Consider the following 144179-nt stretch of genomic DNA (forward strand, 5'->3'; position numbering starts at 1 on the left):
ATTAATCCTGAAAACCTTGTCACTGTCTGGAAACTATTTGCTTTGACTATGTTCAGGACTTCCGGACCCCATTTCTACCTGGCCCAAAGCAATTCCCTACACTGCAGGTAGTCCATTAAACACCACACAATTCCTGTTTAGGGTTTTAAAAAAATAGCTTTTTGCTTTTTGCACCTCTATTTGGATTTTTATTGACTGACCGTAGTAGACTATTATGTCACTTGCTCTGTAAAAATGCACAAGCCATGAATGACATCAGTGTCAGAGATAAAAAGGAAAGGCCAAGGTCTGCAAAGGAGCTTAAGGTACTTAAATCCAAAACATAGAGCCTTGGATTTTTTCATACCTTTCATATAAATGGAATTCCCATCAGTGAACATGTCTAGATGTCTACATTTCTGGTATTCTGGAAATATGGATTTCTTTCAAAATCCTGATTGCAGATCAGTATCTAAATCCTCTTAGGGTTCTTAAGCTCCACACATTTTGTCAGTCTTCCTCATGATGTCCCTGTCCCCTGGGGCATACTCTCAGGATGTGTCCCAGTTCTACCTGGAGAAAAGCTGGGAGAACAAGGTAAAATCTCTAGTCTTTGACAATGCAATGATCAAGACACTCCGTGCACAAAAGTTTTTCCTGTGTCTAGTTTGGCCCAGATGTTTTTCCTGGGATTGTTTTTTCATATAGATCAGTGAAGCCTCTCCTGTCTGTAGCTCCCCTCAGCCTTTAGTGAGCACCTTCCACAGAAGAATAAAGTGCATGTCTAAGTGCCCACCAGTCTGTCAGGTGGGGATCTGAACCACGGGGTTGTTGGTGCACAGACTGACTTTTGTTCTCTTGAGGTTTCTCAATGGATAATTTCACTGTGCAGAAGCTGCTGAATAATCACTGGGTGGTGGAGCAAAGTGGTGAAAAGTCTCTCTGTTTTCATTGGTAAGGCACTGCTCCCAGTTTATGGGCAATACAAACCTGGCTCCACTACCTATATGAGTGCTGCAATTGAGTGGATGTTTGGTGGTGAGGGAGATTTGCATCTTTCCTTTGTGAGAAAACTGCTGGGCTAAGATGGGGCCTTATTCAAGGCGAAAGTCATCCTGGGTCTTAAGAAAGGGTATCAAACCCTTGCATTTTCAGGGATGTGACAAGCAATCCATACAACAGTGATGGAATGGAAAGCAGAAGATCTGGCCGAGGTTCTCTAAAATTTAGGAAGTTTTAGATCATGGCACTGAGCAGGAGCCCTAACCACAAGCACAGGTGCTATGCTAGGCCGAGTTAAAGTACCCACACAATAACTTGTGGTGCAGAAAAATATTGAGTGTCTCAGCAGGCTCAAATAGGCCATGGCTTTAAGGATCACGAGAAATGTACGCCTGGGTGGCAAACACATGAAAACCATCTGGAACATCATCAAAAGGGTTTTCTTGTTTTTTAACTAGGTGTACTATTACCTGTATCACAGGTCAGTCCAAGATGGATGTTTAAAAAGCTCTTGTGCAGCTCAGATTGCACGCAATAGCTTCAAAATGCAGCAAGCAGCCTTGCCATTGTCTGCAGGGTGTGTTCAAAGTGGGGCTGAAGAAGTGGGAATCGAAACAGCATTCTTAGGGTGGGTGGATCCCTTGTCACCAGCTTTTGGCAAGGTAGCTGCTGTGTCAAGGCTGTGCCTGCCTTCAAGTCTGCATTTTGAGACACTGTGTTCTTGTCTCAGATCTTCAGATATCCCTGATGTTTCATGTCATTATTAATGGTAAGAAATAAAAGACAGAGGTATTTTATTTCTATTAAAAAACCTGCTGTCTAGCTCAAACCAGATGCTTGATGCTTTGAACACTCTCTAGTATCTACCTGGACTACAGCTAAAATAAAAATCCATTTGCTTCTCTTTAAGTAATGCACTCAAATATGGTCTCTGCAAAATGCAATTTCCATCTAATGCTTGAACTAGACCTCATGAAATAAGATGCTGAGAAAGATTTACGAGTCACTGAAGCTCAAGCTAATGTGCTGATAGCTGTGGAATTTCAGATGTTTAAATAAAAAGTACTCACAGCTGCAGCAGGAGTTTCCTAATTTGCCAAAAACCCTTAGAAAATAACCCTCCAAAATGGTAAGTACAGGTTTACACTAAATATGCACACTTAATTTTTATACAATTTTAAATGGTGCTTGCAAACAATTAAAAATAATTGTGGAGTCATCTTTATTTGTAAAAATACTTCTGAGGGCGAAACAAGCAAGCAAGAGGGAGATGGACCTTTCTGTCAGCTCTGCCCCTGGGAATTCTCCTAAATGCACACACCTGATGGCACCTACTCTGCAGAATAGCTGCTAAAACCTCCAGAGTCCTCTGGGAAGGCTTTTACTGAGTTACCCTCCATTGAGACTTTCCTTGGCTTCTAAGCACAGCATAAAGAGCATAACAGACCAGCTCCTGCCTTGAATAATCATTTAAACGATTCAGTGATGTTAAGTTAATATTTTACTTAGCTAAAGGCTGCATCACCAATTTCATTATTAAAAATAATGGAGGATTTGATGCAATGGAAAGCTGATTTACAAATATGTCACGCGCCAAATCCAACTTTTCAAGGTTTCTTGGTTCGCTTAATGTTATTTCAAGATGTCAAATGGACCATACACTACATTTTCTGCAGGAAAGATAGAATGCAACCCATTTTTATATGTTTCATCCTTATAGTAAGTGTTCAGAAGAAGGATAAAAGCCATTTGAGAAAATAGGCAGTGCCTATAATCATGTAGCTGGGATTGTTTAAGAGTATTATTATTTTTCCAGTGTATATATGTTGGCATAATGCTGCTTTGGATACAGTTATGAATGTATATTAATAAAAACTTTTCTACCAGTATAATTCCTTGCCTGGCCAAAATCAGCTACACAAGTATAAGCATATGTATTTAAGCACAACTGTGTTTATACCATTACTAGCTGCAGTTGAAGCCTCTTGTACAGGCAAACCCAAGCCCTTCAACTCTTCAGAATACACCAAAATGGCACCAGCCTTGATGTTTAAAAGTTTGACCCTCTTTTGTAAACAAATTATAAATCACTTTACTCCTCTGTGTTTGGGGAATAGTCCTTGAGTGAGCATGTTTAAAGAGATGTCGTGCTTCCAACTGAGGCATTGGAAACATTTGAATTTTTTTGCGGTGTCTTTTCAAAACCAGTTGCATCAAGCGTGCCAAATGTTTGATGTTGGTTTTCTGACAGGAGAACTTAGAAAGGTATTGTTTGGGCTGATTTTGGATAATACAAACGGTTCCATGCTTTGATGAATCCTTGATGTTGTAGTACTTTAGAGGAAAGATGACAACAACATCAAACTTCAGTCAAGGCCCTTCTATTACATTTCAGTTATATATAGTCAGAATTCAAGCTTCAGGGTAATCATAGAATTCTAGAATGGTTTGGGTTGGAAGGCACCTCAAAGATCATATAATTCCAATCCCCTGCCACAGATAGGGACACCTCCTACTAGATCAGGTTATTCAGAGCCCCATCCAGCCTGGATGTGAACATATCCAGGGGATGGGTAACCTGTCCCAGTGTCTCACCACCCTCACAGTGAAGAATTTCTTCCTTTTATCCAATCCAATCCAATCCAATCCAATCCAATCCAATCCAATCCAATCCAATCCAATCTCCTCTTTCAGTTTAAAGCCATCCCAACTGTCCTATCGTTACATGACCTTGTCAAAAGCCCCTCTCCAGCTTTCCTTTATCCCCTTGAGGCACTGGAAGCTGCCCTAAGGTCTCCCTGGAGCTTTCTCCTCTTTGGGCTGAACAATTCCAGCTCTCCAGACTGTCTTCATAGGAGACATGCCCCAGCCCTCTGATCACAACCTGGACATGGGCTGGCTGCCTCACACGTGGGCTTTTGGTGAGCACCAGCCTACAAGAGAGCATTGTTAACCCAGGATACTTCTGTACTAATACATGGACTTAATTTAGGACCAGAAGTGTCAGTTTCACATCCAAATGATTAAAAATATGCAGGGAAGAGATGCAACACAGAGACATTTCTGAACAATCTGTTGACTGAGTTGGTTGCCTCTCCATCCATTACATTATTCTCAACTCAGATGATCCATTATTAGTTAGGGGAAGCTGGCTGTGAATGCATTGAGTGGTGAAGAAATGCATCTTTTAAAGCTGTAGGAATTTCACTCTTCATATAGAAAATGATCTTACTTCAGTTTTTAATTTGTTGATCATTGGAGAAGGCAATGCTATTCAATGCTTGACCCAAAGTTCATTGAAGTTGGCAGGTGCTGCTCTGCTGTTTTTCACAGGCTGTTTCTCCAGTCTCTTAGTAAGTCTGTATTTGCAATGCCTCAGCTTCCATGATTCATTGTATTGCTCAAACTTCACACTGAGATAGCATGAATGTGTGATATCAGTTTAAGGAGAATAAGAATGGCTAGAGAATTGTTCCAAGGACATTTGGGACCACATTAAATGAGGTTATGTATTTTCAGTTCATCTTTCTGCAGCCAGTCAGTGTGTGTCATTCCGAGAAGACACAGCTGAATTAGGATGATTTCCAGCTCACTGTAGGTTTTTGGGAATTCGCTGCAACAAATGAATACTCAGTCTCTCCTAGGAGAAGGAGCCTACTAGACATCACTGGGTGTGTGAAAGAAATATCTTCCAAGGGATCAGCAACATCAGATGCTATTTGATCAGTGATAAAACAAGACACAGGCAATTCAGAGCAGGCAGTAAATTTTGTACTTTGCAAAACAAATGTCTTTGCAAGTGTGAACTCAGCATTTAATCAAAGCTTATGGTCACAAGAAAACTGTCGGTTTTGTTTTCTCTTATTCCTTCTTTTTTCTTGTGAATTGCTTTTATTAACATTGTATTTGATATTTCCTAGAAACTCTCCTCATTTTCTTGCTATTTTTAAGAGATATGCTGCTGCAAAAGTATTGCTGTGCAAAGTGCTCCAGTGTCAAAACTCTCTTTGTTTTCAATGTTTTAAAAATAGTTCTATATTTAAATATTCTCTAGCATTGAAGAGAATAACTAAGCCATTTTCTTTATGGTTCATACTGAACCATATGTGTGTCACACAGTGCTGTATAGGATTTCATATTTTATTCACTAATTTAGTTTGAGAGAGTAGCTGTTTGATGTACAGCTATTTCAAGCCAATTCTACTTTCAAAAATCCTTCTAATCAAATTGGATAATCTCCTGATATAAATATTTCATTTTAAAAATCTTCACACTTGTGATAATTTTTTATTCTGTATTGTAGTTTTCAAACTATTCTTCCATGCATGAAGAAACTGATGTTACTCTCATTATATACACAAAGACATTAACATTTATCTCTACCTTCTAGTCAGCTTGTGTAAACATATTTCAGTATAATTAACTAGTTTAATATTTGGGACTGAGTTTGGACATATGGCAGTGCTGTGTCTGCTCCTGTCTGTAGCTCTTGATAGAGTAGCTAATTAGAGGCACAAATTTCAGATTTCCTAATGAATTTACCAATCTTTGGCCATAGCAAGGAGAGAAGGGTGGCCTTGCTTGTCTCTGAGGGGCTGGGGTGCAGCCTCTGGGGACCCCAGCTGTGCAGGCATCACCCTGCTACTTCAGGACATCACCCTTGTGTCCAGGACAGCGCTGGAGATGGCCAGGGTTGGGCTGGCACCACAGGGGGGCTCGTGGTGGGTGACACGGTGCCAGTGCCACAGCCAGGCTCCAGCAGTCACTGCAGTCCTCACACACAGCCTGGCCTGGCAGAGCACTGCACCAAGGACACTGGGACCTGCTGTCACCCCACCCAGGTGCATCACCTGCACTTGTGTCCTCAGCACAGGCACTTTTCAAAGGCTCAACTCAGAGATGGCATTTAAAGAATAGTTGGAGGGAAGGAAGGCTGAGGCAAAATTGGCTTTTTATGTCATATCCTAATGATTACAAATTGGGCTAAAAATGAGAAAAGTTGGGTGATTTTCTCTTTTTTTTTCCTTTTTTTTTCTCTTTTCTTTTTCTTTCATTTTTTTAAAAAAATTTTTGGGGGATTTTATATTATTCCTGCAGCCTAGGAGGGCTCCTGGCTGAGCTTTGCCTCACGCCATTGTGTTGAGGCAAGCATGGCTGTGCAAGTGGGAGGCTTTACAGAGAAAGTGAGCTACCAGTAAAACGTAGCTTCTTCCAGGATTAACAGCAGCTAAATGAGAGTTTTCCACATCACACTTAAAAACTTAGATTACTATTCAATTATAGCTGACTTTTTTGGAGTTAGCCTTTAACCCCTCTGCCTGTCTTTTTCCTCTCTATTGAGGATATGTACCTCCCTCCTTGTACCTCAAAGAAGGGATTAATATCTGTCTTATATTACCTCATCCCTTCCATCTTTCCACCAGTAGATGATTGCTCCTGGGAGAAGTACTTAGGATTTTGTGTGGTCCAGTTTTGAAAGACTTTGGACACGAGAAACAGCCTCTTTCCTTATGGCATGGTTTCACATCCTACTTCGTTCAAGTGGTGTAAATTGTATTCCAGTTTAAATTTTCGTTTTTCCTAACTTCATCCTGTGAGAGCCTATTTAATTATAGCAACAACTAAGCCAATTCTCATTCAGCCAAAATGGTGCTGGCTTAGTCTCACTCCCCCTGAGCTTGGAGAAGCACCATGCATGTGACAGAGTGGCAAAGCAAAGACACTCCCCTAATAGTGTGCTGTGGGTTTGCTGAGACCTGACCCCTCACACCTTGGCAGGAGCCTGAGGGAAGGTGAACAGCCTGGGCCCACATCTCCACTGCCCATCCAGATTTTCCATCTGTTTGATTCCTTTTTTCTACAACCTGCTAAAAATGTCGATTTTTCTATTTAAAATAAAATGAACCCCTCTATTTTTCAGCCCATTGTTATTTACCACAAGTGGGACTGAATCATGTTTCTGCATTTCCCCTCTCTTTTTCACTTCCTGAATCCAGGCTATTGGCAAATTTGAAATGGTCTGTGGCAGACAGCAGGGCACATGGAATATATGCTGAACATTTTGAATGGGCTCTAGAAAGAAATTTAGCATTTCTTAGAAGATGGAAACACTTTTGTTTCTAATGTACAATTAAGGAATTACAAATCTTTCAAGAAAATCCAAATAGGATAAAAAATTTCAACAGCTTAATACCCCTAGTAACATCCAGGCCTGGCATTTAAATTAAGGATCTCTCTCTTTCAATGAGTGATCCATTGCCACAAAACAGCATTTAATGCCATTTGCACACTTAGAAAATCCACTCCTTCTGCTCTATCAAGGATTCATGTACCCTTTTCTCCTACCCTTCCCAAAAGCAGGGAAAGGGCTGCTTAAAGACTGACACTTGGTAAGAGTTGTTTAACATGAGTTGGGCAAGTTTGGATTTTTTCCAGAGCAATTCCTAGCACAGCAGCTGTGAGGGTCTTGTCAAAACATCAGCCTAAATCATTTACTTGCTGTCCTTTGCCATTCCTTTATTTGTGAGCAAACTAAAAATAGAGATGAATTATGGAGCTCCAAGTAACTACACTGAGTGTAGCATTTGAGATGAGGGTGTATGTTTAACAAGAAATGTTTTATAATTGAAATAGAAATAGTAGGAGCTAAATATAGACTTCTAAATTCATTTGGACTCTGGGGTTGGCAGTTTTATCTTTATGGTATTTGTATGATTTCCTTATTTGAACCAGCATGAAGTGGTTTTATTTTTTGTTTTTCAGACTACAAACATTTTGATGATCTAACATTTTTGGTACACATCAGCATGAAATATCTGGCAAGTACAAGTCAAATTTTAAAATCAGATTTTTTTCCCCTTAGACAAAGTTCCTATGATGAAATCAAACTGGGCAGTAGTGACCCACTCAAAGGGTGACAGAGGAAAATAATAACTTTATTTGCCAAATCTATTATTTTTGTTTAATTTTGATTAACAGGTCTGAGGTGATGATTCTTTCACTCTATTTGTGGAGAGATATGAGTTACTTCCTCCCACATTGATGCCAAGCCAGAAGGGCTGAGACAACTGAGTCTGCTGTGCACAATTAATTGCTGCCATGCCAATCTAGGAAGTTCTCTTCTGTGATTTCCCCCTTGAAAAGCTCCTGAAGAAGTCACTGCACCACATTGTGGATGTTCTCTAAATTCTCCTGGGCAAGTGGGAAGCAGTCTTCTTTCCTGTAAGGCAGATGTTGCCTAGTCAATGAAAAGCAAAAGCACATTGGGTTATCATTGCCCATGGATACCTGGCTGTGTTGGGCAGTACAGGGTAATAAAAATCAAGGTTTCTTAGTCCTTAAATTGCCCAGTAAATGGGCAGTAAAACATCATGAGTAGTCTCCTCACCCAGCTGTAGCTGCCTATAAGACAGGAGCTGGGTCTCAGTTCATTGTCTCCCTCTAAGAGTGGGAGAAGGAGGATTAATCCCATCCTAACACAGGATTAGCACTGCCCATTGGAAGTGTGCCACTCTAGTGGATACTGGAAAAGCCTAGATGCCAGTTTGGAGTCAGAGAATCCTATTCAAAGAACAAAATTAACTCAAAGATCAATGTGGGCTAATAAATAACTTGAAAGTATCCCTGTAGAAGAGATTTTATACAACGTTTTCTTTCTATTACAAACTATTTGGCTAAAGATACCCACACTGCCTCAGTTCAATCTCAGTAGAAATAAACAAAATATATTTTATTATATTTTGTTTTATATATTTTGTTTACTTATTTATATAAAAATATATTTAAAACAGCAATTACTGAATAACAGGATATAACTTCCCACCACATCCTATTTCTGGCTGCAGGCCTTTTGAAAATGCACCAGCATCCCGGTGGCAGAAGGACATTGTTGACTGAGCTCTCTGGTGACAGAGCTTTCCAACAACAGCAACTCTCATCTTCACCTCTCCATCAGGGCTGCCAGGGGGTGAGTTCAGAATTAAGTCAGGAGGGGCAAAGACATCACTGCATCATCTTTCAGCCCTCCGAAAAAAACAAAGAGCACATACTTGGCAGCACTTTAATTTCTATGGTTACTTATGAATAACAGCACAGCTGGGGAACTGTTGCTACAACCCACTAGCAGAGATCATTTAAGAGGTCACACTTAAGCAGATCCATTTTAAAAAGCACTGTTTTTTCCAGAGATAATAAAACTGAGGACTGTAAGTTGTACTCTTTATGTTGCTATCAAGTGAACTACCCTGCTAGTCATAAATTCGCCCTCATTGTTTCAAAAGCAATAGGAGGAAGGATGGCTCTTTATTTAAGACACCAACTAGGACTGATAATTTCTGGACAAAATCTTGACCAGGAACATGATTCACTTGGATTTTGTCAGTCACAGATGTTGATGTCTCCCATGCTAATGCAGGCTAGTGCCTCTTGCAGCTTGGAGAGGCTTTCTGGCTGGGGAGACCTGCATCAGGGCTTCACTTTCTACCAAGGGGACAGTAACACAATTTGCCAGCAAAGTCGAGGAAAAATAATTGAGTAACTGTGAATCAGAATGATTTGGGAGCTCTGACACAGACTTCCTGTACAACCTGGGTGAAATGGCTGGTTTATGCTTTCAGTTTTGATCTTTATTTTGTTTCTTAGTTATCAGGGCGACAATCATGAAGCCCTGGTAACTTCATTGCAATAAAATATATCTTTAATTGGTGCAACAGACTTTAAAAGCCTTTTGGCCAAGGAAAGGTTATTGCTTTGTTTTTCACAGTGTCCAAATCAGGAGGGAAGCGAAGGCAAAATTCACCCTTATTTTGTCTGCCATGCACTTACTGTGGTCTCCTCTGAATCAAATTCATTCCTGAACAGCTGAGTATAAGGACTTTAAGTACTCATTTTACTTTTATAAATTCAAAAAGGCAGCATGTCATCAGGGAATGGAAAACCTGTTATTTTACATGTTTATGGGTAGACTTTTGAAGGACACTATTACAAATATAAAATAATTATTAAACTTAGAGAATCATAAATCAAAGAATGATTTGGTTTGGGAAGGACCTTAAAGATCATCTTGTCCCACACCCCCCCACCATGGGCAGGGATGTCACCCACTGGATCAGGTTTCTGCATTAATGCACTGGGCCTGTGAGTCAACCCACAGAAATGCACTGCTGTGTCAATGCAAATATTGTCTTTTGACATTTTATTCAATGGAATGCAGGATTAGTGTCGGAAAAGACAAATGAAATCCATGTAAGTCCTTCTTCAAGACTCTTCTTTTTACACACTGTCCCTACACACACTGGAATAAGCACATCATCCCAAATAAAGCCACTGACATCAGTAGAGTTTCACCTGGGACAGATTTGGCTTACTTTTGCTAATTGCATCATTACCCTCAAGCTACACTGAACAATTCATTAGTGGCAGACAGCTGAATTTCTAAATGTGTGTGTAACCTAACTCTAACCAACAGCACAGTAGAAACTACTCTCAGTAGCTCCTCTGGGCAACCAAGGACACCACGAAATTGAATAAATAAATATAAACAAAGAAAGTTTTTCAATCTGCTTCCCATCTGGAGTGCTGGCTATTTTTCCAGCTCTTAAACGGAGGCACCTTTGCGCTCTATTAAGACTATCCTCCACCTTTTGCCATCTCTGATGACCCCAGTGAATTTAAGAGCATTTCTGTAGATTAGAGATTGCCCTTTTCAGCACTACTAAAGAATAAGCCAATCTACCTTGAGTTGTTAAATTTTGAAAATTCCTGCTTCGATATTTTATTTTTTTTTTATGTTTTTGTCTAAGGGAAAGGTCAAAGTACTATTTTGAATTTTCCTAAATTTTTCTCACCTATTTTCACCTATGTGTTAAATTGCTACAAATAATGAGGAATTGCTGGGCATGGCTCCCAGCTGAGTGGGGCTGAGCTGCCAGAGCAGTGGCAGGGCTGGGGTGACAGGGACAGCCAGCTCACCCCTGCAGCTCCTAGGGCCATTCCCCACAGTGGTGTCCTCATGCTGCTGCCCTGTCCTGGAGCACAGGTGAGCTCAGTGGGAGAGCTTGCCCTGTGCCTGCTGGCCTGACAGCCTTTCTGAACCTGCTTATTTTTTTCCAGCAGAGACTTAACCTCAGAGTCTGCTGAGACACCTTTCACTGACAGGTACACACTGTGGTCCTTCACTTTTGTCTCTAACACCACTTAAAGAGGAACAGTGTTGCTTCATCCCTCTTGTGTTAGACTCTGGATAAACAGGATGTTTCCTACAGAACTTGCAGTTTGACTGATGTGTCTAATACCCAGTGTAGGACTTAAATAAATATCCCCCATCCAATCTTAGCTGTTGGCTAAAGTTTCATTTCTTGAGACACAAAATGTTACCTAATCTAAAATGTCATGGTTCTTGTCCTCTTTCTCGGTCTCTTACTCATGGTCATACTTCTTCTCAGTAACAGTGCTTCAGGAGGAGAGGGACCATCACTCCATCAGTGGGATACTCTCCTTTCTCCCTGTGATGGCTGGAAATGGCAGAGGCTGTATGTAGATACTCATAGGCTTGTTTCTGGATCTCACCAGAGCTGGTTGGGTGCAAGTGCAGCAGACCTGGGGACATGTGAAATAGACCTACAGGATGTGTCCTAACATTCCAGTCTGGAAATAAATAACTTTTTAGTGTCTGCAGAAAATGTGGTTCATCTCACCCCACCCCAGACCTCTGAAATAGCTGTTATGAGCTGTACCCTGCAAGTCCCTGCTTGTTGTATTCAGTGATTAAAAGGGCATTCTAGATGATCACCTCAGCTGCACCTTCAATAGATATGTAAGGGCAGGAGAGGCTGGTTCAAACACCAATCCCCTGCTGGATGTAGGTCTAGGTGGGGGCTGCTCAGCTCATCACTTGATGAAGTATCACAGATCATATCACAGATACTATCTACAGAGGAAAAATGTGAGATCAAATCTTCTGTTTCTCCTACATGTCTCTCTCCACCCTGATGTATTCAGCACCCTTTGGCCAATGTCCAGCCTGCAGACTGAGCCCAAGTTTTCCTTACAGCCTGCCTGACTTGTATATGAGGAAGTCCCAGAATCAGCATTTTCAAGTTTTTCAAGAGCTGAGGTTGTGCCCAGAGAAGTACACTGGGGACTGCATTTGTGAATATTCCTGGTAGATGCTGACTAACGTGCACCTGCTGCTCAAACAGGTCCCTGCCAACATCCTGGCTGTGGTCTGGGTTTTCTGTTGTCTCAGAAGTGCTGACTCATCAGAGCCTCTCCCATTATATGCTGGAGCATATCATGCTTTGTTCTGGAGTTTCTCCAGACCTTATCATCTCTAATAGCATAGGGTTCCCAGGAAAACAAATCATTCTTCATGAATGACCTCATAAGATAAGCACTTAATTGTCCTCCACCTCTGGTGAGCTACAAAAGTTCCATGTAAATAAAGGAGCTGAATCATCTTTTTCACAAATGTTTAACTTGACCCAGTCTATAAAAAAGGATAAGAGTAGAAAAAGATTTTTATAAACATACTGTACATGTCCAATTTGTCCTGCTTTAGCCAAGTGTAACCAAGAAGTAGAGAGGTGTTGATCAATACTTTGTAGAAAGCTTGTTCCTTATCTATCTATCATCTATCTATCTATCTATCTATCTATCTATCTATCTATCTATCTATCTATCTATCCATCCATTCATCCATCCATCTAATCTATTTATCTAATATCAATGTGTTCATGCTTTCCTTATATCTACAAGGCTGGTTAGCAATTAAGTTTTGGGATAAAGAAAAGTCCATTAAGGCCTAAATTAAGGAGACAGCACTTTAAAACTTAGCTGAGACCATGAGCAAGTAAGTTTGAAGGCAGCTACTGCCCAGCCAAGTACTGTAAATCCCTAGCAAAAATTCATAACAAACTCTCTGGTGCAGCTTTATCACCAAATGTTGTGTCTTCATTTAATTTAATTAAGACACATTTAATTGTGTCTTAATTTAATTAGTGGAGTAAATTACAAGTAGAACTTTATTTGTCTCTTCATTTCTCTACGTCTTTATTTCTTTGCTTTAGCTCTCTAAAGAATATGATTGTTTCTGCAAAAGAAGCAACAGCAGTGGCAGTTTCTCACTTCCTCTGATTGCAGGAGTAAAGACAAAAAACAACCTCTGATGCTTCACCTCCTGCCTGTCCATTCAAACCAGCTGCTACAAGTCCAGCCATTTTAATACTTATCTGCATTTAATACCTCTTTGCTAACTTAAGCTCTCAAGCAGCAATTAAGATGATTAATGAAATGGACAACCCAATGTCAAATTAACCTTCCTTTTAAACCCAGAAAATGTCCAGTGTAGTGAATATAAACTGATAGCACTGTCAGTTGCAGTAACTGGTGAGGCCCTGGTCAGAAGTCCTGGTCACTGAGGATGTGGTGCAGTTGACCATGCTCCTCCTTCTCAGCTTCAGCCAAAGACATCACAGAAGTTTTTGTCCTGGGGCTTTGTGGAGTACAAAAGGAGCTGGGATCCATGCAGCAAGCCTAAACTTCTACTGCTGAGCTGCAGCTCTGCTTCTGACAGCTCGGGATGCATCCAGGCCTGGTTTCAACTTGCTTCAGTCAGAAGCGAGTGGTGAAGGCACTTCCCAGGGAAGTGCAGGTCATGCTGAGAAGGGAGCTCAATGCTCCCTTTGCCTCCCCTGAATCAGTCACCTCCTTGCTGGCAGCATGGTTATAAAGACTCAGCCTTACCCACAGAGAGGGGCTGTAGATTCTGCACTCTCCTGGGTGCTCATCATCATCCCGAATTGGACTCAGCAGCTGCAGAGAGGAGCAGGGCTCTAGATGCACCTGTCTGCAGCATGCCTCCTGTCACCAGGTCCTGCACCTCTCTTGTTCACAGTATATACACCTGCTTATACTTGTGCTCTTGCATTTTCGACCCATAGTTATGCCATGCAGTTTTGAGTAATGTATTACAGTGAGTTTGTTTAGCACTTCAAAAACAAAGTCAAAATGAATATTGGTACATTTAAAAGGTGCATTGGACAGTTTGGGTTGGGACAGCAAATGGTTGTCCCACTTTAAGTAGATTTCTTGCTATAATTATTTAATGAAAATAGATTTAAGTTGTTGTGTGAAATGGCTAGAAGATTTTAGGGACCATTTAACAATTATGTACAGTCCAAGCAGATAAGCAGAACAGAAACGGAGCTCTTCAAAACTCAAGGAATCGTAGCATGGAGCAATGGTAATTTGACACAGAGTTTACACAATACATTTCATTTATTCTTAACAGAACAATAATTGAAAACTGACATAGCCCCTTAAATAAACCAGTGACAGCTGGGAAATCAGCAGATTGGCCCTTTGTGCCTGTTTGTAGTAGATTTTGGCAGCAAGATAGTTGATGTAGTCTCTATAGGATGCAGCTATTATATCTTCCAGATGTGCTTGACCTTTATCTTGGATAAAAAAGCATCTTGTCATAGAAACTATCAATTTATGTACTCTTAGCCCAAGTCATCAGCCCCTTCAAGATGCTGAAAAACCCCTCTTGCAATGGTAATGCTTCCACTGCCATTCAGTACAGACATCTAACTTGTGAGTGCCCAGATTTTTCAAACGTGAGTACATAATTTAGATCAATGTGCCTGTAGAACTTCTGATATGAGGAAGATCTGTAACAGAATAAGGGTTGCTCAGTGCTTGCAGAAGGACATTTGGGAGGTCCTTCCTTTGCTAGCTGCTCACACTGGGTGGAAGCAGAAAGAAAAATGGCAATGGCTTCTTCACAGGTTGCATTATTATTTGTTTATGTGCACAGGGTGATGCTACCGTTGTCTTTAGTGCTTTGTGCTTTAGTGCTTTAGTGCTTTTAGGCACTTCAAACACAGTGCCCAGGGAAGAGCTGAGCTGCAGACAGCTTAAAGCTCACCTGCCAGGCAGTGGAGAAGGGCACAGGCCACCTCATACCCTCTGACTCAAGGGGACAATAGCACACCTGTGGCAATGTTAATTGTCCCACTGGCAAAACCCCCGAGCCAGGAAAGGAAAAAAGAAGCCTCTGGCTGTAAATGCACTTGAGCCAAAGGAGGATTTTCAGTATGTTGATTTGATTCAAATTTTGTGTCAAAAACTACAGCAGCACTCGGAGTGGCACATGGGCAGATTGAATGTCAGACATCAGCGTTCATGGGGAGTGGAATAGAAGAAACAGGTAGAGTTTTGTGGGACAAGAGGGAACCTGTGGGAACCCTGGGCTTGGCTTGGAGGCACAGAGGAGAGGTTGAGAGCACCACATCATCTTGAAAAGAGGGCTTATTTTGATGGAAAATAAAGCAAGGCAATGTCAAGTGTATTGAACTTGCTGTCACATACTCAAGCCTCTGGGCTAGAAGTTGAAGTGTTACTACCTGCCTGCCAATGGTTTTTGTGGCATCTGCTAACCCTATGGTGACTGAATTTCTTGCTTTTCTATTTCATATAGGTCAGGCATGAGAACTCCTGAAACAGAACACAGGTTCAGTACAGGAATCCAGGCTGGTACCCTGACTCAGAGAGATCTGTGTTCTGGTCAGTGCATCTCAGAAAACCTCAGTGCAGCATTGCAAACCTTCTGCGGTGCCCTTTTGTCATCACATGTTGTGATTTCTTGGTCCCGTGTGACTAGAGAGGTTCATAGGCGTGCTTGTCACCTGCTCTGAGGCTTAGTGCTCCCACAGGGCCACCTCATTACTTGACTTTGCATGCAAATGCCTCTTGTTGGGAATCTAAAGGTTGGAAGTGGGGTGTGACTTAATCAGGGTGGATTAAGGTTCCAGCAGAAGAAACCTTGCTGCAAGAAAGATTAGAGCCAAGCTGCATGGGCCTGTGGCTCACCAGTACGGACTAGTGACAATGATGGATGTAACTCTGCCCTCTACATTGCTGTACGACAGAAATATGAACTTACAGAATGATGGGAGTATGTAAGTGATGCAGGGAAGAGAGAAGAAAGGGCTGAACAACATTCTCTCATGTCCACATTTCACCTGGATGTAAAACCTGTGACACAACAGTAAGGCAGTTTTGAAGGAGTAGGAGGATTCTGGAACATAGTTTCTGGAATGGCATGTAGCACTGTTTCTGCAGCTGATCTTCTGAGGAATTTTTTGTGGAAAATTAAAAAAGATACAAACCCACAGTAACTGCTCAAATTGGACCTAAATTGAGCACAGATCAAAAAATCTTGATTTTTGGCCTTTGTGTCTGTCTTCTGGCTCTTCTACTGAGTTAAGAATGCCAGCTGGCAATAGATGGATGGCACTTTCTAAGATGTTGTTTCCTGGAGATATGAATATTTTTAAGAGAGGTGATAGGTAAGGCAAGACTTTGCTTCATCATATGGAGGCTCTGGTGTAATATTGTTGGAGGACATTGCTTTGTTTTGTAACATGACAGCTCTAAACAGAGCTTTCTTCCTCTGTTCTGCAAAGCTTCCTGAAAAGGGCATATTGCATCCATAAATCCCTGTTGAGGAAGATGTCATGGTACATGTGCCAATTCATCCACATTTGGAACTTCAGTCATTTCACAGCATCTTTAAATCTTGAGGCAAAACAAGGGAGAGAGTAAAGCAATATGGTAGAATGTATTTCACCAAAATAAACAAAATGTTGAAATAGCAAAAAGATAAAAAAGGAATTGGAGTGGTGGGAGGAGGAGACAGTTGTGTCAGTTGTTACTTTGCTGTGTAAACAATTTCAAGCAAATATAAATATGCTTCTGGTCACACTGTCTTGTAAATAAAAAGGTTTTTCATGTACACTCTTCCTCTGCTTTCAGCCAAGTCCCGCTCTTGAGCCACAGGCTGTCTTGGCACTTCGGTAGCGCATGGGGGTCTGTGTTTGTGGAGTGACACGCAGATGTTTCAGCCAGAGCCTGTGCAGATGCTCTGCTTGTCTGCACTGCTGGGGCAGGGCAGGTGCTGTCAAACCCCAGGGCTGGGGAGCTGGGTTCAGGCCCTGCCTTACACCTAGGCTTGGTGCCAGGCTAGAGCACAGCTCATCTCCTCAGTGCTCCCCTCGTGACTTACAAAATGCTGCTCAGGTCTGACCCATACCTGTGATCTTTGACAGAATTCATCAGTTTTACTCAGATACCTGATGACATTTCAAGACAAAGCAACAAGCCATTTCCCAAACTGTAAGTCCAGGAGACTCACCAGTGTGGCCTGTCCTATGCTATGGCCCAGCTAGGGGACACTTTGATGGGGCTGCTGCCCTGGATCTTCTGCCTGCAGGTTCCTGTGGCACTGGGTCAGGCAGTGCACACGCCTGGTGCTGTGGAGGCAGCTTCCTATGCACAGGGGACTGCCTGCTGCTTCTTCTCTCAGCTTCATGAGCTGAAACTCCCTGGCTCAGAGACCACTGCTTACTGTTGACTATTCACTATTGGGTTTGGATTTTTTTGGTGTGGTTTAACCCTGACTTGCTATGCCATAAACACACACCATAACCTGCAGGAGACATGGCAGAGTTTGCATAGGTCACAAATTGAAGAAATGGGTTTAGGCAGAGTTTGGCTTTGAAATGTGGAAACAGTACAATGAAATAATTTAAAACACATTTTATTGCCTCAGTAATCAGAGAGGGTGTATGTGTTGACATGGAGTTTGCATGAAACCTTCAAGCTTTTCTAACCATTTATAGTTTACATAGCTATATGTTAATCCACAGACAATCTATAGCTCTCAATAGCCTCATAGCAACCACAGATCAACAAATGATTTCCCTGGGCTCTCAGGCATACCACTGCCATTAGGTCCTCTGATTTTTAATTAAGAGGAAATGTCTCTAAACATCTTGAGGTAATTAAAGTGGTAATATCTTCTGTAAGATGCATTTGATAAAATAACATGAATTCCCCTATGTGACTCGAAAATATAACTGCAACTTCATTACAAAAATTAGATTTACCGATTTTTTTTATGAACTTAAAGTGTAAAGTATGCTCACAGTTCTGCTGTAATTCTTGAATGTAATAAGAGAATTCCCTCTCCCACATTTTAAAGTGTAACTCTTGATATAATGATCTTATTAATTTTTATTAAGATTCTAATCAATATGACATATTACAAATAACTCTTTATTATCTCTTTGCCATTCATTACGCTTTCATAAGGAGATGATTACTGTGATAATGTTATGACTCTTAAAAAAAAATACATGCTAACCTACATTTAGACATTTATTTTTGGCTGAATTCTGACAGAAAGAAGGAGCACCCAGAAAGAGAATAGTTGGCATAAGCCTGCTTAAAATTGTTTATTTTTGCTTCTGAACACACTTGTGTGGGTTGAGTTTTGTAAATACATGTGTGTATGTGTGTGTCTGAGATCTGTATATGGAAATGTTGCAACATGTTGCAGTGAACCACTGCATTTTAGAAGTTTTTAGAAAATAATATTATTCCAGGTGTTGCCTAGATACATATGGAAGCAAAAAATAACTGAACAAAATTTTAAACAGATGTAATTACTTAAAGCAGTGGTTTAAGGAGAGATTTCCAATGTGATGAAAGCTCACCATCAGCCAGTCCTGTTCTTATGTCCAAACTATCTCTAGACTTTAAAACTCTTTTGAGTTCTCTGTAAAAACTATTGACTTCCCTCTCAAACAGCCAAACATACTTATAGAAGTATGTACCCATTATTTCTTTTTCTCTGTCCTTGGAAAATGCACCTCTGTCCTTATCATTTCCATGCCAATACAAGACTTTATTTGCACTTTCTCTTAGCAGAGGACTTGGCACTGTCCTTTGCTTTCTTTGTCTCTCCACTGACTTCATTCCTACATTCCTACAAGTGTAAACCCCTGGTCTTCAGTCTCAGAACTCATCATAGCATAATCCTAATTTTGAAATCTTTTATTCACTGATAGGATGTTTACTCCAGACTCCATGATGCCATTCTGGATGCTGAGCACTGCTACCATTTTTTCACATAAGCTTCTTTTCCAAATTAGGAAGGCCTCAGAAAGTTTTGGCTAAAAATGGCAAATGGAACATTGAGATTGCTGCACATAGTGCTAGCCAGTACTGACATATTGATTTGTTCAAAGTGCATAATTTCTTATCTTCTCTCTAAATTGCAGTGTTTTGGAGATCTAATTGTGCACAGCACTTAGGATGGTGGGACCCTGGGCTGTGATTTCCTCTCTCATTCATTACAAGTACACCAAGAATCTAAAAAAAAAGTGATGAACAAGTATTAGATTTCTAAAACAAGACCTGTGCCTGCCTGTTCCAAAAAGTTAATTACAATTTAACATTGGATCTGTATTGAAGAAAATGTGAGATTTCAGGACTAATGCAGCTACTATTAATCTTGTCTTGAAGAACAGAACTTGACCATATGATGCTTAAGTTGCTTCAGTTCCTATGAAGTGGGGACATCTATGAGTGATTCTTTATTGGACCTGCTAATTGTTTATCTTGGTTGCATCCCGGAATGGGAATTTGAATACACATGAGTGAATGCCTCTGCTAGTTCAGAGGTGAAATGATGGTTCTGAGAAGTGGTGAGACACACCTCACTACTAATGATGATGCCACCATATTCCTCCACACTGAAAAAAGCTGTGAACAATCATGTTGCAGACTGACCTTCTAAGGAATGTGCCTTTCTGTAAAAGTTTTTTGCTCTCTACCTAATTAAAGCAAAATACAGCATGAGCCTTTTGACTCTGAACTTTCTTAGGTCAAAATGAAAAAAAAAAAAAAAAAAAACAAACAAGAAAAGATTTTTTTTTTTAAACATCTAAAATCCTGTCTTGTGAGATTAGTGGGTGAATCAAGATTTGAATAATATTATTATGGGAGAAGTCAAACAAACAGAAAGATGACTCAAACCATTTACTGCCAGGACTATTTCTTAACACAGAGGAAAATCATATCTGGTTGCATATGGAATCCTCCCACAATGAACAGAGAGCCTGGCAACAGAAATAAAACTACAATTCCAACTTTTGCTGTTGAACTGCCCTCACAACTGAAGTGTAATGAGAAGACAAGAGAAATTTGGACACTGAGGAGGAGAAATCATAACATACCTAAGCAATTCCATACCTATTGCCTTCCTTATTGTCAAAACAGACAGCCTGGTCATTAGAAAGGTAAAATTTTCTTTAATTCTCCCTCCCCAGCAAAAGAACCAAAATTAAACCCAAAGCAAAAAGTGATCCAAACAGATAGGGTAAAAATCCCTGAAGCCATGTCCTCTCTGTACCCACGATGGGTTGTGCAGGCTAAGAACCTGCTCCTTCTGCTCCAGTAGAATACAGCAGGACAGCCCTGCACCACCTCCAAAGGATCACCTGGTGACTGCCACAGGGACCAGAGCCAGCAGGGAGAGCAAAGAGTGGCTCTGGCTGGATCTGTGCCCATGGGCTGTGCCTTGGATGAACAGCACTGAGTAAAACTGATGGCCATGAAAAAAATACATGGTTTTCATCTGCCATAGAGCATAGTGCAACCAGGCAAATATTTATGTACTGAGCAAAGAGCTGGGCTGCTGCTCGCTGAGTGTCTGAGGCACTGGTGGGTTTGTCCCACTGCCCCACACTTCTGGGTGCAGGACTCACCCACAGATTTAGGACTGGAACAGGATAAGCAGTTCTGCAGGGCTGGAAGACATCCCTTTAATAAGAATTTCTAAGGAGATCAAAACAAGCACAGAAACCCAATTCCATCCTATATTTGTCGAAAATAAATTTACAGCTGGGAATACTCCCCAGGAGATATGTTTTTCCTGGCTTCTCCCTCACACTAGGGAAACACAGCCAGTGCTCCGTTCTGGGCTTTGCAAACACTCATCATTGATAAACTGGATGGAAAAAGCCAAGTGTTTGTGTGGGCTTAGAAAAAAAATCATTATTTAATGACACTCGGACAAGTATGTTTTTGGAGGGCAGCTCATATGGCACCAGCTGTTCTGACTTAAAGGATCTTGGTACAGCATGTAACAAAATCATAGACCATGGATTGGTCATCCCAAATAACGTGTATGTGCACAAACTTTCCTTCAAAGTAAACCATACCCTTAAATCTCTCCCCAGTGATCAGACACAAATTATATTTGTTTTGACATGCAACATTTTGCTCCACTTTGGAGAACCTATAATACTGCAATTGCTCCAAATTCTAAGCTCCTCTTTGACATTCTAAACATTGAGTTTGTTCAGTTTCCTGTTGTACCACACTTTTCTCTGGCTTTGAATTCAGTATTTTGGCTCCTTTCTGTTACTTTGTGCCCTATAAGGGAAGCAGGAGTTTGACATATGGTTTCTGCAAGCACAGATGAATACTCATATACAGTACAGTTTCCATTTTCTAGGCAGGCTGGCATTTGGAGCTGGCTTTTTTAACAGGAGGACTGGACAAGAATCAATTCTCTGATCATATTAAGGTTAAAATGATCTCGCATTTTCTTACTCTTCCAGTGACATTCTGGTGGCATTTAGAATAATTTTAATTCTCTCCCAAATACATCAGTTGAGGTCAGCCTTTAATGAGAGCAATCAGCCAGTGTGTAGAGAAAAGCACTCACCTTCCCTCAGCTCTGTCTGGCCTAGGATGACAAAATCTCTCTTTATCCCCCTACATTTTTGAAGGAGATGTTGCATACTTGGGTCAGCAAAACAGTCTGGTTTAAACTTATTAAGCATTTCAGATTATATCTGTTCTCACCTAATTTACCAGTCCACCAATTCTGCACATTTTAATAGAAGAGATTTTAAAATTATTTCCAGCTCACTGAGGAAAATAATAAGCAGTGGCAGGTCTAGGATTATCCTTAACAACATCCCTAAAGCACAGAGAATGATTTCTCCACTGATGGCTTCCTGAGTATGTTTGCTGATAGAGAGAATGCTAATTTTTTTTCATCTCAGTGTCATGAGACACTAAATATGGTGTGTTAGAGGCAAATGTCTATGTTGCATGTCACATATATGCAAAAATCAAGAGTTTGAGAATACCTGGAATGAAATCAGGTTTGTCTGACAAACTGTATTTTCTATAAAATTTCTGATTGATATTTTTTGATATTGATTGATTGATATTTCTGATTGATATTTATATGGTAATTATTTTATTAACTTAATCCCCCTTCAGGTTTTCCATTAGTTTGTTTGTCATAGAATCAAGTTTGCCACTTTTCTTCCTTTTAAAATATTGGTAGAACAGCAAACTCTAATCTGGTTGAATTTCTTTGATATTCTTAAATATAAGAGAAATTGGTATGCTTAGGCCAGTCATGTCTTAACTGTCTTTTGTTACATTGCTCTGCTGATTTTAGTGCTTACCATAGTATGTGTTGCTTAACAGCCTTCTGGGTTTCTGAGGGATTGGAAAGTATTTCATCACATGTCATTGATAAGAACACATAAATACAGTGCAGAACCACTAGCTGAATACTTCTCTGCCTCTTTATAAACAATTTTGTCATTGAAGCTCATATTTTTGCAATAGGAAATTATGTCTGTCTATAGATTTTTGTTTTGATTCTTACAGTTTACAAAAAAAAAAACCCAAAACAAACAAACAAACAAACAAACAAAAACCAAAAACAAAAACCAAAAAAAACCACCACTATTAAAAGAGGTTTAATTCTCAGCTAATGATTGCCCACTGCTTGTGGACAGGCTGCCCCAAAACACCCTATGGAGTAGTAAGGAGGTGGTAAGTGCAACATATGCTCTCTCTCTCTATATATATATATATATATATATATCTAAATATAGTATATGCTCTCTCTCTCTCTATATATATATATGCACACTGCTCAGTATGTGCACTATATGCTCTACAATACAGTAGCAATATGGTGGCTTTCCTCTGGATGCCCTGGAAGCTGTCCTGGCCCATGGATCACATGTGGAAAGCACAAGTCACATCCCAGTCATAGCCATGGGACAGACTCCAGGCCCATGTTGGTCCTTCCACAGGTTGTTTTCTAACTCCTGGTGATCACTCCATGGCAAATATGCTGCCCTTCTAAAAAAGCTGACATTATGAATTGAGGCATTTTTTTCTATCCAAGAACATGTAATTTTAAAATATTCTTTGCTTAAAATGAGGAATAACAATAAATATTTTATAAGTTGACAAAAAACAAGTATTTAGCAGAGCTCTGAGTAGAGAGAAGATGACAAGTGAAATGAGTTGGGAAGGGCAGGAGGATGGAAGAACATGGACAGGTGAAGGCAGCTAATGTCCAGTGATGCTGGTTCTTTGGAGACTGATGCAAATCTCAGCAGATGCTCTACACTGAGGCTGACCAAATGAAAAATGAAAAAATGTGAAAATTTTCTTCAGGAAATACGCTAGGAATTCTTCTAGCCATACACTTAGTAGTCTATTATTTGACAAACACAGTGAAGAAATTCCTGATGGAACTTGAATTCATTCAAGAGAGATTTGCGCTGAGGCAGTGCTGAACAATCACAACCAGGCTGCAAACATTTGAGAATAAAACAAGGCAAGGTAACAAGGCAGAACTGCTGTTCTCAGCATTTACCTCTCTCTTTGCCTTGGAAGGAGCTGATGTGAAATGCTCTGCTTGTATCTCATAAACCTGTGACTTGACTTGCTAGGAGAAGAAGGAAGCTTTCTGTTGCCAGTGCCAGTGCTGTGGGCAGCCCGCTGTGATCCAGCTGACCCCACCTGGCTGGAGCGTGTGGCTCAGATGAGAGCATCACATGGATGTCTCATGCAGCCAGCTCCCCTGGGCCTGTGGTGCTCCTCAGGCCATCGAACCGAGTTAAAATGATCTCACTGTGATCTCAGGCTAATGAGAATTTGGAATAACAAAAGCCTTGAGGCCTGTGAAGGTGTGGTGCTAGCAGAGGACACCCTGTGGTGTCCATAGGGCTGGAACAGAAGGACAGAGTGGTCATGCTGGTAGCACGGGCTGGTGTGAAATCACCACTCGTGTTTGAAAACACATTAAGTCAGTAAAGAAAATATATGAACAAAGGCAAACAGAAGAGGAACTTGCATCCCTGCAGAATGTGTGATAAATCATTAATTGCAATGGGAAGGAGGCTTTCAGACAGAAAGAGCAGCATATGAGTCTACTTATTCCTGCAGAAAACAAGCACCCCTGAAACCACATCCACAGAAATGCAGATGTAAAGCATGGCAGGGCTTCCACCTGACCCACAAAGCATTCCTCCTGAAACTACCACTCCTAAAAAGGTGATGTGAAATATTCATGTATTTATCTTGCCACATCAGCAAGGGAGGCGTGTGCATTCAGTGTTCTAGCACACATAAACAATTCCATTCTTTCTGGTAGAGCCTTTTTGCTTTGAGTCACATCAGCAGAAGTATCTTACCATAGAAGAAATACCTGGTTTGAAATACCCTGGGCAGGTGGTTTGACAGTCACAAAGCAGAAAACTGCTCCAGGAAAACTCCAGGAGAGGAGCAGGGCACAGGGCACTGAGGAAGCAGTCTTAGGGCTCTTTCGGGCCTACTTGGATTCAGCTTCCTGGTGCCTTCATGTGGCAGCTTAAAAGGATGGATTCCTGAGGCCAAATTATTTTGGACTGAAGCTATTTGACTGAGTTTGACCCAGCTCCCCAACCAAGATAAAATGACACATCCAACTTTATTTGGCATTTGAATGGGAGGGAAATGACTTCTCTGTTCTGCCAGAGGTCTCTTTTATTTAATGTTGTACAAAGAGGAAGAAACTGCATATAATAATGACATCTTGTGGTAGTTGTTGAATTATTGCCCTATGATTTAGTAGATAATCGGATGCCAAATTTCATGACATCTCTCTCTTTCCATGCTGCAGCTCTGCAAGTTCAAAGTTACAAATTCTCCTGCTCTGAGAAGCTGGACGTAGAAGACCTCTGGAACTTTTGGCTGCTGTCTTCAGAGGAAAAGGATATTTTGCTCATTTGATTACACCAATCTGGCTAAAAATACAGGTCAGAAATTCACAGTCATACCTGATTAAAGAACCTGATCACAGTTACCCAGGTTTTCATACAGGAAATACTACTTCTGATGATGAGTGGAGTGGCTCTGGCCCCATAGAATGAGCCTGCCTTTGCTGCACCATGGCTTTGTACTGGGTGTGAGAGCAAAGAGTGACAACCTTTGCTGCAGCATGCACAGCCTGACAGCTGCTGAACACCTGCACTGAGCTGGCAAACAGCCCTGGTGAGCAGCCACCAGCACCCAGTGCCTGGGGATGCAGGATTTTTTTAGAGTAAATGTCCAAGGCTCACACTCACGATTACAGCTTTGGTGCTCAGGTCTGGAACTCCTGCCATCAACCAGGTATCCAAGGGTCCCATGAAGCTCTAAACTTACTGCAGGTTGTGTGACATTTCATATTTAGGGCCCATAACCATGCTATTTAACTGAGTATCCCGCTTTGCCTGCCCATAATCATGTCCTTGCTGTTGCAATCTCTGCTGTGCTTGCTCTAGTTGAAGTTAGAAGCTTTTTAGAACAAACAGCACTTTTTCCTGCCAGTTTGTACAGTCCTTATCATCAGAGGCAGGCACAGCTTGTATAAGGGAGTTTGGCTGTTGCCAGAATAGTCATAATAAATAAGATTAGCAGGAACAGCTTAGGGATATATTTTTACAGGGTGTCTGTTTATCTTGTCATGTGTTTGGTGAGTATCCTTGTAGTTTACCAGGTCTCCTGGTCTCTGCTACTGTGACACAGTTTTGTTGTGGCTTTTTTATTGGGATGAAGGTGGCTTAAAGCTACATGCCAAACACCTTTGTGTTTTCTTCTGGGCTACCAAGGCCTCATAAGCAGACTTACAGTTTATACACAAGATTTACACACAGCTGTTTCCCACCTGTGGGGAAGGAGGCAAGAAAAGACTGAGTCACTTATGAAGAGCTCATGTGACAGCACAATAATGCTGCTGATCAGCATTGATAGTGCAGAATGGGGACTGACACATCAGTGCTACTACAGTTAATGTAGCATGGCATCTCTTCCCCATGTGCCTTTTTTACTGCCAGAGCTCCTGGTATTCACATTGGATACTGGGCAAAACAAGCTCTGCCTCTTTCCTTCAGAGGCACTTGTTGGATTCCCCATTGATATGGAAAATTCCTAAAGATTATCATGAGACCCCACCACTCCATAACATCTAATGATAGGTGTTTTAGCTGTATTGATCTATTTTTATTTCCATAGGAGGAAGCCACCTATTGGACTTTATTAAAAGAGGCAAAACAGTTAAAAGAAAAAAAATACTTTATAATGGGTTGGTTTTTTTAGCAAAGGAAGTTAAACTTTCCTACAGTTCAATTGCAAGAAAAAGAGCTTCTATTAGGACATCCTGAGTTATGGTACCTCATTAGAAAACAAGAAAGAATAGAGGCAGAAAAACCACAGGCAACACTGACTATCTCTGCTGAAGAAAAAGAAATTAAGGAAAAAAATAGAGTTTAACAGGATAGCTTTTATCCAATGGGACTAAAAAAAACAGCCATAGAATTTCAGACTTTTTCTTTGGCCTTTTTTTTTTTAACGGAAATGTGTTGAGGGTGATCATTTTTAATTGACCTTGAACTTGTGGTGGTAAAATGATTAACATTTAAAACTGTTCTCAGTCTGGCTAAGAAGTTATCTTTACTAAAAGAACATTCCTTTCAGCTAAAAGCTAACAGTGTTTTCAATTTCCCACTTCTGAGCTGAGACAACACAGGGTGTGCCACTAACCAGAGCCTTCTCTGCGTGTTGCCACGTTACTGTTTGGTTCCTCAGAACTGGGGCAGCCAGCAAACTCCCCCATGCCTCCAAGGACAGATACCTGCCTTTGTTCACATTGAAATGATTGCTTGTCCTTACCTCTTCCTTTCTTGTCTTCTGAAAGGCAATATAGGTTGGCTCTCTGCAATCTGAGGACAGGGGAGCAGGGGGAAAATGCTCCCCCAATGTTTTCTCACTATAATCATAGTTAATACAGGTTTTGTCCAGCCTGTCCTAATTTTTTTTTTTTTTTTGCTTTTATCAGCTTATTCATAATCCCTGGTGGCAAATGTTTTTTTAATTATTTACCTTCTGTTATATGAAAGTAACAACAAGAGAGTGCTTTGAAATTTTTTTTATTATAAACTTTGCAAAGCAGTGATTATAATAAATCTCCATTTTTTAAAATTTAATTGAGTAAATATGTATAGTGTGGAGATGTGTTGCTCTTGATCTTGTCTTTATTATGTTAACAGTCTCTCAGATCAAGTTGGACTTGATTTCAAAGTTATTTTAAAACTTGGCACTTCTCAATGAAAATCTCTTTCATTTTCAGTGTTCATATAGTCTAATTTCCTCCTGATGTTTGTAACAATGTATCCATCTCAGGCCCATCCAGACTTTTAAAAGTTCTAAGGTTTACAATCTTGACCTCAGCCTGCCTATAACAGGTTTATTACTGCAAAATTCTGCCCACCATGAAGGTCTGTTCAGAGCTTTGTTGCCTTGAAGGATCTCTCCCCATATATTTTTGTATAACTGCAAAATAATAAGAAAAAAGGATTAATGCATAGAAAAGAAACAAAACTTCTGCAAAATAAATTATTAACTTATTGGCTGAAATGAGATTTTAATTGAATTTCTAGATAATAAATGTGAATAATTATATACTGGCAAGAACAGAATAAGCACAGAATTTCAAAGTACTGTAAACATCAGATTTCTGTGTAAATCATTTAGACCATCCTTGGCATAAGAGCAGGAAACCAGAAATCTCTGGTTTTCAACTTGACAGGAGTTGTACTATCAAAGGTAGAAATTTGGAAACATGATTATATTAACCCAATCTTTGTTCTTTCCAAACCTGAGGACTGTGTCTGAAAGCACCCATGGACAGCTGTTGTTATCTTTGTTTGAACACACTTCTGGAAAGTAACAGAACTTCTTTCCTAGTGTGAACTGTTTGATTTGAGCATAAGAAATTCTTCTCTCAAGAGCAGATTGCTTCTTTGTCATTTTACCAATTTGCAATTATTTTGTGTAAGAGTTAAAAAGAAGAAAATTTTGCAAAAGTGTAATTTTAGCAGTATTTGTCAATTCATAATTAACAAAAGCTTTAAACTTTAAATAACTTTGTAGAAAAATCAGGAAAGAAAGAACGTATTTTCAGCTGTAAGAGAAAATACAGTGCAACAAAATATTAATGTGGTATAAAAGCAGTCAGTAAGGTAAAGTGAAATGCCTTTTTTCTTCATCAAAAGATGCTGTGTCCCTTAATATCCGTGATGACTTAACTATTGAAATATATTTAATATTAAATATATTTTACCTTGAGTACATGGACTAATGTAAACTATTTATTCCATTCTAATTTTGATTAAATGTTGTCTAACAATTTTTAATTAATCCTGAAATTAATGTGGCAATACTTTTACAGACTTCGTCTGAGATTGTCAAAACTCTTATGGAGAAATTATTCACACCATCAGTTTCTTTTAAAGAGAATCTGAATAATTCTTTAGGGCTTAAAGCTGCCTATAAAAAAATTGAAACTTTTCCTCAGCTCCAACTATGATCTTTGGCTTATGGTGCAAGGCACTCCACTGCAGCACAACACAACTTATCCTGAATTAAATTCACCTTTTTGTTATACTTGGATAATCTATTCTTTACCATGCTGTGTAATTTTTACTAAAATGTTTGCATTAGTTCTTAGAAGGTGCAAAGATAGCAATGAATAGAGGATTAAACACAGACAGCCAGGAGACAATGATCTTTATTAAGTATTTTGAGTGAGGGATTGGCAGCCTTTTTTGAATTTCAATTGAAAATATTTACACAAGTTGAAAACCTTCCTAAATTCTATAAAACATGGGTTGAATAGCACTGATTAAAATTATTTTCTCAATGATTCAATGACTTTATAAAAAATTAAGTACATAAGGAAGTGTTTAGATTCCTACATGCATTTCTCACATCTTATACTCCTAATATTAGTATCTAATATTAATAAGTCTCTATGGCTACTGCATTTGCAATAACTAAGAGGTACCCAATGAGGAGCCAGCCAAAACCATCATTACAGCTTTATCAGCTACTGATAAGAAATCTCCAGGTGACTGCTAGAAAGGGGATACTATTCTAGGAATGGATCACTGTGTACTTGTACCATATTTTATATTTCTGCCTATAGCATCTGCTCACAGCTTCTGCTAGAGACAGAAAATTGTGTTAAAATGGGCTTTTGGCCAATTCAGATACTCTTAACATTCTAACAAACTATGTTCTTTCTCCAAAGAGTTACCTTCAGAGCTTCCCCCCCCATGACCCCTTGCATCAATTTAATCCTCAAAAACCTATAGAAATGGAAACAAAGTGTCCAGTGATGACTGCAGCCCTCTAGGAGATGGCTGGATAGGTAGAGGCAGCCTTTCCTGCCTCATTTGCAAAGACTGTGCTAACAAAGTAATCATTGTGTTAGGTCAGCTCAGAAACATCTGTTCTGCCCTGTGTGCTGCTGGATCACCATGGGAACAAGGGGCAACTTCAGACAAGAAGTCACAGGAAATACTGAAAACCACAGAATCTGATGCAGCATTCCTGTCAAACATCCTGGCAGGCTCCCCAGGCTCCAGGGATTGTCTGCAGCATCTATCCACACCAACCCAAACTACTGTAGTGTGACACTGGTCTCTACGGAATAGTTACCCCATAGCTCAGGCTTGATGAGTAGGTTTGGCACAATAAGCAAGAATTTTGGTTTGCTGAGACTTTGGAATAAAATACAGATCTTGAAATATGTCAAAAAAAAGGCAGGGAGCTGTTGTAGCCAACTCCATGGTGCATCCACGTCCCAAGACCTGCTTGTAGGTCTGGTTATGCCACTTCAGAAAGGATATGGCAGAAGCAGAAAATACACAGAGAAGGAAAACAAGGTTTGTCAGAGGAATGAAAAGGCTCCCATAGATGGTAAATAGATATGGACTGGGAGTAGGAAGTATTTTCTAGCAATACTCATAATTAAATTGTAGAAATGATGGTATGATATAAGCCAAATGACAGCTGAATTTGAAAACAGATGGAAAAAATGGAGAACAGACATCTCTGGCTTCTAAGCAGAATGATACAAACAGAACCTATAGCATGAGACATCTCTTAAACTGCCAACAGCTGAGACATCAGGAAAAGAACACCTTGCTATTTCATCTGTTTCACAGTGTTCTCTTTGGCCATCCATCCCTGTCAGCCACAGAGTATTCTGTGAACTGAATCCAGTACAGCCCTTCTTATGCTCCTAACTCTAGCTTTGTGTAACTACACCAAAAAATTTCCCTCAGCCCTTTTCCAGTTCAGTGCACAGATGCCCACAACAGCAAACTACAGCAATACTGTACAAGTTTCCCATTGAAGCTTATCTCTAGCAAACGAAAAAGTTCATTTTCTGCTGATATCAATTTAACTCTGGTAGTATTTTGCAGTGAAAATTGTCTTTCTTTCCTTTTGTACTTGTGAAATTCCTTGAATATGTTAAGGCTAATTACAGGCAATAATCTTCTTCATGATTAAACTTACAAAATTTACAATGGGTTTTCTTACCTCTCCACTTGCTTTACCAATGGTAGAATTGAGAATGAAGTCAGAAGGAGCAAAGACATCAACTAGGGCAACTGCATCATCTTTCAACTGTTTAAAACCAAAAGACATACATTTGACAACATAGACATAGTTGTCTATGGCTGAACTACAGCCATACTACAGCAGCATAAAAATTATTTTCATAAAGTGCCAGCTTTGATAGTTTAAGAGAAATCCACAATAAGTAGCCTGGTTTTATTTTGATTTTTTCACTCTGTAACTGCCAAAAGAGACTGTATTTCAAATGTTTTCTTCCTTTACCTTTACCTTGGGAGTTTTAAACACATTTTAACCAATATGGTGCTGTTTACACATATAAACACATATAGTTTTTGGACTTTAAAAACATAATGACCAGATTCTTCTTTAAAATTTTCCTGCCCTGCAAAGAATATGTTGCGGTTTGAAAAGCTTTTGTGCTAAGAAAAAAAAAATCACAAACTAACTCAAAAATGAAATAAAAAGAATCGGGTTGAAATATTTCATTGGCTTTCCAATAAGATTGCAAGGCCACAAATCCTATGGTGTTATTTGTTAGGACATATTTTTATCCATTTATTGAAATAAATTAAGACTAGATTCAGGGTCAATGAGCTGCTAAACTTTACAGAAAATTATTCAGAAACCATTAATGTAATATCCTGCTAACTTACCCCTTAAAGTAAAGAATAATCTGATGACTATAAGCCATGTATCTCTTTTTTAGTTCTTACATACTATATATTTAATCACAATAAACAGGCTTACCCTGTAACAGAGTTCCAGAATAGCATCCTGAATAAATTTCCCAGGTTGTTCACCTGAAGCATAGCCACCTTAAAAACATCCACAGAGAAGCTTATACCAGTTAAGATTACACTGATAAAACCTTTTGGCCAAGTTCATGAGTTCAGTAGTCAAGCCTAACTATCTGCACCTGTGTAATTGAACTGACAGTCTTTCATTAATGAGCTGACTGCAAAACTCTTAATCCAAGCTATGCAGAGCCTTCTGCAGTAACGAGCTACACTACAGCATCTTGCTGCCTATCCCTCATCCTCTCACACAAGCATTGGATCACAGCAAAACCTGTGATCTCTGCATCATCTCTGAGGTAATAGAGAGACTTTTGGGTTAATTTTTCACTCCAGATTCCTGCTCCTGAAAATTTGGTCGAGATCATCATTAGGATTCCCTGCCCCAGCAAGGGAATACTTTTTGTACTTTTTATAAAAAAGTAACATGCACAGCACATTCAGGGAGCTGATCTCACCTTGGTAGAGCACAGACAGGTGTTTACTCAAGGACCAGAGCCCATAGAGAGCACAGAGATCCCTAAGCACTGGCTGCAGAGCTGCTGGGACACCGGGATCCTGGGTGTAGTCGTGGTAGCGCTGTAAGGCTGTCTGCTCAATAAAAGCAAGAGCCAGAGACCGACAGTAGTACACCTTAGGAGACAGGGAAGAAGAACACTGAGTAACAAAATACAAAGAACCACTACTCAGCCTGTGCAGCATGGCATTGGTCTGGTGAGGTTAGTGGAGCTCTGCTGATTCAGGTGAGATGATCTAGCTTGAGAATTTCTAAGAAACAGTAGGAGAAAACATTTTCCACAATGTCTGTGCAAAGGTTACTTATGAAAAGTCTCATGAAATGCCTGTTAGAAGTAAGATTGAATCCCTATTACCAGTGTAATTTGGTAGTTGCACCCAGGCTCTATGGGATCAAGAAGCTACATCAGAGAGAAGACAATGTAAAATCAGGTCTGCTGATTTTAGGATTGTTAAGAAACCTACATGAATCTAGAAGGAAAAAGGTAGGTTTATATTTATTTGATATGATCCAGAGCTTTATAAAGAAGATAAAATCTTCCTATTGAAAAATTATTACAGTCCCTTCAAATAATAAACAAAAATCTGATCATGTCAGCATGAGGGGATTCTGTTGATGGATTGCAATAGATTGCAGTATGTTATGAAGGAACTATTCAACCAGTTCTTGCCAACTATCTGATGAGGAAGACAAGTCACCAGTTACTGTTAATGCAGATTGTAAAACCTTAAGTGTTACATAGGAACACTTGTCTACATTTATATACTTCAACTTTGCTACACGTGCTACCATGAAATAGATTGCTGACTGACAACATTCTAGCTGGTGAACAGCAGGGGAATATGATGCCATTGCTCTCCTAGCTGACTTGCTGCAATGATGTAACTCATGTTTGCTTTGTTTTGTTAAGGTTTGGGTGTTTAATTTTTTTCATGTAGAATTAGTTTTAATTCTTTTCTTTTATACTTGCATTATCCTTGCATTTTAGATCTACTGCAGCATATAAAAAAGGCATATTCCAAAGATCACTGTCTCTCTCAACAGCAGCTGCTCAGTGGCACACTTATGTCCAAGCTCAGATACATTTATAAACAGCAAAATACACATCCTCTATTCTCTGCAGCATTACAGAGAACTGCTCCCTTACTAGGTGTTTTTTTTTTTGAGATGTGCTAATTCCCTAGTCAGAATAAAATAAGTCTTAACATCACAAATGAAACATTAAGAATTATTTTCCTGTTGTTCTCCCCTATAATTCTATTTTCCTCTTTCCCATTTCTTGGACTTCTGTATTGTTTCTATCAAGCTGTGCCCAAACCAAAATAACCTAGGGATAGGCTAGGAATCTCTTCCAGATCCCCCATAGCATGAACAAATATTTCGTATTAGCCAACCACTGGGCTGACAGAAAAGTGTTTCTTCATGCCGAGAAAGTTTTATATCAAATATGTACATGTCTTCAAAGCATAGCTTGTAAATCATTTTCAGATGTTTTTGAGGCATGAAATTTAAAATAAAAAGTCCTTCTGTCCTGAAGATGAATTGTAGGGAGAAAAAAAACCCTAATGACCTAAATAATATCAACACCTATCTCAAAAACATTTGTGTGCCCGAATCTCTTTGAATTCTAAATATAATAGATAAGACAATCTTCACACTTCTGAGCTCACCATTCTCTCTAGTGCACTGCCTCCAGCACCAGCTTCACCAAAACTTGGCTAACTGACAATCAGACTGGAGTTTCTGGCAATTCCCATTCTGGATTTGACCCTGAAGAGTTTCTCTAATAAGCTGCTTCTAGGGTAAAAACAGGAAAAATTTTCTCCCCTCTACCAGTGGTTTCACACAGATCTGTTGAAGCCTGTTGAAGCCAGGCTGGGTCTTTCTAGGTGCAGAGTTGAATGCTGACTATTCCTTCCTGCTGTTTTTTAGCTTTGCAGATAAAGTAAATGACAGCAACCATCTTAAGGGAACAGACCTTTCCCAGTGACAAATGACAAGTGCTCATTCTTTGGATGTGAGCCAATTTTTCTCAATGGAGGTAGTAGAGGAACCTGGTGAGCTTGGGGATAAATACTGAAATTTGGAGTTAAGCCATTCCTAGCTGTTAAAACTCTCTGGTGAGAGAGTGGATCTGCTATATGTAAATTGTCAATGTTTCCTTTTCAGGTTCCAATGCTGTCAGTCTGGTATCTTTCATGAGTACTTTGCACTATAGGAATTAGAGATGAAAAAGACCTATTAGGTCATTTAGTTTACCTACCTGCCAGAGCAAGATTCTTTCCTACACTATGTATTTGGCCGCAAGTGCGGATGGAGAAGTAATAATCAGATGCTGCAGTGTATTTAATACTAACAGATTTGGTCTTCAGAAGCTGTGCTATCAAAATTGCAGATATCACACAGCAGATGCCTGTAACTTTTCTGAAGGGAAATATATCCTGAATATATCCTGGAAGACTTCTGCTGTTGGTAACTGTCCTCAAGCTATCATGTTCTATGCAATGCACATGGTCAGGTATTAAGTTTTATTAGTTATTTGACTTGCTGCTTTATGGTTCAGGAAATTGTACTTTATGACACAAGAAGATAAACCTAACAGAAACTGACAAGACTTGGATGAAAATAAATAAATAAAATAAGAAAGATTATTAAGTATTACCTGACAGTTGTTTTTTGCCTCAAAATCACTTCGTCCAGCCTGCTTCTCCTTATTCATTTTTAGGTAACTTTCTTGGAGCAGGTAGCAAACCAGCCATTTATAAGCTGCTAAAGGAACTAGGAAAAAGAAAAAAGGAAAATTCTTAACATTCACAGTTATGATGCAAGAAGTCACATGAAAATTCTACTACAGTCCCAGATTTTTTTACTAGAGATGACAAGTGAAAGCATTAATTAATCAATCCATTGACATGCCACTTTTTCCATTAATGTAGATACAATAAGTATCTGGGGAGACCAGTCAGACTGTGAGGGTACAGTGAAGACATAATCATGTCTGGCCATATACTACTTCAAACTGACCCCAAGCTGGAAGACAAGGTATAGCCACAGCTCAGTTTAGACTTCTTACTGAATATATTTTTTTTGCATTTTTTTTTAACTTAGGCCTGCAAGGTACAAAGTCACTTCTGAGAATACAAGAACAGAAGACAGTCCACAATTACTGGAAGCATGTGACTTGCAACACTGTTTTCACTGGTGGCTGAATGTAATCACATTTAAATTACTAGCTTTGTACGTAATTGTGCCATATTTCTAAGAGCAGCCTAGAACTATTAAGGTAAAAAGTTATTCAGCATGAAGTCCTTGCATGACTCCAGCTTGCTTGTTTCTTAGCTGAAGATTTAATGTAGAGTATACCTTAGGGTATAGGGAGTGTTCACATGCTGCCTAAATTAAGGCATCTAGATTAACAGTCCAGTTTCTAACAGAATGGATCAAGAGACAGATTCAGACATTTTTTAAACCATGGTCTGGTTCAGGAGGTATTGCATGAGAGGAGAGAACATGTGCTGTTGCTGTCTTATTAGGTGTTGGTATTCTTTTTAACTTTTGTGTCCAAGGGCCAATCTGGGCTCAGTGATACATAAATGGGAACAGCATCTGATATCATACTTGACTTGATTATAGCAGAATAAAGCAGGAAAACTACAGGGAACTCTTTTTCCACCATTATTCATTTTTTCTCTATACAACCAAAAGCATCTATCAAAATGAACTTCATGCCTTTTCAACATACTTGTAAATCCCTTGAATGGTTTACTAAAAGAAGCTATTTTAGTGATAGAAGGGAGTGGCAATCAATCCCCTTAGAACTGGAAAACAGCAATACAGTGGTGAAAAACCCTAACTCAGAGTTGTTATTTCAAAGGAAAAAAAAAGAGAAAAAATACTATCTGATGCTATCCTCCATTCCAGAAATGAATTTGGGGAAAATAGAATGTATTTTGAAATGTAAACTATGTTCTTAGTAAATAAAATGCATGTGATAGAAAAAATGCCAGCAAATATGACAAATATCTAAAAAGTAGCAGAGGTTGAATCTCAAATCTCTGGATACTTTCCTTTGGAAAGGAATTTAAAATTCTGGAATCAGTTTAATAGTAGCAGAAGCCTACCTGAGGAGTCCATGCAATCTTCAATGCTAATGGCCGTGAATTTCCAGCCAAGAATATGATGGTAGTCTTGCAAAAAGTTTATTGTTCCCAAAGGGGATTCAAAAGGAGCTTTATCTGAAATACCAGAGAAAATAAAAATGATTTATGAGAAAAGAAATCAGACTTTTTGGAACTAAAAGCCTATTACAAAGCCATGCATACACTTGACAGGCCAGATGCAATTAGACCATAATACTTATTTTATTATGGCCTAGTCCAGCCAAAAGAGGACTGGTAGACAAGTGTGGAAAAACCTGACATCACTGCCTATAATTATTCCCCATAAGATTCAACTCCAACTGCTGAATTTTCCAGCTCTGTGAGATGCTAGTGAAACTTATTGCTGGAAAACTGAAACAAATTCTAGAGAGCTACAAGATGTGGTGATGGGATATTGCTACCAAGTCAGGTGATATGAACTGTTCCAAGTACAATAAACAGACTTATGATGACTTTACCAATACAGAGTCACAGAATCAAAGAATGGTTTGGGCTGGAAGGGACCTTCAATGTCATCTTGTTCTAATGCTCCCATCCTAGACAAGGACACCTTCCAGTAGACCAGGTTGCTCCAAGCCCTATCCAGCCTGGCCTTGAACAGGGATGGCTCCATCCAGGTCTCATCACCCTTGCAGAGAAGAATTTCTTCCTAACATCTAATCTAAATCTCTCATATTTTAGTTTAAAACCATTCCCCTTTGGCCCATATTATCTGCCCATGTAAAAAGCAGCTCTCCCTCTTTTTTATAAGTACTGGAAGGCCATAAAGAACCTTCTCTTCTCTAGGCTGAAGATACCCAACTCTCTCTCTGTGTCTTCATAGCAGAGGTGTTCTAGGCCTCTAAGCATCTTGGTGGCCACCTCTGGACCCTCTCTAACAGGTCTATGCAATGCACACGGTCAGGTATTTTCTTTTGCGTAGAACCCCATATCTGGATGCAGTGCTGAGGTAATTTGGTTGAACTAAACTGCACTTCTCAGGGAGTGAGAATCAGGCTTAACCTGATTAGGGATGGCAAAACATCTAGCTAGCTGCTGCAAGACAGGAGAAAGAATATTTCTTGCAGCAAGTATTGTGAATGTACCATATGATGGAGTCAGAAGCACATTATTTACCTCCACAAAATTATTAAATGACTGTCAATTGCTTTCAGTATGAAATTACCTCTTAATTCCATTAGCTACACACTGTTTGGTCCAGTAAGATTCTACAATGAAAACATACCTCTTATGCAATTCATCCAGCTCATTAAGTAGTTGCTGGTTTGCTGAAGCAGGACATTGTTATCTCCCTCATATGTGCAGTTTGGATCATTGTCATTTCGGATTTCACCCAGACGATTCACTTAAGAAGAACAAGTGCATGGTTTAATATATTGCAACATATAAGTAGAAGCTGAGAGAGATTAAATAATTATTCTGTGACAAAATGCAGGAGAGATGTCTATTCCTGTATGTAAAACTACTGTTACAAACAGATGAGCTTGAAAATTCACTGATTACCTTGTACAGTAAAGATTTTAGAGAAGTGTGGCATTAAACTTACAAGAGAAATTTTCATCTAAAACGTCTGCATCTTTATATTTCAAACTGAGACTGAATTATTTGTACTTGTACTGAATTACTTGTAGTCTGTCCAAATGCTGGTGCAGATCCTATACTGGTTTAGTGAGGGTTTTTTTATGACTTCAGGTATGAAATATAATTTAAAATTACGGATATGAGGATAAAATACTTTCTAGACACATTGCTAAAATTCAGAAATCATAGTGCAACAGCAGTCAGAGAACACATCAAAATAACCATTCTCTTTTTGATCAGTGCATGCAGTGTCTGTAACTTACTGGCAAGGTATCCATGCCCTCCACAAGCTTCTCGGCACTCCTGGGCTGCCTGCTGAGCAGTCCAAGATGCCACCGATTTGCTGGCAGCAGATAAAGCATGAATCTCACGTCCCAAATCAGCCTTTGTGAAAAACAAATTATAAATGAGGGATAACTTTTATAGAAATTAAGCTGGTGACCAGCTAAGGCCATAGCTACTGCTTTATAACGAACAGTAACTAGCAATACAGGCATAAAACTCTCTGAGATCTATGTAAGTGCAAAGCATATTCTTTGGTGCCACAGAAAAGCTCTGCCACAAGTGAGGAACCTTCAGCACCAACTTTCCTTTATGAGACAGCAATAATTTGTTCAGGTAATGGGCACATCGGTGCATCTTAGCTCAGCTGTACCAGCAGGCACAGCACTGAGTGAGTTAATTCACCACCTGCCAAGCTTTCCCTCCCAAAAATGGAGAAGCAGGTGGTTGAGGGTGGCCAAAAAAGCTTCAATTCCCTCTGTAACATAAGCAGTATCTCTCTCCCCAGCCAGCAATATGGTATTTATAATATGTATTGCCTAACACAGTTTTCACTGATCTTTTAAGCATCAGTTTTGCAAAGAGCAGGAAAATTTTTATGTACACCCTCAGAGACTCCAGAGAATACAGTAGCCTGCATTTACACTAACTCTGCCGACCTGCCTTTGAAAATGCATTTGGAATTCTGGTTTCTGGAGACAGCGGCTTGATAAAACCAAAGCTTGTTTAAGACCACCTCCCTGACTGGTGTTAAGATCTCCTGTAGAACAAAAGGAATCCATAAGGATTACATTCTTAAAGTTTTCAACAATGAGATTCTTTCCTAGCATGACTTTTTCCTGATAACCACTGTTTCCCCTAAGATTAGTGACTGCACTGCACACCTCCAGAGATGAAGTATCAGGTAAAAACCTGATATCAAACCTGAATCAAATAGATTCTTCTGTGTTTTGTGCGAAGAGGAGAAATTAAAATACCCCACCATTAGTACAAATTATTTTCTCAGCTTTACTTTAGCTGAAAAAACCTTGAGGACGTAAGTAAGACCTGTGCAATAAAGACACAGTATGTAGGCCTTAAAATTTTTTATTGCCAAAAATTATAAAAATAAATAAAATTTATATGCTGTAAAATCACAATACTGCAGTTAGTTTGATTAAGAATCAGTCCTTGCACAGAGGCTGACAGATTTCCTCTGTAAAGGGATGACTTCCAGTGGGCTGATTCTGAATGTAAAATTCAGCATTAAGGCTCAAAAGTCAAATTTTTGCTAAAAATAATTATTTTAATGCATGAATTTGAATTCCAAACTCAAGTCAGACTCAGAGAGTCTGTGCAGGAATTAAGATTAGTATATTTTCAGAAAATCTTTGATATATGCTCCCTGCAGAATAATTTACAACTGTTATAAGCTGAATTTACACCATCATAATATATTTATGATAAAAAATTCTGCAAGAGAACATAACCCTAAATCCCACAGAAATCAATAAAATGTTAATCACTTCATCAAAACTAATCTGAATGCTTTTCAAAATGCAACTTCAATCAGTACTTTGCATACCCCATATTTCTGAGACATTGCTCTATCATTCTTCATCATAAGAGCGCCTAAGACTTCTAAATAGGTCTTCCATTTAACAGTTTACAATTTATTATAATAAGAACTCAGTGAAGAGGAAATATGTAAACATCTCACCTGTCTCTGACTCCTTTGCTTTGTCAAAACACCTGCAAAAAACTCTAAAAAGTTCTCAAACAGGGACTTTGAGAAATAATCTAAGGCATATGCAGCAGCCAGATAAGGTAAAAGACGCCATTGCTGGAAAGAAGAGAATTAAATTGATTTCATTACAAATTGATATATGTTTTTAATGTTATTATATTGAACCAACTTGTTAATTTTTACTGTGTTCAAAATGGAAAACTGCTTAATGGAGAAGAGAGCAAGAACCACCTATAATATAATTTAATTACATTTAATTATGTTATAGGTGGTTATTGTTCTCTTTATACAAGTTATGGTTATATTGTTTTAGTTCTCACATTTCATGAATTTATGATAAGCATTCTGTTAAACCAGGGAAAAAGTTCACTAAAGCTTTGGGGACCAAAGACATATTTTTGCCATGTGTTTATAAAATGTCTGGCATGCCAGGGTCAGTCATGATTCATAAGTTTCTTCAGTACAAACTGACAGAGCTTGTAACCATTTCATGGGGTCCATGAAAGAAAAACTGCTTGAAAGTCTTTGTGGTAAAGGAAGAAGGGAATGAGAATTTCAGCAAGCAGAACCCACAGAACAAGTCAAAACCAGGAAAAACTGGAAGACTCAAAGAATAGTGGAAAGCCGACCCTGCCTTATTCAGAAATGGTGGAAGGAAGGCACCTTCCACCAGTCTGTAGAAACTCATGAAATTTTCAACATTGCAAGAAAAGTGTCAACCTGGAAAAAGGCACCCATACTGCAAGGACCAACTGGGCAGGTTTGTTTTCAGCATTCCTTATATAATAACCCTTGTCATTCAGCAGATCTGAGTTTTCCCCTTTTCCCAGTTATTCTACATACAGTTTTTTTTCTATTTTTTCAGAGCAAAATGTGTTTCCCATCTGCATAAACTGCAGGTAAACCTTGGTTATATTCCTCTTAAATCAGTATTAGCCTGAGACTTCTCCACAGTGAATGTCATTGAGTTCTATACTTTTAAAGCATACAGGCTACAAATGAGAAACTTAGTGTAGCAACAAAAGAAGCAGTGATATTTTGAAACAAACGCTACTTTCTAAAACTGCAGTACTTTCGCATGTCCATGTAAGACAGTCTTTCTCTTAAAAGGTTACTATTTTAGAAGACAAACATTTCTAGGTACTTCAGAGAAACATGAATTTTATTGATTTTGCTATTCCAAAAACTTATTTTAAAAGCCTGGTCATGCCAGGAGAAGGCTTTGAGCTGGAATGAACCCCCACAGCTGTACTAGAATGATGCTTCATGTGACACAGACAACTTTAATTTCACTAACTTCAGAGTCCCTACTGTGATCTGCAGAAGCTCTGAATGTGAGTTTCATTATATAGAAGTCTGTAGATTGAATTCCAAAGTATTTACCTGTGTTTGGTATTCAAGGACAGGTATTTCTTCATCCTCAGTTGGTCCAAACTGACGGCGAGCTGCTGAGAAGCGAATGGCTATTACCAAGGCAAGCTTTAAGTTGGTTGTGGAAAGTCCTGTGATCGTAATTCTGCCAGTGGACAAGGATCCCAGAGCTGCACCGAAACGTTCTTTAACCTCCTGAATGAAAAGAAGGCACAGAATGAATGCTGAGGCTAACATTTCATTTTACCCCCACGAAGATGCAACTTGGTAGCACGATCAGAAGCAATTTTGCCAATTTTGTCTCTTGACTCATTCAGATGAGGCATTCAGGTGAGACTCAGAATAGTCTTGCCTGAGCACAGTCAAACTCTAAACTCTTTGGGATCAGTGGGGTCGTGCAAAGAGCATGAACTATTGTTCTGCAAGGTGAGTTGAGACATCTCTGAAATGCAATTAAAAAAACAACATTCATACCTCATGTGAAATTGCCAACAGCCTTCTTAAGTTCAGGTATCCAGTACTTCCTGACATAAGAGACCCATTGCTCTCTCAACAAAGTATACCTTTGTATTTTTAATAAAACAAAACTTTGTTTCATACCTTGATAGAACTTGAGTACTTCCCCTCAGCTGTGACATCTCCAGCTATATTCAGTATGTTTTCTTTTGGTATCCTGACATTGTGGAACATGGCAAATCTGTTTAAACAAATACACAAACAGTATAAAATCTATGTCTACATAGTCTGAGGTGTTTATATTAAAGAAAAAAGGTCACAAGAAAGAAGGGATTGCAAAATTATCTCAGGCATGTCAGTGAACTGAAAACAGAGCCCATCAGACCAGGTAGGCAATTTTAGGGAAGTATGCCTGGGACAACAAAGACTTTCAGACTCAGAGCAGTACAATAAATTCAAGAAGAGAAATTATTTGTTATAACTCTTCTGATTTTTGGTTTTTTGTTTTAAAAAGATGATGTTTACAAAACAAACAAACAAACAAAACGTTGACTCTAGAAGACCATTTTAGCAGCTTTGTAAGGAAAGAAGTAAAAAAGAATGGAAGGATGAGCAATGTATTCTGGTTGAGGAATGAGACAAGTAAAGTTACTTATTAGAGACGTTGTACACAGGCAGTTTGACAGATACTTTCACTGACACTTCAGAAAGCTGAACTGAATTCTCAGGCTGCATGACTTAGGTTGCCTAGGCTGGAATATCAGCAGTCAAAAAGCTTGGGAAGATGAAAAACTTCCTTCTGCTGCCTAGAACAGGACTGGGCCATTCTTATTCCAAATAATTCCCTGCCTCAAACAACTCTGCAGAACTGTATTCTTACTTGAGGTGTTGTTTAGTCCAGTCTGGAGACTGCTTTGGAATAGAGACACTATATATTTTTATGAGTCTAAAATATAGATCTGTGAGGATCACTCATTCTACTGCAATACAAATAAGGACATAGCTGAAATAGTGCCCTGAAAAATTTTCCTTTGTTTAAACTCAAATTAGGAATTCTACCCCCTGAAATGTGGCATCTTAGAAAAGGAAAAGCAGGATAACCCCTTCTAAACTGCAGCACTCCAGCAGCAATAAAGAGGGAAGTTCTTAAGATAGGGAGCATGTCCTGAGTATTCATATTCTTCAGGAAGAAAGTGATTGCACCTTTCCACCCAAATGGGCAGCACAATTTAGCACAATAAGAGCAGCATCAACCCCACTCACAAATATCTCACTATCTAATAGCACTTGAAAAGCTGTATTTGTAATCAAAGAAAATTCCTTTTTCCTGCCAATAAAGGCTGATCTATTTAATATGGCTTACAAGAGCCAGGTCTTTCACATTAATAAATTACATAAGGGCTGCATTGCTGCATGTGCTTTTAAATTATGAGTTGTTTCCAAGGAAACATATCTGAGTACTGAATTTATTCAGCCTTAGAGATACACAGCATTTTCAGACTTAGAGAAGGGCACGTTATCCTAACCAAGAACCAGCTGCCTCAACAACTCCAGTAAATGCTTTGTTAATGCAAATTTCAGTGAGACTACACTACTTAATAATAGAAGCAAATTCAGATTTTCCAAAAATCTGATTTCCATCTATGTTACTATTTTTTTCATATCACTGAAAACAAAAAACCTTTTTTTAGAAAGATCTTCTGGCTAAATTCCAATTCTCTGCTCCCTATATCCCAAACAGAATCACAACTAAAACTGTACAACAATCAATATTTTTAAGCAATAGCATGCACCTTAAAAAGAACTTGAGCTTTTAAATTATTGTTATTCATTACTTTAATTACAGAAGAGTGTGTGTGGCAAGGTTTAGGTTTCTATTTTACACTCTTTTTTCACAGTTGCTGTCCATCCACAGAATTCCAAGAAAGTGCTTCCTCCTAGGACCTTACAATGCAAGCTTATGGTTGCAGGAAGCTACAAATACATTCAAACAGTGAAGAAGACACTAATTACTGAAGAATATTGTCCTCACAGGATGCCTGCCAGTCACAGCATAATAGCAGTTCATCAATGGCATTTTTTACAAGCCATTTGGGCAAATGAGAATTTAAAGAAAAAATCAGAGTGATGAAAGTAAGAGAGCTCCATAGATGTTTGTAAGGATTCCTCCCAAGAAGGAAGGGATGCATGGAAGGAAGCAATGAAATATTATTATTAAAAGCTATTGAATGGGTGATAAAAACTGGAATTATAAGCCAGACTAAAAGGAAGAATTGACCTAATAGGGAGATGATACAATCTTTGGGGCACATATTAGGACCATATTTCAAAGGGCTCCAGTTTTTAGGCTTTATCTCTGCAAATATATATCTGGAACATGCTTAACCTTGTATGTGATGAATGGTAAAATTTCATGGCAGCATTCATAGAGTCATTAGGCTGGAAAACACCTCCAATATCAGAGTCCAACAACTACCCCAGCAGCACCATGTTCACCACTAAACCACGTCCCCAGATGTGATATCCACACATCTTCTGAACTCTTCCAGATTATGACTCCACCCCTTTTCCCTGAGCCTGTCTCAATGTCTTAACACTCTTCCAGTGAAGAAATTTTTCCCAGTATCTAACCTAAACCTCTCCTGGTACAACTTGAGGACACTTCCTTTTGGTCTGTCATTTGTTACCTGAGAGACAATGAATAAAATGGCAAATAATCCTCTGTTATGTGTTTTGTTTTACACTGTAGTAATTAGTTCAATTCACTGAGCAAAGTTGTGCAGTTGTAGAATTTTTTTTTATATTGACCTGTGCTTGAGACTCAAGTGTTCATAAAAAGCAAATTGAAAGCTACTATTTTATAAACCTATATACCAACTGCCTACTTTCAGGAATTCCAAGCTTTCTCATAATGAACATGTGACAGATGTGTGCTGAAGAAAACAGCTCTCAAAACGACCTAAACAATTTTACCCACTTTCACTTGCTGTAATACAATCCCAAACAGTTAAATCTAAGGGAAGTCTTCTGTTGTAAAGAGCAAAAAAACTTCAAGAAAGTTTTATTATAATCTGACACAAATATAAGGAAGCTAACTCTGTACCACATAAAAGATGACCTAAAATTATTATGATTAAAAAGTACAAGCATACCCTTCTTCAGTAACTTCTTTTACAGCTCGTGAACCAAAATACTGAATTTTATTATAGCCTATTTTATTAAAATCAAAATGAATTCAAGTAACAGGTTTTTAAAGTTTAGATTTTTTTTCCCTTGATATTATCCATTACAGATATATTATATAAAGATATGTGGATATGCATATCAGATGGCAAAGACTTTAGAAGCAAAGCAGAGCGGCAGAACTAGCAATTAAAAATTCAACAGAAAATTTCCATGTGTAAAGAAATAAGATATTTTGCCTATAAGCACAAGTGTCAAAAATAAAAGCAGAACCTCACAGGACTGGTGGGTTAAATGACCTTGTGAGATTGCTGCCAACTGCTGTTATGCTCCTTCTCCAAGAACTTTACTATTGGGAATTGTTAGATATACTGGCCAATTGGAACTTGATATTGGAACATATTAAAAATAAATAGTAAGATTTAATGAAGTCAGTGATCACGTTTTTAATGGTTATTAGCCTAGAAAGCATAGACTTGGCCCACATCTGTCAATGCATTTAGGGGAAAAAAATCTCCTTAAAAAACTGAAGAAATATCTTACAATAATGGAACTGTATACACAGTCATGGGGATATCATGTACCAGCAGGTTTGGAAAATGGCTAAATTTCACACAGTGATGACAAGACCAGAGATTTGAAAGCTGCCCTACTTAGGGCCTCTTCAGCACAGCAGATAGCATGACTGAGATTAAGACCTCTCAGCAAGACAGACAGACAGCTGTCACTTTAAATAGATATCACAGGGCTCTACAGTAATGTGTAGACACATTTTTTACCACAGATAAAAAAAAACCTGTATCACACAGATTTCTACCAAGAGCAGCTGAGCAGAGTAAAGTGCCATTCCAATAGTAGCATTTTTGTTTGGGTTCCTTGGCCAGTAGTTTAGGGAACATTTCAAAGTAAATTAATCTCACTGACTTTAAATCACGCAATAGTAATTCATCTGGTGTGCAGTAATGCTGATAAAAGAGGAGCAGCTGGAAAAGCTACGAGCTCCTTTTGCCAGAACTAAAGTAATAAACTGTTACCTATAGTACAAATAGCTCAAACATGCTTTGGTGAACTTCAAACTCACTAAAATGCCTTTTCTGCCAGCTTTTGTTACTGACTACATTAGAGATGGTGCAATCATCTCTAATGCCAGACTTCCAGCCAGAAACAGAAAGCAGGTGAATGGTATTGGAAGGCTGTGAGTCAATTGATGTCAGGGCTGTTTATGGGATACAGTAAACCTTGGGAAGAATAACATTTCAGAGGTTTGATGAAAAACTTGCAGAAGGAAAGAAAATGCCACATATTCTAGACTGACACTCACAGAAAGGTTAGAGCTAAAAAGAGTTACAGTGAAACTGGGGAAAATTGCATGGCAGTATTTTAACTTTATTTTCTACAATCAAGGCTCTAATCTAAGAATGCAGCTCTGGACAGTAATGCTCAATAACAACAATAAAACAACATAGCAGTTTATAGGCCTCCTGATCCTAACCTAATGGACTTCACAGGAACACAAAGACCCACTCACACACTCACACTAAAGTTCTTACAGTCCAAGTGCTAGTTTTGTGAGGAGCTCTGGATGTGCAGACTCCTGCAGATGTCAAGAGCTGACAGAGCTCTGCTAAGGAACAAAAATGGTTGGTTGAACTTCACTGCAGGTGTGAGGCTGTATTTCTGTGCATCAAAAAGCAAATGTGTGACCAGATTTAAATCTACCTTTCCCCGTTTTCACCCACATCAAGTGCCTTTCAGTGTGAAGTAGCTATTGCTGCAGAATTTTGAGGCACATGAACATGACAAAAATGAAGGGATAAGGCAGCACTCTGCAGCGATGTGACCACAGCCTAGTAACACATGCAGCACTGTATGCACCCACATAGTGTCCAACCCTGACTGCAGAAACTGCACGAGGAGGGCAAAGCAGGGAAATGTCAATGATTCTGCTGCAAGAAGCATGGCTTTAACTTAAACTGTAAACATGCAAGATGTGTTTGCAACATACCTAGTTTTAACTGTGGAAGTGACACTTTTCACAAGGACTGAAGTGTTCATGGTGTATTCAGATAAGAAATACAGGCACAGGCATTTTAACATTCTTTTTTCTTCGATAGCCACTTCATTGCTATTGCAATTACAATTGTTTAAAACTTAGGTCAGAGGCTGTAAGTCAATAAAAAATATTAAACAAGCCCAAGCTTGTTTATTTGGGAAGCAGGACTGATTTTTAGACTTGATTTCCTACATCTCTGTTCTTCTTCCTGTACCAAAACAGCCACTCCTAAGGCCTTGCAGTGAACCAGACCTGACAAATTATCTGACTGAAGACTACAAAAATTGGTAGGGTTTTTTTTTCCATTAGTTTTCAGGCAGTTCCAATTCCCCTACAGCTACATAAATGTTTATCACAGCAGAGAGAAAAAGGCAGTGTGGGAGTAGAAGCAAATAACCAAAGAAGCTGATTATGGATATTATCTTCACTGAACTACTGTTTCAGATTGAAAGATGAAGTTCCAAAGACTATTTAGGCTTCAACTATGTATTATAGCTCCTATCTTCTTAGTGAAACTTAGTGAAACTGCAACAGTTTCAAAATCTAAATGAGCATTAAGAGGATAAATAGTAGAAGACAAAAAGGACTAGACTGATTGTTCTGTCCTTAAACTAACAATAGCAACATCATAATGTATTATTGGCAGTGATGCTGAAATAGTAATGAAGAAACAAAGAATGAATTAACCATTTAAATGCAATTTGTAAAGGCTTGGAAGTCATGTGATGTATCCCATTTTTGTCAATATACAAGGAATTATAGTGAGGGCTTTCTGAGCCATCTCTTTCCAGAAGGGATCCTTTTACACAATTTATTGCTTTTCTGTCCAATAAATCCCCTTTATCCATTTGTTCTTGGGCATTCTGTTTTGTTTTCAGTATCCAGAACACTGAATCTGGCCTCACTGATTGCTAGAGAACATGCTGAACATCTTAGTGTGCTGTATGTGGGCAAAGATTGACTATATTTTAATTTTACATGAAAGGCTGTTAACCAGCTAATAAAACCCATCAATTCTCCAAAGCCCACAATTATCATTATATCCAATTAACAATTCTTCCTCCAGAAAGACTCTTTTCTCCCCTTCAAAGGCTTAAGGTAAAATGACAGTTTCACTTCTCTAGTTCTTTCCTTACAAAGGGTTTTATCTGCTCAACAAACTGTATCCATGTTATCAGTGGACACAGCCAAATGAGCTCAGAACATGTTTTACAAAGACAGGCGTGGTAAGCACCATTTCAGAAACACAATTATAGCTGACTTTCACTCTTCCCCATGCAGATTCAGTTGGACATCATTTCCATCTCTGGAGAGGGGAAAGCAGAAATTTGCTGTTTGTTACAACTGGATGTGAAACTGGTTCACCACCAGTTCAGTGTCAATCATTTACTGATGTGCACTGAAGTAACGGGTAATTTGGGCAATGTTCCAGTAGCTAAGGTACATTCTTCCCCACCTTCCCCCCCCCCAAAAAAAAAAAAACAACAAAAAAACCAAAAAACCCCCACACCAAAGGAAGGAAACAGAAATGAACATCAAAACATAGCCCAGCTCTTGCTTTACATGTGTGTCACCCTCCCACTCCTTATGCCTGCCATGCATTTTACTGAAAAGCCCCAGAAATCCCAAATACTCAGGGATCTTTCCAGTAGGTTTTTTTTCCCCCTCATCTACTACCATTTTGGGTCCTCAGTGAGCAGCATATTTCAGACTCCCAGAGCACTAGCAACAGGTGGACATTTTAATATTATAAAATAAAGACTGAAGCATTTGCACCCCCTGGTGGCAGTCTGATTTAACTTCGGTAACAAAACACAAACCCAGTCTAAACTCTCCATAAGAAAAAAAAAAGAGTTCTATTTTTAACCCTTTATGCATTGATTACACAAATTATTGTAAATTTCCTAGAGAAAGAAAAATGTTTTTAAATATTTTACAGTGATTTTGTCTTTTTTTTTTGTCAGGGCAGCTAAAGTTACAAAGACCTGAAAACACCATGTGATTTTTGGATATTCAAATTAGGAAACTATGAGAATTATTTAGAAAGATAAATTTAGAAATGGATTTACACTGCAAAAATTCCCACATTAGTCCTGAAATTCTTTCTCTTAATAAAAACATTACACTCTGCATCAGCAGGAAACCAGCTTTCAGCCAAACAACCCAAGAGATTAATTGTTTTTCAAAGCCAGAATGGACAACTACAATCAACTATTCTGTTTTCTTACATAGCATAAATCAGTAGCATTTGCTAAAGACACTCTGGAATTTCTTCCCCATGACCTTCATTAGTGTTCAGGAACTTAACTCTCTATATCCATATTGAAAATCATTAGCATCAATTTCTTGAAGCACAGGACCAAAATCAAACATCTCTGTCAGAGATGTCAGACTCTGATCCCCAATATGACCACATATCCTGAGTATAACTACAAGGAAATAGACCTGATTTACTAAGTGTTCATGGTAGTTGAACCAGACTTCACATACACATTCTAAAAAAGCTGACAGTGCATGTAGTGGAGACTAACACAAATCTGTGCTTTCTCTGGGATAAATGAGGAAACGGCCAAGGAGAACACCTTGACAGGGCCGTATCTGGTGAAATGTCTCCCTGTGGATCCTGGCATTTTGCAGATAATGCAACCAAGAGTCCATTTTCTAGGGTGGCATGGCTCGTTGTCTCTTCCACACCTTCATGTACCTCTGAGAGCCGACATCTCCAAGCCCCGACTCTTCTGACATCTCAGTGTGAGCAGGAAGATTACAGAACAAAACTTGGTTCCCTGGTTCTTGAGAACAGTGTTGGCCTGCCTCCAATCTTAGATCTCTCCAAAAAAAAAAAAAAACCAAACCCAAAAAACCCAACCAAACAAACAAAAACCAAAAAAACCCTAGCTAAAGTAGTTCAGGAACTCAGGCCCCTGAGTTTTTAGCTAAATGAGGGGTATCTATGGGTAACCTTGGGCTCTCTCATACTTCTCTCTTAATCTGCAAGTGCTGTCTTAAGGTTTCTTATGTAGGGACTGTCTTAATGCATACTTAAGAGATCTAAATCCATGACTGGGGCTCTTTGGGCACTACTGTTTGAACATAATAATAATTTTTAAAAAACAACATAAATACAAAATAAATAGGAATGCCCTATGACTGCTTTAAATGATATATGATGTCAACTAAGATAAGGGACTCCATCTGACATTAAGACAGGAAGTCACTGGTATCTCACTTCTCACTTAAAGGGTATTTTATGGATTATAGTTTCAAATTATTCAGTTATTACCAATATATTAAGAAATACTCTATTTTTCCCAGTAGATAATGGAGAAATTGATTTAAAATTATGTACATTTTAAAATCACATAACAAGCATACTCTTCATTCCCGTTTTGCACATAAATCTATACTGCAATATAAGAATGAACAGCAAAATTTAAATATTTCTACAGAAACATGAAGTGGACTAATATTTAGATTACTCAGGCCCATGCTGCTATGCCATCTGGTGGCTACTAATCTGTAATGCAGAAGCAGGAAAAAGCACCCACCAAACCTTAAACATCCCTCTTTTCCATGTCTTTGTCACAGTTTTCCTCTATAAATTAATTTTGTGTTGTTTCTTTTTTTTTTTTTTTTTTTTTTTTTTTTTTTTTTGTTTTTTTAAATTTATTTATTCTGTGTCTTCAGGAAACAGAAAATCAATGGTAATGAGCTAAATAACCATAAAATTCCTACAACCTTCAGGAAAGACAGTCAAAGCCATAATACTTGAAACCAGGATACTTTAAGATGTCTATACGGTGTTTAATATTTTAAACCAGGATACTTTTAAATGTCTATACTGTGTTTACTGCAATGGCCTATTTTGAAGGATAATACATACATCTGTAAGAGACTGAATCAACAGAAAGAAGTATATTTGAGGCATAAGGAAGTGAAACCCTTCTTTACCATTTAAAGTTTATGTCTTTATAGAGAGCTACGTAATTAATCCAAGGGTTTAAATAATTTTTACATAATGACTGTTTTAATGCAGAAATCTACCTGTTTCCTCACTGTTTCCTCCCCATCAGACACCTTTGGTTAGTAAAGCAGATACAGAAAGGCCTTTGGAATCCATGACTAAGAAATGGAGCTAGGTACTTTTTTAATTTCAATTGTACACACATAATACAGAAGAAAACAACTATCCTTCTCTTTCTTGGCTGCGGTCTAGAAATCCCGTGGTTTAAACAAGATACATAGTTTCTCTCTTCAGTCTCATTTATCTTAATCTTTACTGAAAATAAACCTTGTCTGGGGACCACCACTAGCCTTCCTATGGGCTGGAAATCAACAGAAAAAATAATTAAAGTCTTACATCCAGATAGGTGCAGAGGCTGATAAAGTTCTTTACTCAGAACTTAAGATTTTTTTTCCATTATTATTGTTGAAGAGTCTGTAACTGCAAGACTGCCTGGGGATATTCACAGAATACCAGGAGCACTTCACAATTTAAAGAGTGAGAAAGGCTGAAAGGCTGTTTATTCAGACAGAAAAGACTGAAAATCAAGATCTTTCAGTCTGGGTTTTTTTTTTTTTTAGAAATATCAACAATTTTAACACTTCATGAGTAAGGACAGGACAGATACAGGCACAGATAATGGTGTACATTGCACCACTACATTGTGATATAACCTAGAATGTTTTCTCTTTCAAATGTATTGACTTACCCATTATCATACCCATTCAGCCCAAGTTTCTGTCCTATGTCACCTACCATTACACCTGGCATTGGCAGGAGAGTTTTTGTATCTCGAATCTGTACAGAAGTGAAACAAAACATTTCAGTAATAGAGCAATGAAAGCCTGAATTTTTCAAAGGTTGAAAATATTCCCAACTTGTACCCTGTTATTAATGATAAAGAGACCTCTCTTTTTTTTTTTTTTTTAAGCACATAATCCTGCATATAACTTGTATTTATGCATCCTCTCATTCAAGACATAGATACTTTACTTTGGAAGATGACACTAATTACATCACTGTTTTAAATATCCCTTAACACTGATGACTGCTCTCATCAGACTAGCACTGAAACCTCCTTCAGGTGTACACAAACAAAGCAGAAACCAATGGAATTTTTATGTCACAATCAGCTTTGAGATACTACAATTCTGTAATAAACTTTATTCAGTCTGCAATTAGTCTAGTCCATTTGACTACGTACAAGTTGTCTATTGCACCAACATATTTTCTGATGCCTTTAATTTTATAAAATGATTTCTGTGGTAGAAGTTTTCAGATTTCATGCAGATCAGCCCGAAGCATTGGCAGACATAAATCATCTTAAGTCCTGTGCAAGACTTTCAGCACTTCATATGACACAGATGAGTTCTAACTATATAAGTACCATGATCATCTGGAGACTTTTCAGCTCTTTTGTATTTTCAGAAGTTTTTTGCAGAAAACTGACAGTATAAAACCAGCTCTACAACCTTCATAAAATCAGTGAACATTTAAAAGAAGTATCCTGCTTACAACTCCAATAAACTGTGAAGGTATTAAATAAAGGATCTGCTGGTCAGGTATAAATAACAGCATAACAAAGTCTTTAATTTGAACCCACTCTTCCCCAAAAGAATAAAATTATTAACAATATTTCTACCCTACCTGTACAATAAAGGAATGTAATCCTTGGCACTGTCCATCAGGAGTATAGAGCTGGGCATATAAAACTGCATGTGTGGCATGTTTCCCCATATTACCAACCCAGAACTTTGCAGCTTCAAAGTCAGGTGTATTGATGACAAATTCCTGTAGTCAGGAAAGAAAAAGAAAATTATATAAATAATAAAAATCAGGTCACAGCTGTTTTTTTTTCATCACCCTGGCAATGTTCTGAAAACATTCATTAAATGCCAGGATTTTATTCTGTACTGCATTCCAGCACCTGAGATCTCTCTTATTGTGTTCAACTTTGGAGAGAACACATTTAGTAAGGAAAAAAATTAGAGTTCAAAAAGCTCATTACCTCATTGTAAAGCCTGAAACTCAGCTTTTTTTATTGCTCATTTAAGCAGTTATAAATAAGAAAAGCAGATTAATGGACTAGGAAGCATTTCCTAGATCTTAGGCTAAACTGAGCTGTGAGTTCAAGTAAAGAACTGAGAGAGTTGTTTCAGCTGTGAGAGCTAAAGCCTATGCAAGGACCAACTCCTTCTTACACAGTTTTGTATGGAAAGGAAGCCTGGTTGACAATGGACTAACCTGAGTGCTGGGATCAAACGTGGCTGTAGTCCGTAAGCCTTTGGTGTTAGTTCCGTGGCTGAGTTCAGTCAGAGCAAAACATCCAAAAATCTAAATAAGGAGATAAAGGGCACCGTTCAAGACCCCTTTGTTACATTAATTGAAACTGCAAGACTTTCAAATTATTTCAAATTCAGCTATTGGAGAGTAACTTGGCAAAAAAAAAAAAAAACCAACCACCAAAAACCAAAAAAAAACCAAAAAACAAACAAAACAGGAAGCTATAAAGAGCAACAAAAGAAACACAAGGCTCAGTTCAAGTGCACTCAAAATCAGAGGGTCTGGCCAAACAGTGAATGCTGCCCACACAGCCCAGACTGGACAAAATGTTTAGGATTGGCACCTTCTGTATCAGACAGGCTGCATTTATTCTGCAGAGTACTTGGTCCCAAGTCCGCACCAAACTCCATGTGGCATTTCTTTGGCATTAAGACACTATTATTTTCCATTTTATAGCATTAGAATGGAATTTTTATGGCAACATGTCAAGGTTAAGAGTATCCTAGCGGGATACTCTTAAAGGACTCTGGATAGAGCCTGAACTGGTGTAATGTCATCTATATTGCCTTTTGGGAGAAGTTCCCAAATTTTGTCGGCATGTTAACTTGGACAGTCTAAAACATATCCAGGAAGTGGTTTATGAGTTAGTAGGGAGGACAGTTAGAGCTCAGTGCTTGAGTCTGCTCCATGGTATTTTCTTTTGCTATTTATAAGTACCTAGGTATGTAAAGAGATCAGAAATAACACAAAACTGCAAATAGTGCAAACACAGGTCTAACACTGTCCATTTCTCACAAATTATTAGAAAAAAAATTACCTCCATCCTATAGGTTTGTTTCAAAATGTGTGCAAATCTCTTAGAAGCACTCATAATTGGACCTGCAAATGTCTGTAAAAACAAAATAATGAATGAAATCAGTGCCCTGTGATGAAAAGCACAAACTGCACATGACTTTTAACAGTGTCCAGTAAAGAGACCAGGGAAAGTGGTCTGCACAATAAACTATAATTAGACTATAGCTGGGGGAGGTAAGTCAGGATTTGATCTTGTCAAGGCCCCTTCATAGATGACTGAACTTGTCCCAGCTCTAACCTCTTCAAGCCTTCATTGCAAATGCTTAGAAATACTTTCCACTTGTCCTTAGTGATGTCCTTAGTGTCCTTGAGCAAAGGAAAACTTAAAGACTATTTTAGTTCATTTTACTGCAGATTGGGAACTGAAGGTAGCTGCTTCAGGATCAAATATGAATGCTGATTTGAAAGCTACCTTCAGTTTTCCTACATGGACATTCACACAACAAAACTCTAACTCCCAGATGCTCCCCAGCTATGTGAATAGTAATAATTAATTAATTAAACTGATCATATTTGACCAGCTATGCTGAGCATTCTTTGTGAGAGACCCATCTGGGAAACAACTGATTTAACAGAATTCAGCCACTGATGTCAGTGAGAAATTTTTGGATTATGTCCTTCATTAAGACACTGGGGCTCAAGCAGGGAAGTTTCTGACACTTGCAATTCTTAACCAAACACATAGCCACCAACAACCAAGTTCTTTGGCTGCCCTAGAGAGAAGGCAGAGGAGTAAACAAAAGAAAGCATCAAAAATGTTTTCTGTGTCTCTGTCTGTACTGTTTCACCTTTACTTTCCAGGTGGGGTTCCAGTGGAGACAGGGGTTTAACAACAAAAATTACCCACAGCTCTCTGACCCTTCTAAACATTTAATACTATTTTCGAAAAGAAAGGATGAGGAAAAGATCAAGTTTTAATAAAATAGGCATAAAGCAACAGAATTATGGTACTAGAAGTTACTTAAATTCAAATGTACACCACTATAGCCCTTGAACTGTACTTACATTACAATGTAAGGAAAACTGGAGACATAGAGACCAATCATACATTCCTAGACAGAGCACCATATTAAAAAACCTAAACGGGTTCTCCATGATCTCTTGTGGCGTGAGAAATTCATACTCAAAGAGCCTTTTACAGCGCAGGAAGGTCAGCTCCTGATATTTCTCACGGCACAAATCTTCTCCAGGATGATGTGCAAAGAGAGGATCATTTTCCAAAGCAGTGAAGATTCTGTTCTTGGAGAGGAAAAAACTGACATGAGAATATTAACCTAAAAGCATTAAGAAAACTAGTTAACTTTCTTCTGGAGTCACAAACTACTATTATTTGCTGGAAGCTACAAACTTAAAAAGCAAAAATTCCAGAGAATTAGGAAAGATATTTAAATTATCTGTCATATATACAGCTTATGCAGCTAAATTTTATGATATCTCCTTCACCATGAAGTTATTCACTCTGGATCTACCAGAACAGGCAAAACTTTCCTGTTTTGTGTAGCAGCTTCACTATCTGAATACATGAAGCTGCTGGCAGAATCTAAGGGGCAAAAGTCCCTCAGACTGAGGATAAAGGTTCAACTCCATGGCTTACATTCAGTTAGAAATATGCCATGATGGTAAAACCATTAAGCTACCACAACTGCTCTGTTCCCAGATGAAGCTAAAAAAAGGCTCCATTTAGTGGAACCATCATATGCAGCCCATCAATATGGGGATATACATCTTTTAATGTTGTATTTTGGATCCTTCTTGTATTAGGTAATATATTATGTCAGTTTTTTAATCCCAAACCTGTGTCTTCAAGATATCCACATCTTCTTAACTGTCTTTCACATAAGAAGGAAGAAACCCAGACTTCCTATGCTTTCCTTTGAAAGGTAGTCATTCCTTTTCTCTGTGTAAACAACTCTTCATGCCCACACAGCTTTGAAACTCCTTCAGACACAGAACAGGTTGTTTTCCTCTGCTCTAACACATACCAGTCAGATGCAGAACCAGGTCTTTTTGATTTCTCTGATCTACCTGCTAGGATTTTTACAATTATGGTGAAGATTCAAGATTACTTAAATCTATGTAAATCTACATCACCTTCAGAAAGCTAGTTCTTTCTCCTCCTATATCTCCAAGTCATGAACTTCCACACCATCTCTTATGCTACAGTTAATCTCTTTTCTTGGTAGGGTTAGCTTTCAGCAAGGTTCACATGCTAATCTCCAATTGCAATGCCACATAAGCATTAATGCAAGCACAGAACATTGCAGGAAATTAGGTCAAAATAAGACAGAAATACTGTTTGACAGTGGCTTGAACTTAGCCCTGCACAAATACCTTGCAAAACCATGTGATCTATGATTTAATGCAAACAGTAAAGAAATATGGTAGAATATAGTTATTTCTCAGTTTGAAATGAACACTCTAGTTCTGAAATGCACCTGCTGGTCTCCCCTCTACTGATGTTCAGTAATTAAATGAGTCTTATGAGACAGCAGAGTAGATTGCTTAAATATTCAGCTCTGTTCTGAAAATTCGCTGTGCAAATCAAATTTCTTCATGCTCCATATTTACAGAGTATTATAAACTATAGTCCCTTTAAAAAAAAATACTTCTACTGATACCTCCACAATTAAAACATGGTTACAATTCTTGCAAAGTTTACCTTCAGCTGGATGTTATCTTCACCATCTATGAACACTGCCATCTCCTTCCAGTTGAAGGACGCTTTCTTACGATACCTGGAAAGTGGGCCTTTAGGGAAATCTGCTAGCAAATTATCCCAAGAATTTTGGTTGCCAGTCATTTCTTTCTGATTCATTGTTAGCTAAACTGCAGCAAACAAGAAAAGATAAAACACAAACTGAAGCACCACATATGTCTATCTTTTAATTATAAAAAGAAATTTAGTGTTAATTAAATCCATAGACTTGTTTAAATGTATGAGTACAGCACTGCAGAGGCAACTAAAAGCTTGCCCTTCCCTTTTTCTAATTCAACTGGCTTGATACAATGTACCACAAAATGCCTTTGATCCAATGTAAATGAATTACATCATCTTTGTTATTAAAAAATGAGCTAAATATGAAGCAGGGACACCACTGGTTATCACCATATTGTGTATTAAGAAAGGGGTTGATAAAAGACCCAGGTGAGAAAGTACCAGCTCTTAAGCAACAAATGGATTAAGTCTGCTGGCAACTTTGTGTGCATCTATGGGTCAGGCAACAGCATTAAAAAACTGCACAGACCCTGCAGGATTTCCCTGTCAGTAGGCAGAACTGGACTGCTTCAGGAGAGGAGACTCTTGCTTTTCATTAAAGCCTGGCCCAAGGAATTAGAGGCTGATCCTCTGCTTTTTCCAGAAGCTGGTGTTGGAGAGCCCTGTGCTGCTCACGGCACCCGCAGGGATCCCTGCCACCACACACGGCAGAGATCTCAGCTGTGCCTGGAGGGCGCAGAACCCATCGCCAGGGCAGCAGAAGCTGGCCACGATTTAACAGCACTGGCTGAAAGGAACAACTCAAAGCTATAGGTAGGATATCCTGGCCCAGGGCTGGCCAAGGGCTCACTATAGACTTTGAACATAATGAAACAGGAACTCCTTCAGCAGTCTGCTTTTTCCATCCCTTTTTTCCCCCTCATCACCTTGATACCTCTCTTTTCTTTCAACCTTATCCTTTTATGGAGGTCCTGCTCCAGTTCTGAACAGTACAAACATAGTAGAAGGGAACAGCAGGACAGTATTTCTGCATGTGACTTCCAAATCAGTTCTAGGAAGATGCAGCTCCAGTACTGAGCAACAGGGTTGGAAAGAGAAAATTAAAAAAAAAAAAAAAAAAGGATATTGAGAAAGTGTTTCAACCTCCAGCCAAATAAACAGATACTACACTTGTAATTGGAAAATAGGTAAATCAGACAGCAGTTGGATAGGTAAATCAGGCAGCTTTTCACTCAGAAAAGAGAAAAAAAAATTACATTGTAATATTGCAGCTATTGCATATAACTTTATTTACATTGCAAATCAGTGATATTACCCAAATGAGAAAACCTAGGTGTTCATGAAAAAAACATTCTGTACTTAAAATATATTACAAATTCTCTGACTTCATGCAATGTTTTAATATAATTTGTTTCCAAGTCAACAATTTCAAAACTAACTAAGAAATCAAAACAATAGGAAAGCAACAATGGGCAAAGAATAACTTCAGTGTTAATTTCAGCCTTGCTCTGAAATTTTGAAACGTGTGTGAAGGTGGAAGTAAAAACCACATTATTTTCAATTTGCAAAGAACTGCTGCAGTTTCATTGCGAAATGTTGAGTTGGAAACCTTTTTCCGTGGAAAGTGCTCCTGCTAGTAATTCACCAAAAACGGGTCACAAATCACGAGGGCAAAGGACAGTTTGCAGGGTACTACCTTCAACTATCTTAATAATGACACAGCTCGGACACTTGGTAGTTGTCAAGAATAATGATACTGTACCCTTATGGCCAAGAGATGATATAACCAGTGTTTTATTTTATTTTATTTTATTTTCTAGCGGCTCTGCATTTCCGAGCAATCTGCTGCTGGCAGTGGCCCAGAGCAGGACAACCCCGGGCAGGGCACGAACCGCTTCTGGGCGGGTTCATCGCACAGCCGCTGCTCGAGCGGCCCGAATTCACGGGGGACATGGCTTCTGCTCAGGCACGGCAAAACCAGACTACATAATATTATTTGCTAAAAAAGGCGTACCGAGATGTCTCCCTGATCGGCCGGGCTGACTGTGCGGTGCCAGTCAGCCGTCCCGGTCTGGAGTTTGCTCTCTAGAGGCGTTTTCGCGCAGCTGTTCTGCGCCCGCTGCCACAGCAGCACAGACCTTCCCCAAACAGAGCAGCACATGCGGTGACGATCCTCCAGCCTCACGCCCTGCTGGGAGCTGGCGGCTCCCCGTGTTTTAAGCCGCAGGACAGCACCGCAGCGGTCTCTTGCGTCACCTGAAGCCTCAGAGCCGCAGGCCAGGACCAGGGAACCCGGTACGTACCTGCGGCCGCCTCCGTCTCCGCCTCGGGAACTGACGGGAGCAGCCTGCGACGCGCTCCGCCTCCTGGCGCAGCGCGGCGGCAGCGGGCGGTGGATGGGGCCGGTGGGGACGGCGGCCGTGCGGGACCCCGGCGGCGCCGCGCTGCCCCGCGGCTTCTGGGCGGCCGTGCGCGTGTGGCTGGAGAAGCCGCAGGTGGCCAACAGGCGGCTGAGCGGCGCCGCTGTCCAGGCGGAGGGGACGGTGCCGCTGGGCGAGAGCGGGGAGATACCGCCATCCTTCGCCACCGCGGGGGCAGGCGGGGGGGGCGGCGGGCAGGAGGGGCGAGCGGCGGGGGCCGCGGAGCTGGGCCGGCTCTGGAGGGAGGTGCAGGGCCAGCTGCCTCTGCCGCCGCCCCTCACGGGCTGGGGCGGGCCCGGCGAGCTCCGCGCCGTGCTGAGGACGCTGCTGCCCCGGGGCCGCCCCGCCGCGCCCCCGGCCCGGGAGCTGGTGGTGCAAGGTGAGCGGAGACGGCGCTGAGGGCGGCGGGAGGCCGGGCCCGGAGCGCAGCTGTGAGGGGCCGGGGCTGTCGCGGACCTGTCCCCTCAGAGATTGTCTCCTAGATGAGAGAAATGCCGTTTTTGTGGGACTTTTGTCCCGATCGTGTGCTTAGGGTTGATTTTTACTATGCGTTGTTGTGTCAGGAATCATTGACATTTCAGCAGTTGAAATACACGAATCCGGCAGTTGAAATAAAAGAGCTGTGGCACTCAGGAGCTCCTGTACACTCACGAGTACACTGCCCTCGCACAAGCACTGCTCGGAGCTCAGCCCTAATGACGGGCTTGCCAGGAGTGACTGTAGTGTTTGGAAATGCGGAATTACTGAAGAGAGTAAGCAGCTGTGGCACCTGCCTGGCCAAGTAGAAATGTTTGTATCAACTTTCATAATGCTTATTATTGTTTAAGAAAGACGCTCAACTTGGGTTTTATCTGTTGTTGGGTTTGGGTGATTTGGTTTTTTGTTTTTTTTTTTTTTTTTTTTTTTTTTTTGGTTTTTGTTTTGGTTTTGTTTTGCTTTGTGATATTTTTTTACACTGTATGATGGTAATATGCTCCAATAAATCCTGCTAATATAAAGAAACTTACATGGGGTAGAACTTGACACAATTTCTAAGATAAATTTTGGAAAAAATGTTGATACAGATTAAATACTAATAGTAGTGTTTTGGAAAGGATCAGAATTCCAGAAACAAATCAATTTACAATTCAGATAGTCATTTATGGGACACACTTGGGATGTTCTTGAGGCCTGTGATTCTTACCTGGTGCCTTCAAGAAAAATAGTATATGTTGTAGTTTTGATTTACTTTTGATGCTAAGAGAAGATGCTCTGAACTGCATCTGTAGAACGTATCTCTAAGAAAAAGCCTAGGAGATTTTAAAATTATTTTTTCTTTTACAATTAAAAAATGTTAGAGGTGGAATTGCTAAGGATGGGACAAGATAGCAAGATTTAACATTTGCTCTACTGTTAATTAATTTTTTCTTGCCTAACTCAGAAAATTTTGGAGCCCATTGAAAATTGATTATGTAGCCAGTATAGCATTTCTACTTGCAAGAACGTTTGTTTTGATGGTAATTCAAGAACCAGTTTCAAAACTGAGAACTTAGTAAGTTATTGTGAAAAAACTGCCCTGGGTAAGCAATAGCTAAAAAGATTTTTTAGTTTTTTGAGGAAGTAATGCTGCATATACACCTGCTTCCAAGGACTCTGGATTTGCTGTGGGATATGGAAAAACAGCAGTCATATACTAGAAAAATCTTATTGTTTAGTCTTTACTAAAGTAGTTAGGTGTGATGAAAATGAGTAGTCCTGGTCAGCCCTAGATATTTTGGAAACATCATGCCATAGAATGCTAAATTTGGAGAATTCAAATCATCTGGTAGTTTCAGATGTCAGGAACACTAAGAAACAGATCTATTCCTGGCATTTTGATCCTTTCTCTATTGTCTTAGATCTTGCCTCGCTGGTTTGCAGGCAGAAGTTCGTTTTGGGTCTAACCAGGGTGGGTTGCACCTTGGAATAGTAAACCCTTATTTGCATATCTTTTCAGATGTTTATAATGGAACTGTGACCTTTCTGCCTTTGGAGGAAAACAGTGAAGGAAAATACCAGGTTAAAAAGTGCAATATTTATCAAATTCAACTTAAACACATAAAAGATGAGGAATGGTAAGTATGGGAGTGAGAGAGGAAGCAAGCAGTAAATTACTGCAGGAGTCACACAATGGTTTAGTATTGGTATGTAGGCAGTTTAGATTTTGTAATTTTCTGCTTGATTAGTAAGTTACAGTAGTGATGTGATATGAGTGCATAGTGTTCTCTAAAAAGAAACATGTACAATAGCCAGAATAGTGTAAAACAAACCTTTGAATGTGAACATTGACTATACCCATGTGTGGCCTAGAAAAAATAAGCCTCTTCTGATCACGAGGATAGCAGTGCCTGTTAGAAAGGGTCTGTGGGTGTTAGTAAGGGTGAGGGTCAAACCTGAGTTGCTGTAAATGACTGAACTTTAGTCACTGAAATGTAGACCATTCAGTTTGGTCCTGAGCATCTGGGATGCTCTAATAAAAGCTGAATAAAGTTAGAGATGATGAAATAACGAGTTGTGACAATGGATATATTTTTCTCTTAATTTTGCCTGTTATTTTTCAGAAATTTCAAAAGTTGGCTTTCTCTGTTTAGTGTTTGGCTATCTTGTGAAATCAGATTGCTCATCATATCTGAGTCCTCATTTATTGTGTTAAATGCAGCATGGACTCTTATGTACAATGTTTGAATTGAGAGATAATGAGCTAACAAAATTCAGGTGAAACTGTTCCATTATTCAGTAACTGCAGTGGTTTATTTTCCTTTTGTTTCTCTATGTATTTACTTATTCTTCAGTCTAGTTTTATATCTCTGATCTGCTGGTTTTCTCCACTTCATCCTTGTTTTCTCTGTCCTTGAGATAGCTGAAATGATGAAATGCTGTATTTATACTAAGTTATTTGCTTGCTTGCTTGTTTTTTTTTTTTAAGGTCTGTATCTGTTGTAGCTCCATTTCCAGAAGATTGGTTTTCAGATGGAATTGTGTACCCCAAACTAGCATGGCTTGGAAATGAACTTTTGTCCAAACTGGCTAAATGGTCCGTGGAGCAAAAGCCTAGTGAGTTTAAAAGTACACTCTCACTCATTTCAGTAGCAAAATACAGCAAGGTTTATCAGGACCTCAAAGAAAAGTACAAAGAGATGGTAAAGGTAAGTTTAGCAGTAAATGCAGTAATATTATCCTTCCTTTTTTTTTTTTTTTTTTTACTTTGTGTAATGAAGCTGCTTCTTTCAATAAATTCTTTTTTTTTTTTTTTTAATAAAAGAAGCAATTTAATTATAATGTGTGTTTTTTGGGTTTGTGTTTTGGGGGGGGCTTTTCTGGTATATATAGAGAATAAAACAGTTCAGTACTTGGAAGAACTTAATTGGAAAAGCAGGATTTAGAGCCAAATTCACAATGAGTATTAGGAGGAGTTAGGCATTTTCCAGGATGTATCACTTGTGATAAAAAGGGAGCAGTAGGTCAGTGGAATAAATAGTCATCCACATTTTAGAAGGCATAAATAAAACACCTCCTTCTCCAAAGTCTTTGGAGGTTAAGATTTAACCTATCTTAATATGTGTTTGAGTTAGAGGAGCAATGTTGTAATTCTTTTTTTCTTATCCTGGAGATCCTAAAGAGCAACAGAGTGCTGTATGAATAATTTCTGTAATCTTGCAAACTTGGCTCTAGCTGCAAACAAAAAAAAATGGTAAATGCTTTTGTAAAACATACAGTGAAAATGTTTTACTGTTAATATTTCTGTACTAACAGGAAGATACTCAAAACTCTAATTCTTCTCTCCTGTGTGAGGCAACAATTCAGTCTTGAGTTCTGCAGTAGAATTGCGGTGTTGACCATTTTAATCTTTGTTTCAATTCTTCATTTACAAAGTAACACTGGAGAATAATACTTGCACTTTCTGTCTTCCTATTTCAGATTTTTATTCTTCATGTTGTACCGTGCCAGGATAATTCTGGGTCTGTTCATTGTGAAAAGAAATTTACAAATGTTCACGTTTTCAATGTTGCAGTGGTATAGATAAGATTTTTTTCTCATGAGAAAGTTAAGCAAAAGATACATGGTCTGTTACAGAACAGATGGAGCTGTTTACTTGTGACCTGCACGTGTGGAGCCAAAATTTTCTTAGAAATTTTATTATTTGGTTAAATCAAATAGTCTTTATATTCTCTGGGTATATTTTAATGAGGTTAAAATGCAAAATCTGTGAAGTCCAGAAACCTACTGAAGTGAATAAGTATCCAAATTGCTGTGTCTGAGCATTTTTGAGGTTATTTCAGATGATGCAGAAAACAAATTTTTATCTATTTTTCATTCTATTTTTTTTTTCCTGAAGGTGTGGCCTGAAGTGACAGATCCTGAGAAATTTGTTTATGAAGACGTTGCCATTGCCACTTATTTGCTGGTAGGGAACTGCTTTATCTAATAATATACTGTAAGGTTATATTTCCTAATAATAGAACCTCTATAAAGAAAATAATTTTAGAGTGAAACAAAAACTTCTTCATGGAGATATGATGAAGATTTGCAGTTTTCTGTCACAAGAAATTTATCATTTACATACGCGAGATTTATTTATTTCTAAGTGAGAAAGCCAAAAGCACGAATGTAGAAGTGATAAGATGGATCAGTTGCATATTAGAATTGATTGTTTTTTAAATTTTTCTATTACTTGTTCATTTTGTACTATGAACAAATAAAAACTTAGTTTTTCACTGCTGTGTCTTGATAAAATTTCAGCTCAAATCCCATCTTCAAGTGTCATAAGGTTAACTGCAGATGGTAGAAGTGCAGATAAATGATTGGTGCAGTTTTCTCAAGCATCTACCTACTTAAGATTCTATGAAAATTCTGCCACCTGCAGTTCTTAGAAATTTCAAGTTTTTAAAAGGCAGGCACATAAATATCTTTGTTTGCCTGGGTGTGGTAAGAGGATGTCTACATTGAACTATACTTGTAGCATCTTACCTAAATCAGTATTCCTGAGTAAGTTTGCTCATTTACAGTACTCACTGAGGACTAATTTATTTTGTTAATTAAGTGTTTAACTTTAGATACTGGCTTGTGGAAAGAGCTATGTAAAAGACTCATCTTTACCATTTGTACTGCCACCTTAAGATTCAGTGTTGAAAATTAGGAATTTAGTTGTAGCCACAAGAAATTTCTGGAGTGATAGCATTTTTATATCTGTGAATGTTGGTTTACAGTGATTATGTTTTGGCTAATATAGCAGTAGTTTTCACAAAGTCATTAGTCATTCAATATGCAGCTTAGGTAAATGGAAACTTAAAGTATATTATTAATAACCTAGCCTCCAAAATGTTCAGGTATCTATTTGATAGTGTATGAAAGTCATTGTTTAGAAGTACATTACACAGGTGATTTTCTAAGAAAAAGTAGGTCCAGTGTTAAGTTTTTATGGGTTTATGGCATCTGCATGTGACCTCATTTTATTTTCCAATCATATTGAGACCACCCACTGTCCAGGGGCATTGCCAAGGATGTAGCTGTTGTGTTGTGAAAAATCCTGTAGGAATTAGAGGATAGGTAGGATCTGTGAAGGAGGTAATTAGGGATTTCTGGGATACTGCCTGGAGTGCCAAAATCCGATGATTGGTAAATCTAAAAACATAATCCATGAGATAAGCAGACTTTTTATCTTCATCTTCTTTCGCCCTAGCAAAACTGACAATGTTACAAATCCTAATTTTCATAGTTAAATACTCTTCAAGATTTTTAGTAGTCATAGTGAAAAATCAGAATGCAGAGTTATAAATATGTGGTCTCTAACTTCTCATTGAAGGAAGAAGAGTTGGAAAATGGTAAAGGTTAATTCATGCTCTGCAGAGAAACAGCCACTTATTAATTATGGATGATATATCTGTGTAAAAGGACCTACTTATGTACAGATCAGGGACTAGAATTTGGCTAAAAGCTTTGGGGTCCTTTAGCTGATGTAGAATTTGAGGCAGTTAACTTGCTAGGTAATACTGTTGCTTTGTTCAGTAAAAGGGATGTTACATGTACCAGTATATCACCAAGTGATTATAAAGAATATTTTGAGGTTTATTTTCAGCTCTGCCATCAATGCTTTCTTTGGTACAGTGGATATAAATGCATCTGTGGTGTTACTTGCAGAGACACTGATGAAGTTTACTTGATATTTCCCTTGCTTTCCACTGTTCTTCTCTTGCACCCATTGTTTTAGCAACTTATTTTACATTTAGGTTCATTCTAGCCCAGAGTTTTAAAGCCATGATTAGTTTCAACTCCCAATGACTCAAAATGGAGTGGAGACTGTGCTTAGCACTTAGGAAACTATTGATATTTTGCAAAATAATTCTTGTTTCAGTCTATAAACAGTGGTTTTCTGTTTTGGGTTTTTTAAATTTGTTTTGTTTTGGGTTTTTTTTAGATTTTCTTTTTTTTTCCCCTCGAAATTTATTTTACCTGTGAGTGCAGTGAATGTTTTCTGTCAAGTCTGCATTTCCAGGTTTCCTCTTTCATCTCCAATAATCTTTGATGGTTTCTTATAAGGAAACTTGAGAGCAGAAGTCTAATATGTTCTGTTTTCTTGTCTTAGATTCTTTGGGAAGAAGAGAGAAAAGAAAAAGGTTTGACCAAGAAACAGTCATTTGTAGATCTTGGATGTGGAAATGGTTTGCTGGTTCATATTCTAAATAATGAAGGGGTAAATAAAATGCTTTTTAAAATCATTATTAAAAACTAATTGATGTTGGCATTCTTGTTATGCTTTCCTTTTATCTGGCTTGCAAATAGCCAAAATAAATTAATTCATGTTGCTAAAACAGGATTTTGTTACTCTAGTTACTAACAGAAAATCCTACCAGAGGATTAGACCATTCATTTATTTATCTTAATTAGTGTATTTCATTTAAATTCAAGGCTATTTTTTCTGAGGTAAGAAACTAAGAGGAAAAGGTAATGGAGTCCTTTAGTTATGCGAAACGGAATGTGGAATTTTTATATCGGTTCTCTCTCACAAGATGTGTTCATGAACTTATTTTTATCCAAACTGAATTCTACTTGTGATGTCATAAAATGATTTACTATATCTTTGAAAGCAGTCCTGAGATTTCTTAATAAAAAATTACTTAGAATTAGAGCATACTGTACTTTTTGCAGTAAAACTGTGGCAACAGCATAATTCAGTTTGTTGAGGCATAGTTTCTGAAATAGAAACTGTTCTGAAAGAACAGTGAGACTAAACAAAACCCATTGAAGTTGGGTCTGTCTGTTTCAGAAAATTGCATTTTCCACTTTTGGGAGAACATGGGGAAATTTATAGAAGCAATGAATATCTCTTATTAGATAAAGATATGTCATTGGGGGAATAGGGAAATGTTCCACGTTCTCCTAGCACAAGGTTTCTATTCTTGTGTGGCCAGAAAACTTTTGTGTAACATAAGCTGTTGTTTTTTTCCATGTGGATTTTTCCATCAGTCATTCATTCAGTGCTGACAAACATTGACTATCAAAAAAATCATGTATGAGAGTTTTATGAGACTTTTTTTAGTAATCGATTTTTCTTAGCTCTGCACAAGGTTTGTGAATTTCAAATACTACACATTCTTAATTTCTTGCTTTAGTTTCCAGTCTATTTCCTCTTCCCTTTAATTCAGACGGGGAAAAAGTGTTTGGGTTTCAGTAGTTGAAAGGTGGTTCTCCACTAAGGACTGCTTAGAGTAGCATTCTTCTTTGAGCCCTATGGGCACTGCAGTAGTACTCACTTTGTGAAAGTTTTGATATTTAAAAACAAGCAAACCAAAAATCAACACCTCTGCTTTTACATTTGTAGAGATAGAGATTTTCAAGAGCAGTTTCTGTAGCTGTGTCCAGGTAACATTTTGAACTAGATATATTCTTAAGGTTTCCTAGTTATTCCCTTAATATTTCAAAGGGAAGAACGGGAATAAAAGTATTCCGCTGAAATGGCAAAGCTGGTTTTTGTTATGTGTCTCAATTTTAGCATGAATAAAATAATTGAAGTTAATATGTACATTTACTGAACCTATTTGAAATTTCTGAAAAAAAGTAGTACTTAAATTGAGTATTTTTGTTGTTCAAATATTTCAGCATTCAGGCAGAGGAATTGATGTGAGGAGAAGAAAAATATGGGACATGTATGGACCAAAGACACATTTAGAGGTATTATGCAAATGTATGTCAGTTTTACTGATATGTACATTTATTCATTTGTTCATTGTTTCAGGCTGTATTGATGCAAGTATAAGGAAGCCTACTGGGTTACACACAGTTGTCCAGAGGGACCCATGGGTTTGGTATGATGCTACCCATATCCCTTGGGGGTGAAGTAAGTTGTAAAGGCAATTATGAGAAAAATATTGTATTGTACCCTTGCATATTTGCAACTTGCTTAAACGTTTCTCAGCCAAGAACCACTTGCTTGATTTCTTACTGCATGTACAGACATGCACACCATGAAACAAGCTTTCTTTTTACCAGATGATCAATATTAAGCAGCTTTATTTGCACCACTAGTACATAAAAGATAATAAAGCCACTCATAATTTGGGATAATTACTTGAAATTGATTCTGACCTTGTAGTGCCATCTTCTGTTTTGGGGGCAAAATTGTTGAACCTCAAAGGAGCCAACCTAAATAATTGCAATAATAGCCTTCAAAAATGAACAGGAAAATGAGTCTGCAAAAGGGATTATATTTCAAGTTTCATGTTATCATTTTTATGAACAATTTGAGCACAGGAACATTCTCTTTGATTCTGATACTGATTAAGTCTAATAATATGATACTCATTAAAGCGTAGTGCTAATCAGCAGTTGCCCTTTGGAGGTGAGGTGGTTTTTTGTTCTGCAGGTCTAAAATTTCTTACTCTGTTCTCAAAAATTGTCAGCTCCCAATATAGTAAAATAATTTTCCACCTGTGGTTATTCTCTAGTGGTGTTGTTTGAAGTTCATTCAACATATTAAGAATTTTTCATTCAACAATGAGGTAGCTAAGTCATTCAATTAGGAAAGAATTTCAATTTTCACAGATGGGAAGTCACAGATTTCAGTGTTGTGTAGCCTTCTCTTTGCCACCCTGCCATTTTGGGTACAAGTTGCCAAAACTGCCATATTCCTTTACTGCAGTCTGCAAGCAGATCTTACTGAAAAGCTTCAACAAACAACCCAAAACATCAAGCTGTGGTGCTCCATCATTCCTGTTGTGCTGTATTAAGTCGCATCTAATCATGATGAACAGCATTGTCTCTTTATCTTTGTGTTCCATGTTCCTTTTTCTGCCCAGAAAGAAACAATAAAATATATGCTGAAGAAAGTGATTATTTATGCTGGAAGGAGTTAGACCGTGAACAGGAAGGGTGAAATGATTTTGCAAGGCTCCTGTAGCTATAGGAGCCACAGAAGGAAAAAGCATCTGCTCACAGCCTGTTGTTACCCCTGAAGCTGATTTTGTTTTGATCTTTAGTTACAGCACGAGTTGCAGGGTAGATGTTGCCACCTGTGTGGTTCAGTACAATTCTAACAACCTAAATGGATGTAACAGGTGGCACTCTGTGTTTCCAAACTGCTGTCAGACATGGTGAATACAAATTTGATTAGGGGTGACTGTCAAAATGGGCAGTGTGGCACTGATAATTCATGCTATGCCTAAATTGAATGATCAAAATGAAATGTAAAGGATGAGTAGCGTGTGTAATCAGCCTTAAGAAAACACTTACCAAAGGCTTGGTAATTTAACATCCGGTTATCTGCAAAAAAACTTGTTACATTCATTATCTAGAAATGTTCATACATATCTAAAAATGAGCTGTAGTATTTAAAGTGAACAATTTTAAGTGAACAATCACCATATTGATTCTTAAGAGGGATTTGTAAAGTAACCAAGATAGTCTGAAATTCCCTAATAAGGGGTTTTGTTTTATTTTATTCTTTAATTCCTGTACAGATACTGCTTTGCATGTACATGTGAATTTTAAGCTCTTAAAACATATCTTTTTATATAAAAAGAGATTATGGGCATAATTTTCAGAATTTTTCCTAAAGGAACTGTGGAAATTCAAATCTAAAACTTCTTTCAAATTTGCCTGATAATTTTTAGTGTTCATACACATTTTCAGGGAAGAGTGTCTATTTCCATGGTGTCAACATCTTTCAGTACTTTCTGTTCTGAACTTAGTTCAAAGTGAGATGTATTTGTGAGGCACAAACATAGCCAGTGGAGAACATTAGAATTTAACCTGTATGAAGAATTCATCCTCTTAGTTTTATTTGGGGTTTGTTTTGTTTGTTACTGTTTTACTATATGTGAATGATAGCATATGAAGAGTGGTGTTCTTTATACTAGGATTTGATTTGGGCAGCATCTCTGAAGGAGGAGAAAATAATAATGAAGCTGTGTTCTGATTAGTTGCTGTGTGAGTCCTACAGGCTGCAAGACAGCAAATTAAGTGCCTTTCTGAAAAACTGACTTCAGGCATACAAGTGACAGAAGGAGATTGGCAAGAAATCATAATTTAGTGTGTGACATTAAATATATATTTAAATGCTATATATCTTAATCAGAGTTGTTATTCCACTGTTTTTCTGACCCATGTTTTGTGGGTGTGTTTGTTGCTTAATTACTTCTCTGTAGCTATAAAAAATTGCTAACTGAGGAAAACGTTGGTGTCTGTGGTGCTTGCTCACCTTGTATTTGTCAGCTGGTATTATTGCTTAGTGCTTTCAATGAAATGCTTTAAAGAAACCTGTAATAGGATTCACTTACTGTGTTGTTCTGTTTTTTAGGAAGCTACAATCATTCCAGGTGACAGTCATCTCTTTCCAGATACTGACTGGCTCATAGGAAACCATTCAGATGAGTTAACACCATGGATACCTGTAATTGCAGCTAGGTATTTTTGCAGATGGAGGGGAGTGGTATGGAATGAATTAAAAAAACAAACAGGCAGAAAAAAACAAACTATCCCCCCCATAATTACCTATGTAGGCTTGATTAAAAACTGTCAGCTTTGGTTCCACACCTGTTTTTCTTGTAACACTTTTCTTGCAAGTGCTGTTTTCAATGCAAGTTGATTATTTTTACAAAGTGTTTCTCTTTCTGTGGAGAAGCACAGATGTAGTATTTACTTTCTCATAGAATTCAGTGCAGCATTTTGCTTTTGAAATTCAAAAACCAAAACTCTTTTTTATTCCTTATATGTGAAGCTGTTTGGTTTTTTTTTGCTGTTTTTTTTTTTTTTCTTGTAAATACAGATATATGGTTCTGCCTTCCCTTGAGCTGTTGTGCTCTTTACAACCAGCAACAGTAATTTAGAGTTTCACTTCTGAAAACTAAGTTGGCAGAATAGGTTGCTGCATCAAATACTTAGTAAAATAGAATTTTTGATTAAACTAATAGTTCAACTGAAAGAGCAAGTTATAAATAGTACTGCATGAAGCTCTGTTGCTTAATAAAAATTTTCATTGTTGCTTTTGTCTGATAGATTGTTTGTTAAATTTTTGTGTTTTCTGAGATAACTTACTGTTCAGCAGTTTGTTATCCTTCTTGTAGGTCTTCCTATTCATGTTGCTACTTTGTGCTGCCATGCTGCTTCTTTGATTTCCATGGAAAATACAGCAGAAGACAAAGCAAGAAAACTCAGTACAGAGAATATCTTGATTTTGTTGCCCAAATTGGATTTGTATGTGGCTTTCGTGTGGAAGAAGATTGCCTTAGAATTCCATCAACAAAAAGGGTAATTTTGGCCTCTGTAGGGCTTTTGTCTTTTATTTTATTTAATCTGCTCTGTTTGAAGCATATGGATGTTTGTTCATTGTTATTGTTGTAAAATAGGACTGTAGTCAGCTTCATTACTTGATAGAGTATACTCTGAAAAGAGATTAAAAACTCATTGTTGTCTTGGAAATTCTACTCTTAATATTATAGGTACAGTCCTAAAACAGGAAAAAATGAAATTTTTCATGATTTTCTCTTATGTCACTCTGTATGATGGAAAAACTTTAAAAACCTTACTTTTTGCCTTAATTTTTCTAGCTGCCTGTCTTACTTAATTTAATTTACTTAAATTTACTTACTTGTACTTAATTTTGCTGTTTTTCTTGTCCAGTGAAATGCAAAATTAAATGTTTTCAGAGTAGGAAGAGGTATCCAACTTTAAATAATCTGAGAGTCAGGAAAATATTTTTGCTGTGTGATTGTAAAGCATGATGGATTATGATTTGTTTACTGGATTTCTTCTGGAGCATCAATATTCAAAGACTGGAATTAAAACCCCTCAGGTGTTACTGAGCTTGGTACTGGATTTTATTGTAGGTAGTGAGAAACCTGCATAAACATGTGGAGGTTGTGGGGCTGAGTGTTTTAAGTACAGGACACTGATAGTGATTTACTTGTTTCTACTAAAATAGGTCAGCTTTATTGGGAAGAGCAGGACCTATCCAGCTGCAGAACATGCTCTGGTTGACAAGCAGATAACAGAGTTTATTAACAGTCGTCAGACCTGTGCTGTGGCCATGTGGGACAGAAGGGTTGGATTTAACCATGAAGATGACTGTGGTGGTCTGTGCAAAGAAGCAGGCTCAGAACCTCCTGAAGATGAGACTGAAACAGCTGGTACAATTTGGATGCCTGGATTTCAACCCAGGGAAAAAGTAGAACAAGTCAGAAATTGTGCTTGCCTCCCTCGGGATTTTGTAGATGAAGTGGTTCTCAATGTGGCAAACTTGCTGTTAAATGCAGCCCCTCAAAAATCATGTTCTGATAAGCAGGGTGGAAATATGAGTACCTGGAATCAAGGAGGTGAAGTTATCTTTCCTTTACACTATCTTTAGCTGGTAGAACATGACTTTTCCAGCAAATTTACATGTTTGAACAGATTTTTAGGGAACACTGACAACAATACAGCTGCAATCAAAGGTGCTTTTATTTCTACTATGTTTTATTGCACATAGAAGAATATTTTGAAATTGGTGTGAGTTTTTTTCCTCGTTTACACTTAAATACTGTTATAGAATCGATTTTTATTAAAATAAAACCCAACTAAACCCACAACTCTACCCTATTTGGGGAGAATATTATGGTTTAGAATATTAACATAATCATTCTATAATGTTTTATAGGCTATAATATATTCTATTATCAAGCTGTAATTCTGTAAGAGTTTGTAAGAAGTCCCTCAGAGTGCCATTAGGTTACAACATGATTAGGAATTTTTAGTTTAGTTTTAGTAACAAAAAGAATGTTAAGCTGCTGTTAAGTTCTCACTATCATCTTTCCATTTTCTTCCATCTGTTTTTATTATTTACTCCTTGTAGTTTGCCATATGTTACTGACTGAGTCTTCGAACTACATGCTTATAAACACTGCTTATTGCAATGAGGGTTACATGCTACTGTAAAAAAAACAGAGCAATTAAAAGGTGTGTCTTACTGTGGAAATTCTGACCTGAGTCCTGTAAAATGAAAGCTCCTGTTTTACAGACAATATACATATAAAATATATATCATATATCATAATGTGAGAAAAAAGTTGCTGCAGTGCTAGTGGATAATTCTGACATTCTTCTCATAATCATTACCTCATATAGAAGTTGAATTGTGTTAAGGTTTTATAGAGAAAAGTTTTTAATAATTCTACCATTTTTTTATTGCAGAAAGCCTTTCCTTGAGAGAAGTGGCAGAACACTTGGATAAAGAGATTTTAAAAAAGCTGAAAAGTGAATATGGAGGCCTGCAGACACTACTCAAGAACAATCATCAAGTATTTGAAGGTAAAGGAGTTTTGAATTTGGGGTTTTTTTCTCCTTAATTATTTATTTTATCTCCTCTATATACGGTTAAACTTAACTGAAGAATTACTATGGTGTTTTTTTACTGCTTTTTGTATCTTTGTGAAAAGCTGAATATTCTTCATGTGCCCATTGCTCCAAGATATTGTTAGTAAAACTCTTATGAATGAGATTGGTAAAGCATCTATCAGCAAAACATTCTACACTGACTGTATCTGAAAAGACAAACCTTTAGTTTAAGTGGCTGATTTGATGCTATTCTTTGACCTTCTATTTTTGTTTCTTCCTATGAAGTACTGATGGTTTTGAGGCTGTCAAATACAGAGCAATTTTACTAAAGCATTTAACTGAGGCTTAGTCTGACCTCACCAAGCCCCAAAGTGTAAATGCTGACATAAAACAAAATTAGCCTCCTTAAGAATCTATAATTGTGGGGCTTGATGTGTTTATAAAGCTTGTGTTTGTGTAGCTTGTGGTAGCATGGCAGAAAGAACTCAGTGGCAGGTCTCTGTGGCTGGCTGGGTTTGTTGATAGCCGTTTTTTGGGTTTGGGGTTTTTTTTCCCTGTTGTAATGTGTGGTGACAGTGTGCTTTGTGTAATTGGTTTGGGGCTTTTTTGCCAGTGTGAAGTTTTGCAAAACTAAAATGTAGCTTTGCAGTAATATGAGATCTTCAAGGTTTTATCAGTATTACAGCTGCTTCAAATTTCTAAGTGTGTTATGTCCTAACAGTTCTATGTCTCCTGTAAAATACTGCTCAACTAATCCATGGCAAGTAATCCTGAGTATGCAACCTGTTTGTTGCCAGTGGTCAACTAAAGCAAGTTTAGCATCCACTAAATATTTGTGTACACTTTGCTGATAAAATCCTCCTGAATTACTATCCGTTAAGAAGAGTTGGTCACATGGAGTTTAATTTGGTTCCCTATCATTGAGAATAGCTGAAATAGGTTTTGCAATGTTACATTGTAAATGGAATGAACGTTTTAAATTGGCTTGGAGGCTCTGTGCACATTACCTATGGAGAAAGGTCTGACTTAATCCTCAACTATCTCAGTAATTTATGTCACAGGGCCTGGGGAGAGACCATGTGATTCCTCCCTTAGTTGCATGTCACCATAACAAGAAATTTCTGGTGGTCTCCAAGGTCATTGCTCCTGCCCAGGAGGACAGAGAAGAACATGGCTACAGATCTTTTGTCGTCTTTACTGAATTTTTTTTCTTTTAAAACATGGAAATGGATGGATGTACACACATACACACACCAAACAAAAAGTGGGTCTTAGAATAACTGATCGGTGGCAGTTTCTTTAGTTAGGTATCTTGTCCAATACAAGACTGATTTTCTCGGGAAAAATTGTGTTTGATAATAAATAGGTGCTAACTTTTCTTCGTCTTTTGCGAGGGATTTTAAAGCTCAGCTGAAATTGCTTCTTGATTGGCTTAGTATGAATTCAGATCTGTCTGTGTATCACAAGGAAACCTGGAGACATTAATTCATCCAGGGCAGACTATGTGATATTCAGCTTTCACTGGACTTGTTACTTTCTGAATAGCAATTATCAGAATGCAGAATGGTGTTGGTTAACTATTCCAAGCTACAAGCGTCTGATACAGAAGGTTTGATTGAAGCAGAATATGAAAATATAGAGCATGGCAACTTAAAAGTGGCAGATTCTTCCCTCTTCATTTTCACTGCTGTCATCTGTTTTTTTCTTCCTCTCTGGCTAACTTCCTTTCATTTGATTTGTTTACTCATTTAAGGAGTTGACAGATATTCATAAGTGTGTGCATATGCAGTTTATGGTCCTAACACAGCAAATGAATTTAAAAAACCCAAAGTGCTAAGTCCTTATTAACCAATGATAATTCAGTGTTGGTTCACGTGAAGGATGAGACTTGTCATCTCCTCGGTGCAGTGTGTTTTTGGTCAGTGAATTGTGAAAGTAGTAGAAGATACTGGTAATCACATTTTAAATGTGGAATCATAAAGTTACAAACATGGGAAAAATTACAGTTCTTGAAGCTGAATCTTCTTTTGTTAGAACTTGCAATCTAAGTTCAGATGATTTTAGTCTAAATGATCCCAACTGCTATATTTAAAATGAACGAACAAACCTCTCCATAGATGACACAAAGGTGCCTCAAACTATTCAGCATCCCAGTAAAACATCCCTCAGGGAAACCGTACTGTGTCTACATTGTCTTGGTTTGTTATGTACTTCTTTCTGTTTCTGTACAAATGGCTCATCTGGTTTTGCCTGAGTGATCCATTTGTAGAATGTTTTTTATTTACAGAATTTCACTGCAGTTTTTTCCACTATAATTGCCATGGATGTCTATTAACAGCTGAATTTTTGTTTGTTTTTAAATCTTAGTTCTAAATGGGAGAGTTCATATTCGTGACTGGAGAAAAGAGAAACCACCAAGTAAAACTAAACCTGAAGTGAAACGGCGCCTCTCAGCTGAAGCATTTAAAACACGCCTCTGTTGGTTTTTCATTCATCATCCTGATGGTTGTTCTTTGCCTTCTGAAGCTTGCCCATATGCCCATGGGACTGAGGAGCTAAGGAAGTCCCAGATGATTAAAAAGAAAAAGCATATACAGTAATAAAATGTTGTAACCTTTGTTTAGGTTTATGTACATAACAGAATCTATGATTGACTTTGAGACTGCCTAGTGCATGAACATTTGTACAAAATGGAGGGATTTTCCTCATTTCTGTGCATCTTATTTTGCAGCTGGTTTACAAGTTCTGTATTTCTAATTCTTTATATTTTTATTAACAGGGAATAGGTAAAGTACATATATATTTTTGGATTTATCCTGGCTTGTCTAGCATGCATTTGTATAAGTAGAAAAGCTTAAAAACTTAATCTCCTGGGAAACTCCTCAAGATCCTTAATCAGATCAAAAGTTGCCCTGCTTGACTCCCTACGCCCCCCACACTCGCACAGTCAGACAAGGTTCCTTTACTTCCTGGCCCTAGGATTCCCATAGCACAGTCTCACATGTCTCAATCCTTAAAACAATTTAAACTTGGTGCAACAACAAAGTAACAGCTCAAGCTACTGCCTCTGATGGGGGACCTTGTACGCAGGAACATCATCTAACTCCTGTGCCATGGGTAGGGACATCTTTCACTAGGTCAGATTCCTCAAAGCCTCATCCAACCTGGCCTTTTCTTATTTTCAAAGTAAGGAGTAAAAGTAGAAAATGTATTTAATACTATTGGGATGATGGGGTTTCTGTGTATTAGATAACAAAGGAATGTTTAGCACCTTGAGCAACTTTTAGCATCTTTGGTAGATTATCATTTTCTTGAAAAGGTTTAACTTTTAAATGCACATCCTACGAAGAATAATGAAGCTAATGAAGGATGTAGAGAGCATGTCCTTTGAGGAGCAATTCAGGGAACTGGGGCTTTTTAGCCTGGTGAAAAGGAAGCTCAGAGGGCTCTTATTACTCTCTACAACCTGAAAGGAGATTATAGTCAGGTGGGGATCATTCTCTTCTCCCAAGTAACAATGACAGGTAAAAAGAAAATGGCTTCAATTTGCACCAGGGGAGGTTTAGATTGGATATTAGGAAAAACACCACCAAAAGACTTGTCAAGCATTGTAACAGGCTGCCCAGGGAAAGAGTGGGATCACTCCACCATGCCTGGAGGTGTTTATAAGACATGGAGGTGTGGCATTTAGGGACAGGGTGGTGAACTTGGCAGTGCTGGGTAAGTGGTTGGACTTCATGACCTTAAAGATCTTTTCCAATCTAACCAATTCTATGATTCTGTCAACTTACCAGTGAACCTAATTACTACTCAGTGGCAGTCATTGAATGGGTGTCATAGTTCATACCTGTTAAGTACTTGTAAAGTTCAATATGTGCTGTACAAGTTGTGACAAGGACTTGTGTTCTGGCCCAGTTTGTACATTGATAGTGTGGAAACTGATCTACTGAGACAATACTTTGATTTCAAAAAACCTACTGAAGAAAGGGCAAGATTAAACTTACAGGAAAAGGTTACTAGAGAAGAAATTAAAATTACAGAAAAAAGTTACTAGAGAAGAAATGTGGAGGTGGGAGCAATGACACAGAAAGTGAGTGCAGGTGAGATCTTGGGGTAAGAGTGAATAAGCCATGTGAGGACTCTGTAAGAGCTCAGGGAATCTGGAGAAGAAAGGAAGGAAGTAATTGAATACCAAACAGGAAAAATGAAAAGTGACACTGGAAACACTTTTCAAAACAGTTCCACCCACCCTAACTTCAAGCAGTAGGGTGCAGTCCGTTGCATGAAGATGAAACAGGCTCTAAATCTTTGACATGATAGGACCAAAAAACTGCCTGAGGTGTTGCATATTCTCATTTATTCCTTTGCATTTTTCTTCCTTTTGCATTTTTATTCTGATTTGGAAAGAAGCAGCACTTGCTAGATCACAATGACCCTGATAATTGCAGCAGCATCTTGCTCATGGATCATTTGCCATGTTATCCAATATGCTAAGTAGGACAGGTACCTGGCCTACCAGTGCCAGGAGCTGTTGTGGGCTCTGAACCTTTCCCATAGTTCTGGTTTGCAGTGTTGTGTTTGGTATCACATCCTGAGTTCAGCTTTAATCAGTGCTGTGTTACAGACAATACAGAGCTTGCACATTTCAGAAAAAAAAAAAAAAAAAAATACCCTGAGGTGAATTGCCTACTAAAAGGCACATTGAATGTTGTTATTGGACTAAGGGAAAGAATAGAATAAGTCAGGGAAACTGCAACTCCTATGAAACAGGACAGCACAGAAAGGGAACACAGCTGATAGAGTAGTTACAGTGGTAAGAATTGGAAAAATGTTTTGCCTATTGAGAGGGAAAGAGTTGAGAAAAGAGAGGAAATTGTGTGAACTTGAATGTAATCAAAGGATGATGTTGCCTGAGTTAGCCTTTGTTTGGCTATGTGCAGAGTAAGAAGAATTCCTCAAGGCGCTTATTTATTGTGGCAAACATACTGGTATGTTTGTTGAGGAGGAGGCCCCTGTAAAATTAAGTTAATGCTGTCTCCCAATGGAGATTGTTTCCAAATGGTGCAAAGAGGAAAAACAGACTTTCAGTTATTTTCCAGTCAGTGGTGTCTACCCTGATAATTCACCTTTGAGTAGGACGCGTTTACTTGAAAAGGGTGATTTCCTGTGGGGCCTGTGGAATTGTTTAGGTGGGCTTGGAGGAAGCCAGTGTTAAGAAGCTGGAAGAATGTTGGTTTTGAGGGTTTCTTTTCTTCTTTACACTAAAAGGGAAATGAAACATATGCTTGACCCATTGAAGTTGCAGATACACGCATGACAAGACTAGTGAATCAGTTTTAAACCAATTTTTTTTTATTTCCTGTGCAATGCTATGATAACTAGAATAGCTGCTGTTGCTGTAGCACACTGTCTCCTCTGTATAGGCTGTGTTTCTGAACTCACCAGCATTCAGCTCTGTCACAGATGTGTGAGGGCTGTTCCCCTCCACGTGTGGCATCCCTGCAGATGGCAAGCCAGCCAGCAAATCTCCTGGAATTACAGAAACTTCCCTGTTGTTTGCAGAAATGGTAAGAGAACATTTTCGCATCCAAATGCCAGCCTTATATAATTCCACATTTGTATGTGAAAGTAACTGCTGAAGGCAAAAAGTGGCTCTGTTTAATGTAAATTCTCTTGTTGCTTCCTGTGTAATCCACAACCTTAAAATGGCACTAATCCAGCTTTGGCAATGGATGAAATACTATGTGGAGTAAGAAGCAGCTCAACTTGATAAAAAAGCTCTTGATCCACAAGGACTTAAAGCATAAAGTTTCAATTGTTTATGTGATCCTGTCATTATACTCCTTAATTTCTTACCTTACTACCCATTAGTTAATTCAGCTTTATTTAAAGCCTATTTTATAGAGGCTGAATATTTGCTGTGTAGATACCTCATGTGAGTGAGAGTATAAAGAGAAGTTAGATGTCAGACTGCAATCAAAAATTCTGAGATTTAGAGGTTTTGTCTTTCCACCTGTAGATTAGCTATAGTTTCATTAAGGCTGAAGAAATATTCTAAATTAAATAAGAAGGAAATACATGTTTGCCTTTGGCCTTAAGCATCAGTAAAGAATTGTATTTATTTGCTCATCCCTCAACTGACAGCAAATTCCAAGACTATATTGTTACTTATGGAATATATATGTGTAGCCTCAGAACAGTTAATTTTCTAATACACCTCAAATCAGAAAATTTTCTGTGTGTATTATTTGGGTTGTCTGTTTACAATATTACTGTCAGTACTTCAATTATTAGCCCAGATTTAGAGCAATTTCTAGAGGAAGTCTTACAGCTTGCTGACAGTAAATACAGGTTTCTAGCTATGCTTTGTAATAAAATTAGGCTGCTTCTTAGGGGTCTTGGGGCTTGTTTGTTCAGATTTAAAGTTTTAAATGCTAGTTTGGATAGACTGTACTTGTTGAACTTCTTGAGGTTTGCACATGCTCACCTCTCAAGCCTGGTAAGGTACATCCCCCTAAACTCTTTATCTTTGGAGAGCTTACCATATTTTTATGAGCTGGAATCTTGCTTTAATTGTATAAAATAGGCAAGAGTGAGCAATTAGTATCCTTCCTTAGGACATAGTAATGGTAGATATTTGAGAATCAACAGAGATGAAATATAAAATCTGCAACAATCCCACCAAGTGTCAGCTAAAACAAATAATGAGGCAGGTATCCACTAAAATGTCTAAACATTTGGCATCAACTGATGTCAGACAATATTGTTATTGTTGATTACTTTTGTTTATATCACTGAAAGTGTATTTATTATCGTGAATTGGCACATTTCTCTTGTGTGAGCCTGGTGCAGCAGTGCTGTGCTCACATGGCAGTTGTTTCCTGGTGGGTTTGTGTGCTGGGAGCAGGTTTCAGTGAACACTGTTCCAACCTGAGCGTGTGTGTTAGTGCTCATTTACCGCCTCATACACGCTGCTGTAGGCCAGTTCTAACTGGGTGCTATTACAATACTGCTAGATGAAAACTGCTTAGCAATTGCAGCACAGCTCCTCTCTTCCCTCTGCAATTTTATTGTAACAGGTTTTAGCAGCTCTAAATAGGTGAGTGTAGCTTCGGTTGCCTCTGTGGCAGGAGCATCACAGCAAATTTTTGTTCAGAGATCAGTGGATGCACCTGCATTAATTTTTCTGTGAGCCCTCCTGTGCTTGGCTCAGAGCTGTGCATCCAGCCTTTCTCGGGTGTGGGGGGCTGTGGATGGATGCCCAGGGAGGAGCACTTGGCTGCTGAAGCCGGATGCACCTGTCACACTGTGCAAACACCCTCCTTCAAGCTGCCAGTCAGTCTTGTCTGACAGCTGGCCAGACGCTGCGCACAAAATCCAAACAGTCTTCTCCTGGAAAGCCTGCCCTGAATAAGCAATAAGGGAAGTGCCCTCGCTCTTAATTTATATTATGAATGGGGTGTACACAGAGATACAACTGTTGTGAAATTAGAGCCTTTTTTCTTTGCTTTTTTGTTTTGCATTAGAAGTTTTTAATCCAGTGGGAAAAAAAATGGAGCCGAGAGAGGAAGAGAAAATTGCTCGCCCTTTTCTCAGCTACAAAATATTGAGAGAGCAAAGATTTTTCAAGATGTCTGTCTTTTGTCAGTACATAATGTTTTTTTCTTTCCTTTGACTGTGTAGCCTTCCTAGGAGCAATGCTTTTACTTTCCACCAGCATGATGTATCTTCACTGGCCTTTGGTGCATTGTGAGAAAATCCATCTGGTACAGTCATTGTTATCCTTATCTCTGTTTTGCTATGGAACAGTATAGACATAGTAATTTTAGGTTTTGTTTTTTTGGTTTTTGTTTGTTTCTTTGTTTGGCTTTTTTTTGTTTTGTTTTCTTTTTATTTAATGTTTGTTCTGGCAGATTATTTCAGCGACTTTAAATCCCATAGTGAACACATCACCTGTTAGCTGTGATCTGACAGTGCTGTGAATATAATTACAGAGTTTAGCCCAGCAGCCATATTCCTTCTCGTGTCTGGAATCGAAGCAGATGGGGGAATGCTTTCAAGTGAAAGGAGTCTTATCTTCTCTGAAAAGCTTCAATGATCAGAATTTTGCACTTTTTTTCTTTTTTTTTTTTTTTTTTTTTTTTTTTTTTTAATTCGGATGTCTCGTCAGGGGCTCTAATCTCAATTTTAACAGTAAAAAAAATAGCAGAACAATTTTATTAGTGGCCCGTGGAAGTAGCTGGGTGTGAGGGCACGATCGCTTGAGTTGGCTATTTTCCTATTACAGAGTACGCTGGTGCTGTGCTGCTTTCCAGCGTGACCAGCAGGTGGGGAAAGGGACAAAGCAGCAGGGACGGCGCAGCAGGAGCCGCGGATCCCGAGCTCAGCGGCGCCCGGGGCTGCTTCTCCAGCTGCGGAAACTGGGTTGGCTGGCTGCGCTGCGTTTCTTTCGATGAGGTAGACAGTTGGGTCTTGAATGTTTCTTTCCAATTCTTCCTGTATTTAAAAGACAACCTGCATTTACTTCTCTCTAGGATCTTCCTTCTGAAAAAACCTGAGTATCTGAAGTATATTACCAAGTGAAGTAACTCAAGTATGCCACAAGTAAATGGCATTATTTTGGTAATTGCCCTAATCACATGAAAGAGACTAGTCAAATCATTTTTGGCAAGCTGAAATGCAAATTATTATTACGAAGGCGGGTATTTAATGTTGCATCTTTTTTTTCCCCTCCCTCTGAATCATTGCCTTACTTTTAAAAAATGCTTGTGGTGTTCTAGGTGTTGCAGTAGATGGGAAATAATGGTGCTTTTTGCCAGCTTTCCTCTTCTGGTGAGCTTGTAATTCCTGAATGTCTCCTGATAAAGAGAGGCCTGTCAAAATCTTTATTTTTAAGGCTTCTTGGACTCTGTGACTGCAGTGGCCAAAACAAATCACAAAAATGCCTTGCACCGGTACAAATTAGTGTCTATGGGGGTCCCTATGTGGAGAAGTGTCTTTATGGTGCAATTAAGTGCCTTTGTGAACACTTTTTTTTTTGTTTGTTTGTCTCCATGCTGTGCCAGCTTTTGAAGGTAAAATTATCACTATGATTGGAAAAGGTGTTTTAAAGATGTTTTTGAACCTTGTGCCATCAAAAGAATACTATAAAACTAAATTAATAACCAACTTGAAGTGTTTCAGTAATAATAATAATAATAATAATAAATGTACATTAAGGGCATTCAACAAGAAAGGACAATCAGCAAGATGCCAGCTGAACACAGCTAGTTACATTCTTAAAATGTGTCTCAGGCAGGTAATTACATGTAGCTCAAGTTCCCAAATAAAAGAGCTTGTCGTCTTTCTTGCTCTTTGCCACCAGATATTTAGCATCAATTTGCTAAATATCTGACACAGGGTGTCAGATTGCAAAGCTGATTTGCGTGGTGTCTCAGTCACTGAAGCACTCTCTCTGTTGAAACATTGATGCTTTCCTCAGAAAATATTTATTCTTTGGATTAAGGGGGGTCCTTCCGTTTGTACTACCATGTGTTTTTTATCTCTGTGCCACATTGCAGTGCTGCTAAAGCTTTGGGAATGTCCATAAAAAGACTCAGCAGCGTTAGTATGATGAGGAAGGTGAAAGAAAATGGGTAGTGTTGGTGTTGGCTACTGTAAGAACAGCAACCAGTCAGCAGCAACCCCTCTCCTGGGCAAATGGAGAAGGATCTTCCCTGGACAGCAGTTTAGCAAGAGTGACTTTTAGGTAGAGAGAGTCTAACTTTAATAATAATAATAACTACTCTGAGCCAGGTAAATGGCACTTGATGTTCATGAAAGAAAGTTTCAATGCTGATCTATCACACACCACTGTCACCCTGGAGGCCAGTCCACAGAGCCATACCAGTGCATCACAGCTGGACTTGGACACTTTGATCACAGAGCAGAGGTACCTCTGCAGCTGCACAGCAAGCCCCACCACTCCTATGCCTCCTTTATTTGCAACCAGATTCCGGTGTTATGGAAAAAGGGAAAATCACCTCTCTTCGCCTCCAAAAAAGGACCCTTTATTAAGGCCCTGCAAAGGCCATGAATTATTTCCTGTTAAGTTTTTTTGAGATATAGGACCAAAGCTTGAACAGTTTCAGGTTCCTTTGAACACCTTTGCTGCCATTACTCATCTCTCACACCACTGCATCTCTGTTCTTAGTAGATTATGGGCTTAATTTTGGAACATCCAGATGTGTTTTGTAATTTTGTTGACAGGCAATCAGCTTTGGCTGCAAATACTATTCCTAAATGTGTGCCCTGATGGGAAATGGCTTTTTATGTATGTTTTCTCTTTTGTCTTGTCAAAGCTTAATCAGTGGTTGATTCTTATGAATAGGGCAATGATATTTCTGATTAAAGAAACAGGTTATGCTCCAGCTGCTTCTTTGAAGAACTTTACTCTCTGGATTATCGTCAGACCTTCTGTAGGGTCAGGAGAAGTTTGCTGCTCTTTGCACAGTAACTGATTTCTGCCAAGCACTGTGACATTTTACAGAAAGCAAAGTTTACATCTGTGGAGAGTCAAATGGTGAATCAGCTGTATGTTCTTGACAGAGAAACCTATAGGTTGTGTTTCCTTCTCCAAGTGGGTGTTGAAGAGGAAGGGAGGTAAGATAAATCCCAGTAGGTAAGCAGAACCAGTGGTTTTTAGAGAGGATGAAAAGCAGGATAGCACTTGTGTTCCTTGGATACTTCTGAAAGAAATAATTGCTGCCTGCATTGCATAGTATACGTCCACAAGATTAGTTCTGGTTGCTGGCTGTCTGACCCTGAAAATAGATGTACCTTTTGATACTGAATGTGTCAACCATTTCTTCATTTTCCCTGAACAAGTAGAAGGTGTTTAGTCAGAGATGAGATCTGTGTATGCTCAGTTCTTTTTAAGGCTTTTTTTTTAGCATAAGTCAGGCAGCTTTGAGCAATTCTCTTTTGACTCATTAGCTATCAAAAGCAAATGGAAGGCATAAAACTGTTTCTTTCAGAAAAGAGGAGTGTAGCTGCAAGACAATTTTCCTCCATATGGAAGCATCTTTCACATCAACCCAGGCTTAGGCATAAGCAAACACTGACACATAGCATGACATTTTCACCTTGAGTCCTGGGGGCAGTTTTGGGCACCACAATACAAGAAAGATATTAAACTATTACAGTGTCCAAAGGAGGGTAACAAAGATGGTGAAGGACCTTGAGGGAATCTGTGTGAGGAGTGGCTGAGGTCACTTGGTCTGGTCAGCCTGGAGGAGACTGAGGGGTGACCTCACTGCAGTTCGATCTTCCTTGTGAGGGGAAGAGAAAGGGCAGACACTGATCTCTGCTCTGTGGTGACAGTGACAGGACCCCAGGGAATGGCCTGAAGATGTGTCAGGGGAGGTTTAGGTAGACTATTAGGAAAAGGTTTTTTGCTCAGAGAAAATGGTTTTTGCTCAGAGAGGCAGTGGAACAGGCTCCCCAGGGAAGTGGTCACCGAGCCTGACAGAGTTCAGGAAGAATTTGGGCAAGACACCTGGGCACATGGTGTGATTCTTGGGGATGGAGCTGTGCAGGGTCAGGAGTACAACTTGATGATCCCTGTGGGTCCCTTTCAACTCAGCTTATTCTGTGATGTTTATAATAAGACAGGAAAATATATGAAGAATAATAAAGTTGGTAAACGTGATGTGCTGTGCTGGTTTCAGCTGGGCTAATTTTTAACTTAATTGTAAAAGACATTTAAGATCATCCAATTCAACCATTATGTAGTAGGTTTATTATACACAATGCAGTGATATGTATATTATGAAAGAGGAAAGTCTATCTTTGTGTTTGAGCTTTGGTGTAGCAAGTCCTAAGGTGGCTCTACAGCCAGCAGTATGCCAGTGTTGTGCTACTTGTTACATTGCTTGAATGAAATTATTTTGATGCAGAACGAGTTTGGAGCTAAAAAAGACAGTCTCTGGCTGGCAGGAGGCAGTTCCTGGAGGAAAAATGAAAGGGAGAGACACAATTACTATTCAAAATTGTCTTGATTAGTTGCATAAGTGATTTGAAATCAGTGAGATGAGATTTAGTAAATTCAGATGCTCAATACATGGGGGTAGATGTGTGTTGGTAGGCAAGCAGGGAGCATTAAAAATATAACATGCTGAGTTATTGATTGGGTGGTGATAATATAATAGATCACAAACTAAATAAGGATCTGCAAACGAGGAATAAATCTAATTCTGGGATTTATGAACAAGAAGATGAGGCATAGAAAGCAAGAGGTGAGGCCACAGGTGAAGTAGAAGGTCTGGTTCTGTACACCATGATTTTAAAAAGAAGGCTGCAGCAGATCCATAAAAATTATTAGATATTTAAAGATCAAAGGGCATGATCTTCAGGTGATATAAATCACTTCACACTCAAAACCTCCCAAAGAACTGAACTGATTCACACCAGCTGAGGAGCTGATTAAATGACTTATTTTTTAAATTTTCTTTCTAATCTAAGCTTAACAGTAGCAATTTACATTAAGTTCTCATTGACATCAGGTTTCCCTCAGGGCTTACAGGAAAGAATTATTTGAGTGTCATAATTTAACTCTCTCTTCTTTCATTTTTATTTTAAACTGTGCTATAGATTTTTTTCACTTTCTACTTTAGCATTATGTAAAAATGAACACAGTTAAAATGGAAAAAGGAAATACTTTTTAAATACAAGACACAATTAACCTCTGAACCTTACTGCCTCTTGATATCATTGCTGCCAGAAGCTTAATAGGATCAAAAGAAGGATAATAGATAATGAGAAAATCTCCTGATGCATGAGAGGAGATTAAAATAAAAAAGACTGTAGGAAGGAAAAAAGTACAAAAAGCTATGTGCTTCAAGAAAAAAGGCACCCTTCATATATCTGGATGGAGGAAGCTGGTTTCTCAAAGTTCGTGTGGTCCTGTGGTTGCCCTTAGTGGGCTTGTCTGACTTTGAAAGGTCTCCTGTTAACCCTTGTCAGATGGAGGATGTTGAAGCAGATGGACTCAGCTCTCAGTGAGTCTGGCAATGGTGCTTTTTCCTAATCTGTGCTCCTGCAGGCTAACCCCTGTAAAGGTGACTTGAAAGGGCTATTAAAAAAAAAAAAAATCCCAGCAGAGGAAAGCTTCTATTTTTGTCTGTGTATTCATGTCTGTCGGCTGAACATGGTCTGTTGTTTCAACATCCTTTATGTAGCTATGTGTTTAATTTCCCTTAGAGGCTGAATTGAGCAAAGGTTTCTCCAAGGTTTGATCTAGGAAAAGGTGGACATCAATAAAGAAAAACAACAAAAGAAGAATGCAAAAGCATTGTTTGGGTACCTAGGTATAAAATTATAAATGACAATGCCTAGCTACAGCTAAAACCAGCAACATTAAGGATAGTGAGAATAGATTCAAAAATTATGCTAGCTACTGATGGAAATTTAGGGCAAGATGTTTTGGTTAGACAGACAGTGGGGAGAAAACTGAAATTCTCAAGACCTCTTTTCCTCACTATTCACAGGCAAACTTGCTCCCAGGCTTCTCCATGTACTGCCACAGTTTGCCATAAGGAGATGGCAACCAAGAGGCAAGAGCAACAGGTTAGAAACTGGTCAGAAAAGCTGATTTTCTAGAAATCTCTGAAGGTTTTTGGGATTCACCTGAGGGTGCTGGTGTGGTGACTGTGAGGCTGCTATCTGTCATTTATCAAAACTCAGTCAGGGAAAACAAGACAGTCAGGGAAACAAGATTTCGAGCCACTGCCCTGCATTCTTAATAGATGGCTTTCTGAGCAAGGTTGTGCACTAGGCTGCTTGTGTGGATCCTCAATGGAGCTGATTTAATACCATGATTAAATTTTTGTAGTTCACTTTTCCCCCCAAGCCTACATGTTGCTCTCTGGAATTGCCAATGATTCATTTCTAATAGCTTAATGCTGTTGGAGCAACATTCCAGTGACAAGATATGTAATCTTTAGCTGATTTCTCCTAGGAAATGTTATCTTCTGAAAGGAGAAACTAGTTTTTCACCCTTACTGGTTCTTTACAGTGATCCTCCTTAGATCCTTGGAATAAACAAATTATGTAAGAATTAAATAGACCAAAATGGAATGCTGAGAGGATTTTTACTTTTGCATTTTTTAAGGTGCAAGTTAAACATCAGATGTGGGATGTTTCTGATGTAATCGCAGCTTTATAGAAGTGAGAAGCAGTAAACTGAGGATTTTTTGTTGAATTTATAGATCCTATGCCATTTTAAAACTTTCTGTAGCTTCTTTCACACTGTCTAACCTGAAAAGCCTTTCCAAGCCAGTTCAACAACATCACAAAATATTTTTGAATCGTCTTGCAATTATTTGAGCAATATGTTCATGCTTCTAGGTTATGGGAAAATCATGTCTGTCAAAACCCTGCTTTTTAGAATTTCCTCCTTTCCTGTGAGACTAAGCCAAAGAGATGTGATTTCAATGATTTATGGTAATAGATAATCTGGCCTAATCTATTTTGGTTATACACAGAGTAGAGTCTGTGTGTCATTTATGCTGTGGTCTTTCCTTAAAGCTCTTTACAAATAAGTGCCCCAAGGCAGGGAAAAGAATGAGTTAAGCTGAAGGGAACCATCTGCTTCAATTTCAAGTGTTACTTTAAAGGTTTGAAAACTTTGTAAATGTCACGGTTTTCTTTTTGTGGTCCTTAGCTCAATGGGAGATGTCATCAGATGACAATGAGCTTCAAGCTGGTTTCCTATTACTTTTGACAGGTTGTTCATTAAGCTATAATAAATTGATAGAACCGAGGGCTGTAAAAGGTCTGTGACTTTCTTCCAAAGATGTACTCTGTCTTCATTTGAAGGTCTTGGTGCTTCATCACTCTTGCAGTTGAAAATTAGTTGAGTTTCCAATTTGAATGTGTTCAACTTGACCTGTATTTCCTTGCTTCCTGGTTTTCCTGGAATGACTCAGCATCCTTGTAGGTCTCTTCTTGAAAAGGTAGGTAATATGACTTTAATTTTTCATGTTTGTCTCTTCATTTTTGTGCCATGACTTTCCAAATGTGGGCACCAGAACTGGAAGCATCATTTCCATTTCAGTGCTATCAATAAATGAAGTTTTCCCAGGTTCATATACTGAAGGAATATAATAAACTTACTTGTGACTTTATAGCATTGAGACGAATGATAAGATAATTCTGTTTATCATTTGTTTGTCCATTTTAACTCTAGATTCATTTTAAGTCACTGTTTTGCCAATACACCCTTCACTGTGTAGGCATGATTTGCACTTTTCTTTCTATGGGTATAATGTGAAAGTGATGTTATTAAAATATTTTGTGGGCTTAATTGTTTCATATGCTGAATTACTTCAGATCATTCTATATAACTCTTCCATCTTTGCTCTTCATCATCCCGCCTGTTTTTGTCAGCTGTAATTGTTCTAAGATTGCATTAGCCTTATTTCAAAATCGTTTATGAAAATGTTATATATTCCAAAATCCAGTGCCAATCCTGAGGGATCATATTTAAATTACTTGAGTTCCACAGTGTTTTCCCTTTCATGACTATTTCTAGGGGTTCGTGGGCCACTTTTTAGTTCACTTATTATGTGCTTTATTATTAAAGCATAGTGTTGATTTTTAGGTCAGATGATCGGTTGGATATGCATAAGTCAGATGCCTTATAAAAGTTTAAATATATCCTCACAAATATCTTTTTTAAAGAAAATATTGACCTCATCACATAAGTAAATAAGATTTGGTCTTAAGGTCCAAGGTCTTTGACCTTAAGGTCCATAAGTTCTGCTTTATATAAAATTATCATCCCTGGCTGTAATTATATACCACCGTTGGACTTAAATAAGAAGCTTTCCATGTTAAATTAACTGGCTTGTAATCATGCTGATTGTCTTACCTGCTCTTCTTATGTATGAGCACCATATAGCAATCTTCTGAATTTGTTAAAAATATACAGCAGAGGCAGTTACCTTGTTAGGAAGCTGTAGCCTATCCCTGAAGTGTAAGAAAGTTTTTGAGCATGTTGTCAAAATATTTTATCATTGAAAAAGGCTAATCTGGTGAAATTACTTTTGTCACATGAGACCTTTATTACTTTAATACTGTTTTCAATGGAAGAAAAAATTAAATGAAGTACTATTAGTTAATAGTTAATGTGTTTGCTTAATATGACCTTAATCAAAGCATCTCCTCCCCTCAGTGAAATCCTTTGTCTCATGTAATAAAGCAAATTAAATATAATTTACTTCAAATCACTAGTTAAAGCACCATGACAAAACAGGAAGCAGGAGAATGATATAATTATTGGTTTTGTCCACATTTTCATGCCCCTTAGAATTCAAATCAACCTGTGTATGATTGAAATTCAGAGCATGTGTCCTTGCTTCAAGGACAGACTGAGCATCTGGTAAGAGTGGCAAGCTCATTCTTTGTATTGGCAGAAAATAAAGCTGAATCTACTTTAACCAGATAGAGGCAGGGAAATTCAACAACTTGTGGGTGAGCAGAAAGAGACAGAGAGAGACATCATCAGAGGTGGCTGAGGGGCAGCCTGGAGCTGAGTGGCAATGCACGGTCCCCAGAGACAGCTGTAATCGAGCTGCAGCTGTCACACAGGTGAAGGAATTATCTAAACCAAGAGATTTGATGCCTTATCAAGATAAAACAGAGCACCAATGGGAAATCCTTAAACAAACATGAGAAGAGGCAAAGGAAGAGCATGGCAGAAGTGTGCATGGGGAATATGAACCCAGAGCTCCTCCAGGTCTGGAAAGGTAAGAGTAAAAATCACAGGTTCATTTTGTGGTAGGACAAAATTAATCTGACTAAAATTCTTGATGGAAGCTTCCTAGCAGGAAGAGAAACAACCATACCCAGGTCACCTGTGTTCACCAAAACAAGGGGAAAACTCTGATGGTGGTAGGCTGTGTACTTTGAATGCCAGGATATAGACGTGTATATAGATGTCATGTTGGCATCAGGAAATGGTGTTCCCCAAGGCAAAGAGCCCACAGCAGCCCAATCCTAAGGAGAGCCCACAGCAGAGAAGAAGGAATGATCAAATTCTGTGCTATGTAATATCACTCTACATTTTACTTTATCTTCTGTGTTGCTCTTTGTTCCAGGAGCAAGCAGATATACTTCTCTATGCCAATAATTATGATGTTTTTAATGATGAATTCTTCAAGAGCAAACTTGTTCAACTTGAGAAATACATAAAGTTTTTCATGATTTATTAAACTATCCTGTTTCACTCATATGCACCTGTTTACTCTCTTTCTGGAACAATGTGGGTAAGAAGCAATCTTCAGAACTGTTATGACAGTAGGGGGGTACCTTAATTTATTGCTAGGCAAGGCTGGCAGAGAACTCCCTCTTCACAGGGAGCAAGGAGAAAACAAGAAAGGATGTGCATTTAGATGCTTCCAGAGCTAATTTTCTAAAACTGGAAGCATTAAAGCAATTAAACTCACTTCTGTCTTGTTTGATCACAATTGAAATAATTCTGAAATAATCAAAAGGAGCGTATTTTTTTTCAACCCGAAACATTGATAAAGCAGTACTTAAAAAAAAGAAAGGGCATCAAGCAGAGGACATGAACAGCAGAGTCAGAACAAGGTATTTTTTCTCAGAATTTTGTTCTATTTCCTCTACACTGCATATTACATAGCAAAGAATATGTTATAAGGGTTATCATGGTATCCATCTGCACTATTACTTTCTGAATGTTTGATATTATTTAATTGCCATCAGATGACATTGTGTCTAGAACTGCTTCAGAGTTAAATGTGCAGAGTGAGATGATAGGATGTCACAAATATCTAGCAAGGTCAAATATACCCACAATTTAACAAAGACCAGTACAGCTCTGTGAGATTCTAGTTACATTTTTGTACCATTATTTCATTGCAAAATGACCCGATATACTACATTATGTTTACCTAGTTAACAGGAGAAAAAAAGTCAGCACTATGCAATATACTTGTGGAACTAAGGTAATGGAAAAAGAAGCAAAATTACCTTTGTCTCTAATTTACTTTAAGCCAAAATTTATTTTGTTTCTTTATGTTTCCAGCTTGCATTTTGGATTCAAATGACAACACAAATCATACAGGGACAATAAGCTTTGTTGATCAGAAATGTAAAATAATATTTTGACATCATATAAGAAGTTTCAAACAAACATTTGAAATTAATTTTGTTTTGTGCTTTTAGTTCTGCCTTACCAGCTTGGGACACAAGACAGAGAGCCTTTGAAGTCCATTTCAAAATAAGATTTGCAGTGCTTAGTTTGGTATCTAGGCTTTGATAGAAGACCTAGCTTCAACAAATGACATTTGTTTAGTTAAATAAATGATGTGCTTTCATTATTTACAGAATTTCTGTCCTTAAATTCTTTGAACAGTTGTGCTGATAAATTTAATGTATTACTCCCTAGAAGCTTTGGATATTCTTATGTAATGAAATAATCTCAACAGATGGTTAGTGGATGAATTCCAGGGGATGTCAGCAAGATGTGCTTGACTAGGTTTATCCTTGAGGAATCAGATCTTGCCGGGTAAGAAATGGGTCTGTGTACTTTACCCAGTTCTGGCATTCCTCTCAACAGTTTATGTATGACCAGGATTCTTATGCAGTACCAGAAACATTTTGAGTCATTGTTATATTGTGAATTCAGTTAATTTTTTCACTGGAAGTTATTCTTTTATGTGTTCTTCTTCAAGGAAATGTACTTTTATCCTGCATGTTTTACAAATAAAAAGGAAATCTGCAATGTTAATGATATTTGCAGATAACATGAGATTTGAAAGAGACAGAGAAATAGTCAAATGGAAAAATGAGAGCAATTCATAATGCCTGCAGAAGACAGAAAGGAGCTGATTCTATATGGTCAAACTCAAGAGGAAAAATAAATAGACCAAACAATGAAAAAGTCACTGGTAGGGAGAAATTTTATGCTAAACACTGAATGGCAGACTTAGAAGTTCAGATATTTTATGATTAAATTTCTCTAATGCTTTTAATAGCAGTACTCATCCAAATTCAAAATAGCAGAGAAATTATCCTCACAATACATTGTTATAACTCCATAACATTATTTTATAGATTTTACATCTGAGAAGCTGGTACACATATAGATGTGGCCTTCACAGAGCAGAGCAGTCTCAAGAGAAGCAATGAAGCAATTTTCTGGCTTAAACCAGAAAAGCTCAAGAGGCATCCACCAAGTGAAACTATGGAAGTTCTTCCAGACTGAAGCCAGAGAGGTTCTCTTTGGCATGTCAGGAAAATAAGTTGTGTTACGTTAGTGCTGATATGAATTTTAACACTAGAACTGTTCAGTTTCGCTAAAAAGAAAGAAATAAATGGAGTTTACAGTGAGTTTACATTATGGACAGAAAGGCCTTTCTATACGTCTCCACTAGTAAAATGTAAGGCTATTTATCCTTGGGTTGAGAAGATATGCATGCTTTTTTTGTGAATTTTTGGGACCAAAAAACTTTGGGTTTCAGTTCTGGACCTGACAATATCAAAAATAAGCAGACTGTTTTTCACTAACTAAAGCAAAAAAAAAAAAAGGTCTGGAATTGGCAAAAGAGATGAAAAATATTTATGCTAAGAATACTTTGTGATGATTAGCACCTAAATTAAATATATGTTTCAAATTGTTAACACCCAGCACCTCCTATGAAATGTTGGTTTATACGTGTCAAATAACATTCTATTGCTAGTGTTACTCAGTTTCAGTGGAAGGATTGACTTAGCCTTCAAGGTAGCCAAGATTTCTGCTGCAAAGTTTGCAGGAAAGGCATTTACCAATGGAGGAGACAATGGCTCTTTGTCTAGAGCACTCTTAGGGTTCATGGATTTGACCCAACCTGGTATGCTCATTCTGCAGCAGAAACATGAATCAAAATTTGCTTTGTTCAGTAAGTGGGATGTCTGAGTCATCTGTCTACAGGTAATCTTTCAATCCTTCTTCTTGGCATTTTTCTACTTTATATTAAAAATGTACAGTTAATTTTCAGTATTGTTTTACCTCTGAGGAATTAGAAAGGAAATCATCTACTGTTCTTTTTTCCTCCGCAAGGTCTAAATTTGATTTGCTCTATTTTAAATCTACTTGTAAGAAATCTCACAAAAGAATGCTTAAAACTTAAAAAAAAAAAAAAAAAAAAAAGACCTGACTGCTGATTAACATTTTAATATTCATTCCCAGTTTCTTCTGCTTGCTGGGACCATTTTGTCACTGCAGAGGACAGGATCTAATACTTACCTGATATGCCATGCTTTCCCTTGCTTCTTCTCCTTTGCAAGAGCATTGAGCTGAACTTCTAACCATGGTTTAGGACTAGACTATTGCTGTGTCTCATAGAGATATGCAGAGAAATGTGTTGCAGAGCAGCCCCATAGCACATCATTCTTCCCCATCAGCTGGTCCCTCTCCTCTAGGAACCTGTCTCAGCAAGGAGAGTCCTGGGCAGTGCTTCTGCAAGCACTGCTTGCATTGTGCAGGGACAGTCATTATTGTCTGTTTGCTTTCTCAGTCAGCATTTCAAAATCTTTTGTTGCTTTAAAGACAGGCAAAGGAAAGGGATTAAAATCTTCACCAGATGGCAGCCTCACAGATGAGAAGGTGCTGCCTTTTCTCACTTTGTGATTTGTTGAAGCTTCCTACTCTTGCTGTTTTAATTTCACTTTGTTGGCTTGTTCCCAGTGAACCTGTTTTCCCCATGTGTGAATATTCATTTTTTCTAATCCAAGGTAACACTGCTGGCAAATGTCCTTGGATGTAAAGTGCTCCTTTCTTTTTCTCTTGTGATCAATAGTACTTGTTTTTTTCTATCAAACATATCTTTATATATGGTCCAACAGTGGGCCAACATAAAAGCATCATGTTATTTGACCACTTTTTTCTTGTGTGTAAATGGATGCTCAAGGATTTTTCTTTGCCTCTAAGGCAAATGGTCACATCTCTTGAGTTTCCAAGACCTGAAGATAATGTATTCCCATATTCCTGAGATTAATTTTCCACCTGTTTTTCTACATAACTTGGCTATTGGCACATGATGGGTATGCATCACAGTGTGCAGTCCGCCTATTTGTACAAATAAAGGGAAAAAGAATTGAAGTTTATCCCATTGTACATAGAATAAGGGAAAACACAGAGAAAGTGTTTGTGCTCCTCCTTTTGCTGATGTACCATCCTAAAAGATGTGAGTTTGGGAGCTTACAACTGGGTGATTGTGGAACTGGTTGTCAACATCAATGTTCTTCTCTTCTTCAATAGAAATGGATGTGGGAAATGAAGCCATGCCCTATTGATACTGGTGTCTCATGATCAGGAGCTTATTTTGCTGGGTCACTGTGCACATCTGTCTGAATCCTCATCCAGAGAAATATATATGTATATATATATATAATCAAGGAATAGATTTTCTGACTTCACAGACCTCTGCACATTAGCTGATATTTCTGAAATGATTCTTTCTTTTGTTTCATTTAAACAACTTCTGCAGACATTTAGTATGGAGAAAATAAAGAGGTTGAGAGATGTGTTTTCTTTTTCTCATTAATTCTGTTAGACACATAAGGACTGTAGAGTAATTAACATATTGATTTAGAGTAAATATAAATTAGCCTCATAATTTCTCACGTGAAAGCTTAGGGAATAAAAACTTGATAATAGTGTTAGAAAAATGTTTTGATTTTCCATGGATGTAAATTTTATGGTCAAGGAATGGGAAGGAAAAGAGGGTTATACATCAAGCACTGACATTCCCTTTCATCTAACAGATTTCATCTTTCTAGCTTTCAACATCAAGAGCTAAAGACAGACCCTAATGACTGTGATTAAGATATGCCCTCTTACATCAGGGCTGAACATTATGCCTGGTTATTTGAAGGGGAATAATAAAAACCACATAGCTGTATTTTACTTGGCTAGAGCTCTGCTTGTATTAACCAACATACTGCAGAAAAGTTATGGGATAATGAAATTTTATATGAGGACTTTTAAACATAAAAGGAGTGAAAATTACTGAAAATTTATGGGTCATTTATTCAACTACTGTAGTGTTATTCTAGCTAGATCAAACATTTGGCAAGTGGAGTAGAATTTTTTTTTTTTTTTAGATGAAAGAAATCAATAAGAAATAGTATTGTCCTCAGACCTGTAGTCAGCATGACCTCTGCCTCTTGTAGATTCTTCAGTTCAGCTATAAAAGAGTCATGGGCCTAGGTTCTGAGCCCACAGAAAATCTATTTGCTTCAGTGCAATCAAGAAGAAACAGTAATATATTACTAGCACTAATATTTTAATAGTGTATTCAATCACCATCTGTTAATTAAAATGAAACTTAAAGGGACCTATACCTGGAAGATTAGATCATAAAATCTGGTCTCTAAATACTTAAATATTTAAAACATCTCAGTCACAGCTGCAGTTAGGATGGAATTCTCTTGGGGGAAAAAGTTCAGCCTTGTTCATTGGTGATTTCCAGAATCTAAGTATCTTTTCAAGATGTAAGTCTGAGAACATAACACTGTTAAGTAATAGTAGATCTTTTGACCAGAATTGAAGAGGGACAAACTGAGTTCAAGCTAAAGAACTGTCTTGCTCATACTGTGGTTCTAATGGATTCTTGTGGAAGGAGAGCAGTAAACAGGGCAGGTATTTCCCTGTTCTGTCCTGCATCTTGCATACATCCTAACATGTCCCAAAGCCATGTATTTCTAGCAGTTAGTTCCTTTATCTGCTAACTGAAGTGGATACAGAACTTATGGAGATTACAAACCCCTTTGTGTAGATATAAAGCAGAAAAACTACACAATCTTCGTTTCTGTTCGTCTTCCTTCAAGGAAAGATACTCTATTTCTTTTCTGCTTCACTCTCTCAGCACCTGCCACCTTCCTCATTAGATATTCAGGTGAAGCGATGGGAAAGACTTTGGCTTAGATCTTTCTGCTTCCTTCTGCCAGGAAGAAATTCACTGAATCACATCCCAGATCGTGTTGAATTTGAATATCACCCGTAACAGACAGATGAGCGGAGCCTTATCGCAACACATACTCCTGCCTGGGGTGGTGATGAGGTGATGGGACTGTGACAGTGAATCTTCTGGGACTGCATTATCCAGGTGCAGAGCATCCATGTGTCCTAAGTGTGATGGAATGAAAACTCGAGAGGGAATTTGTATTGCAGATCATGTAAACAGGCAATTCCAAGGACATAAAAAAGAAAATTATCTATGGTACAGCACTTGGAGACCTAAACCCTGGGGTACAGCTTGTGCCTATCCACTCTTAAACTTCTCATGTACTTCAGAGAGTCAAAAAAGTGAGTGTGCTCTAGCGCATGCAGATGAAGCCATATAAATCTCTGCCCTCATAGACAAAACTGTAGTCCTGCAGTCCAAGCTAAAGCCATATATTTAAAATAAGGGAAGGTACTCTTCTTGTCCTAGCTTTTTTTCCTGATACACTTCAGTGAAGTTAAATACAGCTCTGTAGCCAAATGAAATAAATTTTTGGTGAGAGTGAATAAGGATGTATGGAGAGAAAAATATTTTTATTTGTCTATTCAAGTCTTGTATAAACTCTCCTAAAAGTTGAATTTGATTAAATGTCAAAGCCAATTCACTTGGGATCAGAAACTCTACATTTTGAAGGAAGTTCATGTCAGGATAAACCTCCTTTCAAAATATTGTTACAAGCCTAGTACAAAGGTTCAAGTTGATTCCCCTTGTCCTGGACGTATTCCAGTCTGAATGAACAGGACCTGGTGGCTGCTCTCTAACTACTCCCAGGCAGTCTTTCCTAGCAGGCGAACACTGTGAAAATGTCACAGCTAATCATAATATTTAAAATCACTGGAACTATTAAACATGCAGAGTTTGTTAAGGAACATTAAAGAACAGCAATAAATGGTTTTCTGTGTAGTTTGAGATCTGGCTGTACCAGAAACAAAATACGTCAAGAGCTTTTAATGCTTGAATATATGCTAGAAGTAAACATGCCTAATGCAAATAATTTGTTGGTTGGATGTGGAAGCTGGGGCTAGCCTTAGGTCTGCTCACTGTTGGAGATCAGGGTCTTTCAGTGCTTCTTTTCCTTTTCCTCCCCCCCCAGACTCTTATCCAGACTGTTTTCCCAAGGTCTGCCAGAGCAGCCCTCGTCTGTGTGCTTGTAAACAGCCTTTTGTGCATCTTTTCTGCTGGATTTCTCCCCAGAGAGTAATGCAATGAAAATGTTGTTTATGTCCTGTAGCTTAAAGGTGGCTCTCCAAGCCGATCCTGTGGGGCACAGGATGAAGCACAGTGGCAAACTGGCTGCCCTGATAGTGTTGGCTCCCTCTCACTTCTACCTTCTGCTAAGAGGCTGAAAAGCACCTTGATGTATGTTGCTAAGAGCAGTTTTTTATTTCTTCAAAAGAACCTAATGAAAATGTGTAATCAGGTTCCTTAGACTGGACAGTGGATCTGTCCTGGATTCACCAGGGTTAATTGCTGTTTATAATTATTAGCATAAGAGCTAGCTCCCCTAAATTCCTTTTACAAGGAGTGGGGAGCAGTAAACACTTTAAAGGGAGGGTTCTGCAGTCTGGTTAAGCTATCTGCTACTGGATGAAAGGGAACGTATTCCAGAATTTCCTGATTTTCTCCATTAACTCTGAATGGCTCAGGTGTTGCTGTATCACAGGGGATAGAAGACCCTGACTCTGTAGCTTCTTTAGAGAAACAACTAATACAGATTTTCTTCCCTGTAGATACATTTACAGGATAGGAAAAGCTAAAAATCACTTAGGACAGAAGTGAGTGATGTTCTCATGCGATGAATATGCTTACAAAGTCCTCTACACATTCACCAACATCCAGAGCACATCTATTCAGTTTAAGTTGTGTAAACAAAATGACTGAATCTAGAAAAAAATAGTCATAACACTGTTTTGTTTCTTGCTATGAATTCTATAGAAGTCACAGCAGTTTTAGAATATAAACACTGTTTTTATTTCAAACCCACTGATGCATCATTAATTCCTACACAGAGTAAGGATTTCATCATGAGACATTGTAGAATAGTTTTGCAAGCTAAAGCAAGCTACCCACTAATGTGATCTGTAACTAGACCACAATTCATTTTGGATTAGGAGATGATACTGAGATCCATTTTTCACGATCTACCTGTATTTTTCCGTGCAGCAGCAAGCATGGCTTTTTGAATAGCCTTTTTCTTTTTAGCAACTCAAAACACATTAAGAAACTACCCAGCTTGTGAGAAGGGCTTCATTTTTTTCTTTTCACTAGCATAAATATTTGTAGAAAGTTTTATTCCTTGAATATTATAAATACTGATCAAGTGTTTATACATCTGAAAATCCTACAAATAAAGGTCTCAAAGGAATACAGTATAGGAATTATGCACTTACTGATTATTATCTCTGTGTGATTTTTCAAGTTAATCTCTAAAAACAGGTTAGTTTGTTACACAGGCTGTTTATAATGAATATTTTTCTTGGCATTTTATCTACATGCGTGTGAATATTTATATGTGTGTGTAGGTATGGGTAGTTTACTTAGAAATGGATTGTAAATTTGTTATTCTTAACTTCCCTGTAGCTACTGGCTGACTTTCAAGCAATCACAGGACAATCCATCATAAAAATTCTTGATTTATATTCTGATTATAGGAACATTGATGCCATTTGAATACATTTGCTGTATGCATTATGCATACAGAAATATGCATATTATGAAATACATTTATCTATTTTCTCTACTTGTGATATTTTTTACATGCTAGTCCAGGTTTCTGTAAGCAGCTTTTCAAGGAGAAGTTTTGAGCACCCAAATGAAATTAATCTGATTTTGTCTTTTTATTTGTGCTGAGCAGAGACCAAGGTATTTGCTGTGTGCCTTTTGAGATGACTTTTTAGCAGACTAAATGTTGACCAGTATTAGACTATTACAGCTGGAACAAAGTCGAGTTATTACCAGCAGCCCATTATCTGCTGCATCAGAAGTGCAGCTCTTTGGGGAGCTGCAGCATTTCAGCAGTGGGGCCCTTCTGCCACAGCTGGTGTGAAGTTTGTGCATGGGCTGCTCTCAGAGAACAGGGAGCCCCTCTGCCTCTGGGGCTTTGCTAAGGTCTGGAGAAACCAACATGGATATTGAAATGAAAGCAAAGACATCTCTTCCCTTCCACCCTCCCAGCAAGGAAACACGCAGCACAAATAGTTTGTGTTCTGCACCTCTTACAGGGAGTTTACACAAGCACAAAGTTTCTGTAAAATTCTGCTTTCTGCATTGGAAGAGTCTGTCTGTGTTTGCTCTGTTTCACTGGTGTGTGATGTCAGACTGTGGACCATCAGATTCAAAAATGTCCTTGGGCAGTGTGAACCACCTCCTGTCTCACACAATAGAGCCCAGTGCACAGGCAGAAAGCAGGAACACAGTGTCCGTGCTGTGAAAGCAGTCTGAGCAGAAGAAAACCAGTTGAAAATACGACCTTTTATCAGCTGCAGGCTGTTGTCATGAGTGACAAAAGCAAATATGCCTAGCTCCTGTGTCTGGCTGGGAGCAAACAACGCTGCAGCCTGACAGAAGCATTAAGAATTGCTGTTCCCTCAGCATGGGAAAGATGTGGCTGATATTGATGTGAGCTGGTACCCACAGCCTGAACCAAAAGCCTGGGCTGTTCCTGCAAGTTATGCAGTGCAATGCTGGTGGGACCTCAGAGCAGGGATGTGTTAGAGCTACAGAGAAAATGAAAGTTGGACCCATAGAGAGAGAAAATCTGTTCAGCTGCCTTCAAAAATGTGCTGAAGAGGTGAGATTGAACCAGTTACATACCAGTGCTGATGGAGGGAGCCCTGGCTTGCCACTTAATTTTCGTCTTTTCAGTCCTATAGCACTAAGAAATGTAAGCTGACAGCACAATACAGAGAGTCTCAGAGGCTTAATGTGCTAGTGTCAAATGAAACAAAACCTGAGCTTAGCTTTTTAAAGGATTTTGTATGCTACAGATAGGAACTGAAAGGCTTTTATAAATCAGCTCTGTAGCTTTGGGGAAGGAAAGAGGGAGATGAGCAACAGGAAGGAATAGTGATGGAATAATTAAATGGATTAATGGATAGAAACAATAAAATGATGCATTTGCCTACATAATTAGTACCTGCTTGGATTTCAGAAACTTGGATTCAGGTAATTGAAGCTGCAGATCATGCTGTAAGCTGAGGATAAAAAATACATTTCTAAGACCTAGAAAAACTTGAAATTGTGATGATACTGACTAAATTCTAGGTTTTCTGATTCCTTTATTTCCACTTTCTGAGCTGTATCACTTAATGTTATATAAATAAATATGAATTTAGCCAGAAAAAGTATATTCTCATATAGAAAAAATATTTTGATCGATGCGATGGAGAAGTGCTGAGGTTTGACTGACTGTGCCTTTTAAGTAAATCTTTCCTTCCTGCAAGGAGGAAGGAAAGTAGGAAAAGGCTCATGCTGCAAAACACAATACAACAGGCTCATGCAGAGGAGCTGGGTGGCTGGGCTTGCATCTTTGAACACAGGTGGCAGCTCTGCTTCAGTCTAGGATGGAGGTCTTGGCTGTTGCCAGTGACCTTCAGCTGCATGCTGCTGGTGCCTGAAGTTTCCTGCTCAAGATATTTGTGGAGTTGCTGACTTTTAATTTTAATGAAAGCAAAGAAAATTATTTGAATAGCAGTTTTGCAGAATTGTATTTGAGTGACCGCATCACACAAGTGGCTGAGCAGGCAGAGGTGAGCACAGAGCTTCCTGGAGCAGCAGGGTAGCAGCAACACCCTGGGGCAAAGACCTCCATCCAGCACGGCTGGACCTAGGAGCAAACTCATTCCTGCTATCATGCAATGAGGGTCATGGTGCAAATCAAGGAAGAACCTCAGAAGAGCAGGGAAAAAAATTTCCTGTTCAGATCTGAGATAGATGTTCATGTTATCCATGAGCTATTCTAGAGCAAACAAAATGTCTCTTGGTAGTGTTGTTCAATTGGTGGTCGTGTTGCAGTGGGTAGCTTGGCTTTTGACAAGCAGACGTCTTCCAAGCCAAAACGGTTTTGTTAAAAAATCCCCAGGCAGTCATAGTGACAGCACACTCAGAACCACTTACTATGAGTATCTTCTGTGCCATCAATCTTGTCATGAGCAGCTGGTGGTTTCACCAAGGTGTGTGTCCTGGCACGGGCTTGACAAGTCACCCTGTGGGGAAACTGAGATTTCATAAAGGCTTCTACATCTTGGTGCCTGATTATACATAGTACAAGTGTGTGCTGAGCAGATGGCTCAGATGGCTCTTGATTTGTAGAGCTGAGCCTGTCTTTCTGAGGATGCACTCTTCAGCAGTATTTACATGGCTTGAGAAAACACCAGGAAAACTTTCCAATTATACTATTGCTTATAAAGTACTTATGTGCTTACAAAAATGCCAACAGCACTGGTGACCTCCACCTAAGTCTGGTTCTCTGGCTGCATGCAGATAGTATGTGTGGGATAAAATCCCATTTCATTTCAAATCACTCAATTTTTCACAGTTCTTCTGGTAAAATTTTGTAGAATTTTGTTAGGATATTCTGTAGAGGTTGTTATCTGGCTTAAGTAGTTAACAGATGATGCCATTTATGAAATTCACAAAAGCTTAACCTGGGAAAATACCACAATGAATAAAACTCCCCTTTATTGCATTTAATTTTCATTTGATATTTACTTTTCTTTCTTTAACCTTTATTTATCCTCAAGTCCAGGGCTTCATGGTTGATTTACACTTAATTAGATACTTAAGCAGAAATCAGTATGAGGGTGTCTTACAAATCTGGTTCTTACATAACTTTGTTAAGTGTCAAACAATGTGAAATATTTTAATAGGACATCACAATTTAGCAGATAACGAGGGAGTTAGGATAGCACATGCAGCTTGCTTTTTCTTATGAGTACTTGCATGTGATGATTTCTGAGGGCTTGTTAGCAGCAGACCCCCAGCCTCCACTGGTACTTAATACTGATTAAATTAAAAAGTGTTTAGTTCTTCTGTGAGCATCTACACTCAGAATAAAGTAGCCTTTGGTCAGCTTACCAGGAAGGTTAATTATGCTAAATTGAAATAAGTTTTTAATTCCAATTAAAATGGAGGGTCCCTGCCACAAGAGTTTAATGTGGGATCACTTTACAGCCGTAGGTGTGCACTGTACCCAGATGTTACTGCTGGGTAAGGTGGAATTTAAAAACCAGAGGCAGCTGTCTGTGTGCACACCCTAAGAGATAAACAGTGGGTAAAACGGGTAAATTATATTCCATTTTTGGGTGGCAGAAAGATGTAGAAATACAGCTGCAAGAGTTGTTAAAGTTCTGCTCTAAATTCACAGAATTTCATGCCTTGTATATCACCTGTGTGTTGAGAGCCTTCACTAATTCAGAGTGACTTTCTTTATTGCTCCCAAATACATGAGCTTTCAGTCTTTTCACTCTCATTGTCTGTTAATTTGTTTGTTTTCTTTGTAAAAAAATGTTATTTCAAATACCTCCTGTTGGTTATTTCCCATAACAAGCAGCTGCCATTTGATAACTGAAAGGGACAGGCTGTCCCAGGAGAATGCAGCTCTCTTTGAATTTCTGTATTCAGAGTTCTGTCTACACTGTCACTGAGGAAGCCTGGAATTGCTTAGGAGCTGAATTTGGAGAGAAGCAGTCCCAAAACAGAGCAGTGGAGCTGGCACCCAATCCTACTGACAACAGTTGAACTACCGGCTCCATTTTTAGCATAGCAGAAGCCCCATCTGTTTCCAATATTAAAGTATACACAGATAAAATGCTGCTCTAGCAAATTGGATGTAAAGATGGTGTGGCCACAGTTTGCAAATATGCATTTCTTTAGCAAGAGTGACAAAAATTGTATTTTGAAACATGAGCACTCCACAAGTCCTTATTTTGGTTCTGGAACTTCATGTTGCTGTATGTCAGGGTCACTTTATTTGAGTCCCCATATGTGTCATGGTAGCTGTGAAATGAGCAGGCACCTGATTCTTTCAAGGCTGTTCAGTTGCTGCAGTAAAACCTTTCAATTCTCTTTAGTAAATAGATTTCTTTAAGAGCATCTCTGTAAGTTTCATTTTTTACTACCGAATGCCAAAGTATTTTAACTCCATGGTGGCAAGCAAGGGGTAACCACAGCTGGCTTCTGATGTCAGCACAAAATGAGATCCATGGCAATGTCTTCTGCTAAATCTAGGGAACATTTTGTCCTCATTTTTTAACTCCCATGCAGGATGAATCAGTGTTACCTTAGTTTAAGGTAGTGGAGTTGCAGTAGCAGAAAATAATTTTAAGGTGGTAGTGAAGTGCCAAAGTATATGTTGTGTTTCATTTGAGATGCAATGCAGACAGACAGTAATTCATGTAGTTGTCTTGACCATACAAACTATTTCCATAAACCAGTTAATTTTGGTCATTCCTAAATACTTGTTGGTTTTAAGAAAAATAGATGTTTCAAGCTTTCTATCGTTTACTCTAGAACAGAACTGTGTATAGTTTGAGCTTCCCAGGTGTTACTGGAGAAACAAACACAACTATTTTTTCAGAGGATTCTTATGTAATAAGGCACCTCCTGACTTGCACAGAATACAACTGTTCACTGGGAACTAGTCAGAAATACACAGAACATTGGAAAGCTATGAGAACAAAAAAAAAAAGAAAACAAAAAAAAATCAACAACAACAACAAAAAAAACCCACCAAAAACCAAACCAAACCAAAACAAAACAAAACAAAAAAGTAAAAAAAAGGAGTGATAAAAGCGGAATGACCCAACATAAACCAAACAGTTAAAGGAACAACAGGAATATAAAGAAACAGAAAGGAGACAAAACAAACCTGGAGAGACAGGTAAGACATTAGCAAAGTTGTAAATAGCTTGAAAGTTGGGATGAATTTTAGGAAAGTGCATGTAAATAAAGTTTAGTTGTCTGTTCTTGTTTTACCTTTCTTTCTGTAGGCAACACTTCCACTAGATGCACTGGGTAATGCCTTGTCTTTACCAGTCAGTATAATTGTCTAGCACGATGCACAGACATCCCACACAAAATGAAAATCCAGAGTTTTGCAGCTGCTTGGGCCAGTGCTGTCATCACTCAGACTGCACATGCAAGACAGAACTAGAGCTGCCCTCCCACTGGGTTATTCCCTTCAGCTGACCTCCTTGTAGTATGGTTGAACTCAACCATCTCCACCAGTCTTGTTCTGAGGAGTCTGGGCTGTTTCAGACGTGGTGGGACCCCAGCCAGGGAGAGGTGCAAGCTCTGAGAAGGCTCTTTGTCCCTGTGGAAGGCAAGGTGAACAGGCAGGACTGGGGAAATCTGGTTTTCCTGTTCAGACATGAAGCACACTCTGCTTTGGATCAGCTCTAGAGTTTGATCTCAGGAAGATAACAATTCTTCAGGTCCATGATACTAAATTTCAGGTTTAAACTGTAATAAATGCTATAAATGTTATATAGTAATACATGTTTTCTGTCATCCCTCCCCCCCACCCCCCTTTTTCTTTTTATTTCTTGGCAGTCTCATGAGAGACCTCCTTCTTCTGTATCTGAGTCTTAAAATACAAAAAACACCAAGGACTTTCTGGGGTGTTGGATCATAATGAAAGGGATTATTCTGGGCTGCTGCTGTTGTTTCTCTGTTAATAAAGAATTAGCTATTTGAAGCAAAGGACATTGTCTGGAGTTCTACTATACAACAAAGTTATCAAGGAGAAATAATGTAGCAGACAATGATTATTTCATAACTCATACAGAAAGCTATGATTAAATCTCTTGATATGATTTATTGAATTTTGAGAAGAAAAAAGCTAAGGCAAGATAGTAGAATAAGAAATACTGAATGGATGATTTACAGCCAATAAGAAACTGCATCTGCTTCTGCCTCAGGTGTCAGGCTTGGTCATCTCACAGATATGCACTCTTCAGTGCCATTAAAGGGAAAATTAAAAGCCATTTCCAGTTTTTTCAGTATGGTGGCTTTGCATTTAAAGAAGCTTATGACTCACACTGTGTTTACTTCATCAGGGAGCCTGACATTTAGAAGGATGTATTTAGTAAGAGTGGTTGTATAGAGGAAGAAAATTAGTTTCTCTTAACTACACTTATATGTTAAGCACCAGCAATATGTTTAGATCCGCATTAGAGATGAGGCCTAATTTTCTTCTCAGTCATGCCACTGTTAATTAGCAGTAATTCTAGTGCAGTAGCAAAGTGACTTGGTAAAGTGACAGGGATTATGAGCTTTTCCTTCATATGTTGTTGCTGCTGTTGGCAACAGATGAATTTTGATACATTTATTTACATTAAACAGAACCCAAATGCATTAGACATACCAATGAAATGCTTTATTTAGCACTGGACAATTGTAGCTTTTGAGTTAATTTTTCCTTTATTATAAAGATAAAGTAAACATCTGTGGAGACACTAACTAGAAAACACAATTTCAGTCTTTTTTTTTTTTTTTTTTTTGTGGCTTGGCAATAAGCATTGTTAGCCTTGACTTTTTCAGTTGCACATCAGGCTGACATTTTCCTAGAACAAAGGGGACATTTTCTTCTCCTTTTTAAAGATTTAACTTGTACTTTTCTCAGGAATTATTCTTCTTTGCTTATTATGACAAGCAGTGAGGGCTGCAAGACCAATTTGTTTCAGAAGCTTAAAAATCCCTGTTTATGCAACAGAGACAGATCTTTTCAGCAGAGTAGGGCTATGAGTGCCAAAGTGGGAATGGACAAAGCCTACTTTTCTGAGAGTATCATGTTTTCCTGTTTGTCACGTCTTGCAAGAGAAAGCAAACATTTTCACCCTGATTTAGCTGTGTGATTTATTACACTTCCAGCTCTTGTAGCAATTTTCTAGCTGCTCTTCTTAGTGATTCTGAGACATTCTTTACTGATTCAGGGGAAGGAAATCTCCAGAATGACTGCTGCTGCCTGGAGTAAGACCAAACTGTTGACGAGCAAGGCTGTATTTCTGGGATCTCTAAATGCAAGTGCAGGTTTTGGTGCTGCAGTTATACCCAAGGCTGAGCCACAGCCACTTCATGACAGAGCCACATGTAAAGTCACATGTAAAGTACGTTATACATGTTTTGTCTTTTTTTTTTTTTTTTTTTTTTTTTTTTTTTTTTTTTGTGAATTTTTTTTGTGAATTTTTTTTGTGAAATCTCCTACTTTCTGAAGAAGATGTGGAATTTTTTTTTCCTTCCTATGGAAAAGAAACCATATACTTTAAGCAGCTTGGGTTCAGTTTACTGATAGATCACAGTATATCTTTCTACCATGCTAGGGAGAAACACAGGCACTGTTGGAAAGTTGATGCAAAATAATAGCCATGTCAAAAGAAACAGCAGCACAGCAGAAACCTTTTGCAGCACTATTTGCTTTCATTTCTTGCAGCCACAGCTTCTAGAAACCCAAAACTGAGAAGATTTCTTGGTGGTACCTACCCACACAACCTTTGTAAACCTGCCTGCCTCTTTTAAGCTCAAGTATCTTCAGGCCTCAGACCTCAGAAAATATCTTCAGGAGAACTACAGGGTCCTGCCCAAATTGTTAGCTCCTAATGGGTTCATTGGCTCAAAAGAAGAGAATCCTCCAACTTATTCACAAGAACTGTTTTTAGTGACCTAGTTAAACAAAAATAAATAATGCTCTGAGATGCTGCTCCTTTGCTGGAACCTTTGATGATCACATCATTTTACCCCATGTTTTACTTCAGTTTTGTACAAAGAGTTATTAAATAATCTAAGAACCAGTCTCTGCAGTCTTTATAGATTTCCATGAGTCATTTTGATTTTGGGTTTCCCAGTCATGTTTCTTTACATTGTGGGATCATAATTACTGCAGGCTCTGTTGAGTAAGTTTGCAATTTCTTAATATGCATAAAGATAGTAGGGTCCTGCTCTTTTGGATTAATTTAAAAAATCAAAGGATGTTTCATACCATCCATACAGTACTGAGATGGCAGCTCTAGGAGTGGCTTGAAGCTAGGGGCAGTCTGCAGTGCAGTCCCAAATCTTGCCTTTGTAAGCCTGAACCTGGTTGCCTTTTAGGTTCTGTCTGGAATAACAGTTAGTCAAGAATAAAACCGTTGTCACCTGAGGTATAACAGAAACTTAAAAGAAATAATCAAAGTCTGGGAAACATCATGGAGTGGAGTTGGGATATAGCTGGGAGAGGTACATGGAAGAGTAGGTGAATTAGTTTGATGGTAAAAATTTAACACTGGTATTAAGGATGAAGGAGAATGGAGTTTTGAACTAGCTGGAAACTGCCTTGATACATGAAGACATATTTTAAAAACTGAGAGCAGACTGAAGTTTGTGTGCTTGTGACAGCTTGTGAATCTGACTGCACGCCTGCTTTCCTACACAGTGTAGATGAAGCCATGGTGTCTGCACGAGAGGTTATTCCAGGACAGCTATTCAGAGACTCAGAAATACCTCCATGCTTTTATTCTGTGCAGATCCAGCTTTAGAACTATGTCTTGCTTTAAACATATTTTTCAGGATTTTTTTTCCAGTGGAATGTGTTCTGCCTGCTCGCTAAGTGCTGGCAGTGTTGCTTGTTTCTTTGCTCTGCCATATCGTGGTTCCAGCAGAAGGAAAAAGCTCCACAAATGTTAACAGCAACAAATAGCTCAATAATGGAATGGTGAGTATGAGAGCCATTCCCTTTTGGGCTGTCAAGCATAGAACATGGATCACACAGCTAAGCATTTGCTATTTTTTATAGCTATTTTGCAGTGTAGATCACACAATCACATGTTTGCCTGGTTAAATTAATATCTTAATTAGAAAAACATGCCCCATTGCTATTTTGAGTTAAATTGCAAGGAAACCTGCAGTAAAGATTTAAGTCTGATTCCTCCTTTCTCATGTTAGCAGCTAAATAAATGCAGTATAGCCTGACAATACTGAGGAGTTACTGAGAGAAATACAAGTGGTAAAAATGAGTCTATAAGGTACAGAGAAAATAGCCTAGGCTGAACAAGATTTATTGGCTAGTAGTGGGAGGACCAGTGGTGGACACTGACTTTGGTTGTTTTGGGGTTTTTTTAAGGGAACAGGTGGTGGACACTGCCTTTGGTGGTTTTGGGGTCTTTTTAAGGGGAGCATAACATCAGATCAGTCTGCAAATTGAAAAATGCATTTTACTAAATAAAATATAACTATTGACAGGAACTGCAAAACCAGGGAAAAGTACAAAGCCATAACTCTTCCTAAATAGCTTCTACTTTTTAAGATTTAGGAATATCTTATCTTGTCCTTGAATTTCAGAGTGATAATTCATTCCCTTCCCCAAATCCCTTTCCTCTGGGTTTGCATAATAACTATAGTCCTTTCCTTCTGTTCCACCTCAACATACCAGTTACTTTATAGACAGAAATAGCTGTTAAGAGTTCTGACCAGGCTGCCTTATAAATAGTCACTGCATCTTCAGTGTTAGGCTTTAAACTCTTTTTTCTGGGTGAAGAGAAAAAAACCCTTATATGGAAATGTAGGTGCACAGTTTGTGGTGATTGGGAGTGGGGCTGTGGCTGAGCCTCATCCCCAGTGGACACAGCTGTGAGAAGCAGGTGAACAGCACTGACAGCAATGGGCCATGGAGTGCCCAGGGGCACTGACCAAGCACAAAGGGAACAGAGGGCACACAGGTGCCATGCATGAGCATGAGGGTCTAAAAGGTTGGGTTAAAGAACAACAAGGGGAGATGCTTAAATCCTTCTGCTATTGTATGGTGATACTCTGTGTACTGTGGCCATCTCAACTGTGACATAGAAAGAATGTGTTCTTAAAATCTGAGTAGTCTATAAAACCTTTCAAGTTTCTTCTTGAGGAGGCTTTTTTTGGCTAATTCAAGGAGTGGAAAAGCCCATTACCCTAAACACCAGCTGAAAGCAAGGCTCCCTAGAGCAATCTGGCTTAGAAGAGGAACTGCAACTCTGCAGAAGCAGTGGCAGGTTTGGATGAGGGTCTCCAGCTGCCACCCATCTTTGCCTACAAGGATGCTTGTTCCATCCCTTGTTAAGAAGTCATCCTTCTCCCCTCATTTCTATTTTGAGCTGGTTTCTGTCTTTCACTGTACTGTGTTAAAAAACCCAACCCTCTGCAATTACTGGTATTTATAAACCTCCAAACCCATCAGTTAAAGTGGGAGTCCTGAGGAGCTGGTGACCTCTGGTAGGAAGGTAGGGTGAGAACAGTGGGAGGGGCTGAGGTTGGCAATTCCTGGGCCTGGGTGGGTGCTTTTGATTTTGATTTAACTGAACCTGATGGGTTTGACTGAATCAGGTTAGGGAGCTGTCAGCTAAGCTGTTTGCAGTGAGTGATTTGAAAGTGTGCCACTGTTTCCCAGGGGGGTGGTGTGAGAAGTTGTTGCTGAGCTGGGGGATGTAACCTTTTCACCCAGCTGAGCTCCAGCCAGGGCAGGGGGTAACCAGATCCTTCAGTGGGAATAAAACTTCACAGACATCTCTCATAGATAGCTAGGAAGAAGGGAGAGTGAGAAAACACAGATTTGGTATTAAATGCTAAAATTTCAGCATAATGAAATTTGAAAATGAGTGGGGATTTAATAGCACAAAGATTTTTGTACCAATATGTCTCTGGGAATGATTGATTTTTTTTTTTTTCAGTCTCTCTAAACAAGTCCTGCACAGGCTTCCAGCCAGAATCCTCTTCTCTCTGCACTCAGTTCCTGGGTGCTCCTGCCCCACTCAGAGCTGCTTGTCAGCCACCAGTGCTGGAGCCTCCTCAGCAGGGCATCATTTCCCTTGTCAGGGGGTGTTTTGTTCCTTCCTTGGGAAGAGGCCATAGCACAGCAAGGGTTAAACTGCAGTCTCTCTTCTCACTCAGTTGGACTGGGAGCAATGCACACCATCAAAATGTAAGTCAGAAAGGAATCTGAAGAGCAAGGAGTGTGTTCATATAGTTTCTTCTTTTAAAAAGTTCACCCATTTTTCTAGGGCTGATTTATTGCTTTTCAACCCATTGAACCATGCTAAAACCTAAATTCAGCATGAATTTATGAGGATGGGAACATACCTCCTTCAATTTTCAAGATTTTAAACATCAGTACCTCAGTGTTTTGTAATATAAAAAAACCCTACATGATATGGTATTATATCTATGTGTAATGTAACTATATAACAGAGTTTAAATATAGTCTACTTTTAAATTTAATGCTTTAAAATTATTTTTAATTTTGTGTAGAAAAATTAATTCTGTACATATGTAAACTGAGATAATTGCTTCAAATTATTAAATTATCTTTCAAGAGGTGTGCTTTTATTTATGCTTTTATCATAATTACATTAGTGTCAGTGTGAGCTACTTTGAATTAAAAATTCTAGATCATTGTTTAAGTAATTTTTAACTAATTTTTTTAGAGAAAGCTATAAGAGGTTATCTATGTTGCCTCAACATGCAGCAAGAGATGAGAAGTAAATTTCAGATGCATTTATTAGATTAAAAAAGAAGTTAATTTCCTATTTTGATTGCATTCTTCATGTTTCCTGGAAAAGCCACATGATAAAAATTGTACTGAATGAAAGATCCTATCCCATTAATGTTTCAATGCAAAATATTTCATGGTACTCTTGAACAACTCTGATACTTATATTGACAATATAAAACACACATTTAAATACATTTGAATTAAACACAGGTAGAGTCACAATTTGAGTCATCTGCACTTTACCAGTTCTAATTAATAAATTTGGGAAACTTTCTTTGCTTCTTGCCCAACCTTTCCTGTAGTGGGGGTCTCCTGTTTTCTTTATGACAGAGCTAAGAGGTTGTGACTGCCAGGAAAATGTACAACTGATCCATATTTTTCAGATCCTGATAAAGGCTGGGTTTGATGGGTCTATGGGCAGTCAGGGGAACCTGCTCTGTCTGGCACTGCAAGCAGCACGTGTTGGCTTTACCAGCCTGGCCAATTATCTGCATTTAGGGCACACCTGCCCAACTTCTGCCATCGGAGCCAGGGCCTGTCTGGGGCTGTCACCAGCAAGAAATCTGGGCATCCTGGGCGGCCCCAGCCTCACTGCTCACTCAGTGCAGAGCCCTTTGTTTGCACTGAATGTGTCAGCAGAGCTGAGCTGGGGATCAATTAGTGCTGCTGCTCTGACAATTTGTTAAAAGCAATTCAGTCACACACATACAGTCACACGTGTGCTTTAGAGAACTGTACTGACAGTTTTGGGTTTAGCAGTTGATGAGTTAGGGGGCAAGAAATAAAGAGGGTCCCTGTTCACAGCCTCTGGGATTCACTGCTAGCATGGTCTTTTTTCCAATAGTGCATTCTGGTATAATAACTACTCTTGTGGTAGTTATTTTTAATTGTAAGATATCTAAAGTGTGAGGTATTTTAGGACCACAAAATAGTATTAGCTAAAGCTTAGCAAGCTGAACTTCTGATTTGTTATCTTGCTTTTATTTTCCCCTGAACCCAATTCTGCAGTGTTATCTCAGCAGTCCAATACCTGAGTCGGGCTCCTGGTTTTTTTTTCAAGTGGTGCCTTTCTGACATTGTGACAAGTAATCTGTGGAAAATGTGGAACTGATAAAAGAAAAAGAAATTGTTTACAGGTAAGCCTGCTTCATCCTTGCTCTTTCACCAGAACAAACAAAATTGCTTTGTGAGCTTGAGCAAGAATATTTGTTTTTCAGTTCCTGAAAAGTAGATCTAAAACAAAATAGGACTCACTGAAATAAGCTCACATTGTTACAAGAGAAATGGGATATGTACTATACTATCATACACTTCTTCATTAGCAGCAACTGTTAATTAATCCCTCAGAGCCGAGGAGTCTGATGAAGACCTTTGGATTTGGCATGCTGCTAATAAGAAAGGCACAACACTTGTCTGTATTCCATGGTTTGGTTCCAAATTTCCTGTCCTAGTCTGTTGCCTGGATAGCTTCCCAAATCTTCCTTTTCCAGCCAAATTTAGGAAAAAATAATTAACAAGCAACGTTTCACGTAATCTAAATTTTTAAATGTTCAGATGTTTCCAATCCATCTGCTAGTCCAGGTCCTTTTACAGAAGTAGTGTGAACAGTTTAAGGAAAATTGTCCTTAGATTGTACCATCTGGAGGTAACTGTCTCAAGGCTGAGCCACATGGATAGGTCATGGATTTTTTCTCACCTACTGTCTTTTCAAAGGCAGCCCAGCTCAAAAAGCCTTGATTTTTTTTGGATTAACTGAGCTCCCTGTGCACAGGAGATGAATAGCAATTAAACGACCCTTAATAGGTTTGGATTGCAATTAAAACCACACTTGACTGTGACCATGTGGCTGTTTCTCACAAACTAACCAGCAAAGCTTAGCTTAAGTAGCTGAGCCCTCAGATACTCTGGTGGTGATGTGGTTTTCTGGCTCTGGTAGACATTAGTGTTGCAGCTGGACATTGGAAAAGCTGTCATTTCCTGTCAAGTGGTGTCCCATCCACGTTCATCCACTGCTGCCTGCTGGGTCCTGGCCTTTCTAAAGACATCTTGAACAAAAATTCTATTTTGTTACTGTCTTCTTGGGGCAGTGGAAGTTACAATCTATTGCTTAGGACTTGTATCTTTAGGGCATGACAGGCTTGCACAGAGCTGAAAGAAACACTGCCCCTAATGATGCACTGATACTCATGTGCCATTGGAGGTGGTGTTTTTCCAGCCCCATTTCTGACCCCGTGACTTCCACCACAAACATCCTTTGTTTATCAGGCAAAAAGTTCTTAGGCTTCCACAGTCCTTGTTTTCATTTTATCTGCTGCTTTGTCCTTCTGCACCTCTCTGGGGACTGATGTGAGTTGTCACAGCAAAGGCTGCCTTATTTTTCATTTTCTGTTGCATAAATGTCAGTGAGGAGAACCCTTACAGGAGAACCCTGTGCCTTAGCAGGGATCTGCATCAGGAGCCTGCTGCGAGCTGGAGTGGCTGGCCCAGGGCAGGACCTGGCAAAGGAACATTGCCAGCCTACTTTTAGGCTAACACATATTGTTTTGCCCAAGAGGGCAAAAGAGGACGATACTTTCTATTGCTTTTTTTTTTGTTGTTGTTGTTTCCTTTAGCTGATTTATTCTAGAAATTTGATCCATTCAAAAGAAAAAAAAAATTAGACAAAGAGAATTCCTTTGGAGCTAACCAATGGTATTCTAGTTCTAACAAAAAAATGACTGCTTGTGGACTGTTGAAAGCAAATAATTTATTCATTGAATGTAGTGCTTTCATGTTTCCTAGTTGCCAGTAAACAGATGATGACAATAAAATCCAGAAATGTGTAAGCGGCTCATATGCAAATCAGTAGAAGAGTATTTGTATGGATAAACAACAACTCAGAGATTAATCTGGCCATTAACTTTATGGTGCAGGTCTGTATGTGTGTTTTATAGCCTCAGTTATTGTGATTTGTACTACTGCGATAGGTACCTCATATTATTTTTATGAGGAGATAAGTGTTAGTTTTAGGAGCAGGACCAATCAAACTTGGATGCCAGAAAAATGTGCTGAAAACCTAGCAATTGCTAAAAACCGTTCATGTGCCAAAATTGCTTTTTGAACTATGTCTAAAATAATGTGCCTCATTTAAGTTTTAAGTGATTTGGAGTATTAAATTCTTAATTTATATCAAAATTACTTCAGCACCTGGTATAAATGCAGTGTTTAACACTGCTGTTAACAATCAGAGAAGTGTGTTCTTACTGGTGGCATGGTTGATGGGGCTTCTATTACTGAGACTTTTTAAAGAACTGTTGGGATAAAAGCTGTGGGGAATGATTTAAATGTGGGTGATCTTGCTTTAGCACAGAGGGTTGGCCTTGGGAGGTCTCTGTTTTCTGGGAGTCCCTCTGCAGACAGTAGATTTGTCTCCAGTGGCTCAAGTGATGGACAGCCTGGAAGTGATGGGCCAAGCAAACCATGTTGAAATTATTAGCAGCAAACTCAGCCTGCAGGGTCCAGTTTGGCATGGGATGTGCAGGATGACTGCAGATTACTCAGCCAGAACAAAAGCTGGGCCCCACTCTAGGGAATTCAGTCTTATTCACATGTCTTTTGCAAAGCTCTTGATGAACAATTCAACCCTAAAAAAAAAAAAAAAAAAGTCATGACCAATAAAATAGGAATAGGATGTGTTTTGCATGTAAAGTAATAACTGATTGTACATTATTCTTTGAAGATAAATTGCAATCAAATAAAAAACTACTGCCCTTTTAATAACTATTTTTCTTATGCTGCTATGTACATTTAATACCAATCTATTATGCTATGAAATATGCATATGGAACTAAATATGTTGACCAGGATTTCTCAAAAGAGCAATTTTCTACAGAGTACTTCAAAAATTCATCCTGAAATTATTTTGCTGCTCCTGGCTTGGAAAAAGGGACAGACTTTTTATTTTATACAAGATTAATGTGTAGTCGGAAGAGAGTGCTTATATTGGGATCATTCTTCACAAGTAAAAGGCTGAGCTTGTTTCACAGTGATTGCCTTTGTTTGATAAATAGTTTGTGGTTGAAATGGAATACGTAAACATTTAGGGACATAAATAACTCAGTCATGGTAATGACTTGTAGACAGTGATATATCAATGCCATTATGGAAATTTGTGTTCAGCACTATAAACAAAAGCTAAACCATATAAAATGGGAGGATGTTTCTATATAAGGACTCCAGGAAGCAAAAGTTTTTTCTGTGTATGCTGCACATTAGCCCAGATTTTCTAAAGTGAAGAACAATGAACAAAACTTGTTCTGCAAATCTGTGTAGTCACTCAGTGCAGACCTAGCCTGAGGCTGCTCTGAGTATTGCTGCAAGAGTACAGAATAGGGATAAGTCTTTAATATATAAACAATATCAGACTGGCAAAGAACTGTCCCAGGTAAATAGGGCAATAGGTGGTATCAGCTTAGTGCAAAGAGATCCCTTGAGCATCTTGTGCTTTGAGCTGACCTGGCCTAGCTTTGTGCAGGTGAAGCAAAACTGGGCAAAACTACAGAGATGATCTCACGTTTCTGACAAAGAATGGTGCTGCTCTCAGGCTGGGGAGGTGGGAAGGAGCTGGAGCTCCTTTGTGAAAAATGTGCTGCCGGCCAGAGATGACACTGTTTGGTGACCCTGCCTTTTAACATTTGCTTCTGGTCCTTGATTTTGTTAGAAATTTTAGCATGGCTGTGTTTATTTGTTTATGTTGTGGGTGGAAATGTATGTAATGTCTTTAAACATGTGTTACCATCTGGAAGCAGAGATGAGAGCCAAAAAACACAGCCTGCTCTCTTAAAAACTCCACCCAGGGCTTTTCAAATCATATCAAGACTTCCTGATTTATAGGATATGCAGTTACTGAATATTGTGAAGCACATGGAGCCTGAGAAATGATGAACTTTAGAGTAGATTTTATAGCTTCTCCAGGGACTCTGAAAATAAAATGGCCCCTCTACCCTGTTCAGCTATGGCATGCACTGTGTTCAGACAAGTATTGCTGACTAAGTGTGACTTCCAAATATTATTGTTATGCTTGTGATGTACTTTCACATTTCCAAGAGCCACTGAGGGCTCTTTTTCTTGTCAGCAAAACTTCTCCACTTCTCAATCAAAAATTAACAGGAACCTTACTGACATAAATGTCCTCCTGAAGAAAGAATTTCCCCCTTTCTGTCTGAGAATACTTTTGTCAGAGTATATGAAGCACCTTAAGAAAAAAATCACAACTCTTCTATTAAAAAGGAAAGCTACAAGACATTAGGAAGAAAGAAACATTTATTTCAGCTTCTTTTAAAAATTATGTCTGCATTGTTCACCAGGTAGTGTATATATATACTATATTTGGAGCATCCAAAAGCCAAAGAAAAGATAAAGACTACTATACTTTAGAGATTATATTATCTCTAATATGATTATATTATATATTATAGACTATTAATATTATATTATTATATATTTTAGAATAGTACATTGCTCAAATAACACTGCCTGCAATGAGTCACTGTGGTGACTTTTGACACACCAGATCTCAAGCAGATTATATAGAAGACTAGATCTCTTCAGGTTTATAGGTCTATTTTTGTGTGAAGCAGAGGAATATATCTTTACTTTTCTGTAAAAGTAATTTTTAATTTCAGATGATTGCTAATTTATTAATTTGTTATCTTACCTTTTCTCTCCAGTGAAAGCAGTGTGTGTTCACCTTCCAAATATAACCAACCAGGTATTGGAGGAGGCTCTGGAGGACATATGTACACAGCATTCTTCAGGAACTTGTGGTCTTTTTCCTCATGTGCCTTTAATTTTGATATCTGAAGTAATGAGCAGCTTGGAGTTCAAACAGCCAATTTCATTTGCTCTCCCTGCCTACACTGTTTGCACAAAAATTCTTTCTTTTTTTCCCACACTTGTGATAACCTCAACCCTGCATGAGCATAGGGAACTGTGAAAAAGCTGCTTCAAAGAAAAAATTAAAAGCCGAGCTAAACAATTCTGACTAATGTTTATTTATTGCACATTTCCTCCCTGCAAGGGAGCAGAATGATGGTGTCAGCCAGAGAAAGCACATCATGGGGATGGGGACTGGGATGTGACATGTCTTGGTGGCAATACATGTTACACAAAAATTTACCATCCTTCAAATTTACCAAATGGCAGCCTCTGTTTTCCTCTAGGATTCATGCCAAAGCCTGTGCAGCAGCACAGCCCGAGTTATGTGAACATGAATGTGAACATTCATGGTAGAGATGGGAAGGTGAAGTCACAGCACTCCTACCATGGCTGGGGTTCCACACTGCAGGGTTTGGAGACCACTGATTCTCAGCCAGCTACAAAATCAAATATAAACCCCTAAACGGCCCTGAGGCTATCTCAGTTGGTTTGAGCATGAAGGTCACAATGCCAAGGTCATGGGTTTAATCCCTGTGCAGGCCAATTATTTAGGAGTTGGACTTGATGATCTTTGTGGGTCCCATTCAACTCAGAATATTCTGTGTTTCTGTGAATGTTCAATGTTTGAATCAGGTTTGACAGCATTTAAATGCAATTTTACTTATATTACTAAATATGATTTTTTCACTGACCATATTTATATTTCCATATTAATTGAGTATATAAATATTTTCAATGTAGTAATCATTACAAGACCTCACAGAAAAGGGCAATTTATTTTTATTTTACAGCTGGACAGTCAAAGACAAGAGGCTGCTTGTCCCAGGTGACAGAGGATGCCTGTGTGGTCTTCCATGTCCATGAAAGGATTAAGCTTGTTGAACCATGTGGATGTAAGGCAGGTCAGAATAGAAATGCTGAATTATCCAGGAGGATTTAGCCTTTCAGCAAGGAGGAGCCTTTTCAGCACAGCACCAGGCTGGTATCTTCAGCTGAGTTTGAGCATGAGCTGTGTTTGTGAGCAGAGCCCCTCTGTTACCACCGTTAAACTTTTCTGTGCCCAGACTCTGAAAATCTGTGTAATCCCAGGCTCCTCCAGATCCCAGCTGTGGAATTATCCATAATCACCTAGAGAAGATGTGCCTGCATCTTCATTTTGCATTGCCTGTGTCTGCTGTGGTCTAAAATGTAGGTAGCGCAGAGCTGGGACAGTCTTGTTCTGTGCACTGCAGGCACAAGGAAACCCAGCCTCACCAGGGGACTCCCAGACCTGCTGGACCTCTTGGCACAACACACAGCTCAGAGACAAAACCAAAAATCTACATTTTGATTGTTTTTAACATTATTTTTTACATTTAGATTATTTTTCAGGAGTGAGAGGTGACCCATTCTGAGCAAGAAAAGTAATAATTTATTTTCTAGGGTAACTCCCTTTTGGTTTCAAGGGACAGAGGCTTAACACTGAATGATATAGCAAGGCTGTAGGAATGAAAGCAGGAGCTACAAAAGTTGAAAAGCGTTGGAGAGAAAACAAAGTGAAGCCTCCCAGACCTCAGCTAAAATATTTAAGTTCCAGCATGTTACCAAGAGATGAAATGCAGCAGATCACTGCACAGAAGAACTCTACTAAATGAAATTATACAGTGCAGCAGTCAAAAACACATGGGGCAAGAGCTGAGCAGAAGTGAAAGTAATTTTGCTCTGTGCCTGCTGCCCATGATGGAGATTATTGCTGCATGCAACCACACATGGGCAACCGAGCAACAAGACCACATCTCCTGTGTAAGTAACTACAGAGTGCAAGGGACATGGAGCAATTTTGAAAACTTTCTTGTTCAGCAGTGGTGGCTGCCAAAGGGACATTTTCCTCCAGGATGAAGAAGAGACCTTCACTCATTGTCCAGGGAAGTGGCAAAGAGCCCAGCAGGGAGTTGACATCACTGTGCCTGCTTTTGGAGCAGTCCCATCAGCTCCAAGCTTTTCTTATTCAAAAACCTCCATTTGCATTTGTGGGAAGGTCCAGTACAAATGTTCTACATGGCTGCTCCCCTGCTTTTACTCTTTGTCCACTTGAGTACAGGGGTTTATTTCTGAGGTTAATGACAACTGATGGTGAGATTTCAACACATGCAAAGGCAGCAGCTAGTGCTGATTTAGGTGGTGAGGGTGCTGACAGCTGGGCAGCCACAGCAGCATGGCTGTCAGGATGGGCTCTTCTAAACCTAAAGCAGGAGGTGATTTTGAAGAATCCTCCTATATTCACTTTTCCTTTAACTGGCATCTACCCTTGGTAAATCTAGAAGTGCTATGTTGCTACACAGCCTTTCTATGTTTCCCTTTTCTGCTTTGCATTTTTCAGACCTAAAAGAAGCAGCCATTTTCTAAAAGTGATCTGAGCACCAGAAGCAGAGGCATGAGTTATGCAGGGAAGGGAGGATGAAATTTTTCTCCATAGGTTAATCACAGGTTTTAGAGAGTCCTTGTTCCCAAGAATGACAACCTCTGTATAAAAATGTGTTTTCATTCATGCTTTTCTTTTTGTAAAAATGTCATGAAATTTAATTACATCCCATTTGTGCTAATCATTTATATGGTGAAAATAACCATTGTGTCTCACCTATCAAGACAAGGAACTTGATATTGCTTTCTTTAGCCAACAGGGAGTTTGGCTTATTTTCCCCATTGCTCTTGTTGCAGAGATCTGATCATATTCCTGATGGATTTAAACCAGCAGGTGTGTGGTTTGGTTGTTCAATTCACACTCTGATTTTATAGTTTCTGTTAGATTAATAATGAATCTTTGAAGAAGCCCATCTGTTAAGCAGCACAGCCACAACTTCGAAGACTTTAATTTCTCTTGAATTGCAGTACTCTCAGCTGCACAATGAAAGTCATCTTTTGATCAGTCCACATCATTATAATTTCTCTGCCAAGCTTATTGTACTTACAAATGTTCTAATTCATATGCTTGTGGTGCTTAGGACCTGCATTACAGAGTAACCAGTGTGGGAGCATCACAGATTCATATTTAAGTTACAAAGAGGTGCAAGAGAATGGGTGAAAGTCCCCTCTTGTTCTCAGCCCTTTGCCTCATCCAGCTGGCAGAAGGGGCACCTGATAGATTTTTGCTAGGTCTGAGGAAAATGTGACATGAAATGTTTCATGAGGATGTACAAACATGTCAAGATAAAAAATTACAGAATTGCTGAAGCTGGAAGGGTGAGTATGCATTGCTGGCTCATGGTCATCTTGGTGCCCAGCAGCCCCTCTGCTCACACCCTTTTCTGCAGAGCTTTTCCATCCTGCTGGCCTCCAGCCAGATTTGGTACATGGGGATATTTCTCCCCAGGTAGAGGATTTTTTATTTCTCTTTATTAAATGTCATGAGATCTCTCCTGGCACATTTCTTCAGCCCCTTGAGCTCCCTTTGAACAGCAGCACAAACCAAATCACCGGGACCCAGCTTCCTTCCAGGCCTGTACCCCACAGGACTCTGACAAGCAGGTCCCTGAATGGGTCACAATGAGGAGCAGTCTTTCCTCTAGGTATACAAAGTCTTTGTTGCACGAGAAGTTTAGATTCAGCACTAGTTAGAAGTTCCCAAAATGCTACACAGCAGCTCCAGGCAATATCAATCACAACAGAGGTCTCGAGAAAGGAATTTTGTTACTGTTGTCATTGGATCTTCTTCTACAATCCTGACTGGTTTGTTCTGTCTCTTTTCAAGCAAATGTCAAACAATTCAATGTGTGAAGAACTTCTGACTCATGAGGTGAAGTCTGACTTCAGGCCAGGAGAAGAAACTGGGGAAAGTCTTACGTGGGAGTCTGTGCTTCCTTTCCTGGAGGAAAATTTGGGTTATTTGCACTATGTTGTAAAAGTGGAATCATAAAATAGGAAAATGGGCTTAGTTAGCATTCACATTGCTTTGACTATGCAGAGGTAAAGAGCAGAAAAAAATTCACTTGAGCACTTAGAGGAAGTCCATACATTTCCACATGACATTTTGTTTTTTTTATTTTCCTAAATAAATTAAAATAAGAGTAAGCCCCAAGTAAAGGAGATGGAAACATTTTGATGTAGTCTCCATTAGCTGTCTTAGTTGATAAGCAAGGTATTTATAGTTGTTTTGCTAAAAAAAAAAAATCACTTATTTTAATTTTTTTGCTGTGTTTTGTTTGTTTTATTGATATAAAAATCCCGGAAATCAATTATTTCTAAGCTTCTTACTTTTCTTCAAAAGCTGAGGATGGCTGAAAAAGAGATTTAGATATTTATGAAAATATCACAGCAATTTATTTTGTTTTACTTGGAAATATTAAAAAGCTCATGTGATATAGATCTAACTCACTTTGGGAGGGCTCAATTTTACTGTGAAAATACAGGACTTGGAAGGACAAAAGAAAATATGGATTTTCACAGATAAAAATTGCCGTGTTTCTAGTACAACTGAAGAAGACATGCAAGATGTGTATTAGCTGTTGAGTGTGATCAGCTTGCTAAAGAAAGCTGGCAAGCAAAGCACAGGAATGACAGCACCAGAGCTGGAAAAGAGATTTCTTCTCTGCTGTGCTCCTTGCCAATGCAGAAGAGCTGGATTGCACTTTGAGATCATTTACTGTATTATACAGTCTAATTTTTACTGAATATTCTTTTGCTTCTATTGGGAGAATGACTGACTAATGCCCATGTCACCACGACTTTTTTCCTGAAAAGTAATCTCTGTGTTTCTTTTCTTCTGTTACTTACGGTTGTATCGTTGAGGATTCATCTCCTTTGTTTAAATAGTTTAAGTCAACCCAGCTTTGCAGAGCCATTTATTTAGGGAGTTCTGCTTTATCAAATGAGTTAAGCATGGCTCTGCAGGTGATCCTTTTTACTGGTGTGAATCAGGGAAATCCTTCAAATCCCTCAGATTTCATCTCTGCCAAGTTAAATGCTAGCATTTTTCTTTCTTATTATCAAAATTCCTTTTCAAACAGCTCATTTAAAAAATAATTTGAAATGTAGGATTTCTCTATGTGCACATGAAAGATGTAATCTGTCCTGACAATACCCACATAAACAGTTACACAAGGTTAAACAAGTTTCTGTAATTGTATATTTTATAAAGGTTCATCCAAGATACTCCAGAAACACAAAGTAACTTTGCATACCTTGTGCTTTATCTTTTATTCTTTATAAGCCCTTTCTAAATGATACTTCTGCAAGTCTTTCCCCAATAATCGTGTACATCAGTACATATATTTTTTTTCTTTCTAACCCCATTCAAAGACGATATTTTCTCTCCTTTATGTTCTCATTCACATTTTGATATATAAATTGACTTCCACTACACACAGACACATGCACTGCTGACAATCTACTAGCCCAGCACCTTTTCTTATTCTGACTTTAGAAATCTTATTGTTGTGTTGTGATACTCTCTTTTCCTTCTTTTCTATTCTGTCTGTTGCGGTCATTTTCCTTTATCTACCAAGTATGAGACATTTCTATTTGCCTTACTTGAATTACCTGTTATACTCTGTATCCTGGTGGGAGGGCAGGGATTGGATATTTGATCACTGAGATTCCCTGACTTTTGCTCTAAGAAAAGAGAAACAGAGACACCAATACAGAACCCAGTAACCAGAGCCTAAAATCAGCTCTTTGGAGAGATGGGCCAAATTCTTCTAAGGAGTATCTGGCTAGGAGCTCAACATGCCAGAGACTTAGTTACCATACACAGGCTGAAAAATTAAGGTTTGGGGATTCTCTGTGCCTCACACTGCAGAACACTGGGCCCTGGGGTAGCAGGTAACTTTGTGAAGAGTGCTTGAAAGCCTGGGGCACTCAGAACACTGCCCACTGCACTTATGGGCTGCAGGAGCTCTGGGGCTCAAGGGCCAAATGCTGCAGGAAGGAGAGGTCAGCAGGGGCTGAGACACCCTGCAGTCTCTGGTCTGGACAAGTCCTGCAAGGTGAGCAAGGAGTCTTTGTCCTGTTACTTATTGCCCTCAGAGACAAAATGGTTCTTCTAGAAGTATTTTAAATATCTTTATGATATAATTTGTGTGGTTCTGTTGATCAGTTTAGGCAACAAAAAAAGAAAATTGTCAAATATTTGCTGAGAACAAGCTGTCTCTAAGTGTCACAACAGAAACCCAACAATGTGCTTTAGCAGAGCAGAACATTGTGCTACAATCTCACCTCAAAGACAGACTTGAAGGCCAACATTACAGCGTTCTCAAGATCGTGGGAAATGCAAGTTAAAAAGAGATGGGGTCATTTTCAGAGAGGATCTGCTTCTCTGGGCTATTTTTAGTCATAGTTCTCTTTTCCAGGGAATTGTGTTCTTTATGAAATGGGCTGCCCTCAGCAATATGTGTTGAGACTGGTGCTTGGATCCACACAGCCAGAGAGAATTGCCCTGGTTTTTGGTGTGGGTCATCAGCTGGTGAGAGACCAGCTTGGATCTCTGCTCTGAATTTCCACAGGTGTTTAAGAGAACAGGGGCATCAATGCTCAAAACCGACGTGAAGTTCTCATAAAACATAAAACTAGGTGTCAGATGCAAAAATTGTGGATTTTGCCATCCCTTCTTTGCTGCCATAATTTAAGGGTTTCTTTTGGAGCACTATTCTTCTATGGATATGGATATTGCTATGTATAGTGTTGCTGTCAGCCATTCAGCCATTTTTTTTCCCCAAAAAATAATATCTCAGGTCTGAGGGCTGAATGAATGGATGGACTTAAACAATTTAATTAAACCTCTTTCTGATGTTGGTGTTTGAAACTCTGCAGCATTCTGCAGCTAAACCATTAATGTTATAATGTTTATAATAGATTGAGCATCAAAAGTGTTTTGGGAACATAAAAGGAGCAAAAGCCATGTGGTTTATGTACCTGAAAGTTTGTAATTGGATCCAGCTGGACACAGATTATACTTGTGACTACTAAAAAAACAAAACAAAGAGCAACAGACAGGTCCTAGGATGGCAGAAGCCAGTGCAAATTCATAAAACCATAAATTACACTCTTTCCCTGAAAACCTGACTCATTTTTACCTTCAGTCAATGTCAAGGGACAAGGCTGATAGCAAAGCAAAAGGAACTTTCTGCCTTGATAACTTTTCTTTCCAATTGACCGATGTTTTCATATTGTCAGGCAATTTATTTTTTTTGTAAAATAGTCCAAAGTTCAGCAAATGTGAAACTCATTTAAACTCCACCACCTTCATTAGGAAAAGGCAAAGATCAAATTGATAGTGATGAAGGATTGATTCTATGCAACCACTATGAAATTGTAATTTGAAAAGTGGGCAATCTTGGGCAATGTATTGTGCTTTATTTCTCTTGTGTACACTTAATCAATAAGATGAAATCACTAGTTGTATTTTTTGCCAGCTTCCTTTAATTCCCATTTAGTAGCATTTAAGGAACTACTCTTCCAGGAACAGTTTTTCTCCTACTTTATAAAATTTGTTTTAAACCTTAACTTTTGCTGGGACACACCTATTTGCAGTGAAACTTAATGCCACCACCTCGTGGAAAAGGCTGTAACCTGGGTGTTTGCTAACACAGAATCCCTGGGTTCAGGGGGTTGGCTGAAAACCTTCAATTAACATAACAGCATACAGATGGCCTTCAATAAAGAGCAATGAAAGGGTTTGTGGTTCAAAAGCAATTTATGTCTGAAACTGTTGTCCTTGGCAACACACCTACACACTTTGTCTTTGGAATGTGCTACTGTTTTGTCTGCTGGAAAGAAAAAAAAAAAAAGATTATTTAATGAAAACAGAAGAAAAAATATACTATTATAAAGGAGAAGGGGAAGAATCTACATCAACACAACATTTCACTATTTTCAATAATCCTGATCAAGACTTATCACAGAAGGATCTGCTATGTTTTAACTCTGTATAGATGTTCTATCTTGAGAAAAGAGGATAAAAAATGGGTCTTTAAATAACATCCCCACAGGATGTTATTTGAGGTGCTTCTAGATATCCTTTACCTCTTTTAAGATGGAAATTTAAAGCCTCTTTCCTCAGTTTATAATTGTAGAGCTGTCAATTTTCCTTTACAAACCAGAGGACAAAACGCTGAAAGTCATATAAAAATTCATGAAAGAAAAAAAAAAAGTGAGCACAATAGTGGCTAGGAAAGGTTATTACTGGAGCTGTTTGATAAAGATATGCTCATTGTGTTTTTTACCTGGAAATGCCACTGCTTCTAGACTGGCACATCCATAAATATTTACCATGTGCTCCAGGCAGCCATGCAATGGTTCTGTCTTGAAGCCTGACTCCATTACCCACACTCTGCACATAAACTACAGCTGCTTCTAGGGTTTTAAAATGCCTCAAAAACTTTCCAGCAGCCCCAAAATATCAAGCTAAATAAAAGCTGTCTTTGTATTCTGGTTTTTCCCCTATCCCTTCCTTACCACTTGTTCCCTCTTCTGCCACCTGAGCAATTTCAGAGGTTTCAGGCTCACATTTCTGACTGGCTTTGTACAAGGATTTCTTTCTGAGCATGCAAAACACTGAGAACACATGAATCCCATGACCTAGGCCATTCCTTGAGGATCTCCAGACATATACTATCCTGCAGCAGCAGAGGGATTTCTCTCACTGGACCTCCACATGCTTGGGAGGCCAGGGGAGATTTTCCTTTTCTGACTAAACAAAGCTTGGGAGCAGAGAGGAGGACCTACATGGGAAACCAATGGATTGGGTGCTGTGTAGAGAGCACTTCTGTAACCTCTGAAAATAAAGTTCAGCAGCTAGGGGGTAACAGGAGAAATGCTTGTTTATAACGTGGGAGGTATCATAGAGTCCCACCATTTTTTAAAGGAAGATATTTCTTCTGGGCCTGGACAATATTTTTAAGCAGACCCTAAATAAGATACATGGTTTAAGGTGCTTCTGAAATTATCTTTTTATGGGACTGAAATTGCAACAGAACCAGGAAAAGGAAATCACATCACCGACTCCATTCCCACAGTCATACCACATAGTTTCTGTTAGGCATTTGTGTGTTTGTTGTGCTACAATTACAAATTTCTAAATAGCAGAGATTATTCTGCAGCTATTCTATCCTCAAATTAATTCATATTTTATTCCTTTTGCACTGATCAGACCAGACTATCCATGCTCTAGCAGTTAGGAAATTTTATCTTATTTTCAGCATAAACGTGTTCACAATCTATTTATGGTATCTTTTTATCTGTTTATTCCTCTGTCAGTATTAACCTTTAATAGAAACAGTTCTTCTCCTCCTATATTTTTGGAGGATGATCACATCCAGTTTTCACCTTTTATGTTTTGAGAATGAACAGGCACATCTGTGTGGTCTCCTTTCATGACTCTCTTTATTTTTGAATTTTTAGTAGCCTGTTTTCACACTAGTCCAGGTTGACAGAGAAACAATAATCCCACTTGCAAATACTGTATTGAATGGCAGTCTTGCACATTTGACTGCTTAAATTCTGCTATAAAAAGTAAGAAGAAAAAGTACCTGAAAACTGCTTAACTCCCAAAAAACTTGAACACAGAAGGACCCCCTTTAATTTATGCTGGGAAGTACAGAGGAACAGTAGATCAGAAAGTTTGGAAACCTTGCTAATAAAGACAGCTTTTGGAAAATGCATGCCTTGATTATGGTCTGAGCAATTTTACAGTCTAGTTAAAGAATTATTAAAGGAAATATTGTAGAATTCAATTTTAATCAACCAATCATTCAAAAAGTAATCAACATTCTGAAGTCTTAGGAAATTGTCATCATCAAATAAGTGCTGAACATTTAGAAAGGGACAAATAGCAACTAAAGATTGAGGAAATACTAAATCCAAACTACACTGTTAATCAGAGAAAAATGGAATAAAATTTTACTCAAAACTTTTGAAATACTTTAGAAATGATGCAATTCCTTACTTAAAGTGGATTTTCACTAAAATTAATATTAAGACCAAGTTGCTGAAGAATTAAGTTTCCAGGTTTCATTTTATATTTTGATTTTCCCTTTCCCCTTTCTGAATTTCCCTATTAAAATGAAGATAATAAAAAGAGAAACTCAAGATTGGAAGTAAAATCTTTCATCCCTTCAACCTCCAAATTTGGGACTGAAAGGTTATTGATCAGAAACTATGAAAAATCTGGGGCTTTTTTTACTAATTCATTAACCTAATTTAAGCTTGTGAATTATCTACAGTTATTATTGTAAGGACTTGTAGCAAGAAGGAGTAAACAACTCAACTTTTATTTTCTCCAGCATATTGGAGCAAAACAGTAAAGCATATATAATAGGTCAACTTCACAAGTCATACATTAATGGCTTTTAATTAATTTTAGCTTATTTTTTTCTTTTTATTAGTTTTCATTAAAACTTCCAGAAGCTCAGTCTTTCATTTCCTCATGAAAGCCAAGACAGTATGAAATTTTTAGTCTTCTGGGAGCTCCAGTTAAATCACTTTTATCACTGTGAAATTTTAACCAAATCTAGCAGTGAAAGATTAAAGAACTCTTTCTCATTTTCCTAAACAGCGTTTCTGTGCTCTAGAAAAGGTTCTGAAAAGATGGCCCATCATATTTCTTGCAGATGTGGTGTGAAATACAAATGCAGTGGAGGTAGGTGGGACGGGCTGGCCTGGATCAGCTGGGTGCAGGGAGCAAGGCAAAGGGGTGGCCACAGGAGCAGAGGCAGGACTCGATGCATTAGGACAGAAGTGGGTGTCTCTGTGGTCCTGGGAGGAGCAAACCATTCCCTGAGCACTGGGAGACATTTGAAGCACTTTCAGTTAGGGTTCTTGGGAAAAGAAGCTCAGGCTTTTCAGCATCTGCTTCAGGAGCCTGAGCAGCCTTTCCTGGCAAAGCTGAGCCTTTGAGAGTGTCTCAGACCCACCCTCTGCAGACAGTGCCACTCTAAACACTGAACCAGGGGCAGGGCATCTGCGAGAGAACCTGGGGGAGCTGAAAGCAGGTGGGGTCTCCCAGAGTGATCCCTAAACCAGCCTTGACCACCACAGCATCTTCTCCTGTCTCCTTGAAGAAAGGCTGCAGCTGTCTGTGCTTTCAGCCTGGGATGGCTGAAATGTGAGTGTTCATTGAAAACTCTCCTTTGCTGACTTTTTGTTGCCACAGCTACTTTGTCTTTGTTGCCCATCTAGCACCTACTTGTTATTTGGGAGAGAAGAGAGACTATTTTTGATCTCAGTCTCTCCCAGTGCACATACCCCTGAGGCTGACAATACTGCAGTAATGTCTGTAACTATCCTCCATGGTTTTAGTTCAAAAACATCTGCATTTTTCACTTGTTCGGTGTCTCCTTCCTTTCCTCTTGAATATTTCCTCTGATAATTCCTGCTTACAGAAGTAGGTATAGCCTGCATCATTAATTATAGCAGAAATCACAGAATCTCAGAATAAATCCTCATTGCTGTATGATTTGGCAATGGTAGCTGTAGCAGCAACATTTCCACAGCTTCTTATGGTGGTCAAACATTTTAGAGATTCAGCTCTCAATAAAAATACGGGTGTCTGAAGACTCTTGTGTTCCTGAATATTAGCTAGAATCTTTCTAATGCTTTATACCTCAAAACCTTCTGGGTCTGTGAGCTCTTTCGAGAAAAGTGGAAGTAGCGTTGATTAGTTTGTACTGAGAAAATGAACTGTTTTTTAGGAGGAATATTTTAATTCATGTTGTAGTAAGGTCCCTGCTTTGGTAGCATTTTAACACTACAAAATGACCTTCAGAATGGCTTTCTTTCAGGAATGTGCTTGTTATCTCTTCTGTTTTATTGTTTAGAGATCTAAAACTTATTTTAACTCTGCTTTTTTTCCCCTCCCATGTTAGAATAAATCACCTGTTCTTCTAACAAACAGTGAGACAAATGATCTTTGAAGTACCATGCCCACATGTATCAGTGGGTGGTGCAAAATGTCAAAAGCTTTCAAAAGCTTTTGAAGTTTATAATTCAAAGACTACACTCTATCTATGTACCAAGAGCCTGCCATATCTAGCAGCTCAGTGTCACTGCCACCACCCTCAAGTCAGTGACACAGTGGTACAAACTGACCTAATCCCCACTTGTAGCCACAGTCAAGTTTGACTGCTTGGAGGTGAGTTATTTATATGTAATTCAGCTCTGTTGGGCCAAAGGAAAGCTGCCTGCTTGAGAAGCATTGAAATCCACATAAGAAGAAAGTTTTAGTGTGAGAACATTGTTTTGGGGTTTTTGAAATGTTTAAACTTTTCCTCTGTTGGAGTGAGTAGTCTCCTGATCAGCTACCTTTACAAAAGCGAGCAATTGTCAGTTTGGAGCTGCAAAGTAACATCTACTGATAGGTAATGAAAAACAAATTCAGTATGGCAAATAAACCTCTGTTATTTACCTGAAGTGGCTTGATATAAGCTATTGTTTATGATTTTTACACCTAAGTCAAGTCTCAAGGCACTTTCAGAATGTTTTAAATGCTCTTATTTTGCCTGGGTGGTAGTTTCTGATCATGCTTTCCAAAGCAAAGGAAAGCATGAGCAGTATCAGTTTCAGTTTAAGTAACATGCTTATCAAATGTCACTCATGTCTTTGTGTTACTTTTAGCTGTTACCCTGCATCTGATATTAGAAATGCACTGATGTAAAATCTCCCCCTCCTATTTCCTGCAAGTCATAGGATTTTTAAAGTTATCTGCATAAATGCATTTATTAGCACTCTTAACCTTTAAATAAAACTCCCATTTCTGCCATCAGTCATCTATAGGGCTTTCCTATCCCACTTAAGCTTATTACCTGTTCCTCCATCTTTCACATCCTCCTCCTTCTATGCAGGGAGCTGAAAACCCAGCACTGCACCCAGGGCTCAGCCAGCAGAGGTTGCCTGGGCAACCAAGATACAGGAATTGGACATGTGGCTAGTGAGAGGAGGAAAAGAAAACCTTTAAAAGGAAGAAAAAAAAAATCCAGAATACTCTTTATGAATATCTTTTTCATGTGTAAATATGTTGTAAATATTCCAGGGTAGCTTTGTACCAGTGCTTGAGGAATAAGTCTCATCTCCCTTCAGGGAGAATTTGCAAGAGCTCAGGCAGCAGTTTAGCAAAGGGGAGGTTAACATGATCACAGCCTAGAATTATCCAGAGAGAAAGAAATATTCCTGATACAATAAGACTTTCTATTTTAGAAGAAAAGTTATAGCAGAATATGTCAGCCAGATCTAGCTGAAGTTAAATACATTCAGACAAGAAATAATGCATGTGTCTTTAATCAGGATAACAGTTAAACTTAGAAGAAACTCACCTCAGGATGAGTCTCTCTCTCTCTCTAAATTAATAATTGTCTCTTTCTAAAAGATATTCTCCAGCTTCTAGATAAACCATGGATTTCACAAATATATCCCTCAGTATGCCATCAGTCTTCTGCAGCTCAAATTTTTTGTAATCAATTAAAGTCTATAGGAAGGAAACAGAGAAAAATAAAGCATAATTAAAAAAAAGTACAACTTATTTGTTATGATGAATAAATATTAACATGTTGGACCAGATCACTACTCAAGCCAGTCTAATGGTTTTCATTTTCTACATCCTGAAGGAGATTTTTCAGGGTGATATTTCAGCTTTTCCTGGTGACAGCCCAAGCTGCAGTGGGGCTGGTGACATGGTCAGCATGGGATGGGTGTCTCCTAGTGGTGAGGGAGATGAGACATGGGTAGCCTTAGGGTGAGCCTGGTCATTCAGCTCCCATGCAGGGAGGAAGGGGCTGCTCATGATCATAGGGAAGGCCACTCTTCTTATTAATTCTCCTGTTACAGCCAGATGTGACAGAGACGTTGCCAAGCCATGGCACCCACCTGTCCCCTCCCTCCTTGGCCACTCAAATGGACAACTGCCACTGCAGATGAGACAAATACAGCCCATACTGTCAGGGTCTAACTGGGAGGTGGATGCTCCCCTGAGAGCAGTGGAGCTCCAAATCCTCTTTCCCTGGGTGCCACACAAGCTCCTGGCAATGAAGAAGCCACATCACAGCAGGCAGAGCATTTGTGGTGGTGTCCCCAGCCACAGTGGGGTTGGTGATATGGTTGACCCAGGTTGGCTGTCAGGAAGATTATGGATGGACAATCTTAGTGTGGTTCTGGGGGAGCCCAGGGAGACAGGGGCTTCATGGGGTTGATTGTTCCTTTTGACCAGAATAAAAGGAGTTACAAGTACAGACTTTTCCCTGCCCCTGGGCTGGGCAGTGTCAGCACTTCCTCCATGGACATTTTCCTAAGGGCTAGATAAAGACACAGCCTTGGCTGAAGTGAGCTCTGCAGCACCCACCTTCTCTGTACCATGTCACAATCCAAGCAGCAAGATAGTCCCTGCAGTCTCATGCCAAGTTCACTCCACAAAACTCCCCTTCTCTGTAAAGTTTATCTCAAACTAAGTTTTCTGATTTTTGATCCCATTGGCTGGTTCGTGCTGTCTTTTTTTGGAAAATCTTTTGGGACTTGTACATCAGGATTGCATAAGCCTCAATTTCTTAGAAATTCATGCAAAAAAAAAATCACTGCATATAAAGCATCATATCTAAGATTAAAGACTGCAGGCATGCATATGTAAACCACTCTGTCCCTTATTTGAGCAATGTAGCAAATTTATATGATAAAGGAAAGAGCAGGTATTTAATCTGAACCAAAGTGGCTTGTGCAAGCTTATGAGAATCCTTTTGTTATGTAAGCTCCAAAAGTCTGATGATGGCCTGTGGAGAATTCAGGAATGAACAAATCTTAGGTTTAGCATCTGAAGACAGTCTCTGAGCACAGCAGAAAAGCTGAAGGACTTGCTTTGATTTATGGACATCAAATGTCACCCTTGATAAGGAATTTCACTGATAGGGCTGAGATCAGTGTCTCCTTAACACAACAATGTCAGAAAAACCCTCAGGTGAAACAGATGAAAACACCTTCAGTATGAGTGTGTGTGGCAGCAGCTCTCTGGCCACAAAGAGCAGGCACAGACTTTCCCAGGCATTTTCCTGAGCAAGGCTGTGAGAAGATCAGAGAAAAGAACGAGAAAAAATTCTTATCTCCACTTGTTGCACCTGCTGTTGTGCACATGTGGAATGTGTCATGGAGATTTGTTTACCAAAGGGTGATTTCTTAATTGGACACTGAATGGTGTTTGGATGGATTGACCAATTAGGTCAAAGCTGTATTGGACTGGCTGTAAGGGTTACTGAGTTTCTTAATAAGTATAAAATAATATAGTATAGGATGATATAATGGAGCAATTAATCAGCCTTCTGCAATCATGGAGTCAATGCTAATTACTACCTGGCTGGGGGCCTGCGGCAATAAGTGTGCAATACTTAGGCTGAAGAATTTTTTGCTGCTGTGCTGGCAGGACTGCTAATGTCACAAGCAGCTGAACCACTTACTACTCTAGCAAAATAAGCTTTTTTTAAAGGATGGGCAAATGCAATGCACAGTGAACTTGTGTGTGAGGAGCCATGCTCTAAAGGATAACAAACATATTGCAATGGCAGCCAGCTGACCTACATTTACAGCTGGAGATGTAAAGCTGGCCCAGATGGAGTGCTAGTCAAACAGGCCATGCATTTAAAATTATAAATGATTGCAGCAGCACAAGGATGAGTTTCCTGCTGCCCTATGTAAGGAACAAGCCAGGTCAATAGAGCATGATGAGCCACTGCTGGCTGGGAAGCACAGCTCAGAGGGTCTCCTCTCTCCTCAGCACACCCTTCTGCAGGGAGGGGAAGCAGCCTTTGGGTATGCAGAGAGAAATCAGCCCTGGTGTCAGCAGTACCTGGGGTGGCAGCGTGGGCTGAGCTGGACAAGCCAGGGGAGCTCAGGGGCTCTGGTGCAAGCAACAAGGCTACAGCAATGCCAGTGCCACTGTGCACTTGTTGCCACCAAGCCTGTGGCATCCCAGCTCCCACAGTGAGTGACACACAACCATAAATGCAGCTTGCTCCCCAGCATGCATAACCTTCAACAAAAGCAAAAAGGCAGTGACTTGTAGGGTTACTGGGTTGTAAAGAGAGGAGAGTAGGAGATAAAGACAACCTTCCCCAAGCACAGTGGTGATACTTGCATCAGCACCAGGAGAGAATTACACTTACACAAGTCCAGATTTTAGCCACCACCAAACCAATTAGCTGTGTTGAGATCAGCATACTACTGCTCCCACTGTATAAGGACCTGCCTGTTGGCATAAATCAGCCTTAAAAAAAAAACAGGCTTCTGGGTATTTTGCTGAGTCTCCCAAATACATTGGCTGGTTTTGAGCACAGCCTTCCCCATCCCTCTGTGGAGCTGTGTGTTTGTATGACAGCTAATAAGCACATGAGCAATTACTGCTACAGTGGCAAAGGAAAGGAAAATTGAAAGTTGCTACAAAACAAAAATGCTTATCCTAAACCCACCTATTGAAGATAAAGCATAAACATAATTAAGCCACCTTGCTTTTAGATAAATTGTTTCATACCAGTGTTTCATGGTTTTCTAGGACAAAACCAGAACAAGGGAAATAGCCCTGCTGTGCTCAGTAAATGTATGCAAATAATCACAGCATGAAACTATTATTAATAAGGACCAGTTAGAGAGATATTTCCTAGAGTCCCCAGATTCCTCAGCCTTTTCTTTTTCTCTTTTTTTTTTTTCCCTTTTAGAATTCAGAAAATCTTTTTTCAAAACTTCACACGTAGAAGACTTTTCCTGGGATCAGCTGGTGTGTTTCCACAGTGTCCAGGGAAAGCCTGAAACATTGCTGTACTTGCAGGATCTTAATGGAATTTCTGTGACCCTGATGATAACTGTGATTACTCTATGTTCAAGCTGACATAAAACAGAAACTTGGAAATAAGAGTTATGGCTTCATGTATCATATTTTTGTCCTTCCACCTACGTAGAGCCTTGTATCACAAAAAAACAGTAAGAAGCTGAATAAATATTTCATTCCTTAAATTAATCTTTGATGGCCAACGTATTAAATAATGGCAAAAAAGGATGAGGTTTGGTTTGCAGCACAGGCAAAAATATTTAATATGAACTCCTAATCTGCTCTGATGGAGCTGCTTGAGGAAATTCCTGTTACTGGCACAGATTCTGGAAGAAGGAAAAATAATGTGTTCACTGCTTCTTTCCTGAGACCAGAGCATTTTCCTTCCATGCTTAGTTTCAAACTTAATCACTAATAAAGGTCAGAGCTTTTACCCATTATTATCCCTTCTCAGTCCAGCAACCCACGTCCAAATCTTTCTCCTCATAGACAACATTTCAGCAAAGCTTTATGGCCAAAGGTAAGCACTTTTTTACTTCTGGTAAATAAATAAAGGCTTTTCTATTAATTCAAGGAAGTTAGACTGGAGAATCTTTTGACAAGTGATTACCAGACTTAAAAACTTAAACTTCTAAGCCACTTGTAAAAGTGACTTCTAAGATGCTCTGGTCAAATGTTAACATTTTACCGTGATTTTCACCTGCAGCGATTTATAAGAATCTGAGAAGATGACAGATCAACTCCCACAGACCTAAACAGCCTGTCAGACATCGTTTTTCTTAGCAGCATCTTGGATGTCTACCATCTCTTCTAAGAATATATTCCCCGTGCCAAATTACATCTTCCCTAGGACCTGTACTGGTCATCTGGATTTATGAAACGTTGCAGAAGTCTCTGAGGGGAACCTAAAGCAACAAGTGGATAATCCCTCTGTAGTTTAGCCTGAAAATGTAACATCAGATAGAATATTTATTAAAAAATATTTCCTAAAAAGTCAGCTGAAAGGAGAACTTGGGTGTGCTGGCAGCATTTACATATTAGCACTAGATTGCTGGCTGCAATGTCTCAAAATTTCTTTTTTACACAGAGTTTTAAGTGCCTGGCTTTAAGTAATGGATCTTTGAGTATTAAAGATCCATGAAGTAGCAGCTTAAGTGATTACATGCTCTTTCCAAGGTATTTTTCCTCTGCTTTAGTTACAGGTGTGGAGGGGAATTTTTAAGTTTTGCCTTGCCCTAATGCTCCATGTGGGAGCTTATTCTAGCTTAGACTGCCATTAATTGCTACATTTTAATGATGCCTTTATCAAAAGAGCAATGTCCAACTGAACACACTTAGCTGGCCAAGTCTCTTCACACAAATGAAGTGATGATGGTAGGGAAAGGCACCACTTGCCCTTTTGCATGAGCATGCTGTACCTCTTACTTGTTAAAGGTTAAGGGGGCTCAAATCAGCGCTTATGTGTAGCAATGAGCTCTTCTGTGCACTCTGGCCATTTGCTACTGTCAGAGCAGGAGCCCAAACTGCCCTGGGGTCTGGCAGCTTTGCAGCAGGTTAGGAGCAGATGTAGGCTGCTGCTCTTACTGAAGATTCTTGCCCAGAGAACAATCGAAAGACTTTCTCTCCTCTCCTCCTTGTATGCTCCCTTCCTGCATCTCCTTACCTAGTAATAACCAGAAAAAAAAAAAAAAAAAAAAAAAAAAAAAAAGTGTGGGAGGCAAACTTGTGTTTTTCTCTTGTATGCAGGAAACCAGAAGTACACACACAAGCATCCTTTTCACCTAAGATTACATCAGAGGTATGAACCATGCATCATTAATACCATTTTATGATAGAAACACCCTAGGAAGGTCCCAAGAACTGTCTGCCCACTCAGATCAGGGTGGCTACAATATCTATGCTGAAAGGGAGGACAGGATCTGGAGAGATCCTGTCACCCATCCATCTGTTGTCATAGTGGGTGTGGCAACCAGGGAGACCAAGAGCAGTGCAATTCATTTTGCTTAGTAATGGGATATACAAAAAGTTTGGGTTTTTTTTTTTTTAATGGATCTCATGAAGTAGCATTAGTAGAGTCTATTGAAAAAAATTGAAAAAATTGAAAAATTTCTGTTTTATTTAAGTAATGAAAAGTAACTTGGAAAGATTTTCAGATTGTTTGGCTTGAAGAGCACATCCCATATCTTCTAATAAGCCACCACCACAAGAAGCTGGCCTCCACATGCATGCATACACAGAAGTACCATAGTTTGCTGCTGCAGTGGGCTTAGAGTTGAAGCTCTTTGGAGTGTATATTTCAAGTGCAGATACACTGTAAATATATATGTACACTCTGTGAACTCAACCTCCCCCTACAATTGGTTCTCCTTTATGCCAGAAATTAAGTGAAAAATGCTTGTTTTCAAAAATATCACTTTTTGGACAGCTTTGTTTCTGTTCTGCTAGGAGAGATAGCCCTTACCTTCCCAATTTGGATAGCAGGAACAATCTCATTATGAAAAAGAACAAAAAACCCTTGAATTTTTAATACTAGCCTGTCCTTAGAAACTGTACTTTCCTTCCCACCTTTCATCCTCTTTTGTTATCTCAGGCATTTTTAATCCAGCAAGGCAGGAATCATGCTCCTCCCCTTCTACATTCACTAACTGGGTGGATGCTTTTATTATTTGGTTTCATCAAGCTCAGCTTTGCCCTGTGAAAGCTTCAGGGAAATTACTAAAAAGAAGTGAGAATACCCATGGGGTTTCTTTTTTCTTTCCCTTCTGATGACAGCTCTCAGTACTAAAAAATTTGCTTTTAATTAAGCCTGATGAATCAGCATTCAGGTGGCTGTAAAATGCTGCCACTTTCTTCTCCCCTTTCTAAGTCTTTGGGAATTCACAACAACTCTTCCTACAGACAAACTGCTTTTGATGCAAGGTTTATCATGTTCCCTTTCCATTCCAGGATACCCTGGGCTGGGACAATGTCATCTCCACAGTTATTCACTATTCAATGAGAAAAATCTTTTCCTCTTCTGAAAATGTTCAGCCAAGAGGGACATTGGCCAAAGAATGAAAAAATTGTACTAAAATCTGGTTCATTTTTTTTGGAGAGATCTAGATAGATCCAGGAAAAAAAAAAAAGGAAAAAAAAAGAAAAAAGGGCAAACTTAGAGAATTCAAACATGATGAAAAAAACTTTGCAGATTTACTACACCCTAAAAACTAGACCAAAATTACACATCAGTATGATCTTTAATAAAATAAGTAAAGCACCTGTATTTTATAAAAGTAAAGTGGTTATTTCATCAGAAACTAAGTCTGAGAGAGGAAAAATACATAAGGGAGGGAGGAAGCTACAAAAGAGGGAGGGAAAAAGCTGCAAAGGAGGGAGTAAAAAAACAAAGTACAAGTAAAGCTGTAATGTATTAGAAAGGAAAGATAAAAGTATTGTGAAGGAAAAGGAAAAGGGAGGGAAAAAGAGAAAAGAGAATGCCAAAAGCTGAATCTCCAGCACATATATTTTCCAGACAGAAATGACAATTGCTGAGGAGAGCAGAGGAAAATAGATGGAGAGAGAAAAGTAAAATTAAACCAAGTGGAGATAAGTACAAGTAATATAAAAATTGCATTTCATTCTTACTCCCTAAATTAATGGGTTTAGGAACAGCCTTGCTGTACAAATGGCCTGTTCCTTCCCATAATCATTTATTGATGTTGACCCACTGCACAGCAATCAATAAGACAGAACCCTGCTCCCTGTCCACCCCCTCTCCTTGTTAAGGTACTTTTAATATTGATGGACTAGGTATTCTGTGTAGATTAATGAAGTCCATGTAGGAAGTGTATCTTAATTTGACAGGCTACTCAGACTCATCACAAGTCAATGGGAAGGAAGTCTTTGCAAGACAAAAATGTAGTTCTTAGTCCTGCAGTCTTATATTTTTTACTGAACCTTTTAAAATGAGAAGGCTTGTTGAACTCAAATTCCATTTACAAACTTTAAAAACTTCTTAATGTTCTTAGAAGCAGCAAGATACTCTAAAAATGTTCCACAGTTAGGTACATTTCCAAAAGTATTTTGAAGAAGATAACTGTTACATAATGTGAGGTCTGAATAGCATTCCTTTGTTCAAGAAACTAATAAGCTGTCTTGTTAACCTTAATAAGTATATTTGAAGGGCTCACCAGCTTCAGTTGGAGGTACATTAATCCTGCTGTAAGTGCCTAGAAGAGCACATCAGGTACATCATAGACTCAAAGAAATGGTCAAAGTAACATTATGTAGATAGTGGAGTCAAACACTCATCAGAACAAAATTACCTGTGCATTCTCAGTTCAGGTCTTGGTGAATAGCTTTTCTTTAATTAGTGTTAGTCAGATATAGTCACATAAAGATGCTTTTCCCCCAGATTACTTCTTGAATCTGGACAGAAGACAGTGCTCATCAGTAAGCTTCAGTTTTTCTTGTAGGTCCCTTACAACTCAGCATATTCTGTGATTCTGTGACTGAATCTGCATCAGGAAAGGAAAAGAAGCATTTTGGAAAAAAACCCAAATCCCAAAACCCAGAAAACCCCCAAACCATATTTACTTGTACGTCTCCTGCAGTAACATCATCCTCTTATTTCCCAGTTTACTGATGGAGAGCATAGGCCCCAAATGTAAAGGCAAGCTTAAGGCAAAAGGCAGGATTGAGTTGCTCAGCATATCTAAGAACAACTGCTGTGGACAAGTTTAGTTTCCTGGCTTTTCCTTAGCTGCATTTCGGTCAAAAGAATAACATTCCTCTCATGCCTTTTGCCATCTAACAAATGAGCAGAGCAGTACAGAGGAGTCAGCAGAAATGACCCTTGTATGTGCTTAATGGAGCATGATGTAGGTAAAAGGATGATTTGTTTCATCATGTAATTATCCATGTATCATAAAGCATGGACTCATGGGATGAAGATAACCAGAATAAGTAGCACAGCAAATTAAGTGTTGGATTTTCATAACCATTGAATATTTTGCATCATTCTATTTTAATAGAGGCTGATTTTTGTTCTTCAAAAGAAGTAAAATGTGAAAAATTAAAAATATGAAATTGACCTTCACCTCAGTCATCACAAAATGCAGTCTATACAATTACTGCTCTGCTCTTTGTCACATGAGAGTGGTGATTTGATAGCTTATCTGGGGGCCATCTCTGGAGAGACAATATGACACAGCACCAGACTCCCGAAAACAAAGTGAGGAGAGACAAGAAGCCTGCAGCCTTTGAAAAAAAAAAAAAGAGAGAGAGAGAGCATGGCTTTACAGCCCAAATTTATTCATGTCCGAGCGTCTCTTGAGTATTTCAGCCTTACCTCTGCATTGTACCACTAGTCTTACTTCTCTCCCTGGGAGCCATTGGCATATGAAACTCCATTCTTTAGTTTTTAGCGGTAGTGTTGAGGTTTTTTAATTTTTTTTTTTTTTTTTTTTACTTGATGTCATTACATATAATCTTTTTTCATTAATTTTTGACCTCCCCTCTGAGTTCAAGTCCTACTTTCTCATTTGGGATTTCCACAAGGTATGACTTACCATTTTTCCTAGGTTTACTACCCAGACATATACAATTATTCATAAACCCCTGAGCTCTACAGTCACTCTGCAACCTCATCCTTTAGTTTCTCACTCTCCATCCCAAGAGTAGGAATTGCCCTTAATGGTCCTGACCAGCCTCACCTAGGACCTCTCCCCAGCCCCTGACCAGGAATCTCATTTAGGCTTGGACTTGGCCCTGACCTGAGTTATGCTGTAGGTGTATCTGTCTTTAGTCCTAGGTTTGGCCCTATCTCCAGGATGGTACATAGACCTCTGTTGAAGATTTGGATCCAGCTCCAACCCTGCTGCTCCCAAATATCCTACAGAAGCTCTTATACTCTGGACAAATTCCATCCTGGTTGCACATCTGCCTCAGCAGTGATGACCTAGAAACAGTGGGAAGTCAAATAACTGGGGAAGTACAGTGAATGTGTTACAACCAAATGGGAGAAATGAGCTTTTGCAGCTGCTAAAAGCTGAATTCACATGCAAGTCAAGTTTTAAATCACATTTCAATTCTGTATAGTGAAATCCATTACAAAATTTCATGACTTTTTCATATTGCTAGAACAAAATACTTTTTAAAAATATATTGATCTCAGACTAACAGGGACTTATTTGACATTAATCTGGCAGTATCAAAGTGCTTTGACTCAGATACAAGAGCTGTAGTGTTTCATTATAAGATAGTTCTGAAAGAATGGTAAAAAAACCCCAGATTTAATGAGTCGATGAATGTGTTATTGACTTCTAAACCACTTCACAAACAATTAATATTTAGCCCTAGAGGCAATTCATTTCTATAATTGCCACAAAACTACCTGAGCTGGTCTACATGGTTGTCAGTTTTCAGATCAGGTTGACTTGTCAGCTTCAAGATTTTTCTGCTTTGGGTCAGTAATTGGTTCACGTAAATTCTTAGGTTGTATTTCTCAGTTTTAACTAGCCTGTGCCAAAAGACTGCCAACACTGAAATGTTAGAAACATATAAAGCCATTTTGAGGAACCTGTTGTTATAAGTGAGTATATAGGAATTAAAATAAAATATAATCTGGCATAAAAAACTGTGCAGCTCTGGAATGTGAGCAGATTATAATGGCTGCCAGATGAACAAGAACCTTCTTCAAGTGATGATGTCCTGACAGCTTCCATTTTAGAAGAAAGTCAAGGAGTCAGGAAAGAGGCTTAAAGCAGAAGGGTGACGTGACATCTAAGTTTTTTCTTAGATATAGGATTCAATTATTTCTTTCAATTTAAACTACTGAATTGCTACACTTTTGTTCCTTAATCTATTTTGCTGAAAAATACTGAACATAGTTTTTATCACTTCATTAAATCAGTATTTTTTGTATGCTCAGTTCCATTAATAGGGACTTTAAGAGCTTCAGCTAATTTCCAAAACCTCTGTGTATAGATAGGGAAGCTAACAAACCATGCAAAATTCACTCCTGAAATCAATGATAAAGCCAGAGAAAGACATGCACGTGTTTTGTTGCTATGACTTCCAGCTGAATAGTAACTTCCATCTCTAATTCAGCCACACTTTTAATGACATGATATTGGCTTTTGTTGACAGAGGCTTTAATCCATAAGTCACTATATAGAGTATGACTGCTTTTTGCATTTGGCTGGCAGGTTTTGGCAGTTGTGCTCTTCAAGTCATAATTAAGGATCTGAAGATAATCATTGTGAATCTAATGTAATGGACTTTGTAATAGCTACAAAAATCTGAATCATGAACCATACCTTTATATAATTTTGAACAATAAATAATTTAACATGGTTCTTCAGTTTTACTATAGATGCAGCTAATGTTCCATCTCTACTTGGAGCTAATACTGAATGCAGATCCTGGTGTAACAAGTAACAAAAAATACTGACACTATTCATCTAAACAATTAAAATTAAAAAAAAATACTGGCACTATTCATCTAAACAATTTACAAAGCTGCTCTACTTCTGAGTAGAAAAAGTACAGTCATGGAATGAAAGCTCTAAGTCATCTGGAGAAACAAACTCTGAGTCCTATAGTCAAGTTCAAACAGTGCTTTTGGAACTGATTGATATTATCTATTGTTTGGAAAAACTTAATTATTGTCACTATAATTCTTACATGTCTATAAAGCACTCTTCTTTCCAGCTACTATGAGTAACAACACAAAAGAAAAATTTTCTCCTAATTAACCGTCCTCTTGTTGCCTCTTTAGGGAGAAGTTTATTTTAAAACATCTTGAGTTTTTCATAAGATGTGGAATAATATTTTGTACACATTGGTACATGTACTAGTACTTCAGAAGGCACCAAAAAGGATATGTTCATGTGGTTGCCAGCTGTTGGAGTGGTGGACTTGGCACCTGGAATACTACTTTCATTTCTCTAGTGATAAATTCACTACACCCCCCAAAAGGGTTTTCTTGAGGCTAGAATTGCTCCATTAGGCTGTGACTCATGCTTGAGCCCCATTTGCCTTGCCAGACAACACAGTTGAAGGATGTGTGGGAACAGGCAAGGGCCTGGATATGCCTGGAGTGGGCATGAGAGCAGCTGGAGGCAATTGAAATCACCTCTTTCAAAGACCATAATTTGCCCCTGAAGAGGAACAGGTTATTAAAGCACAGGACTGGTGAGCACAACATGCTTCTCAAATTCTCTGTGTGGAGAGCAAGAAGCTGCAGTGCAAATTCAGGAGCAAAAGAACAAAAGCCCAGCCATTTGTTGTTTTTCTACACATCTACTGACACAGGGGAGTGTGACACACAAAACTGCAAACCTCTTTGGCAAAAAGGACAGAATGATGAGTGGGTGTCCCTAGCTTTGTCTATGCTCAGCTGCTTGGGTGTCTCTCTTTTCTAAACTAGTGGTTAGGTTTATGTATATGGAGCATACTGCAAATATGCCTTTGGCTGATTAGACTGCATGAAGTGATTAGCTAGATAAGGGGAGATGAGAATTTTTGTATAAATTGGATGTAAAGTGGATACATTAACTAAGCAGGGTCAAGAACACCTTGTTCTGAGAAAGATTCAGGGATGTTCATCAGGATGAGAGAGCACAGGAAAAGGTCTCCCTGATGCAGCCTGAAACCCAGCTGTGCTAGCCTGAGACCAGCCACTCCACAAAAAGGTGGCGTGGCTTCTGTGCTTGTGGCAATGCCATTTCAAAATGCTTTCCCCTGCAAGACACCCTGTAGATTTTTCCCACAGGGTAAAAGATAGAGATGAAATTTAAGTGGCCTGATGATGGATTATTTGTCTCGCCTGAGCACCCAGCTGTGCCAGTGAGCAAAGTGCTCCCACCCCTTGCCATGGGAACAGCACGGAACACAAGGATCAGCAAAGGATGTTTCATACAGATACATGGGAATGATCGTTTTGATCACTGCATGCCTGCTGGAACTGAATTCTCTCATGGTGGCTAATAAATACTTCCTGCAGCACTATTTTTGGGGGGAAATTTGCTTTTGCTTTGCTGGACTTGTGATATGTTGAGCACTTGTCTCTGCACTGGAGCAGAAGGCAGCTTCCACAGTTGAGTCCAACCATCCTCAGCTTCTGCTGACTTTTTTGGGACATAGAGGTCTTGAATACAGTGCCCTGCAGGAACTGCACTCTCTCCCATTAGGAAGGTGCAGTTATTAATTAATGATTTGAGAGGAAAAGAAATTAGGAGGTTGAAGTCTCCAGTTGGCAAGAGGCTTGCATACAAATCTTCTTCCCTCAGGAACAATTAAATGAATTCTGTCATATTTGCATATAAAATAGCATCTTTTTTTCCCTCATCTGAAAATAAATATTGAGTCTCTTTTTCCACACAAGAATTCACATGAGAATTATTTAATTGGAAATATTAAATCTATTTTTTCTAAAACCAAATAGAAAATGAGATTTTTAAATAATATTCATAAATGGGAACTTGAATAGCTTGGTAATCTCTAAAGAAGTCGCATTTAAAACTTTAATGAATTTATAATGTTTTGGGAAGTTTGTGCACATTAATTTAAAAATGAGTTTCAGTATTTTAAAGGAATTTTTTAAACTAGTCTAGAGAAATGATAAAGAAATCCTACTGTAGAAGCATGGTCAGTGTTCTAAATTCATATTCCTGAGGATTTATCATGACATACTTTTTGTTAAATGTGTATTTCCAGACTACTATTATAAGTTAAGAGTCAATGTTGAGATAATCCATAAAATAACAATAAATAAATATCCTTAATTTACTTGGTAGCATATAAGTAGTTTCCTACCTGTTTCTGTATACCTTGTTTATGCTGAACAGCAGCTCTGCTTCACCTCACCTGCATTGCACATCTCTTCTACCTGGAGCAGGATTTGAAACCTCTTTTTCATGGTGATACACAGGACTGACTCCAGAGCTCCTGAGATTAACACACCATGTAGTTAATGGGTTTTTTACACTTTGACTAGTGGATCTGTGACTGATGGTCCATTGGCCAGAGGAGTACTTCCTAGATCAGGAATCTTCAGGACTAAAAAATATGTCCTGCTACTGGGAGTTGAACTCTACAGCAGGAAATCCATGGGCAATTCTTTACCCATGTGGCATGAGGTTGCTTTAAAGCATGTTCATTGTACCATGGGGTTTGCCCATGACTAGGACTGCTAGGTAACTCAATATGGTGAGGGGGGCAGGAAAGCCTTGAAACCCACGGTTTTATCAGCCAGACACTGGATCCTGCAGGGAAATAGTGATGAGGCCAGCAGGACCCCTCTGGCCTCGAGGTCCTGCTGGCCTCATCCCTATTTCCCTGCAGGATCCTCTCCTGGCACTATGAACTGCATGTGGCATTTGGCAGCTCCCTACTTACAAACTGAAGTCCTGGAATTCTCAAAGCCCCCCTCTTACAGTGCATCTCAAGGGCACCAAAGTTGGAACAAAATAGATGTCCCAAGTTGTACTTTCTCATAGTGCTGCTCTGAAACAGTTCTTTTATGCCTTTACTACTAGCCATTGCTTTGCCTATAGTTTTTATCATCACTATTTGAATTTTAAAGTTAGAGACCATATGTCAGAGATTTTGCGTGCAGTCAACTGCTTTTCTTTCCATATGTGAAGTTATGGTGCTGCTCTGCTTTCAGGCTTTCAGGTAGGGTTTGGGTTTTTTCTTATTTTATTTTATTTCCTTGTAAAAACAGAGGATAACTTGGAATTAAAAGAGCAGCTGGAGATATATTTTGTCCATGTGTTTACTTGCATCAAACCTGACTTGTTATGAAAGAAAGCAATGGCTTCCTCTGCTCAAGAAACATTTCAGTACATGATTAATTCACTGCCAGCATAGATTTTTGATGTGTCTTTGTCATATGTCAATGACCAGTTGAAATGTATGTTTTTCAAATTTAAGCAGGAGTCCACCATCTGAAGTTCAGAACTCGGCAGCATTAAGTTCCCTTTACTCAAAATGACTATTGCAGAGGGAGAATAAGGTCGGGGAACAGAGGAGCAGCACTGGCAGGTTGATGCCTGAACTTCTGCTAAGAAACATTATACAGACAGAAATCCCACTTCCAGCTTCCAAAAGCCTGGCATTTTATTAAAGCTGTGCATAATGTGCCAATTTCT

At 38.7% G+C, this 144179-nt stretch overlaps 2 protein-coding genes and 2 long non-coding RNA genes across 9 annotated transcripts; 3 read left to right on the forward strand and 1 right to left on the reverse strand.

Annotated features, from left to right (window-relative positions):
• Window positions 1-27096: 27096 nt before the first annotated feature.
• On the reverse strand, window positions 27097-58935 carry ACOX3 (acyl-CoA oxidase 3, pristanoyl). 5 transcript variants are annotated; one of them, XM_053975415.1, is made up of 19 exons: window positions 58598-58845; window positions 57518-57656; window positions 56527-56693; window positions 54873-55106; window positions 53830-53901; window positions 52974-53063; window positions 52377-52520; window positions 51439-51527; window positions 41635-41731; window positions 41047-41229; window positions 39637-39759; window positions 37919-38039; window positions 37300-37419; window positions 36036-36149; window positions 34577-34692; window positions 31856-32030; window positions 31351-31418; window positions 30565-30651; window positions 27097-27507 (listed from the first exon to the last, which is right to left on the reverse strand). In XM_053975415.1, the coding sequence occupies exons 3-19, from the start codon at window positions 56680-56682 to the stop codon at window positions 27388-27390; spliced, it is 2109 nt and encodes a 702-aa protein (XP_053831390.1). In that variant the 5' UTR covers window positions 56683-56693; window positions 57518-57656; window positions 58598-58845; the 3' UTR covers window positions 27097-27387. The 5 variants fall into 5 exon arrangements, with proteins under 5 accessions (XP_053831390.1, XP_053831392.1, XP_053831393.1 ...); XM_053975417.1 differs by having other exon boundaries at window positions 57510-57656; XM_053975418.1 differs by lacking the exons at window positions 57518-57656; window positions 58598-58845 and adding an exon at window positions 58887-58935.
• Window positions 58885-75482, forward strand: TRMT44 (tRNA methyltransferase 44 homolog). Of its 2 annotated transcripts, none has more exons than XM_053975421.1 (11): window positions 58885-59382; window positions 60979-61096; window positions 61948-62167; window positions 63358-63426; window positions 65605-65712; window positions 67119-67190; window positions 69814-69920; window positions 70580-70763; window positions 71437-71641; window positions 72681-72797; window positions 75192-75482. In XM_053975421.1, exons 1-11 carry the CDS (start codon window positions 58980-58982, stop codon window positions 75422-75424), a joined length of 1836 nt encoding a protein of 611 aa, XP_053831396.1. In that variant the 5' UTR covers window positions 58885-58979; the 3' UTR covers window positions 75425-75482. The 2 variants fall into 2 exon arrangements, with proteins under 2 accessions (XP_053831396.1, XP_053831395.1); XM_053975420.1 differs by having other exon boundaries at window positions 58916-59382; window positions 71437-71827.
• Window positions 75483-86175: 10693 nt separating this feature from the next.
• Window positions 86176-106662, forward strand: LOC128806651 (uncharacterized). The gene is made up of 3 exons (XR_008436896.1): window positions 86176-89611; window positions 105808-105969; window positions 106305-106662. It is a non-coding gene; the product is annotated as an uncharacterized LOC128806651 (long non-coding RNA).
• Window positions 106663-109572: 2910 nt separating this feature from the next.
• Window positions 109573-116341, forward strand: LOC128806652 (uncharacterized). Its single transcript, XR_008436897.1, has 3 exons — window positions 109573-109796; window positions 111375-111502; window positions 116075-116341. It is a non-coding gene; the product is annotated as an uncharacterized LOC128806652 (long non-coding RNA).
• The last annotated feature ends 27838 nt before the right edge of the window (window positions 116342-144179 follow it).

This window comes from Vidua macroura, chromosome 4 (assembly GCF_024509145.1).
Source record: "Vidua macroura isolate BioBank_ID:100142 chromosome 4, ASM2450914v1, whole genome shotgun sequence".
NCBI lineage: Eukaryota > Metazoa > Chordata > Aves > Passeriformes > Viduidae > Vidua > Vidua macroura.

Bases quoted from the DNA above. Each gene is read 5' to 3' on its own strand.
- ACOX3 (XM_053975418.1), bottom strand. From the start codon at position 56,682: ATGAATCAGAAAGAAATGACTGGCAACCAAAATTCTTGGGATAATTTG. The intron at 51,528-52,376 runs GTAGGGTAGAAA...ACTTCTGTACAG, and splicing joins TACATTCCTTTATTGTACAG to ATTCGAGATACAAAAACTCT. The intron at 36,150-37,299 runs GTATGTTTTCAT...CTGGTATTTCAG, and splicing joins CTGGATGAATTGCATAAGAG to ATAAAGCTCCTTTTGAATCC.
- TRMT44 (XM_053975420.1), top strand. From the start codon at position 58,980: ATGGGGCCGGTGGGGACGGCGGCCGTGCGGGACCCCGGCGGCGCCGCG. The intron at 61,097-61,947 runs GTAAGTATGGGA...TTTTTTTTTAAG, and splicing joins CACATAAAAGATGAGGAATG to GTCTGTATCTGTTGTAGCTC. The intron at 65,713-67,118 runs GTAAATAAAATG...CAAATATTTCAG, and splicing joins ATATTCTAAATAATGAAGGG to CATTCAGGCAGAGGAATTGA.